Source organism: Jaculus jaculus, chromosome 2, assembly GCF_020740685.1.
Source record: "Jaculus jaculus isolate mJacJac1 chromosome 2, mJacJac1.mat.Y.cur, whole genome shotgun sequence".
Lineage (NCBI taxonomy): Eukaryota > Metazoa > Chordata > Mammalia > Rodentia > Dipodidae > Jaculus > Jaculus jaculus.
In genome coordinates this window covers 145,531,225-145,675,403 of record NC_059103.1, presented here as the reverse complement: position 1 = coordinate 145,675,403, position 144,179 = coordinate 145,531,225, and the positions used below count along the sequence as shown (strand labels likewise).

The following is a 144,179-nucleotide window of genomic DNA, read 5'->3' as shown; positions in this document are numbered from 1 at the left end:
AGACCAAGTGAGAGAGTTCCAGGACTTTGGTAGATTCTGAAAGATCTCACTTTTGCTGTGTACTAGCCTAAATGTTCCTGCTCACACATATTGCCAGAGACATATAGTTGCTTACTCAGTTCACATGCTTGAATACCATTGGAATTGAACTGAAATCTTACTGGCAGAACATATCCAAGGACATGTCTAGCAATAAGAAGTGTAGAGATTGAGTTGATATTTCTTTAATATCTGACTTACCCAATGAGATTTATATAACCTGTTTCCTGGTTCATAATTTTGAAAGTAAAGAAATTTGATTATTTTTTTTTTAATCTCCCAGAGGTGGCTGGACCTGAGAGATTAATTCAATATATCAAGAATTTTAATGCTCTTAATCAAAATGTCAAATATAACTGTTACTTGAGCCACAATAAGACAGATAAGTCTTCTATTTATTGGATAGTAAATCTGTCCCAGACATTGGAATAAGCAAGGTATATGCATCATCTTATTTAATCTCTAATTGATCAAAGTAAAAGAATATCATCATACCCATTTACTGATGAAGATGGCCAGAAGTAAAGTGATAAGGAATTTGGCAATGTTCTTTTGAAGGGCAAACCAGGTATTGAAGCAAAACTCTCAATAATGTTTGATATCTTAAAATGTGTTTCCATACTATTGGTATATTGCCCGTAGTCTTGTAAGTCTATATACAAAGCCAAATAATATATCATCCTGGATTCAGAACAGGGGAATTAGATAGTTCTGATGTGGTAGCATGCATCTGGCCCTATAATCACTGACTTTGCCACTGACGTTAAAAGGCTGACATTGACATCTAGCATCTGTTAGCCAGTCATCTCTGTATTTTACATGTATTGACTCAGTTGATCTTTTTGAGGTAAGCATCCTTAGTGTCCTTTAAAGATAAGAAAACTGAAGCATGGAAAGATTTAAGTGACTTACTTGCTCAAGGTCATATAGATAAGAAATGTTGGTTCTGGATTTAGTAAACAGGCAGTCTAGCTGCACAAGCCTTTCATATCTGCCTATAAAATCCTTTGTCTTCGGTCAATTTTTTGTTTTTGAATGCTGGTAAAAGAATACAAAGACATGCTTATAATGATTTAAAAAGAACTTATTTCAAAAGAAAGGATATAAAAAGGCAAAGCCAACCTTAAGAAAATGTGTTGCTAGCAAACCAAGCCTTGAAGTTGTTCTTGGAGAGAACTGTCAACATTATGGGAAATAAGACAGAATATCCTGCTTCTCAAAAGCTCCTTAATACGTGATTGTTGAAAAAAATATAGCGTCCACTAATATGGTTGTCAAGTTACATATAGGAAGTACTTCAAGTGATGAGAGTTAAAATTCAGAAATGGTAAGAACATAGAAATGAAAGTAACACCCAACCGGGTCAGTCACCAATACCAGCAGACAACATAATACCAAAAGCAGCAACTATGAAAACTGTACAGAAGATACGCTGAAAAAATAATGATGTGTATTCCTTAAATCAACATTGTCCACAAATTTAAAATCATCTACACCAGTTTAAATGTCAAGATCTGCATAATAGAATTTTACAAAATGAATCCAAAACATGCTGTCTAAAAGAAACTCCCATCTGATATAATGACATCAATATAAAAGTAAACGGCAGAAAGGCAAACATTATTTTTCAAAAGGAATGTCTACTGATGCAGATGAAGTTGATTTCATAGCAGAGAAATTCACTAGAGACAAAGAAGCATACCATTAAAGACAAAGATACTGATCTTAAATAGTCCAGATTTGCCAGAGTGGCTCATATTAAATTTATATAACATAATGCCAGTGAAAATGTTATTTTAAATGTTATTTTATATTCTTTTCTTTGTCTGTAAGTATGAGGAGGCTGCATGTGTGTATGTGTTTTCATGTGAGTATGTGGGGGAGACTCATAAACATGTGTACACAGGTGTACATATACTTGTAGAGGCCAGAGGCCACTTCAGGTTGCTAAGATGAACTTCCTGGCCAGGCACAATTTTGGAGGAAGGGATACTTATTGAAGCTTACAGATCCAGGGGAAGTTCCATATTGGCAGAAGTACCTGGGCTGCTTTCACAGGTGCAAGCAGAGAGACAAAAAGTCACAAGCCTGGGCTGGAAAGATGGCTTAGCTGTTAAGTGCTTGCCTGTGAAGCCTAAGGACCCCGGTTTGAGGCTTGATTCCCCAGGACCCATGTTAGCCAGATGCACAAGGGGGCACAAGCGTCTGGAGTTCCTCTGCAGTGGCTGGCAGCACTGGTGCGCCCATTTTCTTTCTTTCTCACTCTCTCTTTCTTCCTCTTTCTCTGCCTGTCGCTCTCAAATAAATAAATAATAAACAAAAATATTTTTAAAAAACTTAAAAAAAAGTCACAAGCCAAAACCCCAAATTCACATCACACAGCACATTTCAGGAACTCCAGGCAGAACTCAGGCACTTTCCGTATCTTTAGATTGGAATTCCAAATCCACCACCACACCTTAGGGTGGGACCCTAAGATCTGCCCAGTGACACCTCCTCCAGCCAGGCTGCTGGAAATCTAAGAAGTTGTAATAAATTCCCGAATTTATTGGGTGATTTCTAGTCAAACTATCATAGGGGTCTTCCTCAATCACTTTCCACCTTCCTCTTTGAGACAGATTCTCTCACTAATCCTAGAACTCACTGATTTTCCTAGGTTAGTAGCCAGTGAGCTCCAGGGATTTCTTGCCTTTTCATCTCAAGCACTGTGAATAATAGCCTGTACTACCATGTTTGTTATTTATTTATTTATCTATTTACTTAATATGTGTGCTGGGAATCTGAATTCAGGTCCTCATACTTACTTGGTAAGCACTTTGACCACTGATTTATCTCCCCAGTCCCCATTCAAATAACTTCCAAGGTGAACATAACAATGTTACATTATATAAATCCAAATAAATTATTTTCCATTCTGATATAAATCTGTTCAACATCTACTAATGTGTAATGATGAATAATTTTACTCAATGGTTTTCAAACTTTAATGCAAAACTAAAGCCTAGAGGAATTGTTAAACTTGGCCCCATAGATTCTCAGTTAATAGGCATATTAGGTATGGTTCTCTAGGGGAATAAAACTGATAAAATAAATATATGTTATAAAAGGAAATTTATTAAGTTGGTTGACATGAGAGGAGCTGGATAGTCCAAAAATGACTATCTGTCCTCTGGAGAAGCAGAGAACATGTTGTCTGTTCAGTCCATACTTCAAGGAGCCCCAGCAGTTACAATCTGGAGAGTCACTGAGTCCATTTTGGAAGGGGAAAGAAACTGGAATCTGATATCAGGAAAAGATGGTGGTGGCAGCAGTGACTAAGTCACATATTCTGGAAGAAGAAAAGGAAGGTTGGAAGCAACATAGCTCTGTCCACAGACCTTTTTATATCTGGGACACCATTTGAAAAGTGCCCATTTTAAGGTGGGTCACTTTCCTCAGTTAATCATCTATGGAAGCACCTGCACAGACACACACTAGGTGATTCTAAATCTAGTCAAGTTAACAATGAAGACCACAATAAAGTTCTTGTTAATTTATATTTCCAACAACTTCCTAGTGGAAAACATTGTCTTCCTACATCATCAGATCACCATTTGGTCAATAGCATTAATTTCAATTCATTTTGCATTAGTTTCAATTTGAATGCATTACCAGATACCATAGCTTCCTCTATTTCAACTACTTGGGCCTTTAAAAACTGATATTGTTGGACAATTCACTCACTTATTATGTCCTCCAATGCTTATGTAGCACTATTGAGCATATTCTAGCACAGTTAACCAGAAAGAGAAATACCAAGCACATAATTTTAAAACTCAATTGTGGTCTGTGTTTCTATACTTGCAATGATTACCAAAGGACTAGGTTAAAAAGAAAACGTAAATATATTGTTTAAAGTGGAAATGATATCAATTTGTCCTTAGAGGTAAAATATTTGGTGTTATATAGTGAAATTTCACATCAAATCAAGGTTTACAATTCCAAAAATGTATATAAACCAACCCATACAATATATTCAGCTTTTGTGTTACTAATTAACTTCACTGGGTCATTAGGCAAGAAGTTACTGTTATTTTCACAAGTTTCACAGCGTGCCTCTAAAATTCAATGGGAATCATTCAAATTTCTTTCTTGTTGATGGGAAGCAATGAATAAAATTTGCATGTGAAAGTCTCATATAAAAAATGTTGAAAATATGCACATGATTCTTATGTTCAAATGTCACTTCAGTCACAGGGATATGCTAATAAGCATTGGTTTCTGAGACAGACTGACCTGCTTGTTAATAAAAGGGGTTGAGAAAATAAATAGAGGTGTAAATAGAAATAAGATGTAAAAATAGCAGGTAAAGTCAAAAGGAAACAAAAACATAGTTTTAAAAATATACACACTTTAAAAGTCATTCTAATTTGGAGAATTTTAGGCAGTCACATACATGTATAAGATAGAGTCAAGAACATAAATGTTGAGTGAAAATAATCATAAGGAACAATAGATGAAAATAATGGCTCTATTTCTACCTTCAGCTTTGTTACTTGGTGTTTCCTTACTTGAACTACTATATTATTTCTAGCACATTTTTGCAACATTCTTCACTTCTACTCTACATTTATTTTTACATGTAATTCTCCTACATATTTTTTTAAATTTCTTATTTATTTTTATTTATTTGAGAGCGACAGACACAGAGAGAAAGACACATAGAGGGAGAGAGAGAGAATGGGCGCGCCAGGGCTTCCAGCCTCTGCAAACGAACTCCAGATGCGTGCGCCCCCTTGTACATCTGGCTAACGTGGGACCTGGGGAACCGAGCCTCGAACTGGGGTCCTTAGGCTTCACAGGCAAGCGCTTAACCGCTAAGCCATCTCTCCAGCCCCATATTTTTGTTTTTATATTGCATGCAACAAATTTAACAAAATTGGTTTAATATAGCAATAATTTTGTTGTCCATCAGCAGAACATGTAAAACTGAAAATTTTAATTTATGATTCTGGGTAATGCCATCTGAACTTACATAATTCAATTTGAGGTAGATTATCAATGTGCTCAAGCAGACTTTGAGTAAATGGCAATTCTGAAGGCACAGATACAGCTTTGAACAATGACATCTATATTAGAGAATACACACACACACACACACACACACATATGTATATGAAATTTACCATTAAGTTTTCTTATATACCAACAGTGTACCTTCTGTGATATTGATGCAAGAGGGGTCACCCAGAATTTATGAACCTCAAGTGTTGGGTTCTGTTCTACTAATAAATATGGATTCACGAAGGGTAAACTATGAATTATTAAATTCATTTAGGGGGAAATCACAAATGGTGGGGTTATTTAATGGAGATTGGGGCCTAGGAAATGAGACTAGAACAGGCTTATGAACACTGTGAAGAAGGAAGCACACTCTCATGTGAAAAACACTATATAGTTTATGAGATTCCTTTTAAGATGGACCTGGTGGCGCATGCCTTTAATTCCAGCACTTTGGAGGCAAAGGTAGGAGGATCACCATGAGCTAGAGGCCACCCTGAGACTACATAGTGAATTCCAGGTCAGCCTGCAGCCTGAGCTAGAGTGAAACCCTACCTCGAAAAACCAAAAAAAAGAAAAGATTCCTTTTAAGAAAATTTGAGGCTTTTAGAGAGAGTGGAATAGAGCCACAGAAATGTAGAGGGAGTTCATAAAGCTTATTTAAGGAAAACTGAGGTTCTTAAAGAGAGATTAAAGCTGAAGCACATGGAAACTAGTTCATAAAGCTCACTGAAAAGTAACTGAAGTGTTTAAAAAGAGATTAGAGCCAAAAATGCATAGAAAGCAGAATCTAGGAGCTTGTGTATGGAAATTTAGGAGGAATTAGGAAGGCATCGGCCATGTTTTCACATGGAAGGAAGGTAAGAGAGCAAATGATGAGGCTTAAGGAAAAATAAGAGAGCAGATATCAACGCAGACACCAAGGATTTAGAAGAGGAATGAGTAATGAAGGGAGCTACAGTCATAGTTACCCTGAATTTAAAGAAATTACACAAGTAGCAAATCTAGAGTTGGTGAGAGCACCCATGGGGTTGATCTAGAGTATGCATGCAGTTGATTTGGAGACCAGAGGAAAATCCTACAAGTAATCAAAGTGGGAAATTACTCCAAAATATAAAACAGAGGCAAGCAGAAAAGTTTTGATCAAGAAATTTTGGTATGCTCTCCCACCACTACCTGAGTGGGGTAGGGCCTAGACTCATATGCATCTGAGCAGCACAGGATAAAAGCCAAGAATAAACACACAGACACACATACACACACACACATATGATGGGTCATGCCAACAGAGAGGGAAGAACAGGAAGACCAATGCCTTTATATAGATTTGGAAGGGTGGGCTAAAGGACCATTTTATTTATTTATTTATTTATTTATTTTAATTTTTATTTATTTATTTGAGAGCGACAGACACAGAGAGAAAGACAGATAGAGGGAGAGAGAGAGAATGGGCATGCCAGGGCTTCCAGCCTCTGCAAACGAACTCCAGACGCGTGCACCCCCTTGTGCATCTGGCTAACGTGGGACCTGGGGAACTGAGCCTCGAACCGGGGTCCTTAGGCTTCACAGGCAAGCACTTAACCGCTAAGCCATCTCTCCAGCCCTCATTTATTTTTTTATGGAGGAAAGGATTTATTGGTACTTACAGATCCAGGGGAAGTTCCATAATGGCAGAAGAAGCTGGCCTGCCTTCACAGGTCCAAGCACAAAGAGAAGCACAAGCCAAAAGCCACAGAGCACAGCACACTTCAGGAACTCCAGCTAGGCACACTTTGCATATTTTTAGATTAAAATCTCAAACCTATCACTACACCTTAACATCTGCCCAGTGAACAGGCCTCCAGCCAGGTGGCTACAGATGCAAACTACAAAGTAACAAAACACTAAGTATATTGAGGGCCATCTATTCAAACTACCAACTACCACAGCCACCCTGAGACTACATAATGATTTCCAGGTCAGCCTGGGCCAGAGTGAGGCCCTACCTAGAAAAACCAAAAGCAAATAAATAAATAAATAAATAAATAAATAAAAATAGGAAGCCATAATGGTGGTACACACCTTTAATCCCAGGCAGAGGTAGTAGGATCATCCTGAGTTCATGGCCACCCTGAGACTACGTAGTGAATTCCAGGTCAGCCTGGGCTAGAGCAAGACTCTGCCTTGAAAAACCAAAACCAAACCAAAACAACAACAACAACAAAAAGGTGGGGCCTCTGTGATCCCACTTATGTGACATCCACTGACAAACCACGTGTGACCTTGGTGATGAAGTCAGAGCTGCCTTGACTGATGGGGGCAGCTAGGAACTATGTCCATTTTGACCTTAGCAGGATCCCAGGGAACAAGAATTGGGGACCATTTTTATTTTGATAGTGTGCTGGACTCTGGGCAACAGGGAAAGCTGTAGATTAGTCTGGATCAGACATGAATTTCATTCCCATCCTTTTGTGAGGACTAGGGGATATCTCTTGGTTCTCTTTGGGTCTCAATCTCTAACTGAAACTGCCTAAAGGAAGCTAGCTTTCTCCTATCTTACTTCAATATCATTCCAAGATTGCAATATAGTCTTTATAGTATCCATGATTTGCTTCTACCATTAATTAATCTCATAATATTGTGAGGTATTTTTCTTTTGATAGGTAGATCTCCAGTGAACTACTATAATCTCCTGTTAGATTGTCGATTCCTCATTAGTGTGGACCATGTTCACATCCTGTTTACAATTTTCACTTAGTCTCTAAAGAAGGATTAACATTTTTGACATATGTGTCAAGCTAAACTAAGCGGAAGAATTAGTACAAACACAGTAACTATGACTGCCATCCTTCCTGTGTCAGCCAGATTGGCCCCTCAATGTAACAGTGCCTTCTGATACTATACTAAATCATTGAGACCAGGAGAAAGAAACTCAATTGAAGTATAGTAGGCCTTTTCTTGTGGCATTTCTTTGTTGCTGTTGTTGTTTCAAGCCCACTTGCCATCTTAAGCAGTGAGAATAATGGAAACGTAGGTTGATGAAGGGTGGCAGGACAGCTCGTTCTCTCAGCACCAGTGACTGGATTCTGCTGTTGCACAAATGACTCAGAGTGAGAACCTCTGTGCTGCTCTTGGCTCTGACTCTAACACCTTGGATGTCCATGGCGATTCCCTGACCTCACCATCAGCTTGCTCTCTCTGTGCTGTGGAAGGGGCATGTGAGCACTCAGCATGAGACTCATAGCATCCTTACCTAGAAGGCAGGACAGAGAGTTCTTATCCATATATTTCTGAAAGTTAAGGGTCTCAAATATCTGCAAAAAGAAAGCTATCCTCCCAAGAGATTATACCTAAGAAGCAATGAAAACTCTAAATCAGGAGGTGATAAATTATAAAATTTACTCAGCTTTTCAGTATTGCTAGTGAATTTAACTGGCCTAACCCAATGTAGATCAGTTCAAAACAAGAAGGCTTTATTTACCAGTCATGTAAGGCAGTCCAAGCTGTGTGGCCACCCTACAAGCTAACAAAATATGTTTTTGTACAGCAGCATGTATCCTACTATTCTGTTTATACAGCCATGTACAGTAAACTTGCTTGAATGATTTCTCCTTAAATGACATGCTGTTGAAATTTATTACTCTTTAATTATGAACTTTTAAATTCACAGGCAATTGAATATAAAATTTATTTTGACAGGATACAGGGAATGGATAGGGTAAAATGAGAGTTTTACATATGAAGCTTTAAGAAATTTTATTGTTATTTTATTTCAAAAATGGTAAAATCTAGTAATGTATGCCACATAATAACTTCTTATACAAGTGTTATAAATTACATACATAAAGCAGTTTAAAGAATTTTTAGACTATCAAAAGTTGAAAGTAATTGTATTCAAAAAGCAAGTTATAATTTCTTTGAAAATATAATGGTTTGATGAAAAGTATTTTCTGTACTCTAATTTGGGTACAAATTTGGAATATTCACTATAGAAATATAAGAATTAAGTAGATGCCTTCTGCTTAAAATTAGTCTTGTAGGGCTGGAGAGATGGCTTAGCGGTTAAGCGCTTGCCTGTGAAGCCTAAGGACCCCGGTTCGAGGCTCGGTTCCCCAGGTCCCACGTTAGCCAGATGCACAAGGGGGCGCACGCATCTGGAGTTCGTTTGCAGAGGCTGGAAGCCCTGGCGCGCCCATTCTCTCTTTCCCTCTTATCTGTCTTTCTCTCTGTGTCTGTCACTCTCAAATAAATAAATAAAATTAAATAAAAAAAAATTAGTCTTGTAGTTATAGGTAGGTAGTCAATTTCTGTTGCCTCAAAAATAAATGTTTAGCAAAAAGAAATGGCACAATTAAAACTAAAATGAAGTTCTTTGAGGGGCAAACACAGAAGTTATTACAATAAATCAAACCTTTTTAGGAACCCATCAATTATTGCATCTCTTCTCAAAAGCCACAAGCCCTATATCTTTTTATACATAGTTGCCATCATTAAGTTTAGAAAATCCTAAATCTCCTCATAGTACTTGATGGCTACTCATTGTTTAATAAGTATAAGCTAGCGCTGGAGATATGGCTTATTGGTTAAGAAGCTATCCTGCAAAGCCTAAGGACCCATGTTTGACTCTGCAGGTACCACATAAGCCAGATACACAAGATGATGCAAGCACACAAGGTTGGACATGCATACAAGGTGGCACATGAGTCTGGAGTTTAATTACAGTGGCTGGCAGCCCTGGCATGCCAATTCTCCCCCCCCCCCCCACCTTTGACTCTCTCTCATTCCATTGCATAAAACAAAGGCCAGTCTGTTGGGCTTGCCTCAAAAATAATGTATGTGTCATAAAATGTGGCCATGCATGCACATACTAAATCTCTGGAAACAATTTAAGTGACCTATGAAAGGTAAAACCTGAAAATTATATAGCATCAAATTAGAATATATATACAATATATAGTATATACTCCTATTTTATCAATAAAGACACTGAAGTTTGACATGCTTAATAAACATTTACTGAGCATGTGTACATGGCAAGACGTTCAATCCATTTTGTTTTAGCATTTATACCAAAAGACAAAAATCCCAGGCTGGAGAGATTGCTTAGTGGTTAGAGTGCTTGCCTGTGAAGCCTAAGGACCATCATTTGATTCCTCAGGACCCACATAAGCCAGATGCACAAGGTGGTGCATGTATCTGGAGTTAATTTTCAATGGCTAGAGGCCTTGGCACACCCATTTTCTCTCTATTTGCCTCTTTCTCCCTCTCTCTCAAATAAACAATTCATTAATTAAGAAATCTCTGTTCTCAAATATCATGGTGGACTTTATAATAAACAACATACGATGTCCACACTAAGCCATGCTCCTTACTAAGTAGCCTCATATACTAGTCTACTGTCATTCAGAACAGTACTGGGGAAGGGAATCTAAGGCACATGGTGGATTTGTAGTTTATCAAAACCAATACAGCCATGAGGAATCAAACTTCTATCTGATTTTAAAGTGGAAAATTCTTTTTAAGTCATTTATTTATAAGTTCTTAAAGATGTATTTATCTATTTTTTGTGTTCAGTATGTGTGATGTGTATGTGTGTTACAGTGTATGAACATGTACGTGCATGCATGCGGAGGCCAGAGAGAATGATCTCTCCAACTCTTTGTGTTACCTTTCCTGAAGACAAAATCTCTTGGCGAACCTGGAAATGTAATTTTTCAGTTAAAATGGCTGACTCGTGGGCTGAAGGGACGGCTTAGCAGTTAAGTGCTTGCCTGTGAAGCCTAAGGACCCCGGTTCGAGGCTCGATTCCTCAAAACCCACGTTAGCCAGAAGCACAAGGGGGCGCATGCATCTGGAGTTTGTAAGCAGTGGCTGGGAAGTCCTGGCACACCCATTCTCTCCCTCCCTTCCCCCCCCTCTCTCTCTCTATCTCTCTCTCTATCTCTCTCTCTCTCTGTCACCCTCAAAGAAATAAATAAATAATGAACAAAAAATTAAAAGTAAATGGCTGACTCATGAGCCCAAGCAATTCTCCAGTCTCCTCCCCTCAAAGGCCTGGGATTACATATGTGTGTTCCCATGCCCAGATTTTTCACTCTGGTGCTGAGGATCAAACACAGGTTGTTTTAGGCTCTCATGTTTGTAAACAAGAGCTCTTACCCACTGAGCCAACTCACTTGGAATGCTAACTGAATCTACACTTACTATAGAACTTACTGATTTTAATTAATGAGTTTTATAGTATGGGGAATCATCTTACATTTTAATTATGCTTTTAAAGATGGAAAATTGACCTTGAAGGCCTCAGTCCAGGGCTGCCTTGGAATAATACAATTGTCTATTAGAGCAGTAGTTCTCCAGCCAATAAGAGCATTTATATAAACTTTTAGAGTGAATTGAATACTCACTGGAGATCTACAGTACTCAGTTTTTGCCTTCTATACACACTAATAACTCAGAGTCCCTCTCTGAGAGCTTGAGCATGTGGCATAAAATAAATAATATGGAATTTGTTTCACTGGATTCATTCCTGATTGTCACAGTTAACAAATTATTGATCTTGAGAATTATTCATCAAAGGCCCAGTTAACAGAAAAAAAATATGCCATCATTCAAAATTTAATGATGTAAACAGCAAGATTTACTCCAGCCTCAGAAGTCTACCTTGCCAGTCAGTGGCTGGAGCCAATCATAATAAGCAATGCTGACCTCATGCCAAGATGTTGGAGTACAAAGCTGAGGCTATTACAAAGTTTCCATTCTATAATTTCATATTAAGCTGTTTTGCTTTTTTCCTCATGTAAACAAATGATTTTTTCACATATGAGGTATATTAAGTTTAGTGATTGAACTGGGTAAGCACTTGGATCAGATCATATGACTGTTTATATTTGAAATGCAGACAAGTTAGGGCTTGAGTGTTCTTTTGAAAGTTTTTGGTTACATTTCTCACCTGAAAATGTTTAATTGACAATATAGCCTAAGATTTGGCATTAGCTTTCTAACAGTTCAGAAGAGAAATCCTCATTCTAGGCTCAGCAATGTAAGTATAGATACACATGAAAAAGTATTCATCAATAATACCAATCCTTATGAGGTTTCAAAATTTTTAGAAATCACCATGTAAGAAATACATTAGAATTCAAAAATAGGTAAGTAGCATCTTCAAATTCCATTTGTACTTATAATATTTCCTTTAAAAAGACTATAGTTTAGCTAAGATCTTATCCTCAGTTTTAGGGATTTTATTTTTTTCTTCAAATATGACAATACATGTTAGGTGATACCATCATTCTTCTGTCTGTCTGTCTATCTATCTCTATCTATCTACCTATCTATGTACCTATCTACCTACCTGCCTAGTAATCTATCAGCCATTCATCGGTATACACATAATTCTAAGAGTAAACTATTGAGATAAAAAATTTTAATTTCTTTGCCCATTATGTTTAACTAATGATTAGAAAATTTAAGATGAAAGTCAGGCCATCCAAATATCAATTAATAGTTTAAGATAAAATCAATAGTCTTAAATTTATCTTTAATATGAAATTCAAACGTATGAGATGGAATGTTTCTGAGAAGTGTTTTTCCAACACTAAGTTAAAAATCAACTCCTACCAAATCAGAGAGCCAGAGCCTCAGAGGCCCCCAACACCTTAGCACTGAAGCAGACCAAAAATGAACCCAACATGGCTCAGGGAAATTTTGTGGAAGAGAGGGTGGAAAGAATGTCAGAGTCACATGTTGGGTCATGATTTGCAGAGACATTTATCATACCAATAACTGGGGGCTAACTCCACAATGCACGACCCATTTTCATTAACAAGGAGGGTCTAGTGGGAGGGAGTAGATCACAGATGAGCCTAAATAATGGTATCAAACTGCCTGTATTTACTGAAAAGAAAACTAATAAATTAAAAAAATATATGTAGAATGATTTTTGATCCACTGTAGTAAACATCACTTTGATTTTAAGAATGTATGTGTTTTTCAGGCAAAGATTCACATTGTATTACTGTGAGCAGTTGTAGACAATTTAAAATTTCAATTTTACTTGAATAAGTCATTGAAAGTTTCAAACTACATAAAATGCTGTTTCCTTTACACTTTCTATATACATATATCACCTTTACAAAAATGAATTGACAAGGAGTTGAAATTCCTTTATCATCTATACCATAAAGAAATAGTTACATGTGGTGAGTGATCTCAGCTACAATTTCAAAATTTGGTTCCAAGATAAATATTTAATTAGTAGTGTTAGAATAGCACCTAAACTGAATCCCCTAAAAGGTTTATGGCTTAATTTTTTTATATGACCCAAAAAATATTTATAAGAGGATTGATTTCAATCCAGTTCAACAAGTATTTTTTGAACAGATACTATGCACCAATCATGTTCTCATTACTAAGGTGTGAAGGAACAAAATGAATCCTTGGCCTCTGACAATGAAGTGACTATGGCAGGAACAGGTTTATGGTTCAAAACAGCTACAGCTTTGCCTTTAACACCTTACTATATTTTTAAAGTATATTTTCTGAAACATTCTGCTATTAAGACATATGAGGGCAAAGAAAGTCAAAGTAGAACCTTCTAAACAAAAATGATTAATCATGTATTTTATAAAAATATTTTTTTCTATGCTGGGCGTGGTCATGCACACCTTTAATCCCAGCACTCAGGAGGCAAAGGTAGGAGCGTTGCCAAGGCTTTGAGGCCACCCTGCGACTACATAGTGAATTCCAGGTCAGCCTGAGCTACAGTAAGACCTTACCTTGAAAAACCAAAAAGTATATACATATATATATTTAATGACCCAATATTGGAAAATAAAAGCAAAATGGAGATTGAAAAATCACACTATTAAGTTATTATTGTTACTCAAAGAAATATAAAAGTTCAAAAATTTGATCTAGCTTTAAAATTGAGAGAACAAATGATATATATGTCATTTTTCTAAATGTTTTGTAAGTAAATCTTGTGCATTAAAATTGAATAGCATAAAATTATCTTCAGTGTGAGCATTTGAGAAACATGGCATTAAAAATATGGTGACTAGGTTATAGCCAGTTTCCCCTTGCCAATGTTTGGCACAAGCTCCTGTTGCTGTTGTCCACCTGATGTTGGTGAGAGGGTGATGTTCACCCTCTGCTCATGCCGTCATTTTCCCCTGTGATGATGGAGCTTCCCCTTGAGTCTGTAAGCCAAAATAAACCAATTTTTTCCCACAAGAAAAAAAATCCGGTGACTATGGTTCAACAAACATTAATTTATTAAAAACTAAAACTATCTGGGCTCATAGCCTCTACCAGGTTCGCCCACTAATGTCTATGGTTTGTGCACTCTACTTCAGGCTTTAACAATATATCATTTACTGCAAATCAAAAGTACATTAAAAGACTACATCTCACTCCAGTGAAAATGACCTTCAAGAAATGAAAAGAAGATACACAGTGGCAATGGATGCAGTCAAAAATACTCTTATATGTACCACTATTATGAATATGGACTTGGGCTGGCGAGATGGCTTAGCAGTTAAGAGCTTGCCTGTGAAGCCTAAGGACTCTTGTTCAAGGCTCGATTCCCCAAGACCCATGTTAGCCAAATGCACACATCTGGAGTTAGTCTGCAGTGGTTGGAGGCCCAGGCATGCTCATTCTCTCCCTGTCTCTCTCACTCTCTCTCTTTCTCTCTCTCTCTCTTTCTCTCTCTCTGTCTCTTTCTCTCTGTGTCTGTCGGTGTCAAATAAATAAATAAAAATAAAAATAACCTAAAAATGAATATGGACTTATGAGGCTACCATGGAAACCAGTATGGAGGTATGATGGTTACTTTTCTCATCATTGTGACAAAATTCCAGACAGAAGCACCTCATATGAGCAAGAATATGTTTTGGCTCACGTCAGGGCCACGTCCATTATGACAGGGAGAGCATGGCAGTGAGCGAGCCAGGCAGCCACTCACAGGGGAGACTGGAAGCAGAGAGCTCAGGGCAGAAGTGGGGCAGGGTTAAAACTCCTAACCCTGGACAACCCTTTTCCTGTCTTCCCCAAGAAATCCACTTCCTCCATATGGATCCTAGAGACTCCACAATCTCCGAAAACCTCATCATCAGCTGAAGACCATGTTTTCAATCACATAAGCCTATTAGGGAGATTTCTCCTTCAGTGTTACATCCCTTCTTGGCCTCATAGGCTTGTGGCCATATCATAATCCAAAATGCTTTCAATAAACTTCAAAATTCTCCATGATTTTATAAGTCCAGAGAATCTGTCTACCAAGCATCAGTTAGCATCAGTGGTGCTCTGGAACCTTGAGGCAAGCCTTCATGACCCTATGATCTCATAATTCTGGCTTTCCTACAATCAGCTCAAGATGGCTACTGTCCACCTTGGATTAACAATGTTGCCTCTGATTGTCTCCGTGTTTGAACTTTGGAAAACATTATTGTAGACAGCCCAACTTAAAATAAGGGCTCTGGAGGCTGTATATCCCAGGGATTTCCAGGGATCTTCTTTCAAATGAATTTGCAGTTTTAGGATCTGGAGCCTTCCGTGGATGAGTTATGGTTCTTAAGACATTATCCTAACATCAAATGGCAGTGTTTCTGTTTCCCTAATCCCTTTAACAATTATGGCTATCCTCAGAGGGTTTATCTGAAACTTTAAAATCACTTTTTCTCCTTTCCTTGACAAACTGTAATTTTTTAAGGTGTTTCTATTGCACTTTCTCCTTTCTCACTATAAATCTGACTGAAAATAAGTTACCAATTACCATGACACAATCTGAAAGATAAACATCCTTGAAGACTTAACAATTAGACTAGTACTTTTGAATCCTTTTAACTAACATTCTGGACATATTCTTAGCCAGAACATAAAATCTGTGTTTCTTGTCTGTCGGGCACTGCCAGGCACAGGCTGGAACCTTCAGGAGACCTGCCTGAGCTGCCAAGTGCAGCGAAGAACCCCAGGCTACAGGAGGCCTCTCCCTCTCCAAGCCCAGCACACCTGAGCTTAGGCTCTGCCCATAGCCCTGTGACCTTTGGCCAGTTACCTAGAAGACTCCTTATCAGCCAGCAGCCTTCACAAGGCCCATCCCCTGTGACCCTCTTCCTGCCACTATGTAGATCACCTGACTCTCCCTCTAAGTGCTGCACTGGATCCCCTATGTGCTGGGATGAACATCCTTAGGCATTGGCTAGCAACCTTTGAAGCCACCAATCCCCTTAGAACCCTCTTCACACTCTCAACTGCTTATAAACCCACTTAACTATTAAATAAAGGAGAACTACTCTCTGAGGTCATCTCCTGGGTGTACACCCCTTCATGTGCAGGGAAGATCAAGACCCTGCTCTCCACATTGCGTGGACAGCTTTGAGGAACCACAGCTCCTAGGATCCAGGGACCCACACTAGTCAAGTTCCCACTAAAACTATTGCTACCATTGAGCATAGTTCTTACTGTAGTTTACAAAAACCTAAGACCTCTCTAGTTTATATACAGCTCCTTCCAAAGGCCTATATACCACATGAACAGGTTTATCACTGAAGCAATCCATCTTAATTGGTACCAGTTTTCTTATTGGTTATTTTTCTTATGACAAAACATCTGCCAGGTACAATTCCAAGGATATTTTCTGGCTCATACTTCAGCAAGTGTAGATCACCATGGTGGAGAAGGCATGGCAAGAAGAATGGCTTGCACATGTGATGGTGGAAGCATCAGATATCTCGTTATATCATGAGCACAGTCAAGCAGCAGAAAGTTGAAATGAGAAGTAGCACTAAGCTTTCACCCCCCAATGACCAACCTCAGTGCCCCACTTCCTTTAGGTAAACTCCATCTCTCAAAAGTTCCAAAACTTTCCAAAATATAGCACCTACTGCTGATCAAGTGTTCAAACATATGAGGCTGAATGGGACATTTTATATTCAAATATAACTAGAGGATCCTCAAATCTAAAATTAGCTATACTCTATAACAAATCTATGCCTGTGCAAAAGAAAATAAGTCATCATACAATAAAGACACCTGTACATGTATGCTTATTGCAGTACTATCCACAATGAGCAAGAAATGGAACAAATCTAAGTGTCCAGCAATAGATGAATGAATAATGAAAATATGACATATAAACAATAGAGATTATTCCCTCTCCTACAAGAAAATAAGCATTTTGAGATTTACAAAGAAATGCCTAAAGCTGAAGATCATAATATTAAACAAAATAAGCTTGGTTTTATTAGACTCAAAATACTCATATGCTTTCTCACATACAATAGCATTCATACACGTGTGTGTGTGTATGTGTATGTGTGTGTTCTGTGTGTGATAAAAGAAGAGGAAGGAGAGCTAGAGAGATGGCTTAGTGGTTAAGGTGTTTGTCTACAAAGCCTAAGGACCCATGTTCTACTCCAGATCCCATGTAAGCCAGATGCACAAAGTTGAGGCAAGTTCAATGTCACACATGCCCACTAGGTGGTGCAAGTGTTTGGAATTCAGTTGCAGTGGCTGAGGCCCTGGGGCATCAATTCTTTCTCCCTCCCTCCCTCTCTCTCTCTCTCTCTCTCTCTCTCTCTCTCGATCGCATGCTTTCTCTAAAATAAAAAGAAAAAGTTAAAAAGGTAGATGGAGGAAGGGGTATAACATGAGGAATGTGGAATGAGATGAGTAATGATAGAAAATTAAAAATAACTACTTCTTTCACATATAGAATCTAGCACTAAAAATATACACATACATGTATATATATGGGGCTGTTTGAAATGATAAAAGGAACCAATGAGAAGGATAAGGGCTGTAATTATGCCACATGCATGATTAAAGACAATGATATATGTGTCAAAATGTCAGAAGGAAACACACTATATTTATGCTAGATGAAAAATTTTAAATATTAGAATTTCCTGTCCTATGACTATGAGAAGTCACATGTGCTAGTCTCATTTCTGTGACTTCTGTTAGCACCTTCACTGACTTCATTGCTGGGGCTTTTTGCTGCCTTCATGTTCCTGCTTACCTTAGGAAAACTTGTCTCACCCCAGTTCTCATTAGTCTTCTACTGTCCAGCCCAAGTCATGTTGGTTTTTCCTAGCATGGTGAATATTTCCATCCTTGCAGCACTCAAGAGAGTATGATTGTACATTAGTACTTGAGATACTGGAATGGTGACAATACGCTTGAATGGGGAACAAGCTGGAAGGGAGCAGACAATTTCCAACTCCATTTGCATTATCAAGTGAAATGATGATAACAAGTTTAAACTCATACTTGGAGTCAGAGTTGTTAACTCTTTCCTGCCATCACAATAATGCTATGGAGTATGAAGTTTGCAAAGGAATGGTCAGTCAAGGTATCCCAGCTCAGAAATGGTCTTTGAACCAAGTCTTTCTAAGTGGTGATTCCCTAAGAACCTTTGTGTTCCACATTACCAGGATAGCTCTCATGTCTTTGGGCAAATATGCTGGAAGAAATAATCCTAGCATTGCTTATTGACATTGTACCTACCTGTAAGATAATAAGAGGAAATTAAAGAAATTTACAAAGAGTTTCATAGGCAAGTAAATGTAATAGATGAGTGGCAAAAATAATTTAAGCATAACTTGAGCCTCTAGATTAAGTGCTTGAATAAGGATAAAATTTCAAGTAAAATTTCTTGGTTTCAATTTAAATTTATCAGAATCCAATAAATAGCTATGTGCCAAGAACTATTATATGTTTGTGTGAGAAAGACTATAATTAAATTGGTTCCAACAGCTTGGTGCCTGTATACTCCCAAAACTGGCCCATTTCCTGTCCAAGCTTGAAGCCAAATCACAAACCTAAGTGGAGGTCTATGAGGCACTCTTGAGGAGACTGCTCAGTCTCTCTCTCCGACACCATCCACTCCTATACTCATTAATTTCTCCAGCCACAGGGCTCAGTAGGATTCTGCATTTGTAGAAGTTCACATACACCAAGGCTATTTGCACTTTCCACTACTCAATCCACAGAAGATGTTGAAACAGAGATCTCCATCATTATATTGAAAGAACATCTTTGTTATAAATGATAGATCCTATTATCTTTCTATCATGTCACACTTTCCTTCTCTATCAAAACCATGTCCATTTAGTAGTACTAGTGGTTTTTACTCCATTCTACTTCTCCATGTGTCCTAAAGCATTGACAAGTAACCAAAATTCAAGCAGGCTCTAAATCATTCAAAGTGGTTTTTTTTTTGGAAAAATATAGATGAATGTGATAGAAAATGCCAATAGGCCAGCATATTTTCTTCCACAAGTCCATAAATCTCATCCTATTGTGTGTGTATGTGTCATATATCATGTAGCCAGGAAGAAATTGGATGATGGCTCACTAGTTTTGTCCCTATGATGAAGGCCATTTTCCCATAGTTTTCTATGGTCCTGAACCTCCATCCAGCTGGACTAATCAGTTGCTTGAACTCTTCCATTTGGGCTCATCCTATGTATCTGATTTTTAATGCTGGATAATAGTAACCTTTCCTAGAGGTAAAATTAAAGGAAAGTGAAATTTTTTGTGATACTATTACTGACCAGTTGCCTATTGACCTAGGAAGACCCTGACCTAGAAAATTAGCTGTGGTAACCAGCCTCCTGTCTTAAAAATGTCTTAAAGTTTATTAGTAATGTTCATGAACCTATGGAAACCTGACTGTACACAAATCATGAAATACTTTCTCCATGGATGCACTGTTCTTCATAGTATCCTCCCACCAGATGTACCCATACAGCCTGCAAGATAGAGGCTGGCTTTTCTTTTCTTCTTTCTCTCTCTCTGTGGTTTTTTTTTTTTTTTTTGAGGTAGGGTCTCACTCTAGTCCAGGCTGACCTGGAATTCACTCAGGGTAGCCTCAAACTCGAGGCACTTCTCCTACCTCTGCCTCCCAAGTGCTGGGATTAAAGGTGTGCCCCACCACACCCAGAAAGGCTGGCTTTTCTTATTGGCTTCATGATTACCTGCTTCTGTCCTGAGCCTGAAGGTGTCCCTGGCCTTGAAACTTTGCCTTCTGATCATCCCGTCCTGGAAAGGACTCCAGGGTTAGATACATAAGCATCCCTTTATATTTTAGCTTCTCTGTTTATAATACCAAACAGGTCAACATCACTGCCACATCCTAGTCAATTTCAAACTACTAGGGCACCCAGTTGCCATCAAAGAAGGGAAATAAGGGCCTGAAGAACCTGAATTCAGCTTTCCAGAGACTATGTAAAAACCTGACCGCAGTAGTGAGAATCTGTAATCCTGTTCTTCCTATAGCAAGATGGGAGGTGGATACATGAGAATTCCACAAGAGACCCTACCTCAACTAAGGTTAAAGGCAAGGACTAACACTCAGAGTTATCCACTTCAGACCTCCATGCATTCATCATGATATGCATGCACATGTACTCACAAACACACACACACACACACACACACACACACACACACACACACAAAGATTTTTAAGGAAATATTTAAATTTAAAATAAAATTTTATTTAACATTTTCTAAAATGTCTTACAAATAACTGAACTAAATGAAGGTTCTGAGAGATTTTGATGCTGATTTATTAGCGTCAATGACTATGGTGGTGTTCATATTTCTTTGTATGAAAAATAAACACATAAAAAACTTCACAGGATTAGAAGTGGATTGAGCAAACAGGCCTGGAAACACCAGTGCTGCCAGATGGTCTCCAGAGATGCATGGCACTGTGGTGTGTTCCTTTCTCATATCCAAAATTCACCCCAAAGTGAGAATGATCTCACACTTAGAAAATATCTGATTTCTCCTAGCCACTTGTAGGATTTAGTCAACTGATATATTTAAAAGCAAAAATATTCCCCAAATCCAATATGTTAAGAATAAGTATTCTTCACAGACCATGTACACATATATCTCAGGACAGTCACTGCATATGGGGTTAGGTAAACAACCACTGTGAAGGAATCAACTCTGAGCTTACTCAAAATCAGTGTGTTTTTAAATACCTAAGTCTTACACATGAACTACATTAGAAATCAGTAGTTTTTGACACACATATAATGAACAATCAATCAATAAATATGAATATGTTACTGGAGAAGGAAGGAGAAGTTTTAATTAGGTGTTCTAGAAAAACTGAGCCACCCACAAGAGTGTTTTCTGGACATGGTGGTATTTTTACTGGCATGGCATAATTCTATGATACAATTTTCCTGAGTTAATATATTTTTTTCTGAACAAAGGGCTGACCAAATCAGTTGGAAAAAAATTACTTTTCTGATGAGAAGGAGATTTAATAGAAACACAGCTCTGGAGAAGTCATGCAAGAGTGGCTGTAGGTTTTTACATAGAATGGCTGTAGATTTTTAAATGGGGTTAAATGGAACCATTAGAGTAGCATTAAAAACACAAGGGTGTGAGCTAGAGTGAGACCCTACCTCAAAAAAAAAAAAAAATCAAGGTAGAAAAATATGAAATCTGCAAAGCTCTCAAGAACACTGACACTATTTCATGTGCCATTTCACTACTGTTGGTGATTAGCTCATTTTCCTAAGGAAAAAAAGAAATAGTTTCAAATGGCAATGATGCAAATAAACATTTCCAACATGAAACATTAGATAGGGAGAGTCATCAAGGAAGTTAGCACTATGTTAACATGGCCAATACTATAAACAACTATGAGAAGTGATCACCACCAAATTTATGATCAAAGTAAAGAGAGAAGGCCAAAATGTAGAAGAGACTATAATGTAGTAGGTTATTGTAATGATATAAGAATGTTATTTCGAACCATTCTTATCTCACTAGTTTGTATTCATCTTTCAGGGGTCATTTGACACATTAGCTCAGTTGGAAAGCATTCTTTAATTGATCATACTTCCCTTGTCCCAACCTACACTACTGCTTATCTGATATTCCATCACATTTTCTGATCACACTCTATAATCACTGTCTTCCTCAACTATCTGATGAGCTTTTAAGACCCATTTAACATTATTGTCTCAGCATTTGGCAGCATCACTACCCAATTAGTAGGAACAAATCAAGGTTGGTATGCTAGTGAAGAATGACAATTTATAGAGGAGAATAACAACGCTAACATGAGGGAAATCTGTTATGGTTGTAGATAATGAAGAAATGGATTATATTAGCTAACTAATCCCACTCTTTCAGGACCAGAACATTCTTTAATGTTGTGTGACTTGGTGTTAACTGCTGTAAACCATTTCTTCAGCCGTGTTCAAAAGTTAGTCAGAGAAGTAGGCACATGATCACATGGACACAAAGGGAGAGACACTCAGTAGTTTCTTCCACTAACAAAATACCTGAGGCTGGATAATTTTTAAAGAATAGAGGTTTATGTGTAGTTTTGGAGGTTCAAGATCATGGTACTCTTGACCTTTTTATCTATGGTGATAGCTGTTTTGTCTGTGTCACATGGCAAATGGCATTACAGTGCCAAGAGTTCATGTGAAAGCTCGAGCCTACTATTAAATCCCAAGCTGTGAGTCTGTCAGCCACAGTCCAGCATCTATGTTGCTAAGCAAATAAGAACACAAGTTTGTACTGAGGGAAAGATGGATAAAAATGGAGGAATAAGATGCTCTAAAAAATAGGAAACTTCCGTCATCAGACCCAGAACCTTTACAGTTAACTAATCAATGTACACCCCTCTTTGTTTCACTTACAAGAAATGCATCTTGCCAAATGAATCCAAAGAACTACATCTCATGCAATATATCTACATTAAAATGCTCAAGAAACTTTATATATTTGAATCCCCATGTTAGTTAGTCCTTGTAGCCGGCAATATTTTTACTCCAGTTTTAAAGATGAAGAAATTCAAGCCAAAAGACAGAAACCTTGCCTAATCTGCATAGAGAATTTGTAATTAAGTCACATGGACATTCTGTTTTAAAGGTGATATGAATTTTTGACATACTTGTTTTCTTCATTACTAGGTTGGAATAAGACACTAGCTCAAATGGACAAAAGCACAAAGCAAAATAGCTGGATTATCCAGGCAGAGCCAACCTAAGAATAATGAGGATGGCTGAACATCTGTCTGTGTTTCTGTGTAGAACACTGGGTGGCTTTTTCTCCTCAGAGAAGAGTACAGCTGTATCAAGTCATGGCTTTGTCCCTGAAAATACTTTTGAGACTTCTCAGTATCAATGTGAAATGTGGGGTTGGCATCTGATAGGTCTGATTGTTGGGTTATCTGAAGGAACAATGACAAAAACGTTACTCAGTAGAGACTCATTTTCCCTCAGTTAGTTTATTTATTTATTTATTTATTTATTTATTTATTTATTTGAGAGTGACAGACACAGAGAGAAGGACAGATAGAGGGAGAGAGAGAGAATGGGCGCTCCAGGGCTTCCAGCCTCTGCAAACGAACTCCAGACGCGTGTGCCCCTTTGTGCATCTGGCTAACGTGGGACCTGGGGAACCAAGCCTCAAACTGGGGTCCTTAGGCTTCACAGGCAAACGTTTAACTGCTAAGCCATCTCTCCAGCCCTCCCTCAGTTTTATTAAGAGAACATGAACGTTAACTTTTCCATCCCAGAATAACACATTTGCATTTTCAAGACTGTTATGAAAAGTTCTAATACTCTTGTATTTACTTAACAATGAATTCATCTGTTGACATTTTATCTTTCTTAAAAAAATTATTTATTCACTTAAAAAACAAATAGGAAGAGGCGGATAGAAACAGAGAGAATAAGCATGCCAGGACCTCCAGCCACAGCAAATGAACTCCAGATGCATCCACCACCTTGTGCATCTGGCTGAATGGGTACTGGGGAATGGAACCTGGCTCCTTTGGCTTTTAAGCAAACACCTTAACTACTCAGCCATCTCTCCATTCCCTGTTGACTTTTTTAATGGAGGAATGCATATGGAAAATAAGGATTCCCTAAAGAAGACATTCTTGCTACTGCTAAATTATTAGAGGCAGGAAACTTTAAGTAACATTCAAAATGCATGGTAAAATAGTAAAATTAACATAATTAACCAGTTTAAATGTCAGTTTCCTGAAAGTAGCATTACTTTCAGGATACATGCCAAGATTAATTGTTCATATGGACAAATATATGATAAATAAATATATATGATAAAATAAATAGTAGAACAGAACTCATAAATGTAAATGTGTAATAAATAAAATAGTATAATGCTAGCTATTTTAATCTAGATTGTTGTATTTCCAACATAACTTTGCAACACTCCTTGTATTGAAAGAGATTTTTTCTAGGTTAAAACACTTTTGTGATTATCTCATTCTTCCAAAAGACAAATTCTGTGTAAAAATATATTTTATCTTATCATGGAAATCTTTTACTAAGAGTCATACACAACATGAACTGAATGAAAGATTGTTTGAAGAAATCTCTTATCACAAATATTCTACTCTTTTCCTTCTTGATACAAGATATTGCTATTTAGTCCTAGCTGGTCTGGAACTCACTATGTAGATCAGACAACCCATGCTCATGTTACAGTCATGAACTACCATGCCAGGCTGTACTTTTGTATTCAGTAAAATAATGTTTGTTTGTTTGTTTGTTTGTTTTGGTTTTTTGAGGTAGGGTCTCACTCTAGCCCAGGCTGACCTAGAATTCACTAAGGATTCTCAGGTAGCCTCAAACTCAAGGCAATCCTCCTACTTCTGCCTCCCAAATGCTGGGATTAAAGGCGTGCTCTACCACGCCTAGTAGCTAACATATTTTTGCATTTTAGGATGAAACCCCATTATATTTGGACATCTACCTCCTATTTTTTTTCAGATTACTACAGCTGAAAAATTTCCACCTTCAAGCCAAGCTCCACTTAGGACATGAACCAAAGTAACCCATCCTACGAAAGATCCTGCATATTCTTGGGCAGGTGAGGTCTGGCACTGAAGTCAACCACCTGGCAAGTTCAGGGTGACTCCCTGGTCGGAATTTTCCATCCAGTTTTATATGCCTCCAAAACCTTATGACCTTCCTATGCTTCTTCCACACTTCACAATGTGTGGCTCACCTGCTGGTATTTTAGGGCAAGTAGGTTTCCCTAAGCCCATGATTTGAGCTGCTTCAGGGGTTGAATTAGATACAGAGTAGTATAAATCATCTTCACATCTAACATTTCATTCTTCCTCTCCTCTTCCCTTCACCCAGATGTATTCTACTAGCCATCTCCCTTCCATGATATTTTTTAAGTCCTTCCATGGTCCAGAGAGATGGTTAGGGTTAGGATAGAAAAATGGGAATTCTTACTCTGCTCTCAGTTATTATAAAGTGAACTTGGCCAAGTTCTTTATCATTTCAGCACCATAGTCTCTTGTTATTCAGGAGAGCTAACTTGGGGATGCTGGGGAGATGGCTTAAGGGTTAAAGGTCTTCGCTCACAAAAGAGCTAACTTGGTACCCTTAGTATGCATCCAAAAAACAAAATATTATAGGTCCAGAGCTTTATATTAAATTTTAAAATGATAATATAAAAGCATTAGCTGAGGCCACAAAATAGATGCTAAGTGTAAATGGGAATTATGAAGTACAGCAGCTCAGTAAAATCTAATAATCTAAAGGGAATAGAATGTTGAATATAATTGTGATTTGTTTTACTTGGAGGCAACAAAAGTCATTTTGGTTTGACATTTATGCAGGTTTTCAAGAAGAGTAGCCAATAATACAAAGAAACAAACTGGAGTAAAATATGAAGTAACTTAAATACTAGGCTGAAAAGTTTTTATTCATTTTATTGCCCACCAAGGAATAATTGGTTTCCTGACAAGGAATACAGATATAATGAGTTATATTAAAAGAAGATAAAATCGGATTTCCTTTTAAGTATTCTTATTAATAGATTAATTATATGTAGCATAGTGTTTCATTGTGATATTTAATACCTCTGTATAATGTAATTTGATACTATTACTAATATTGGGTTTCACTGTGACATGTTTGTACATGCATACAAGGAGTTTTGATCACATTACTAATACTGGGTTTCACTATAACACCTTCATACCTGTGTACAAGGTGCTTTGTTGATATTCAGCCCATCTCCCTCTCCTTTTGCCTCTGTTCCTTTGTAGCAGGAGCACTTTATTATTTTTATTATTGCCCAGGAATCTTTCTATTTGTGCTTGTCTATGTGCTCTCTGTTGGGGCCCTTATTAAAAATTTTATTTCCAAAATTGGTGTCAGGAACCATTTTGATTTATTTACTTATGCTTGCCTTACCACAGGAACTCAGGATCAGTGCTGTAAGTAAGCACAGTGTGACACTGTGTTCAGCTTAAATGTGTTGTAATTGCTGTCTTCCTACTTGTTCTACCTTATATTCTTAGAGTCCTAATTAGAATAGAATTCAACTAACTACTCTGGTAGCCAGAAAATATGTTGTCCATCTGCTTAACCTACATTTCCAGAAAATCATTTATGATGAAATGAATATGTTGTTTTGAAAAATTTGGATTGCTTACCACAATTATAAAAGTAAAGATTTATTCTGTTTGTACAAATTAATGAGGTAATTTTCTTACTGTGTTCTTTTTCTACCCTCAACTAAGACTTTTCTCTTTCCCAAACTGGAAAATATGTTTCCCTTCAATACCTGAACTTGATCTGTTGCTTATGGTGTTTTGATTCCCTCTTCTCAGGGTGTGTGTGTGTGTGTGTATTGTTGTTGATAGCACTTTTTTGTCCCCTCATCCATTCACCTTTCAGCAACTCTGTGGGAATTCAGTCAGATTACCCAGTTACATGCTGCTTCAGCCTGGAGAACACCCGAGTCTGGGGAAGTCCTATTTCAGGGATGACGTGATTTATGTGCCCAGAGTTGGAGGATGGGAAAGTAAAGAGAAGAGAGACTGTATGTACATGCTAATGTAATGAATTGGGCTTCCTTTGGGTTGAAAGTATATAGACACACAATTGTAAGACTGAAGACCTCCTTTAACAGGAAAACCTGAGGTAAGAAAGCCTTTTTGTTTTTAAATATGGAAACAGAAGAAGCCATAACTGAAAATAAAGTGGGGTTCCTGGATAGTCAGCTGCTTGTGTTTTCAGTTGGTGAAGGTCAATGGCATCCTTTCATAGCAAGCAAATCTTGGCCCCAGGGGCAGCTGACGTTGGAAACACAGCACAGAGCTGGTGTTTTGTGCGGCTTACTGACTGCTTCCCAAACAGAAGAAATAAACAGGGGATTGGCTTTTTTTAATTTTAGGATCTATTTGCACCCTATTAAATTAGAGAACCCAAATGACGTCTGCCTGAAGGAACTCCTGGCGGTCCTGGTGCTTTCCTCTGAGCCAACAAAAGAGGATTCAGTTCTGAAGTGGCTCCTGTCACCGCCTCCTCCACATGGACCAGGTCCTGCCATGAACCAAACCATCAAGGCTGTTCCCTTTGTGCTGGGGATAGTATTCCCCTCTGCTCCCCACTCCCAATGCCCACTGGGTTAGGCTCAATTTAGCATTAGGAGATTTATATAAAATTCAAGTGATATGTTAAAATGTCACTAGCCATTAAGTTTTCTGAACTGTAGCTTCAATTTGAGGGATCTTATAACTGCCCTTCAAAACCCAATCAGTTGAATTTTATTTTGCAACTTATTTTTTGATACTTAGAGAAAAACTTATTTTGTCTTTAGAATGAGAGCACAAAGAGAGGAGGGAACTTTGGAGTTTCAGGGACAGATGGTGGCCACAGAGGGCAATGAGACAATGAGCAGGGGAGCATGCAGACACATGCCTGTGCAAGTGAGGGCTGGCCTTTAGACGGTCAGGCAGCAGCTTTGCTCTGAGCTCTTCCCCCTTCTATTCTCCGAGCTATTCTCATAGACCAGTCACTGTCCATCTGGCAGCAAGAGGCTCAAAGTGGCTAATACTCTACCCGAGATTTCAAAGCAGATTCCTGCACTTAAAAGCTTGTGAACCATTTGAACACACCCTTAAATATCTGGAGTACTCTAACCAAAACTAAAATTCACAAGACAGAGGATGATTACTGGACTTGTAATGCAAATGTTTCCATTAATATAATGCTGAAGCAGAACAACATTTACTAGCAGCTCCCAAAGGCTGAGGCAGGAAGCCTGCAGGTTTGAAAACTTTTAGGGCTGTTAGTGAGTTCTAGGCCAATCTGAACTATATAGAAAGAACCTATCAACTAATAAGTAAATGTGTAAGTAAACAAATAAATAAAAGGTAATATTTTAAAGTAAATATTTTATTGAGATCTCAGAAATGTGTCACTTTTACAATTCAATGGTATAATCTAGTTTTCCTTTAAAATGATTCTTTGAAATTCTCCTTAACAAAGTTGAGGCTCTGTGAAGAAACAGAAAAGAAACATTTCAATTTACTAGAGTCTACATCTGCCTCTTAGAATATTGCATGTTTGGAAACTCTAGTAAAGTGGTTTTACTGTACACCTGCTTTGGTGAGGAACAATGTCAGGAGCACAACCCTGTGAAACACCAGCACTCAGAGAACTAGGAACTGAGACCTAGTGACCACAAGACTTGGAATCCAAAAGCACCAAAGGGGCTGGGGAGACTGCTTAGCAGTTAAGTGCTTGCATGTGAAGCCTAAGAACTCATGTTTGAATCTCCATGTCCCATGTAGCCAGACACAGTGACACAAGCACACATGTCACACATGTGCACAAGGGGGTGCATGCATCTGGAGTGTGTTCACAGTGGCTCACAGCCTAGGCATGGTCATTCTCTCTCTCTCTCTCTTCCTCTCTACCAAATAAATAATTAAAAAAACAAAACAAAACACCAAAGCATCACTTTCTACCTCACACATGAAGAAATAGAATAGTGCACTATGAGCACTAGTCCAAGATTTTCAAATTTCATATAGTTTTAAATAGATGACTTCAATTAATATGTTCCTTTTAAGTATTTTATTTTAATGGGAGATGCTTCCTAACACAACAGATGTACACAGGAGAAAAGAAAATAGCATACAGTTTGCTGGTATTTATACATACCTAGGTAGAGTTGAACAGAAATGGTGAGGTAGAACAATAATTTGTCATCAAAATGCATTATATATGTGTGTAAACACTGGTAAAAAATAAATTTAAAGGAGATAAACTTGACCTGGTTTGAGAAAGAACTATGTCTACTTCACTGGGACAGAGCTATATAGATTGTTAAGCAGAGAAATGGTTGGTAAGAGTCGTTATGGCTTAGTAAAGCTACTTGACTTTGTGGACAATGTGGGTGTAAGGGGATCATGAATCAGCTCCTTAACAGAACTAGCCATCCTCTGGTTATCTAACCCTCCAGCAGTAGCAGTTTCATTCAAAATTTTCTTCAAAGGTTTAGCATCCCTGCCAATATAAAGTACCAAGAGCAAGAAACTGCTGCCTAGAAATATGGAAACTCGGACTCAAGTTAAAAAGACAAAACCACAGAAAGATGACTTTAGTATTTTCTTTTTAACTAGTGAAAATATCAGAAATTGCTAATACTCAGTTTTCCAGGAAGCAAGAACTGCTATGCATGGAGCTTTCTGGACAGAGATTTCTCCCCAAACCTCCATTTTTTTTTTTTCATTTTCTAGGTTTTATACAGTGATTTATTTTTGTAAAAAAAAAATAGAGAAATTGTAGGTTAAAATAAAGAAAGTTAGAAAACAAAATGGGAGGATGTGGTTCAATGTGCTCAAAAGAGCATTTGGTCTGTGGTAAACTGAGAACAAGACATCATGTGCACATAAGAGTATTGTGAATACAATGGGACACAGAATCAGCTAAGATTAAATTTTAAATCTTTCTGTGTAAATGGCTTTTGGAAAATGACATTTGGGGGCTTTGGATACAGCTCTGTGTGTGGCAGATGGATGTCAACTCACCAGAGTTCATGTGAGGCTGGAAGGACTTGGCAGCAGAAGCACGCGAGCCCAGTACTGTGACAAAAAGAGAGGGGATGCAGGGCAAGACCTTGACTATTGTAGACTCCTCATCCTGTCACATGCAGCAGTGCCAGGAAGAGACCCTGCCTCAGACAAGGTGAAAGGCAAGGACCAACACCCGAGATTGTCCTCTGACCTCCATACAGGTACCCTGTCATGTGTGCACCCCCCCCCATACAGACAAAAGAAATCATGTTTTAAGAAGAAGAGAGATAAAGGTACATTTGTCACCAGTTAGAAAAAATGCCAGGAACATAAGTTTGTTCAAATAATTATTTTCTTTCAATTTCTCTACCAATATAGCTTAAAAAACGATTACAAAAGAAATGTAGTCTAAGGTAAGCCACCCAAAAAGTGCTGAGATGACCTAGCTATTTTAGATTATTTCCAAAGGTCTGGTCTAGAAAAGTTAGACTGTTTAAAACTGAAAGAATGTCCCAAAGTGGTCAAGGAACTTCTTCCACTCATCAGTGGGGTGTGTGTGTAATTGCATTAGTTGAAAATGGTATTGACTACAAGAAGCAGAACACATGTGTAATTGTGGCTTATGAAACAGTCTTTTTAAAGTATTTTAATATTTTATTTATTTATTTACAAGCTGAGAGAGAGCAAATGAGTAACCAAGAGAGGGGGAGAATGGGGGCAAGTGGGCATGCCAGGACTCTTGCCACTGGAAACAAACTCCAAATGCATGTGTCACTTTGTGCATTTGTTTTTACATGGATGGTGGAGAATAAAACCCTGGTCCATCAGTTTTGCAAGCAAGCACCTGTAACCACTGGTTAATCTCTCCATCACACAAAGTCTTTCAAAAACTTTGGCAATCAGACTTATGCCAACACTCAAAAACTTATTAAAGTTTTAGGTTGTTAAGTTTTTCAACTTTACTATCATGTACATATTAACTATTAAAATAAGTGCTTGACACTTCTGGGTTACAATGAAAATCACAGGTTCAAGATATTGTATATTCACAAAATTTTGTTGCCAATAAAAGGATATTTATTTGGCTACCCACTTTAATCCATGGAGCAAAATCCTTCCCAACCAGTCTTTCTGCCTTTTAAAGAAATTGTTCATAACCAGATCATCTCACTCTCTCATTAAACCTGTAGCTGAGTGAAATTTGGTAACCAGATTTCATTTAAGTATCCGTGCTTCAACACTTGTTGTCTGAGGATGAACTTGAACTTCCTGGATATTTGAGTTCCTGAAAATTAGAATTCTCTAAGTGAATTCAAAAGAACTATTAGGGATATCCGGTAGCATCATTTGACAGGGTTTTTATAAAGGTAGACAACTAGAAAACAAAAAATAATAAGCAATATATATATATATATATATATATATATATATGTGTGTGTGTGTGTGTGTGTGTGTGTGTGTGTGTGTCTGTATATATATATTAGTTCTTCCTTAAGCATTTATCATAGCAAACTCAAATATATTGTGGTTGTTTCAATGTAAAATGACCACCACAGCCTCATGTGATTGTGAGTAACACTCATCTGGTAGAACCTTTGGTAAGCAGTCTTGCAGCGGGAGAAGGTGTATCAGTAGGTACAGTCCTAGGGATTTCATAATTCAATCCTACTCCACTTGCTGCGCTAGCTAGCACACTCACTTTATTTCATCCCTGCTTGTGGAGACATGACACCCAGCTGTCTTCTCTTGCCATACATTCCCAGCCATAGTGAAGCTTTCCTTAGAAAGTACAACCCATAAATAAATCCTTTATTCCCTAAGATGCTTCTGGTCAGATGTCTTGTCCCAGAAACCAGAAGGCAACTGATACACATACGAAAAGCAAAGTAAGAAAATCAAAGACCTCCCACCAGCATCAACATGCAGGATACGTGAACCTGAGATATTTGTGCCACTTTGTTTTGACACTCACACTCACCTTTACATCTTTAAGAATCTTTAAGAAAAGTCAGATATCACATTTCATTTTTAAATATTTTATCCTATAACAGGAATATTCAAAGTCTACCAACATAATCATCACATTTAAAGCCACATATAAAATTCTATGTAAATATAGCCAACCTTGTACAAATTTTCCTAATTGTCACAAAAAATGACAGGAACTTTATGATTTTAAAACTATCATGATCTCTTTTATTAAGTTGCAAAAAAAAAAAAAAAGGACAGAATAGTTCCTGTAACTCTTAGCTCAGCTTTCTCTAATGTTAATGTCTTATATAACCATTATAAAAATGAAGATATCAACACTGGAGTAAAATAGTATGAACCAAACTGCAGGTTCTATTTGGATTTCCCCAATTTTTGCATCAATGTTCAGGGGTCCAACCAAGAAAATAACATTTTATCTAATTATCATTTCTCTATAGTATTCTCCCATCCATGACAATTCTTAAAAACCTAATGTTAATGCCTTTAAAGACACTAAGTAGTAGCTTAGAAACTTAGTATTTTTATTTCTTTTAGAATTATAAAAAGGTTGTTAAAGGACAGTAATATTTAGTAAATTGAACAGCCTCACAGATTATCAATTCATTCCTCTTTTGTTCATTCAACAAATATTTCTGGAACACATAGTAATCTTATGTATAGGAAACCCTATTTTCGTGGAACTTACATTCTAAGCAATAAACATAAATTAGCATTTTGGGGACAATGAAAAATGAAAGATCCAAAAGAGTTTATTCTATCACCACTTATAGGTTATCTAGGAGAATATTTCTCTTAAATGAAAGAGAAATAACAGGAGAAAAGCTAATGGAGTACTTGGTGATGTAGAGGAGAAATGAAAGAATTCCAAGAAGATTATTTTTTCCTCATCAGTGAAATGATCTCTATTTTACTTAGCTGCACTGCACGTAAGATCAAGTTAAAGGATTTCCTTACACACACACACACACACACACACACACACACACACACACACATACTTAAAAAAATGAAAATATATTTTACTAGCTTCTGGTACCCAAACTCCAACTCTTAAATCCTAGAGCAATTTCCCCTTTGAACCAAAAAAGGGGAAATTTTAATTAGTGACTTCGATGGTGAATTTGACTGTGTTACTGTTTAACAGATCTAGTGCCCCTTCCTAAGGAAAGAGTCTATTTCCTTTCCTTACACCCCTGAAAATAAACTTGGCCAGGGGTGTTGGCTAATGCTACCTCCGCAACTGGTTGAGTGAAGTGTGGAAGTCTAGTCTGTCAGGATTCCTCTCCTCTAGCAGGCGGCTTCTATACCCCACCTACACTGTGAGCTGGAGTCCCAGAGAAGGGACAACTGCAATGTGTGGTGCTGGTTGTACCTACCCACTTACTTTGGTCTTTTACCCAGAATAATGTTTTGTTCAATTTTCAGTGTGAAAGTGATGAATAAAGTCTTTATGTGAGCAGTTTTAGAGTCTTTAAGAACTTTTTTTTTTTGTACAAACCATGACTCAAGAATAAATGTCACATTTTATTTACCCCTTCATATATAGGATGTATTTTTCATTTTCTTTCTTTTCCTCTTTTTCTGCTACAATCTACTGTGCAATGATTAAGGGGCAGGGTAAGAACAGAAGTCAATTATATTGCTCCCAACTGTACAGAAATAATTCAGTTCATTACCTTCCATTACCAAATATGATTTTGGATTTGTATATTTTTATTTTTTATATAATAGTTTCAATTTATTTGGGAGAGGAAGAGAAAGCATGGGCACATCAGGGCATTCAGCCACATCTAACAAACTCCAGATGCATGCACCACTTTTATGCACATGGCTTGACATGGGAACTAAGGAATTAAACACAGGCCATCAGGCTTTGAAAGCAAGCACCTTTAATAGCTGATCAACTTTCCAGACCACTTGTATATTCTTCTTCATGATGAGGTTTTGCTTGATTTATTCTGAAGCTTTGTTTTTAAGTGAATTCATATTTATGATTTTGATAATCCCCTCACAAACTGGCCCCTTTATCCATATGAAGTTTCTTCCATGCTATAGTGAACATTGTTATTCCTTGTTCAAAGGTTTACCATTTTTGATATTGACTTTGTTGATCTTTCAGTTAGTACTTAAATGCCATCACTTTATAACTTTCCCTTTCAATTTATTTGTGCACATCTATGGAAAGGAAGTTTCTTGCAAACAGAAACTGCTGTTAGAGCAAATTGAATAACAGGTGGCATAATTAAGGCATTTTGCACTACTAGTTGGACCTACCCCTACTTTTTTTCTTTTCCATAAATGAACTAGTAAAGATTGGAAAATGGGTGTGCTGGTAGCTATCTAGACTCTGCCACACATAGTAATAAAGATTTAATTAAAGTATATGTCCAGTGGTATATGTGCAGTGCTCTGGGATTACATGCTGACTGCTATTGCCTGCTTAGCATTCACATGGATGCTGGGGGTCCAAACTCGGGCCCCATGCTTGTGCAGCAAGCACTCTATTGATTGATCCAATTCCACAGCTCTACAGTGAATCATTTTATTGTATTCATACATTCAGATTTACTTTGCTTGACTGAAAAACACTAGAAATTTAAGTTTATTTTAACATTTAAAAACTGTTACCTCTTTGATAGTTGCAGTGGTTTTGGTGAAATACCTGATATCCATCTGAAACCTTCTCTTGTAGCTTTCTTTTTTCTCTCTAGAAATACTTGAGCTGTCTCATTGTAACGTTCTTACTATTTATTGTAGTAGATGTGAAGATATTGGTCTCTTGTTCCATACTCAGAATATTTTAGACTTGCTTTTCATCTTTTTCCAATCCTGAGAAATTCTATATATTTTTTCAAATATCTCTTCTAGTTTTATTTTTATGTCTCTTAGAATTTCTTTCATGTTTTCTATTTTTTTTTTAATCATCTGGTTCCTGGGAGAAGTCCTCAATTGATCTCACAAATTAATTCATTTTCCAACTCTACCTGTTCTGTCAGTGTGCAAAGATACAGTTATTTCCTAGATACCTAGTTCAAGTCATTACTTTTAACCCTTACATTTTACCTGCAGCAGAAGTTTCTTTAAAGGTGACTGGCAGGGGACTGGAGAGATGTATTAGCGGTTAAGCTCTTGCCTGTGAAGCCTAAGGACCCTGGTTTGAGACTTGATTCCCCAGGACCCATGTTGGCCAGATGCACAGGGGGGCACACATGTCTGTAGTTGATTTAAAGTAACTGAAGTCCCTGGCTTGCCCATTCTCTCTCTCTCAGATAAATAAATATTTTTAAATTAAATATTGTAATATTTTCCTATGGCTATTTTCAATATTCCTAAAATGTATTTTTATTCCAATGATTTATTATTTGTTCCTTATCCTCAGTCCTTTTTCTAAAATGAACATTTTAATTTTTATCTATTTCATCAAATATAGAATAAATTATATGGCTGCATGTATAATGTACCAGATATTCCATAAATTTTGTTCTTAAAATTTTTTGTTTTATTAGTTATGGTTGTGTTAGTCTTAGTAATTCTTTTTTGTTTATTTACATTATTATCCCATAATTAAGTATTCTCAATGCATACCACTTTAAGTCACAATTTTTCAGTCAGTGTATTCTTTCATTTTCTGTATGAAAGTTTTAGAAATGGAAAATAAATATTCTTCAACATCTTTTAACCTAGTGTGTCTTATTAATCTTCCACATTTTATACCAGTTTTTTTCTTTATTAGTTATGAACATACTCAGTGTGTAAACAGCATGTGTTGGTACCATCTTTACCCTCATCCCTGTCCTCCCCCCTCTGCAGGGACCCTCCTCCTTGGGAATGCCAGTTATCCCCATGTGGATTGTGGGTCATACATCGCGGGGATAGCCATCAGTTATGGGGAAGAAACCTCTGTGTATAATGTCCCAACTGTGGCTCTAGTCAGTATAGAACATGAAGAGACCTGGCTGGGATCTGGAAGAGAGCCAGTCTCCAGACAATAAGCTCCTCTAGTGCCAAAAGGTGCTACATGTGCTATTGGGGGAAAATAGACAGCATCTCTAAATGACTCAGCAGCAAACAACCTGATGTGATACTCACACAAGTGCAATAGTGGCAAATAGCTATGGTGGGTAACCAACTGCTCTTGGATTGGCTAATAGATCCACTCAGTGGAAGGGAAATCCATTGTTGGAACAGGGAAACAAGACAGAATCATATCCTAAAAACAAATTCGCTCTCCAATATCAAGCCCCCACCAATCTTGGGCTAAAAGAGGGCCTACAACTATTAAATTGTCTCTAAGCTAATTATGGTATCCCATTTCACTCTCTGTCGAAGAATCTGTTTCTCATTTTCAGATGGATGCAGAAGCTGAGGAGAGAATTAGCCCATTGTACCTCACCAGAGCCCCAGCTGAAACCATAGAGTAATCTTCCACTTTTTAAGAGTAAAATAAGCAACTTGATTCTTATACTAGCAAATGGGAATGATAGCCCATATCCACTTATGTATGACTCAAAGGACAAGAATATACCTGATAGACTCTGGGCTGAAAATAACAGAAAGAAACATAGGTCCTTGTTACTTATGCTGACATTTTCCCCTGGAAGTAAGCCTTTATCTATTCTTATTTTTAAAATTATGTTTCTTTGAAGTGTAAAGAACTTGTTGGAAATCAGTGATGTTTATATTGTAATATATAAATACTCCTTTCTTTATATTTATTTCTTTAAAAACTCAATGAGAAAAAGAGCTGAAAGGATATGAATTATTTATTGACATTCTAAAATTTCCCATTGGTTTTTAATTTTTAAGGAGAAGAATTCTAACACTCTTTCCTCTGATTTTTTCCCTGAACTTTTCCATTTCTCCTTCACCCGAGCTCAGGTTTTCACATCTACATCTATTTCTCCTTTCCAGTCAAGTGCTCCAAGCAGTGAGCAAGCCTGCCAGTAAGCAAAGATTTACTCAATGTGTGAGGACGTGGAGAGGTACTTGGCTGGTGAATGCCCAGGCAGGATTCGCTGGCAGGGCCACACTGAGAGCTACTGTTGAACACAGCATCATATTGACTGAGAGCTGGGGAAGAGCCATTAGAACCAGCAGAAATTATCTGTGGGCTGGTCTTTTTTCTCTCTCACTGTGAAGGCATATTTTTTTTTTCCTTTCAGAGTTGTTACATTTTGTTACTTGGTATGAACAAACTGTTTAATGATTTTGAATAGATGAATTGTGTAAAGAGGAATGAAGACAATGAAGTATAGGCAATAGAGTTTATACGTTGACACGTGTTAATAGATGATTTAATAATTCATGTTGGAAAATTTAAATAAGTATAAATTTCTCATACTCCACTACATACCAAATGTTGTCTTAGCACTTTATAGTTATAATATCACAAGGGAAAAAGAATATATGCAGATAAAAACAAAATAGAGCTGGAGAAACAGCTCAGTCAGTAAAGAACATGCCTCAGAAGCACGAGGACCTGAGTTTCACCCCAGCACACACATAAACCCTGGGCATGTGGCATATACTAGTGGGGTAGAAACAGAAGGCTCTCCAGAGCTCACTGGACAACCAATGTAGCATAAATTGTGAGCTTGAGGCCAATGAGAGACTATCTTTAAAAGAAGTGAACATGGGACTGGAGAGATGGCTCATCAATTAAAGCACTTACTTGCCTGCAAAGACTAAGAACTGAAGTCCAATGTCCCCGTACTTATGAAAAGCCAGATGCAAAAGGTGACCACATGCATTTGGAGTTTATCTGCAGAGGCTAGAGGCCATAGCATACCCTTTATCTCTCTCTTCCTCCCTTCCTTCTTTCTTCTCTTTCTTCCTTTCTTTTCTTTCTTTCTCTTTTTCTCCTTCTCCCTTCCTTTTTTCACTTTTACTATCTCTGAAATAAATAAATAATTTTTTTTTCTAAAATGTAGACAAAATACCTGAGGAAGATGCCAAAAATTGCCCTCTGGCCTTAACATGCACAACATACATGCACCCTCAAGCCTAACCCCTACACATATGAATGTGCATACACCATGCCTAATAAAACAAGAAATAATACATATGTGATGCTTAGTGTTCTATTGTTAATGTTTCCCAAAGACACATGTGTCAAATGCTTGATCCACAATAGGCACTATTGGAAGGTGATAGAGCCTTAAAGATGTGGAGCTAAGTAGGAGGTACTGAGGTAGTTGGAACCAGGATCTCAAAAGGAATTATAGGACCCTGGTTTTCTTTTCTTTCCATTTGCTTCCTGGATATGATGTTGGCAGTTTTGGTATGTTACAGGTTCCAGCCTTTCGGATTTGGCACCCACCAGAAAGAAGCCTAACAGCAAGGAGTGTGCCTGGCCATGGACTAGAACCTACAAAACCATGAGCCAAAATAAGGCTTTGCTCTTTACAGGCATCCCAGGGATCTGTTATAGAAATATTACTAGCCAAGAAAATTTATCCTGAGAAATGGGATGGTTGACCTGAGAGGACATAGAAGCCTCTGGTATTGGCTTACTACAGGAGCTTGGAAAAGTTTGGAGGGGAGAGAGACAGCCCAAAATGCTACAGGTTGAGTTTAATAGAAAATTCTTAGCAAAGACTGCACAGACAAGAATGCTGGTAGGAACGTGAGCAATACATGTATGCTGATGAAGTTTTCACTGAAGGCTGCTGGAAATTGGCATAGAAGCAATTCTTTTTTATACTGTGTGATGGTTAATGTTAAATTTTATCTTAAGTAGACCTAGAGTGACCTAGAGACATGTCTATGAAGAAGTTTCTAGAGAAATTTAAATAAAGGACTACTTTGAATGTAAGTAGCTGAGGTGCCTGGCTGAATAAAAGGTAAAAAGAGAATGCCATAGCCAGACATGGTGGCACATGCGTTAAATCCCAGCACTTGGGAGGCAGAGGTAAATAGATTTCCATGAGTTCAAGGGCACCCTGAGACTACATAGTGAATTATAGGTCAGCCTGAGCTACAGTGAAAACAAAGCAATGACAACAAAAAAAGAGAATGACAGATTAGGGATGACATTTCTGTTTTATTGTATTTTACTTTACTTCAGGTTGTGTAAACATGTGAGGAGCCCTATCCACATGCTCCCATAGCCATGGACTCTGCCTTCCCCACCAGGGAAGCCTGTATATTCAAAATGTGTGCAAAAATAAACCCTTCTTCTCTCAATTGCTTTTTGTTAAATACTTGATTACAACAAATTTCAAGCTCTAGAATCTCAGGACCTTGACCTGGGTAACAGCAGTCTTGTTGAGCCCCACCCTTCTACTTCAGCAGCTGGTAGCAAATTTAGCTTTTCTCTTGAGCCCCTTCCACTCCATAACTGCAACTTTTCTTGTGCTTAAGATCTTCCCAACAGAATGGTCCACTAAGTTCTACTTGCAACGTTCTAGGACTTTATAGGCACAGAAATCCAAATGCTTTTACATTCTCTCATAAACCAATTCTAAAGGCCTACAGACTACATGGTCAGGTTTATTACAACTCCACTGTTGCTATCAGTTTTCTGTATGTTACTTTGCTTATTGCTATAAAAAAAATACTTGACAGGGCTGGAGAGATGGCTTAGCAGTTAAGCGCTTGCCTGTGAAGCCTAAGGACCTCAGTTCAAGGCTCGGTTCCCCAGGTCCCACGTTAGCCAGATGCACAAGGGGGCGCACGCGTCTGGAGTTCGTTTACAGAGGCTGGAAGCCCTGGCGCGCCCATTCTCTCTCTCTCCTTCTATCTGCCTTTCTCTCTGTGTCTGTCGCTCTCAAATAAATAAATAAAAATTTTAAAAAAAATACCTGACAAAAGAAAGGAAGAATTTACTTTGACATATGGTTTGAGGAAAGCAGTCCATTATGGTTGAGTAGACATGAGGGTGAGCCTGTGGGGTGGCTGGACTCATTACATCTAAAGTCTGAAGGCAGAAAATCATGGATTCTGGTATTCAGTTGGTTTTCTCATTGTCTCTTTTTATTTAGTCTGGAACAATGGAAGATGGGATGGTGTCATTCACAATCAGAACTGATCATCCATCCTCGGCTGAACCTTTGTGGGAAGCCCTCCAAGGTGACTGTAAAGCATATCAGTTTTACAATGAAGATTAAGCTTCACACTGGGTATTTGCTGGGTTCTAGTGTTTCAGTATGACATCAGTTCAATGACTATAGGACTAGCCTCCAAACATAGATGAATATTAAAAATAATCTCTATTGTAAGTCTGTTAATTCTAGAGAATTCAAAGTTAGACAAGGCTATTTTCCAAATCTCTTCTCCTAAATTGTGATCTATTCATTTTTGTTATCTATAACACTTCTTTTGACCAAGTATATAAGCATAAAATAAAATTTGACTAGCATTAAATTTAAACTTTTATGCTACAGTTTTTGTACCCTACTCAAGACTACAGTCCCCCAAAGTTCACATCAGCATTTGAAAATTTTTCAGCTTCCATAATTGTAAACAATATCCCATGGTAATTCCCTCCCTCCCCCCACTTTCCTCTTTGAAACTCCATTCTCTGTTATATCCTCTTCCCTCTCAATCATTCTCTCTTTTATTTTGACATCATCATCTGGTATTCCTATTATGATGGTCTTGTATAGGTAGCATTAGGCACTGTGAGGTCATGGATATCCAGGCCATTTTGTGTCTGAAGGAGCACGTTGTAAGGAGCCCTATCCTTCCTTTGGCTCTTGCATTCTTCCTGCCACCTCTTCTGTAATGGACCCTGAGTCATGGAATGTGTGATAGAGATATTTCAGTGCTGAGCACTCCTTTGTCACTTCTTCTCAGCATTATGGTATCTTTTGAGTCATCCCAAGTTCACTGCCATCTGAAACCTTTAATCAAAAGTGAAAGTAGCATTAATATATGGGTATGAACATTAAGAGAATTGCTTACTGGCCAGTTTGGTGAGCATAGTATATACATTTAGCCAAACAGCAGCAGACGTTACACCACTAGGGCTCATGACTACCTCTGTTGTAGGTTTTCACTATCAGGGGTGTATTTCCTCCCATGGAGCTGACCTCCAGTCCAATTAGAGGGTGGTTGGTATCCCCTGTAGCAGATGTGCCATGATTGTACCTGTTGGTTTATTTGGCCTGGCTGGCCAAATACAAGGCTTGCAGTGTCCACCTTCCTGGCCAACAACTCACTGGAAGGCATCCCATCCCTGGAACTGAAAACTTTCTAGTAATAATCTTATGACTTATTTATATCCTCTTAGATTTTATTCACTCTCTCTCCACCTTTTCTTTACTCAATCTATTCCCCTGACCTCACTTAGGCCTTTTCATCCCCATTAATCTGTTCTTCTACTTACATATATACAATACCAGCCTATTAAGTCCCCCCTCCCTCCCTTTCTATTCCCTTTACATTTCCTTTCCAGCTTACTGGCCTCTGCTACTGAGTTTTCTTCCTATTCACACAGAAGTCCAATCATTTGTAGCTAGGATCCACATATGAGAGGGAACATTCAATGTTTGGCTTTCTGGGCCTGAGTTACCTCACTTAGTATAATCCTTTCCAGATCCTTTGAAAGTATGATTCATGAATTTATCCTTATTAAGCTATTTGACATTTCAAATAAAATTTCAAATGATAGTAAGGTTTAATTTTCCCCTCTTGGAATGTACTATTGAAATATTTTGTATGAATTTGTGAGGATTGATGTCTTATTTACCTTATTGTGATGCTGGGATCAGACTAGGGGTGTCACACAGTTCTTGGCAATGTGCTTTAACACAGAGATGTACTCCCAGACTGATTAATAAATTTGGAGGAGGAGATTGTATATATGAAAACAAAATGCTATTATGAATTATACTTATAATTTAATGTATAATGAAGTATGTTATATTGATAATAGATAAAAGAATTGACATTTACTTTTATTATTCTGATTGTGATGGCAAATTTATTTATATATTATAATTTTTCATATTATTCATAAACTTTTAGGCAATAATATTGTAAGACTTTGAATCAAAAATGTATTTATTTTATTCAAATCATATTGTATTTTACTGACTAGAATCTGAATCTAAAATAAGCAATTTAATATTTGTATGCTTTGATTTTCTTAGTTAAAAGTTGGAAATTTGAGTACTTCCAAGAGTTTTGCTCAAATTCAAATTAAATATTGTATATTAAAAAAATCTGAAATAATTGGCACCTCAAAATTAATCTATGCCATTTTAGTGCTAAAATGTAAAAAAAAAAAAACTATTAATATTAAATAAGCTGTTGAGAATTTTTGCCTTCATATATGTCAAAATCATAATTCCAATAATAGGTAAGACATAATGTTTTCAAGCTTAAATATCTCCAAAATTTTGTGAAGATCATGAAAATGTTCTCACATGTAAAATATAAATGATTATTCCTGTTTTGCTTCACTATTGAAGTAATATTTTTATTCTATGTGTATTATAATTTTATGAAAATCTAAAATTTTCCCTGAAAATTGCAAGCAATTTTATGACAGAAACGTAGTACTATATTAAAATATACTTATGAGTTTACTTATATTTTATATTTCTTAAAAGTACATGGTCAATTTTTTACATTTTTAAAAAACCAAATTTGTATGTGACTAGGTGTGTTTGCTGAAAGTATTGATGCTAAATGTTTTATATGGGTTGTATATCAGAAACCATTTTAAAAACTCAGCCTAGTTCTTTTCAATATAAGTAGTAACACTAACACTCAATTAATGTATTACACATGTAAGTAAAACTATAAACATGTGGAAACATTTTTTTTTAATTTTTTTTTTGTTCATTTTTTATTTATTTATTTGAGAGCGACAGACATAGAGAGAAAGGCAGATAGAGGGAGAGAGAGAGTGGGCGCGCCACGGCCTCCAGCCACTGCAAAAGAACTCCAGACGCGTGCGCCCCCTTGTGCATCTGGCTAACGTGGGACCTGGGGAACCGAGCCTCGAACCGGGGTCCTTAGGCTTCACAGGCAAGCGCTTAACTGCTAAGCCATCTCTCCAGCCCATGTGGAAACATTTTTGATTCAGTATTTCCATGGTCTAGGAATCAAAACCTCCAGCTAACTTGGTCTAAAGCCAAAATCTTTAATAGCAATCTCTTACCCTAAGAAAATTGAGTGCCTAATAAGTTCCATGTAGTACTAATTATATTGTGATTACTTTTTCATGAACTGTCAAAAATTCCTAGACAAGAAAGTGTTCCTCTTCACCCTAAGACTTGTAAGAATACCATATTAATTATTGATTTTTGCATGAGTAATCACCCAAAATTATGTGGCTAATACAATAAGTGTTTCTAGTATGTCTCATAAGTTCATAAAAGATGCATTGCTGGTCTGGGATCCAGGCTGTCTGTTTTCTAAGGCTGAAATCTTAAGGTCTGATGGATCCAGAACCATCTAAGGATTAAGTAGAGACATATTTCTAATCATCTACGTCAAGTGGCTGGTGCTGGTGTTAGTCATCAGGCCACTGTCAGTGTTTCCTGATGTGGATCTCTCCATGGGAATGCTTGAGTACCTTGTGTCAAAAAGAGATCCAAGAGCATGGCAAAAGATTTCATTATTTAGCTTGAATAAAATCACTTCTTCATTAACCTGTTGTTCCTTTCATAACCTCTTTCAATATAGAACAGGACTACACAGGAAAATGCATACCACAAGTGAGTTTCACTCAGGCCATGTTGGCATGTTGATTACTATAAATATATAAAAAATTAGGGACCCTGTTGTTTCATATATCCTCCATGCTCATTGCTATGCTATATTGTAGATGCTTACTTGGAAATCAATAACAAAGACTTGTTAAATAATAAATGAAAGAATAAGAAAATAACTAGATCAATATTGGTTCTCAACTCTCAAGATATTCCACATACTAGTTTAAACACTTTGAATGAATGACATTTTTCTCCAAACATAAAAATACTTTGGATTCTAGTTTCTAGAGAGACACGATTAGGGGTATTTAGTATTTGTAGTTATGGTAATTATCAATGAGATAAAGGAAACTAAGAGCCAAATTATATGAGGAGCTAGCTCAACTGGATGATCTAGCATATGTAAGTAGCTTATATCACAATGCAAGTATTTAATATACGATTCATGTATTCCATTTCAAGCAACAATCTTTTTCCTATCTAGATGACACTTGATAAATTTATAGTCAAACTTTTGAGGCAGTTGAATCATTCAAGGTATACAATAAAAGTTGTAATAAAATAATAAATACTAACTACTAAAATAATAAATACTTTTTATAAAAATAACAAATGATAAGCTTTATGAAAATTAAGCATTATGACAAATTTTTTTAAATTATTTATTTATTTAGAGAAAGAAAAAAAAAAGAGGCAAATAAAATAAGTATACCAGGGCCTCAAGCCACTGCCAAGGAACTCTAGGTGCCTGCACCACCTTGTGCATCTGGTTTTTGTGGTCCTGGGGAGTCAAACCTGGGTCCTTAGATTTCACAGGCAAGTGTCTTAACCAATAAATTATCTCTCCATACCTATATCAACTTTTTAAGATAAATTCTGACATGAGATCTATAAGACATTTTAAAATTGGATTCACTCTTAATATCAGGAAAAATGAAATTACAGTTTGAAGAACATATTTTAATAAAGATATCTCACATAGTTTCACATGAAAATGTCTTCAAATGTTTAAATTATAAAAGTACATAAACTGAGAAAGCTAGTTAAAAACATATTTAAATCTATGGTCTATTTCAGATATGTCTGTATAAATTGAATCATAGTCATAATCTTCACTTACAATTTAATAAGGATTAAATAGAACATTTGTTTATTTTTTCCCTGCTATATCCCCAAGTGAATAAATATTCGTTGAATTATGCAAAAAGAAAAGTTGACTAGAATATAGAGAAGCAAGTTCCGGGTGTGTCTCAAGTGCCCGACCTGCCTGGGCTAATGTTTCACACATGTCCACCAGACCTCATGTCTCTGTGTACCTATCGCTTCACTTTCTTTACTGTGGGTTCTCAGGCAGGACCACATACCATCAAGTAAACAGTAGATTGTCCTAGGGGAAAAAAGAAAGGAATCATTTTTGTCCAATGATTTTATTTATATGGCGAAATGAAAATGAAGGAAATTAGAGCTTTTCTCTTGTTTCACTCATGAAACATTTACTTTGGCCAGAAAGTTTAAAATGTTTTATTCCAGGACTAATTAGAGTCATAGCCCACCCTGGCATTTTGTGGTTAGGTTTTTACTCCAGACAAATAATGAGGAGTAAGAGTAGAGGGAGAAGCATTCCTGAGAGTGATATCTAGATTCCCTTATCAGGAATGGGATGAAGGTATACCCCCTAAACAAAAGAGTAGATTCCACTCTAAGACTGTGATATAGAGCCCAATGGTGGTTTTACTTCACTCCATGAGTGCAAAGGTCATGGATTACGAAGTATTGTCTGAAGCTTTGAGTAAGCATTCAGGGACATTTGGTGAAGCAGACATGTATCCATAAAGTTAGTATCTCTAAAAGACAGCACAGTGTTTGTGGTCATGAATGTGGCTAAACTACTACAACATATTCTTGCAATAGCTCTGACCTGCTTTAATGAAGCAGTTAGAAATTATGGCAGCAGAAACTATAATTATATCTGAAAAGAAAACACAGAGAGAAAGCAATATCATGCTAACATTTCTCAAACTGGAGTATTAAACTGACAAAAAATACATTTTTTTACAATGGAAATATGAATATGTAAAACTCTCTTGAAAGTATTTTAAAACTTGAATAAAAAGTCACACTAAACATTAATATATATATAAAATTATATATAAAATATATAATATATATATTATAAAATATATATATATATAAATTATGTATCATGTAAATATTAAAGGATAAATGACCAAATGAATATAGACTCAATTATACCAATTTTTCATTGAAATTTAAGTTTAAAAGGTAGAATTTTTAATGTTATTCATAAAGGTGGTCTATTCAAAAGACAGTTTCAAGAATAGTGGATAGCCACTTAGAAAAATGTAGTTGGGATGCTCTTGCCCTCAGCCTTTCACCAAATTAATTTTAGATTGATTTAGTATTTGAACACAATGAATGAAGATTTCAAAGCACTTGAAGAAAATGTTGAAGATTTATTTAAAGTATATTCTTGGCCCTTCTAAGCAAAATACAAATTCAGAAACTAAGGAAAAGATTTAATAAATAACATGCAAATAAAAGGTATAAAATTTCAAAGACTATAACTGGGGAAATAATGAAGAAATACTAACTTATTATAGAATGGTTGAGTTTGTACATGTGTGTACATATTACTATACAAACCTCATGATATTTAGAATTAGCTGAATTTATAAGAGGCAGGTGGGGTATGGTATTCAGAACACTTACTTTTCATTATATATTATTTGAACTTTTAATAAATGTTGTTCTAATGCTCTCTTTTCTGTGCAAAACTCCACATTTATAAATTCTGTTTCCAGCCATAGAAAAACAGCCTTGTTTGGAAACCTGCAATACAAAACAACTATAAAATCAGGACAATTAAAGAACATGTCAAGGTTTTGGAAATCAGGCATTACTGGCAAATCATAATGAGCTAGAGTCCTTGATAGTGAGAAGTATATAATGATCAGTCCTGTTTTTGCTTTTGTTTTTAATGTACTGATTTTTTTATTAAAAAGTTTGCACACATAAACTCCCTGTCCCAGTTCAGCAAAGAACCTTTGATAGGGTTATTGGTATTTATTGTAGGGATCAAGTGGTCTCAGTCTCTGCAGGGATGGGGAAACTCTGTCTCAGGCTATTCTCACCCACCCTGAAGTTCTTACATGCTTTCTGTTCTGCAGTGCTCCCTCAGTCTTGGTTGGCAAGATAGGAAACTGAGTTAGTGTTGCTTTCTTTGTAGACTCTGGATCTTTGTTTTGGTGGTGTTTTATTGACCATAGTGTCTAAAATAATTTCTCTGAAAACTGGTTCTACGTATTTATTTATTTTTAGAAATGCTGCTTGATTATTCTAATTGTTGGGTAGTATTTGCTATTATAAGTGAATTGAAATGCTGTTAAATCTTGAAATGCAAACAGCAAAAGAATAAAATACTATTACAAGTTGAAGAAATGGTATTACAAAACACAAAGCAAATAGTTACTCAGTTGTGCTGACCAGCCAGGCAAGATGTGCCCATTGGTGCAATAGTGGCATGACAGCAATGGGACAAGCAACTGCTCTCTGATTGGATCTGAGACTTGTTTCATGGAAAGGAATTCATCTCACACATTAAAAATACAGTTCAGGGATGGAGAGATGGCTTAGCAGCTAAGGTGGTTGCCTGCAAAGCCAAAGGACCAAGGTTCAATTCCCCTGAATCCATGTAAAGCCAGCTAGATACACAAGATGGCACATGCATCAGGAGTTGGTTTGCAGCAGCTAAAGTACCTGATTCTTTCTCTATCTGCCTTTCTTTCTCTCTCTCTCTCTTGCTCTCTCAAATAAATAAATATTATTTTTTAAAAATTTTTATTTATTTATTTATTTATTTGAGAGTGACAGACACAGAGAGAAAGACAGATAGAGGGAGAGAGAGAGAATGGGCGCGCCAGGGCTTCCAGCCTCTGCAAACGAACTCCAGACGCGTGCGCCCCCTTGTGCATCTGGCTAACGTGGGACCTGGGGAACCGAGCCTCGAACTGGGGTCCTTAGGCTTCACAGGCAAGTGCTTAACTACTAAGCCATCTCTCCAGCCCAATAAATATTATTTTTTAAAAGCACAGTTCAAAATTTATAGCTGGGAAGGAAAGGTTTTAAGGCTTTAAAGGAGAAGCTGGTACTCTTGTTTGATTAAATGAATGTGTTGTGGCCATCAAATTTTTCTCTGAATATTCATGTTTGTGCCCACAGTTTAGTGCTGTTTGCACTGTTGGTCAGAGAAGTTTCTCTTTATAGAGGATAGTGTTTACTGGGAAAACTCATCAAAGTGCTGAGAGTAAGTGACTATTCAGCGATCATCACTAGATGTGACATCTCCATCAAGCCCTCCAGGGCTCAGATAACACTTCAGAAGAAGGGGCAGAAAGATTATAAGACCCACACGATGGGACAGAATTTTTTGTGCTCTTGAACACAAAAAGTGATGATTGCATTCATCACCTATTGTTGCCTGCACAAGGCCTACAAAAGAAATATAACTAAATAAATAAATAAAGAGTTTCAAGTAGGGAGCTAGCAACGGATTCAATAGACTTAGATAATTCCAATTTTTTACTGAGGGGAGATGTTACCCTTAAATTATAAATAATAAGTTCAACTGATGAGTAGATTTGTTGGACTTGATTTTCAGAAGCTTGACATATACCTATGTGAAGATCAGAGATAGTTATATATACTGATGAGTCTGTTATCAGAGATCTCATGCAGAAACATGAGTTCCAATGTTATCATGAGCTGGGAAGTAGTGTGAAAGAATTTGTGTGCACAGACAAAACTGGATACTCATTCTCCACTAGCAATCTAGCTGAGTTTTAGCCTCATTATCAGTTCTTTATAACAAAAATCAAGATAGATACCAAAGAATATTTTCTCTAAAAAGTGTTAGTAATATGTTTAGATTGTATTTTCCATGCTGCCAAAAGTCTTCATATAGATTGTTTAAGTTGATCAGTTGCCAAAGAGAATTATTATTCTATAATTATAATATTGTAACTAGGGATATAGAAGGTTGAAGGAGGAAGGATCTTTAGGGATATTTGTTAGATTCATCTTCTTAGTCTTGCGAGAATGCAGTTTTGGAAAATGGAGGTTTCTGTAGCAAATAAAGACATCTATTACTTAAAAAATACTTTTTTAGTTCATAAGAGAAAGTTCTTGTTGGCAAAAAATGACTCCCTGAAAGAAAAGAAAACTTATATATTAAATTGTTCTATTATTATGTTAAGTGTTTGGTGATAACTTTCCTCATTCTAATGCTACTTATAAAAAAAGTACCAAATGTTTGAAATTGGGCATATTCATACAAGATCTATAAAATTTTCCATTATCAAAGTTACTTTCACAGGACAATATCATAGCTATAATATTAAAGATTGAGGATAATGTATTATAGGAGAAAGAATATAAATTCTAAAGAAATTAGTCCAATCTCAGATCTTAAGCCATCGAGAATAGCTTTAGCTTGAAAGCTTTTCTTTTATATAATCTGAAACATTGTAGTTCTTAGGTTATGCCTTCACTTCCTTTGTAAGGTAACATTTCTGATTGTTTAGGGATCAAATCATCACATTTCTTATATTCTGTTCCTCAACATTTCTGTAAGCCTCCAACAATCATTCCTGTTTTATAAGCAAATTCCAGGATCTGATAAACTACTGATTTATGTGAGAAGCCACCAACATTTTAGTATAGATAGAAATATATATAATTGAAACAATACTTTTTTGCATATTATGACTGTTTTAAAGATAAGTGGTAGGTTTTTATTTAAATGTTTTAAGCTAGTTGATATGTATAGTAATGGGAGAAAGTTTTCTTTTGGATGGGATCTCTTGAAAATTGAGGATTTCTACTTTACAATGTGATAGAATACCAGAACAAACTTCTCTTCCCACATTTGACATACAAAAACAAGGGAAAAAATGCATGGTAACAACTATTTCAGTCACTGGTCACCAGGAAGCATGAATAATATCTGCGAGAAGGAATATAAGTGAACCAAGCCATTGCCAGGCCCTAGGTCCAAGGGGGACATTCCATGTCTGAGTTGAGCAAACAGAAGGGTATTCAAAAAGGCTTTCTTTTTGAAGGTGTAGACCAGGGTTCTATGAAGGAGACAGCTGTACGAAGAAACAATTCTAGACATTTTATATGCATTGCCTTCAACTTTTGTTTATTAGTAAGGTATCTGTGCATAATGTAAATCTCCAAGACACTGACAAGAGCAGGTAGAGAACAAACCATGGAACAACTTCCAGAGCTCACCCCAGGCCAAGAAAGAATCAAGCCCATAACAGCCAGAGTGGAGATCCCTACATATTATCTAAAACAGTTAGTAATGACTTTTGTTGGACTAGAAGTTAGTATGAGGCAAAACTATCTGTAGATATCAATTAAGAGATAGTCTAACAGCTACCAATAATGTAGAAAAAAAAATGTATGGTGAAAGTAGCCTAAAACCTAGATGGGGATGATGAGAATAGTTTATTGTATAAGTTTTACACTATAAATAGAGTAAAATATTTTATGCAACCATGATAGATTTTTGTTGTAGTTTTTTTCAAGGTAGGGACACACTCTAGCCCTAGCTGACACTGCTTCCGGGGTGCTGGGATTAAAGGCATGTGCCACCACACTCAGCTAACCATGATAATTTAAGGAATCTACTGTAACTTCTAGAAGGCCTCAAAAGGAGAATGCAACCAGCAGAAAAAGAATATTTAAAGTATTTGATTGATCAAGATCAAAAGAGGCAAAATAAGATATATGAATGTAGGAAAAGTAATTGCAAGCTGATAGTTTGATCATATCAATAATTTAGCACAATTTAGTACTATAATAATATTTAAGGTAAATGATCTAAAATCCTAATTCAACCAGCGAAATTTAATTTATTTAATTTAAAATACCAAATTTATTTCCTACCTACAAGATAACCACTTTAAACATAAAGAACTGGAGAGATTATAAACAATTTTAAAACTCCTTAGGAAGTTTTTTGGAATGTCAGACAAAGGACTTTGGGTCAGGATGGCAGATTTGTAACCAAGAAATTCAGAGGAGAAAAGAGGCAAGATTTGGGGGCTCTATTCATTATATCTGACATCTAATTAAGGCTAGAAATCAATAATAAGAGAAAACACAACATGCTATTAAACAATGAATGGGTTGTGGAAGAAACCAAGAAATATATTGTAAAGTTGCTAGAAATGAATGATAATGAAAACAGAACATACCAGAACTTATGGAACACAATAAAGGCAGTACTAAGGGGAAAATTTATAACACTAAACAACAAAGACAGAACAATCTCAAATGAATAACTTAACCATCCAAAGGTGGATTGGAAAAACAAGAACAATCCAATCCCAAGAGTTCCAGATGGAAAGAAATAATTAAGATCAGAGCAGAAAGTAATGAACTGGGAATTAAGAAAAATATCTTTTAAATGATGGAACAAAGAGCTCATTCTTCAAAAACATAAACAAGATTATAAATCCCTGGTCAATGTGATCAAAAGAATTAAAGAGCAGTCTCATAACTAGAAATGAAAATGGAGAGGTCATAAATGATACCAATGAAATTAGAAGACTCATCAGGACATATTTCTAAAAATCTCTATTCCGCTAAATTGGATATCTTAGAAGAAACAGATGAACTGCCAGACACATACAACCTAACAAAACTAAACCAGGGCAGGTAACTTTCCTATACAAACAGGGTAGATAAGTCTGCAAAATGATTTAAAATGTAATTTAAAAACTTCCAACAAAAAAGTGTTCATTCTTGTCTGAATACTACCAAACCTCCATTGAAGAACTAAAACCATTTTTATTTAATTTTGATTTTTTTGTTTTGTTTTTCAAGGTAGGGTGTCACTCTAGCCCAGGCTGACCTGGAATCATGGAATTTACTATAGTCTCAGGGTAGCCTCAAACTGATGGCAATTCCCCTACCTCTGTCTCCTGATGGCTGGGATTAATGGCATGCACTACCATGCCCATATTTTTAAAAAGCACTTTTATCAAGTTAATTCACACAAGTGGAAAAGTGGGAATGTTCCCATACCCTTTCTACAAAACCAACATTACTCTAATATAAAACGCACACAGGGACATAACAAGAAAATTAGAGACAAATATCCCTAATGAGCTTAGATGAAAAAATTCTCAATAAAGTCCTCACGAACTGAATTTAAGAATACATGAAAAGCATTATCAACTTTGATCAACATATAAAAATCAGGTAATGCAATACACCACACAAGTAAACTTAAGAGAAAAGAACCACACAATCATTTCTATAGATGCAGTTCTTTGAGAAAATACAGCAGCACTTCATGTTCAGAACGCTAGAGAGAACAGGGATGGAAGAACCATATCTCAGTATAACATAACAAAGGCTATATATAAAGCACCGAAGGTCCAAATCATACTAAATAGGGAAAGACATAGGAGTTCCCATTAAGATCAGGAACATCAGGCATGCCCACACTCACCACTGTCCTACATCATAGTACTAGAAGTTCTAGCCCAATCACTAAGACAAGAGAAATAAAAGGGTTACAAATTAAAAAAGAAGTCAAACTAGCCCTTATGTTTAATTCTATACATAAGTTACTAAAAAAAAAACTCTGCCAAAAAACACCTATAGGTGATAAAAAATCAAAACACAAATTCAGTAGCTTTTCTATATACCCGTGACAAATATATACAGAAAGATAAATAAGGCTGTCCTATTTTCAATAGCCATAAAAAATAAATATCTCGGAATGTCAGTAATTGTCACAGTTAGTTTCTTGTTGCTGGCAGAAAGCATCCTATCCAAAGAAGCTTATAGAAGAAAAAGGTTTATTTTGGCTTACAGACTCAAGGGGAAGCCCCATGATGGAAGGGAAAATGTTGCATGAGCAGAGGGTGGACATAACCTCTGGGCAACATCCAGTGGATACTAGTAGCAGGAGAATATACCTGTCAAGGGGAACCAGGACGTAATGCCTATAAGCCGCCCACCCCCCAAACAAACCTCCAACAAAGTTCCAAACTGCCATAAGCTGGGGATCACACATTCAGAAAACATGAGTTTATGGGGAACACCTGAACCAAATCACCATGCTAAACAAGGATGTAAAAGATGTATACATTGAATTTATAAATCACTCAAGAAAAAAATTGAGGAGGACATGAGAAGATGGAAAGACCTCCATGCTTATAAATTGGTAGAATTAATATTGTGCAAGTGGTCATTCTACCAAAAGTAAAATAGATAATAAAAACAGTGCCAATATAAAAAATCCAACACTCTTCACAGAAACACACACAAAAAAAAAGTCTCAAAGTTTTTATGTAACTACAGAAAGTCTTGGATATCCAAAACTATCCTCAGCAAAAGAAGGACCTCTGGAGATATCACCATACCTCATTTCAGGTTATACTACAAAAACACAGTAATAAAAACAGCATGGTACTGACATAAAAACAGACACAGGCCTTACTTTATGCAACTACAGCTACCTGATCTTTGACCAAGGAGGCAACAATGCACACTGGAGAAAAGACTGTATCATCAACAAATGGTGCTGGAGAAATTAGATAACCACATGTAGGAAAGTGAATGTAGATCCACTTATCTCACCCTGCACAAAAAATCAACTCCCAATGGATTAAGGACCTCAGTTTAAGACCTGAAACTCTAAAAGAATGGAAAAATAAAAACAATAAAGATAACTCTCCAAGACATAGGAGTGGGGAAAGACTTCCTCAATAAGAAGTCAAAAGCCCAGGAAATTCAACAAACCCTACAAAGTAGAATCTCATGAATCTAAAATGCTATTGTACAGACAGACGTACCATAGAGCCTACAGACCCACAAAATGGGAAAAAAAAATCTCTGCCAGCTATACCACTGAGAGGCTCAATATCTAGAATCGACAAAGAATTAAAACAAACCAACCAATAAAAAAAAAAAAACACTCAAAATATGGGCCAGAGAACTGAACAGAGAATTCTCAAAGGAAGAAATACAAATGGCTATTACACACTTAAAGAAATGTTCAACATCCTTAGTCATGAGGGAAATGAAAATTAAAACAACTTTGATATTCTCTTACTCCAATCAGGATGACAATCATCAAAAAATCAAATAACAACTAATGTTGATGAGGATGTGGGGAAAGAGGAATCGTTACTCACTGTTGGCAGGAGTAAAAACCACTATGGAAATAAGTATGAAGACTCCTGAAAAAAGATAAAATTTGATCTACAATCTGATCCACCTATTCCACTCCTGGGAATTTACCCTGAAGACTCCACTCTTTATATCCGCAATAACTTGCTAAACTACTTTTATTACTGTTTTATTCACAATTGCTAGGAGCTAGAATTAACCCAGATGCCCACTGACTGAAGAATGGATATTAAAATGTGGTACATAGACACAATGGATTTCTATGTAGCAGTAAAGAAACAAATTTGCAGCAAAATAGAATAGCTTTGGAAAACATCATCCTAAGCAAGGTTACCACACTGCTCTCTCATATGTGGCTCCTAAAATGTGACCAGCTGAAGACAAGGAAAAAGGCAGTAAGCATTAGGTCTATGGTTATATAACCAGAACAAGGTATGAAAACAGGGAGGAGAGAAGGAGATGCCAGACAAAACGGTAAGGAAAAAAATATTAGGGGTGGGAGTTTGGAGGGTAAAGGGGAGGAAACTACACAAAACTAAAGAGTAAAGTAGTCAGTACATTAGGAACCTTCCTCCTGGATACCAGCATACAACATTTGTTCATGTTTAAAATACATAGATTACTTCTAATACATGAATAACACTGAAAATATTGTGGTCTATGAAACTTTAAAGGTTAAAATAGTGGATCAAATAATATTAGCTTTTAATTTTTTTTTTTTTTTAATTTGAGAGCAACAGACACAGAGAGAAAGACAGATAGAGGGAGAGAGAGAGAATGGGTGCGCCAGGGCTTCCAGCCTCTGCAAACGAACTCCAGACGCGTGTGCCACCTTGTGCATCTGGCTAACATGGGACCTGGGGAACTGAGCCTCGAACCGGGGTCCTTAGGCTTCACAGGCAAGTGCTTAACCGCTAAGCCATCTCTCCAGCCCTTAATATTATTTATTAATTATTTATTAAATTATCTATTAATAGTGACTTCTGTTTCAAATCCAAATACAGGATTTCTATAGTTTTGTTAGCTATAACACTACCTTACTGCTGACCTTCAACTATCATACTGTGGGAAAATATTCACTTATATAATAAAAAATAAAATAACGATTTTTTTGAATATTTATTCAACAACATACACCTTCCTCTTGTAAAAGGTAATTTTTTATCTGAATAAAAGTCATTCAGATAACTGTGTTCTTGGGTAGAAAGACGAGTAAGTGTATTACCATTATCAAAGTGCTTCTCATTAAATTTTAACTTAACACAAGCATAACACAAGACAAATTTACTAATTATAGTCAAATTAAAAGACTAACATAGTCAAGAGAATTTAAGGCATACCAGAACTGTAGGAAAATTGATGGAATACTTCATGTCTAGTGAAACATCAAAGGTTTTCTAGTTTAATAAGATAGGTGCACAGTTCACTCAAGTTCAATCAACAATGATTATAAAAATTAAAATATACTCATAACAGTGCATGTTTAATTTACACTATAAATAATATTTCAGTTAATTCTTACAGCCATCTCTGTGACATCATAAGTTCCCTTTTATAGATAAGGGAATAGGACAGAAGTATAAATAACTGTCCTAAGGCTATACCTTTTATTTGTTTGGTTTCCATTTCTTATATAATTTTTGGTTTTTCAAGCTATACCTTTTGTAGAAGACAAACAATAGAATCAAGACTTTGGAGGCTATAGTGCTTTAAGATGGGGATTGGTTTTCAAAAATTGGTTTTAAATTTTATTTATTTATTTTCAAGTGAAGAGAGAGGGTGGGAGGAGGAGGGAAGACAGTGAAAGAGGAAGTGAGACAGGGAGAGAGAGAATGGACATGCCAGGGCCATTCCAGATGCATGTGCCACTTTGTGCATCTGACTGTACGTGCATACTGGGGCATCAAACACAGGCTGAGCCTATCTCTCCAGCCCAGTGGTTGGTTTTCTTAAGTAAAGAAAATTCAGGAAAGAAGCAATTCTAGTGGAGGGATAAAAGTGGACAGGAACACAAGGAAGAAGTTCCATGTGGACACATTGCAGCAGTAGAGAAGACTGGCATTGGGTCTGTAAACTTGGGATAAGTTCAAGAAACATTATAGCTGTCAGAGTTGATTAGAATTTCCTAGTGTAGGAAGAGTAATAACCCAGAGAATGTCGCATGTACTACTTTAAACATGGGGCTTGTATACGTGCATAAAGATGCCATATTTAGGACTAATGGCTTAGTGGGTAAGGCATTTGCCTGCAAAGCCATCGGACCCTGGTTTGATTCCCCACGATGCATGTATTATGGATGCACAAGGAGTCACATGCATCTGGAGTTAGTTTGGTTTGCAGAGAGGCTGGAGGCCCTGGCATGCCCACTCTCTCTCTTTCTCCCTCTTTCTCTCTCACTCTCTCTCTGCCTTTCTCTCAAATAAATAAATATATTTTAAAAAGATGCTCTATGTAATCTAGTGCTTGTACTACCTATGCTAATTTGGAAAAGAAGATTGTAATGTATATTAAGGGAAAATATGTACCCATAACATGTTTTAAGATTTGAATGATTAATATGCAAGTCATTAATGTTTGACTATGCATAATTTGAACCATGTATAAGTAATATCTTGATAATGACCATTGGTTTTTTTTTTTTTGTATAACTTTCTTTCATTCAAACTATTTTTTTTTTATTTTCAAAATTTATTTATTCATTTGAAAGACAGTGAAAGAGGGGGAAAGAGAGAATGAATGGATACACCAGGGCCTCTTGCCACTGCAAACACACTCCAGATACTGGGGAATCAAGCTGAAGCTCTGTAGGAAAGCACCTTGACTACTGAGTCATCTCTCAAGCCCATTCTTCAATTATTTATGTCTCTCTCTCACACTCTTTCTCTCTCCTTTCTTTTTCTTTGTTTTCAGGTAGGGTCTCACTCTAGCCCAGGCTGACCTGGAATTCACTAAGTAGTCTCTGGCTGGCCTCAAACTCATAGTGATGAGGTTAAAGGCATGCTGCACCACACCCAATAGAGAGAGACAAATGTTGGGAGAGAGAGAGAGAGAAAGAATGAGTGTGCTAGGGACTCTAATCACTGCAAATAAATGAACTCCAGATACATGCTCCACCTTGTCCATCTGGTTTTATGTGGGTACTAGGGAATCAAACTTGGGTCATTAGGCTTTATGGGTAAGCACTTTTAAGTGTTGAGGCATCTCTCCAGCCTGAGTCTCTTATTTATTTCTTTTGTATTACCCATCAATTTTTTTTCCTTCATACTTGAATGCACTTTCTCTCTTTTATGTGCTCCTAAGTTCCTCATTTACTTTCTAAATTAGAAGTATTATTATTGTCTGTTCTTTCATAAGCATGATCCATTCCTATCTGTGTGAGTCTTTTCTTCTGCATTATCTCTCATCAGATTTTTTGCTTGCTATAATGCTTCTAAGTAAATCAATAATTATTTTCGACCAAAAGGTAGCCATACAACTAGGTTGATTTTGTAGACATGTATTATAGTTATATTAATGTTTATAAGTCAGTTTAGAATATTAATATCAACTGTGCTCATTGATATTCAAATGATTCCATGTCAAAAGATGTATGCAAATGGAACTGAAAATAATCTTGTGAAATACAATTAATTTTAATGTTTATAGGAAATGAATAAATTCACCAGCAGAAAAAAGTACCAAAAGTAACATTTACACATATTAAGTCTCAAAGCATAGTACATTTTCATAGAAACAAATATATCACCACTATAGGTATCACAATATGAGAACATTTATACCCAAAGCCATTTACCATTATGAAAATCAGTGGCAATGGAAATGCAATATCTTAGTTCATCTCTGTTGGACTATTGTTATTATACTTCCTGGCCTGCAGGAGTATTTGCCAGGATACCAAAGAAAATGTGTGAACTCAACTTTAGCAACACATAAAAATCTCTGGTTGTTTCACCCAATAGTTGTTACTACATGAGTCCTAGCAATGTCTTCTACCATTACTTTGACTTTATTCCACTTTACTACTGAGGCCATTCTAAAGAACCAAACATGTAGCAGATTCACTTGGACATTAAGTGATTATTTTATACAAAATAATAAGTGCAATATAAGGACCTAGTATTCTACATACATAAATTTAATGGAAGAGAAAAACTGTACAGATACTAAGTGGAAAAAAAAATCAAAAAATGAGTGGCTAATATCCTAGCATTGAACTGACAAAAATGTGATCAAAGTTTCATTCAATTTTAGGGTTGATTATTTCTAAATGCACCAGATAATTTTCTTAGGGCCATTCACATTCAGTGTTTAGGTTTATTTTTATTAGTGGCATATACAAAGCACCATATAATATAATACATGAAATGTAGAACAATCATGACTATATAAGTAACTGTAGAAATAACTGCTAAGAAAATATAGCAATATTTAACACAGGATTTCTAAAACCATTACATATTCATTACTTTTCCCAAAGCTAATGTCCCATGTTTTATTTTATAAGATTTTGTCTATTATCGAGATTTACATGCATTTGGCACTTTGGGGTAGGCTGAATATAGTTGTTATCTTCTGTACAGTAATGTTACAGTTTTATACAAATTTCTGAATTATGGCATTTGGAATAATCTTTACAATCCCCGTCCAAGTGTTCCATTTCACACCACAGCAAATACTCGGAATGCCTTTCCTCCTGCAGGATTCTGTAAACTGCAAAAACACACAAAAATAGGCTGATGTCATTTGTACTTATAATCCTTCTAATAAATCATAGTCTCTTAGGAAAGTCAGGAAAGCAGCACTGTGAACCAAGATGGCCAACAGCCTAAGGTGACTCTAATTTACAGTTTTGGAAAGCTCTAACTGGGATGACATAATTCTTTATATCTATATACTAGGCTGCAAGTTTACAAAAAAAAAAATCAGACATGCAGCATAGTACATGGAACAGTAGTCTCTGTACTATTACACAGATTCTGGGTCATGTTTTCCCATATTACCCCCTTGAATCCTTTAAAGTATAATTCGGGGAACTGGAGAGGTAGGTATCTCAGTCATTAAGGTGAAGCATAAGAACCTGGTTCTATGCCCCAGTACCCACATACAGCCAGATGTACAAAGAGTTACATTCATCTGGAATTGATTTGCAGTAACTGGAGGTCCTGGCATGCCAATTCTCTCTATCCTCCCATCTTCCCCACCCCTCCCTGAAAATAAGAAAATAAAATAAAAAATATTTTTAAATGTACTTTGACAGCTGCTATTTCAGTTTTTTATGGGGACACCAAGACTGAGGTTTACAACTAACTTACAGTTAGCAGTTAAATAACACTAAAATAGTTGTTGATGAACAATGCTCTGTGGAGTTCTAGCTTACTATCATTTCCTACATCTAACAAAACAAATATTATACTGCAATTATATATGTTTCTTGTTAATATCTACAGTGTCACAAAAAATAATGAAGAAATTTAAAGGTCAAATCTGAAATGACCTAAGAATTTCTTAGTTAAAATGAAAAAATACACACATATAGTACTTAATGTAATTTTGAAACACTTTAAAAACTGAAATCATAAGTAATACAGGGCAATATATTTTATTCTAATCAAAAAAGCTTTTTTAGGTTTTTGCATTTGGGAATGCAAGTGGACTGCTATTAAAAACAAGGAGAGGGGCTGGAGAGATGGCTTAGCGGTTAAGCGCTTGCCTGTGAAGCCTAAGTACCCCGGTTTGAGGCTCGGTTCCCCAGGTCCCACGTTAGCCAGATGCATAAGGGGGTGCACGCATCTGGAGTTCGTTTGCAGAGGCTGGAAGCCCTGGCGCACCCATTCCCTCTCTCTCCCTCTATCTGTCTTTCTCTCTGTGTGTGTCGCTCTCAAATAAATAAATAAATAAATAAATAAATAAATAAATAAATAAATAAATAAATAAATAAATAAAACAAGGAGAGGGCTGGAGAGATGGCTTAGCGGTTAAACGCTTGCCTGTGAAGCCTAAGGACCCCAGTTCGAGGATGAATTCCCCAGGTCCCACGTTAGCCAGATGCACAAGGGGGCGCACGTGTCTGGAGTTCGTTTGCAGAGGCTGGAAGCCCTGGCGCGCCCATTCTCTCTCTCTCCCTCTATCTGTCTTTCTCTCTGTGTCTGTCGCTCTCAAATAAAAATAAAAAAAAATGAACAACAACAAAAAAAAAAAAAACAAGGAGAAAAACCTTTTAATATCTATTCTTGAACAATATGTAGGGAAAGTGTGATAAAAGAACCACACTATCACAGATGAGTGTTCACAAAAGTGTGTACAAAAGTACCAACCTTTTCATACAAGCAGAAGGCCAACTATATAAATCCACTGTTATTTACAGAAAACAGGCTAAAATCCTTCAGAACTGTGCATTTCATCTGGTATATTTTTCCTCTTTACTCAGTGATATTCTGGGAAGAAGCATACCTCTGAGCCCACAGACCCAGGGCTAAATCTAGAGATCTATTGTTTTGTCATCACTTGAGACATCCAATTACTTAGTCAGTTTCAAGAACTTTAGTTAACTTTACAAAAATTAGTGTTAAAGAAATAAACATTAAATAGTTGTTACTGGAGCTACACTTCAAGATCCCATTTCTAAAGTGTATAGAATATTCACAGGGGGGAATTCAAAAGCAATTTTTGTTTGGGTATTAATCACTTTATAGTGATTAATTAAAGTAATTAATCACTTTATAGTGTTAAAAGATGCATCAGAAATATGACGGCTAAAGAAGCCACATCACTTAGACTATAAAGGGGCATGCATACTGGGATCTATAACTCAAGAATCCATTTTGCATGTCACATATGCTTAAAAGGCCATGATGAAGGCTGCAGAGATGTCACCTGTTCAGTAATGGTCTCCTGCTAGAATCCTATTGAAGGTAGATGCTGAATACTGAGCATTCTATTATTTTATTGAGAAAGACAATATAGAGACCCCATACATGAACAAGCTTTTTGTGCTCTTCAGATACCTGATTCCTTCATTATAATTCTGAAGAACACTGAAAATACTTCAAACCCAGGTAATTTTTTTTTTTTTGGCAGCCATACAAATAAAGTGAACTTAATATTATTTTGTAAATGCAAATGAGTTAAAAGTCACTAAAACTTCATTTTAATGCTTATTAATACTTGACAAAATAAGTTCTAAATTTTCCCAAGTCACTAAAATATAGTACACTAATGAGCTGAACACCATAAACCTGAAAGGGTTCATTTACATCCCACTAGGCATCCACTTCCACTCCACAAGAGAATTTGGTTACAGGGAAAATAAGCCTTATTGTATTAGTCAAATACTTTGTCAGATAACTGGATTAGGGAGATACTCAGTGCCTTGCGCACCTAGAAAGAATCAAACATAAAAACTAATCTAGAAAATCCAAAAGAGGATGAAGAAAATTTGTTAATTATAAAATCAATTAACAAAAGAGTGGTTCTACTTGTAATCGGATTTCCATGATGATTTTTGTAAGCCCGCAGGAGACCGGCACCTCTGGCACTGCAGCGACTCTCATCCCAGGACCAGCTGCGTAAGCCAGTGTGCAAAGGAAACATCCTAGCTCAGACACTTCACATAGAAACCATCTTAAAGGAGATGAGATATTAAAGTACATAAAAATGTGTTTTGCTTGGTTTTACCTCTCAGAGGAGATGCCATTCTGAAAAGAGGCAGTGTACATCCTTCTTTTGTCCACAGGCATGACATCAACGTAACCACCATGATTTCGAACCACCCCAGCATGCACTGCTGCTCGGCAGATACTGGACATCTGAGGAGGCAAGAAAATCCCCCACCGTTGTTAGGAAATGCCTGCTGCACTGCCCAGCCTAGTCTGCTGTAAACTGACATCACTCACATCTGTTTATGCCACTATCAAGCAGCTGTTGAATGATATTGCACACATAAAGAATCATCTCAAAAGTCAGAGAGTCAAACCCAGTTCTGAAGGTGTCTGCACAGAGATTTGAAAGTTTCTGCCAAGATAAGACCTCCCTTGTACACCATCTAATCCTGCAAACACTTGTGCTGTCCCAAGAGCCTTTTACAGTCCTAGCAATAAACATAAAAGTTAGTTCCTTGGCCCTAATTATAATTCCTAAATCTTAGCCTTTTTCTAGTGTATACTGGAGTCAATGAGCCCATGTGATCACAGGGTAGATGATATGTACCTCATGGATGTTGAGATTTCATGTATGCACAATTCAACCACAGATCTGTATATCTCTAGAGTCCATTTACCAGAAGACATACATGGAATGGAGATATTTTTGTATTAGATAATTCAATCTGTACAGATATTTTGCCTTAAAATACAACTCCAAGAATATTGTAAAGGATAATTTCTGTCCACATTTATAAAGCCTATCACTCAAATTAGAAAAGTCTGACATAAATACTAGAATGTTTCATGTTCTCACTGTGGCAGTTAAGTTATATAATCCAAACTGAATGAGACTTCTATGTAGGAGAAAATTATGCTCCCAGGTTCAATATTTTAAAACATTTAAAATTTGTATATTCCAAAAGTAAAATCATTTTATTTTCATGCACTAAAGTCTTTTCTATACCCTAACATTGCCTTTAATTCACATTCTCTACAGAAATGTGTCAATAGCTGAATATAGGCAAAGGAAATCCCACACAGGAAATTCTTGAAGTGTTTCAGTACAGAACGATCCAGTTCATCTCCCTACGGGTGTTTCCTCTGCTTACTGCTTATCTACACATGCATGCAGCTGATTCAATGTGCTTTTCTCAGTTCACACAAGTGAGTGTATCTGGCCTGACCTTGCTTTATAATGGTGCTCTGAACTCTGTGGCATCAGTCAGTGTTCATTAGCTCAGAGAGCCTGAAGGCAAGCTGTGTAAGCCTCCTCATACTTTTGCTCTATCACAAAATACCATCTGTCAAGACCATGCATCACTCCTCTGAGGAGTCATTTCATCCAGCATGCTAAAGTCTTAGATTGAATTCATCATCATATCCAATACAGATACAATTAATGATACATGAAATTAAAATAATTCTGTACATATTTCGGTATTGATCCTATTTTTCTAAGAGAATTATCAGAATTTTCTCTCAAGGTAACAAAAATGCTTAGATATAGCATTCACTAAATCCAAGCACTTTCTATGTTTTCAGACAATTGTTTTGCTTACAAGTATGAAGTCAGCAGGCATTCCTACTGAGTTCAAAGGTCAGAAGATACATTTTTTTCATATTCATATTCCATAAAATATATTACTGAAGAGAAGATTTATCTTTGAGTGTAGTGGAAATTTTTAACAAATGAAGAAATTAACTCAGTAAACTATAAGCAAAAGTTCAATTAGCAGAGTATACAAGTTCCAACTCTATAAGTGAGAAGAAAGCAACAACACAAGGAAGAGGAAAACAAAAGGAATAAGAACTGGTTGGTTCATTTCTAGCTTTTCCTATTAACCTGGATTAAAGGGATAATATATTTTGTAGCACCTGGAAGGATCAGCAGTTAATGGTGATTCTCTGACTTTGCAAAGACTCTCTGAGAGTAATAGTTGCCCTTCCAAGTTGCTCTTCAAATAATAATGTACATCGCCTACCCACTTCATAAAATAGATAAAATGACCTTAGAACATAAGTTCAAAGTTCTGACTCTATTAGAAAATGACTTATTATACAGCTTAGCAGACATCAAACAAGAGATGAGGAAAAAAATGAAAATGATGACTGAATTGCAGAGCTGCTACCATCAATTAACTTACAAATTAATTATAATAACAACTATAGGGCTAAGCACTAAAAGAAAAGAACAAGTAATAAGTGTTAAAGGGCAGATTTGTTATTGTCATAGGAGAGTCCACTATATACACCAAAGAGAAAGTATCAATAATCAGGCTATAAAGATAATGAATGTAACAGATAGAAACATTTTTAAAAAATGTGATTCAGACACAGAAATATAAGTACAAACATGAGGTCTGGAAAAATCAACGCATCTGGACTCCTTTGAAGAAAAATGCAAATCTGGGGAGACTTAGAGAATAATGTCAATGGTGAAGTTACATTGGGAGAAACCCTGACCTAATTGAATTTGTTGAAAAAACTGAGAAAATATATGTACCCAAATTTGTAGCACATCCTATTGACTATGCCCATCAAGTGGATGCTGTCTAAATTTTTCTTTTCAAGCTCTGATTTAGACATCTACAAGGGTTTCTAAATACTGGCTGCATAAAAATCTTAAAACAGTGTGCATTATGCATGCCCTGACTTGCAACTCCAAGTTCCAATTGTGGATCCATTGACCCCCATCTCTCCTGATGTTCCTTTTAGCTGTGCTTCTCCTCAGCTTATAGCCCATAAAAATGGTCTGCTTTCCCCTAAAATATACCTAGTCTCACCCCTGTGATGCCATTTATGCTGCCCAGTGTGTGTTCCCTAAATCTCTTTACCAACCAACATGTTGCCTTGAAATGTACCTCCCTTGTGGGCTAACATACAGGTGGACAGTTAAAGGCTCTTGCTTGAAATATACCTCTCCATTCTGCGCCATCACTTCTTGTCCAACAGCATTGAAGACATCCCTTGCCACGTGCCTGCATGTAGTTCTATTTTGCATGTATGTTAAAGCAGGTGGAAATATAATCATATATTTGACAAATTCTTAACTGTCTGGTTCATACTTCAAATAACAAAAACAAAGGGACATTAAAGAAAAGTCAAACTACATTTTCCTTCCAAAGAATACTTCTCGGCTATGTCCTTAAGTATCTGATATGGAGAAGATATAAAGAAAATAGTAGTCAAAATAACCTTATTACAGACTTATATTTTCACATAGTTACTCATCTTGTAGTGATACTGAAGATGAACTCTTCTGAGAATATGTGTACTAGTTCAGAAAGCATTTGCTTGTTCTGCATAAGGTACATATATACATTTAAGCATATATATATATATATATATATATATATATATATATATATACACACACACACACACACACACACACACACACATAAATATTAGGAACTGTGTAAATTAACATACTTACATCGGAATATACTCGAGAACCAATTACACGAGCATAATGAGGATTGGCTTGCATACAGTTGCGAGGACAGTATACTCTGCAAAAGCATACATAAAGTGAGCTGACTAGTTTAGTGGCTCCCATTAATAAGTCCATAAGCAATTATATGTAAAAGTAAATGCAACATTATAAACCTTATTCATATTTTTCTGACCTGAAGCAGATCAATTATACAGGCCAGCTAGTGCCACATTTCTACTTTCATTCATTTTATCCATTTCCAGATGTTTCTTTTTAGCTTAGTCAGGAAGTTGTCTCCCTGGGGTATTCAAAGCAGGCAGAGACACAAGGAAGCTGTGTGGCTGAGAGTCTGGTACTCAGTGCTGGTAGATTTAGTGAATAGATAACTTATGGATCTGAGTTACTATATGTCACTGTCTCAAAACATGTTTTCCTTCTCTAAGTTCATGTCTTTCATATCTTGTCCAATGGCACGATCTCAGCTTTCATTGACAACAAGAGTTGTCCTCTTCCCATTTTGTATCCTGGCTGCTCTCTTAGCACTTGCAATTTGAATGAGCAATGTCCTGCGAGCCTCATGTGTCTGAACACTTGGTTCCCAGTTGGTCACACAATTTGTGAAGGTAGCTGAACCTTTAAGAGGTTGAGCCATTATGGAGGAGATGGGTCACTAGAGGTTGTCCTTGAGGCTTTATATTCTGGTTCCACTTCCTTTTCATCTCTATTTCCTAACTGGATGAATTGTGAACTGCTTTGCTTCATGTGCCTGCTGCCATTCATGCTTTCCCTGATATGAAATTTCCCCTCAAAAACTGTAAGCTGCAAACAAACCCTGCCCTTCCGGAAGTTGTTTCTGGCTAGGCATTTACTCACAGAAATAATAAAGTAACAGATACAAACTTCCCCTTACATTTCAGACTTAGCCAGGATGAAGCAAAATGTCTAATTTATCATCCCCAAGTCTGTTTCTTCTGTAATCTTCTAATCACAATACATGTCAGCTCCATTAGTATAAGAGCCTTAGCCAAAATGTCTATTCTTCCTGGGTCTCTTTTTAAAAATATATTTTATTAATTAATTTATTTATTTGAAAGAGAGAGGAAGAGTCAGAGAGAAAGAGAGAGAGAGAATGGGCAAGCCAGGGCCCCCAGCCACAGCAAACGAACTCCAGATGCATGCACCTCTTGTGCATCTGGCTTATGTGGATCCTGGAGAGTTGAACTGGGATCCTTTTGCTTTGCAGGCAAACGCCTTAACCGCTAAGCCAGCTCTCCAGCCCCATGGGTCTCTTTTTATCTCACCTTACATTCAAACTTTCAGTCATGCCTACTAGCTATATATAAAATATAACCAAAGACAGCTCTAAGAACTTTAACCATAGTAACTATACACCCTGTCACCTACTGTGTAACGTAGTAGCTGGCACTCTATAGTCTCCTTGCTTAACGTGGCCAGTCACTAAATGCCTCCCAGTACATCATTTCTCTAATTCACATATCTAATGACTTAATTGTTTCAAAATCAATGACAAGATCCTCAGAGTATGCCCTAGACATCTGGTACCCCTGTTACCTTTCTACTTCTGTACCTGCCCATCTTCTACTTCCCCTCTGTGTCTCAGCTACATCTCAGTCATCCACATTTCTCTTTGTGGTCCTCTTCAGATATACACACATACACACACTCACACATGAAAATAAAATATTTACACACATGAAAATAAAAATATTAAAACAGGTTAGAAAAACATTAAAAAATCTAAACATTCAATCCATAAAAATTAAATAAATTCCCAGAGTACAAGAAACTGTAATTATAATTGACACTTTTTAAAAACTAACCAATTATTTCTTAATTTATCCCCCCCCTCACTTCCTTTCTCTCTCTCTCTCTCTTTCTTTCTCTTTCTCTCTCTCTCTTGCATACACATACACACACACTAAAAGGATATACAAATTAAAACTGGAAAAACACCATTTCTTTTCATAGAAAAATGTAAATCCACTGGCAGATGATGGTATCAACAACTTTTCTAAAAGTATGAAGAAAAGAACTCTCAACTGAATCTACTCTTGCCAGTTGAGATGGGTGTTCCTTGGGATACCTTTCAGGAGATAGCTATCATTCATATTCCTAAATGTTAATGTTGTATGTTCTACATGGTATATATGCCACATTGTATATGCTGTCATATCTAAACAAGAGCCATTCAAGCCCACATACTAAATGGTAAGTGCTTATAACTTTGCTTGAGGGGTTGATTATTAAAAGACACTGTCTGGAGACTCTTCACAGTGCACGTGTACCAGCTGAATAGAAAACGACTTTGAATGTGAGAACTGTTGACTATTCACCACTCTTCTGATACTTGTCAAACCACTTGCTATGCCCCAAGACCATAGTGTGTAAGCTTTCTTTTGCTCATAACTGGAACTTTGCTCATTTGGCTTACAGAAGGTCAATGTCAACAGCTCTAAGTTAACCTGCATTCTACTTCGTTATGTTAAAGTAATAGAAAGCCTGGAAAGGTAGGTATAGAGAGTGATCTTATAAATACACCTTGACCTACATTTTTCCCACATGCTTTGAATAATACTGAAACATTTTAATTATATCTACTTTTATGTCCTGAATATTTAATAGATGTTTTAAGGGCTGTTCATTGGTAAATGTATAGCAAAGTTAAATTTCCGTTAAAACACACACACACACAATTTTGATAAGGTTATGATACTAAATCATAGTTATTTATTAGCTATTAAATGGTCATTATTTATTATATACTTTATTTTGGGTTGTCATGCCAGATATGGACATGACTATGCAGGAAGTTCTTGCCTCTTCACATTTGTCTTAAGGTAATTTCTTTTAATTTATTTGCTTCTGACATTGTTCTCCAGGATAAATTATAACTCTGGACTGTTTATGGTAGATGAAAATCTAAGAATCTAAGATAGAGGCTATAACCAAATATCTCCTTAAAAGTTATCAACTATCATATAAATAAAATAATTTCATTTTGCTTGACTTTAAACTTCCAGAATACTATATATATATACACACACACACACACACACACATACACACACACACACATACACACATATGCATATACATGTCCATTATACATATAATATAAATATACATATATATATTTTTTTAACTTTCCTGGAACATTTTTTTTTTTTGAGACAGGGTATTAATTACCCTAGGCTGTCCTCAAATTCAGTATTTAGCTGAGGATAATTTTGAACTTCTTATCCTTCTGCCTCCAGAGCATGAATGCTGAGATTACAGGCGTTACTGGTATATGTTCTGTTAGAGACTGAACATAGGACTTTGTGCATGCTAGGCAAACACTCTACCAACTGAGCTATTATACTGGTGATAATAAAAACTAAAACTAAATCCTACAAACTTTTACTAGTCTTACTTTTTGGATATTCCCCCTTTCTGAACAGGCCTAGAAATGAGAAATTTGTTTATGAACATTGTACTTAAATGATTTTTCCTTTTGGGACAATGTTGACAAAGACAATTCTGGAGACATTTATTGTGAGTTTACTAGAAAGAAGCTTTAAATAGGAAGAATGCTCTACAGAGATTACGTTATTATTCTGTCCTCATAAAACCAGTAATATGGCCTACAGAGGGCCTAGTATAATTTTGGTATACAGGAGGTATTTAAAATATATTTATAAATGTACAAATATAAAATTACTTTTCGGGGACTTAGCAGCTAATGTGTTTGCTTGCAAAGCCTAAGTACCCAGGTTCAATTCCCCAGAACCCACATAAGCCAGATAGATACACATGGTGGCACATGTGTCTGGAGTTCGTTTGTAGCAGCTGGAGGCCCTGGCACACCCATCCTTTCTCTCTCTCTCTCTCTCACTCCCTATACTTCTTTCTCTCTCTCAAATAAAATTACTTCTCATAGTACCATGCTTAAGTTTACCTAGCAATACATCTTCTTTTTGTTATAAAAATATAATATGTGAATATTAGGATAGGAGAAATCTGAAAAATATTCTATACATATTCAAAGACTTGCAAACAAAAGAGGTTTTAATCACTTTATAGTAACAAAACTACAAAAGCCTAGTAACAGGGTATCACATTTTTACAACAAAAAAAATTGAAAGATAGTTTATTTATAGTCACTAATTAAAATGTATCTGATGTGTAAAGTATCCTCAATTATTACACATATTTTATCATCTGGTTTTAGTCAATAGCTGACCAATTTAGAAATTCTTATCTTTTTTATATTTTTTTTGGTTTTTCGAGGTAGGGTCTCACATTAGTCCAGGCTGACCTGGAATTCACTCTGTTGTCTCAGGGTGGCCTTGAACTCACAGCGACCCTCCTACCTCTGCCTCCTGAGTGCTGGGATTAAAGGCGTGCGCCACCACACCCGGCAAATTCTTATCATTTAATATGTTAGCTGACAAAAAAATGTAACCACAATATTTCTGAATTAGAGTAGAGAAAACGATATGGTTTTCTAAAGGAAACAAATTTGCTGCTTCTGTTTGTAGGGTTATACTGCCTGTATCACACCTGTCACTGAGACAGTATCACAAAGTGAAATACCCACTTTTTAATTTCATTGTAGCTTCTCTTACCTTGTAAACAAACAATGCTTTAACCAAAACACTTTTCATTTTAAAAGGACAACTCATGAACTTTTTCTAAAGGGCTGCCATAAAAACCAAGATGCCTAAATGGTTTAACACATGTAGTTTGTCAAATTATCTCTTGAAATCTTACTAGTAATATTTTGAAAGTAGTGATGATAATTTCGTGCATGGAAACAGAAGGAAGACCGGTGTACCAGAATACACTTTCTTCTCCTGAGTACTGATTATTGTGTGGAGCCACCACATCCATATTAACTGTTTCATGTTAATGGGGCCAATACAAAAGAATGTTTCCTCTCCCATTGTTTTATAGTATACAAACTTCACTGTAATTCTTTAATGAGTTATTTAATGGGAGCTTTGACTTAATATTTGCAATTAGATTAATTTAGTAACTAGATTCAATTTAAAAAAATGAATTAAGCCATCTCAATTTCTACTGGAAGAATTTCTTATGTGATTAATGTTTTTGACAGCCCCAAATTCATATGTTGAATTATAACCCCCAACATAACTATCTTTGGAGGCACAGCCTTTATGGAGGTAATTAGGAATAAAACCAATCACAAAGGTTGAGCCCTAATCTAGTATGATTAATGTTCTTATAATTTGAGCTCTTTCTCCTATCACCATGTGGGGACACAAAGAGCAGGTGGCAATCTGTAAGCTAGAGTCATCATGTTGGCTGGCACCTTGATCTTGGACTCTTAACCTTCAGAACTGTGAGAAATAAACTTCTGCTGTTTGTGCTATCCACTCTGACATTTTGTCATACCAGCTCAAGCAAACTAACACAGAATTCCTTGCAGCACATATGAACAATCAGATCATATGCACAAGCCCTGCCATAATGGAATAGCAGATAGTTTAGTTCTTTTATATTTAAGGAAGGTTCACTAGGAATATCTGATTGTGTGTAGCATGTAATGTCTTCTTTCTGTTTTCTCTGTAAATCAGCTCAAATCCTACACAAGTTCAAATTTGGAAGACACCAGAAGTTCAGGTAAACATATCTCACAAGTCTAAAGTCTTATATATTTATATGAATATGTGTTATGATATGTTTAATATTATACATTATGCATATAACATATGTGTGTGTGTGTGTGTGTGTGTGTGTGTGTGTGTGTGTGTGTGTACATACATACATATACATACAGTCTTTGGTTAAAATCAAGAAAATATTGAAGCGCTACCTTGGGCAATGCGAAGCAGGTTTATGAAATGGACAGAGCTGTTCCACAGTAGTTTCACAAGTCACAGCCTGAACTGAAGAATGGAAGCATAGAATAAGTAAATGTATTAGAAGCAAAATTATTCCATACAGAGGCAAGAAAATAAGTAAAAAAAAAAAAAAAAAAAAAAAAAAAAAGTGCTCACCTGTTACTTTGGAGACTGTGAAGGAATTAGCAGAATGATATTTGCTAAAAAGAAAAAAGAGAGAGAGCGAGACAGAAATGTCAGTTGTTTGCTTATAAACATAACAATATAATTCCTAATTTCTAAACACTTTCCTTAAATTAGTTTGGTAACTAGTAGTATAAGAGCACATGATCTATTTCATGACCAAGCCATATTGTCTACTCATATTGAATTTGAGCCAATCAATGTCATTTTTGACATTATACAGTAACTTTTTTCATTATCAACATCAAATATTTTCAGATAATAACAAAAGTAATGCAAATGCATATCAATCACACATACATATTTGGTTCCTATCAAACTAAATACTCTCAAAGACCAACTTTCAATCTCCACAGAATAAAATAATTTAAGTCATCATAAGAACCAATGTAGGTCCATTGCCATAAAAAGACTTCAAAATAATAAACATCTAATGAGAGTATTCATTATTAATGTCTCTTTACATCAGGGATCTATAGTAAATGAATGAACCTCTCCTTACTATGCATGTCATTAAGAACCAAGAATACAAGGTTAGGCACACTATTATACACCAAAGATTTTTTGGCTTATGTATACCCAAACTTGGAGAAAATCATCTATTACTGACATACAGTTTATTTATGATATTTTAATATCACTCATTCTTTGAATAAATTTTCTCAGTATTAAAGATAGAAAACCACATTAGCCTTCTTTTCTGTCAGTTTCAAATTCAGTGTTCCATATTACTCATCTCTAACATGACCAGCCCAGAAAGCATCAAGTTATATAATATAGCACTCTTTATATTTCAAGAGATTTTTTATAACAGTCAATAATTAAGTTTAAAAGAAGAAAGTAAACAGTAGAACAAATTGCATTTAATAAAAACTGTGTTTTATGTAGCAACCAATACATATCATTTATTGATGGTGATTTATAAATGTTTTCTGAGTGAATAAGTTATTAAACGTTGTACTGGCAAGATTTAACATCAGTGGCTTAAAACTACATATCAAGGATTTAATATGCATACATAGAAGGTGACTCCACAAATTTTCAGGGGTTTTAATACATTATTTTTTTAAAGTTATGGATCTACATTTAATCCTACATTGAAATTTCATGTAATTTTCCACTTACAAGGAAAGAGAATGTCCTAAAGAAAGTTTCTATATAAGGTTCAATGTGCTGACTTTTTCTTACTCAGAAAGAAAAAATACTATACAAAGATATTGCAAAATCCTACATTATTTTACTTTCTCTAGAATATATAAAAACATTCAATGTTTTAGAATGAGGCACTACGTACACTTAATAGTGAAATACATTGTAAAAGTTAATTAATGCTTTGCATGTGTATTAAATTATCTTTAAATGGACATAAGAAAGACAACATAGTTCATTACTTTTCCATATCCTCTTTTACCAAGTAATATAGTTTGTCTTATTATCAAAATGAAATGAGCCATCTTTCCTAAACAGACTGCAGAATATATGCAAATATGTAGACTAGACTTCTGTGGTGTATTTTCTGATTTAGCTTAAAAATGTATTGATTGACATTAATAATAACCTGTATATTTTATATATTCTTACTGAAACTCTTTCAAGTTGAGAATTTCAATATGTTGCTTTTAAGTAAAATGATTTAGCTTACCTATGGAAAGTACATTAAAGCAAACTCTACCTACTTGTCCCATCATATATCTTTTGTGCTTTGCTGCAAAATATGCATTGCCTCATTGTTACTACTCAGGATCACCTTACAGAAAAGATCAGTCAAGTACTTACCCAATTGTCTGAACACCGTTTCTATTGGATTTGATGAAATAATGTTTTCTTCCTTGCCTAGTGACGTCCACCCATCCTCCTTCATTGTCTATTATCCCATAATGAATCGCAGCCCTGCAGATGCTGGATTGCTTGAAGCAAAGAGACACAGGGGTGTTATAATACTGGAGCTCTGAACAAGGTAACAACATACTCCTTACATGACTTTAACATCTGAGAAAAATATCTATACTTAAAGATGAGTTTTAGGTTCCACATTAAAAAATTAAATATTACATAGAGGGACTATACTTTCAAATGACTTTTTTTTTTCTTACCATTTCATAATGTACGCTGCCAATTACTTTAGCTTTACTATCCAAACAGCCAGCAGGGCACTCATACCTAAGTGAAAGTCATGAGGAAGAAACATCAGTTTCTCTTCATGGTGGTACAGAACAAAAGGGCTTTTGTTTTTGTTTTGAGACTCACAGCAACTCTTACCTGTTGCAGGTGGTCCCTTTGCACTGGTCTCGCAATCTTACTTCACAGGAAACTATTTGGGCTGAAAACAAAAAACAAAAATAAAAATTAATTTTAATTTTAATAATATAAAAGCTTCTGTAATTGAATCTATGTGATGTGATAAAATGCATTTTTACATTCTGAAAATGTGCAAAGAAAATATAGATGGCTATGGCATCTATGCTGTTAGCGTCTGATGTATCTATCATGCAAGGCCTTACACATTTGCTGTGTGCTGATGACTTCATTTCTGTCACTATCATCCGATCTTGTCCGAACGTGTGTGTCATGGACCTGAGTCTGCTGCCGTTCGATTTCATTTGTTTCTTCTTCTCGAGGAGTGTACCTGTCTGACCCTTCTGTTAGAGGGAAAGGATTTACATATGAGGATTCCATTTTATTCCAAATTATTAAATAAGAAAATGTCTTTCTATACCCATTTAACTTTTAAAATTGAAAAAAAAACAGTACTTTTGGCACAGGTTTTGACATAAGGTTTCAAAATCTTAAGCACTGTAATGAAGCAAATGAAATACACAATCCCTAGAACTCTTGGTTCATTCATATTGGTATCAAGGTAATGTTTAGTGAGTCATTTCTAAACTTTGCCTTCATTTCATCACATTATCAGTATTTGGTTTTCATAAAAGCACCATGAAATTGACACAATAATCTAATAACATCTAACCTTAGGATATATACTGCTTTTCCAAATGGAATCATATTAATATTTTACGAGAATTACATTTAAATGCCCCAAGTAGAAATATAGCCAAAACAAGAATTAGCAGGCCCTTGTTTTTTGCTGCAAAATCCATTTCATGTTGCAAAAGTGTTTAGGAATTCAAGCAGCGATATACAATAGGGGGACATCAGTGGGTAGTTCCTGTCAATTAATTGTACCTAATGAGCATTCCCTCATTAAGGGAAACAAACACACTTATTGTAATCACTCAACAAGAGCTACATTTTTTCAAATATTTATAACACACTTATCTATATCAACCTCCATTTACCCATTAATAACTGAAAGTAAAAGCAAGTTAAGAGCATACACTTAAGTGCCCCAATGCATGATTTTTCACGAAGCTTTGTCATACACATTTTACCTTCTGTTACTATAATAGGAAAATATATTTTATTTATTGTTTTAAGATTTCAAACATATTTGAGACTACTGCTTTCATAAGTTTTGCTGAAATCATCTACTTTTAAAAGTATTTTATCATTAAAAAAAAACTTGTAGTCTGCAGTGAGAAGTAGAAAATCCATGTGACCTATTGTGCATGAGTCAGTAAGGACATGGAGAGTTATGTTTGTCAAACTCTCAACACACTAAAAATGAATTAAGTGAAATTGCCAATTCCTTAGATAGTATGAGAGTTATGGAAATAACGACAGTCAGCAGCATATTAAGATGACTTTTAAGAATATATGTTACTCTGGAGTAATTTCAAAGTAGAGATAGAAGTTGTTATTTTAAATAATCATTCAATTTTCCTTCAAGTAAACATTGACAAAATCAACATTACAATAACCACCTTAAAATAATTTTAATAATTATATACATATAAAATGCCTTGCTCAGAAGACTTGAGCTAGAGTTCTAGAGATTGTTTTATGCAGTAATTAAATGTGATTTTAGGCATTGCTTTTCTTCTCTTGATGATTGGGGTTGCACCCAGGGCACACACATGCTGAGCAAACATTCTAGCCTTCAGAGGTACACCATAGTCCTATATTTCTTTTTATCTCCTAGCAGACTTAATGCACAGCAGTATCAAGATGTGACAGAAGGTGGATATCACAACAGAACAGAACTTACCCTTGTAGCACAAATTTTCTCTACAGCCACCTCCAAAACTAGGCGGGCAAGCAGAACAAGGCCGTCCATGTTTGTAAGGAGCATGTCCCCACCAGTTTCCCCTGAAAAGATGGTCCAACCCTTTAAGAGATCATCTAACAGCACAATTTATTGTAAGACAGTAAAAAACATGAATTTTCTGGGTAATGATCTAGGTGTTTTAATTTTCAGACCTTTATGTATTTCAGCATATAATCATTTGGATTACTAAATTTATATATAGATTACTGCCTTATTCTTCCTAAAACTTTCAAGGTAACTTGTCAATACTATTAAAAATTTGAAAATCAAACATTTACAGAAAAGTAAATTCACTAGAGATATTCATCTGCATTCCACATGTCTTAGTAAAATCAGATTTTGAATCAAATTTGACCCCAAGTATGATTGTATAAAAATTTTAATACGACCATTCAAATAGTCTTTATATGGATGAAAATATATTTCTCAACAAACCTACAGTTGATAACCTCTAATCAAAATTAATAAATATGTAACCTAACACCATATTGAGTGAAGCTAAGGACATAAACTGGGCAAGAGAGGTGACTTAGTGGTTAAGGCGCTTGCCTGTGAAGCCTAAGGACTCATGTTTGACTTTCCAGGTCCCACATAAGCCAGAAGCACAAGGTGATACAAGTGCACAAGGTTGCACATGCGCACAAGGTGGACACGTCTGTGGAGTTCAATTTCAGTGGCTGGAGGACCTGACACACCAATTCTCTCTCCCTCTTTCTATCTTCCTATCTTCACAAAGACATTTTCAATTTTCTTATTCCCCTTAAACACTGATTTAACACATGAAGCAACCATAAGCAAGTCTATATTAGATAAGCTGATTAAAAATATACTTTATTCAATATGCATTACAGAAAACTCAGAAATATTAAATAACTTTCATGTTCTTAAAAAACAAAAACTTAAACGTGAAACCAGTGTTTGTTCTACTCACTTTGGGGAATAATTGCACACCAAGTAGACAGCTTTGGGCCATATCTGCCCCCAGATGTTCATGTTGTGGCACAGATTAATGGCACAGCCTATCCTGCTACTCGTTGCCCACACCACCTACATTGGAGGAAGAAAAGGCTCAGAACAAGCAGGTTGACTGTGATTAAATAAGACAACAACATATCAAGAAGAAGTGAAGGAAAATTAAACTGGAGAAACCAACATTTATCACTCAAAATGAAATGAAGCAGTAAAAACAAGGGATTCTTTCCTAAGCTGGTTACACTTAAGTCAATTTTTTTTGGTTTTTTTTTTTTTTTTTTTTTTTTTTTTGGTTTTTCGAGGTAGGGTCTCACTCTGGTCCAGGCTGACCTGGAATTAACTCTGTAGTCTCAGGGTGGCCTCGAACTCATGGTGATCCTCCTACCTCTGCCTCCCAAGTGCTGGGATTAAAGGCGTGCGCCACCGCGCCCGGCTTAAGTCAATTTTTAAAAGAAGTCTGCTGAAAAATATCTCTATCTGCTATGAAGTTTTCAAAGTACTTGCTTCATAATTCAAAAGCTACAGGTCCATGTCCTATGGACATTTTTATGAAGAAACTTATCAACAAAAGAAACAAAATTTTACATATCAAGCATGAAGGATAAACACAAAAATGTAAGAGTACAAATTTCTTCTACAGTATGATCTCTCATTGTGTCCCTTGTTATTAAGTACCATTAAGCTCATCTTAACACTGTCATGTGCAGAGGCCTATAAAATGATTAGTATTTGCAGCCTAATAACAGCTCATAGGAAATCTAGAAGGTCAGAATAGCTCATCAATGTGAACCTGAGTTCCTTTGTTTGACTTAAACTTCAGAATACAAGCAATATCAAATGGGAACACTAAATATAAAATACACAGATATACATACAGATATAAATGTTACACATACGTAAGTATTGGATGAAACAGGTAATTTGCATTTTTAATTCTTTGAAATAAAATTGATTTTGCAAATGATAAAATAATTCCCATACATATTTATTGAGGCCATATGAATGTATTTTGTGATAATTACTTTTATTATTTATAGAAATCTGTTACCCTATTCCATGTAATCATAAAGAAGGTAACCTTTCTTAAGTAATATAACAAATAACATGACAAAGACATATAGTCATATGTCCTCATCTAGTTACTAAATGAATGTGGGAGAATGGAGGATAATACACCCACCCAAAGCATACCTGTGTATAGTGGGTACATACAGGACCAGAGCATCTGAATGGACAATACGGGTTGCACTCATGCTCATATGGGTAGCTAAAGTCTCTCACTTCATCATACCATGCTTGTACATGGAATGTTGGGGGCCTGTATCTAGTACAAGAAAGTAATCACAAAGAACAAGAAACGTTGGAAAAAAATATAACCAAACATTGCAAAATAGATTGAAAAATTTTGGTAGAACTTCCTTCTGTGTAAGTCATAAGTTTTAAATATATATTTCCATATCTATATCCATTATTTTACTAATATACCAATGATTTAAAACAAAATTGAGCCCTAAAATCTGATGATTATTCTGTTGGAATATTTGGGTTTTCTTTATTTTATGATTAGCTGTTTTGCTTGTAGGCACATACCATTTAAATATACAGTGATGAGTTAAAAGGCATTGCATTTCAACCATTTTTGTTTTCAGAATCAAGAGTGCATGTAAAGCTACCTTCCCCAATGTGCTCCCAAATTCTGTCCAATGGACGGTAGCAGACTTGAAGGTCCATGCTCCCACAAACATGTTTCAGCCCAGGATTCTGCAGACCTTTCCAGTTCCACATCCCATGTCTACAGAGTAAAATGGGAAACAAAACACAGACATACAATGTATCACAGAGAGTTTGGACATTTCTTCAGAATATCATGTCACTGAGTTCTTATGTTTTCTCCCTGATTTACAAAATTAACATGTTTGTCTGGGCTCTCATCTGTCACCTAGAACATGTTCACTAGCCTCCTAATTAGCCTCCTTGATTATATGCGTTCCCTTCTAATCTGCCTATGGGAGGTTAGAGTCACCAAAGTGAGTAGAAAGAGAAAGAAAAAAAATGAGTGACTTTCTCAATATTTTAGAAAACAGGAGTGATAAGGCATAACCTAAGAAAGGTAAGAGTTGGTGTGGGGAAATTTTGTTTTCTTTCTCTGAATTTTAGACAATGGAAGAAACCTAAAAACCAAAAAAAGGTGTTGTGTAAACAGAGCCGGGAGGAAGAGGGTGGAAGTTTCTACATTCATATGACTTTTGTTATCTAGCAAAAATAAAAAAAATCAACTAAAATTTAAATAGTAAGAGTAGTTAATATTCATAAAAATTCTGCTTTTATATTTTGGCAAATGTTCCAGATTACCAGCTTCATGATACTATATCAGAAACAGCTACAAATAAATATTTATCATTCACACATTTTATATGCCAATACAGATGTGTTAACAATTAATTTCATGATTTCTTTGACTAAAAATTGTATTTGCATATTTTAATTTGTTATACCAAGATAAATTCATGTTACTGTTATCTGTCCAACAAAATTTAGGCAAAAAAATAATGAATTTGGATGAAGTCCCAGATAATGAGGCAAATACAGCTTTTCTTTTGTACCCAAAATGTGGAGGAAACAATCACCTCTCAAAGGCAACCCAGTATCCAAGCAGATTTGCCTGGGAACTAGGTTGTCTGTAAAAGACAAACTAAATTAGTGTCTTGGAAATCAGGATTTTTACACAATGCTTTAAATCCTACTATAAAACCACACCAATCCTTAGGCTGCCAGTCTAGCATTCTCATGCTCAGAAGAGAACATATGAATGAATAAACCACAAACCAGAGGAAAATCATAAATAGAACTGAGTTGGCTAAAAACCAAAATACCAAGAGTTCACTGTGATGATTTGATTTCAAAACGTTTCCTACAAAGAGCTTAGCTGAGTTCTGTCTCTCCTCTTTATCCCCAGCTGCAAAGTGACTCACTTCTAACAAGCAAGGCGGCCTGGAGATTTCTAGAGCTAGGTTACAAAATAGAGCTTCTAGCTGGTTCTCTTTTCAGATACATTTTAACATCTTGACCTCAGTCAACAAATTAAGAGGCCAGTCACAGTGAAGAGGTGGCAGGGTAGACAATGTGGAGAGACCACACAGAGAGGATCAGGATTTGCAGCTGTGTGAGATTTCCTGGCTTGAAACCAGCTTATGGAGACCCTCAGGTAATGGTAGAGGATGCTTGGAAACCCCACCCCCAGAACCCACCCATGAGGACCACCCAGGTGAGCTCCTGGAAGAGACTGGGAGACTTTACTGAAGGACAATTTACTCTTGCTTTGCCCATGATTATATAGTCTGTGATACAAATATTTCCATAAAAATTGAAACTAGATTTTAAAGAGGATATAAGTAGTTTCAAACTCACAAATCTGTATACATCAAAAGCATATTTATATATGTTACGTAGAAATTGAAATAAATCTGAAATATCACATTCCGATGCTTTAGGCTAGCATTCTAATGCAAGATAAAATGCAAGATAAGTCAGAAAGAACACTTTCTGAAATCTAAAATTCACTCATTCAGTTTATACTATGCCTAAGCTTATAACTATCAAAATTTTGTTTATAACCCTGAAAATAGGAAAGTACATAGAATAAATTATAATACTTATATCTTATAAATATTATAAAAAGTAAGCATATTTTATTTTAAGAGCTGTGATAGTGGGCATGTTGTTGAAACCTACTTACATCAATATTTAATAAGTATTAATCAGTGACAATTTAAAGAGAATTAGAAAATATAATAAGCATATTTGTTTAGCTAAATATCAATAATAAAAATGAAAATGCTGAACATGGCTCAGTGGGTAAAACACTTGCTATACAAGCACAAGTACCTGAGTTGAGATCTCATGAACCCACATAAAAACTGGATGGAGTATATGCAACACCTGTAAGTCTACAGCCAGGTGGAAGGTAGAGACAGGGAATCCCCCAGAAGCTCACAGTTACCCTGATGAACACAGCAGTGCGCTTAGAGAGATGCTGCCTCAAAGCAGTGAGGTCCAACATGTAAAGTTGTTTGCTAACCTCCACACACACATGCTGTTACACATACTCACATACATTAACATGCATATACACATATACATTACATACAAACACCAAAAATAATAATACAAATAAAATATAAATGAAAAACAACTCTTAAAAAATAAAGTACCAATAAAGTGCCCTGAAAGAAATATCAAAATCTACAGCAGCACGGCACATGTATATTTTTACTCTATAGGATATTTCAAGTTTAAGTTCACCAATAATTCATACCCATCACATTTAAATATAGGTCAGACTAGACACATGCCTATTTAAATTCGGGTTTGTAAATTAAATCAAGATGTCCTAGGATGTTTCCCTTTTTCCCTCTGAACTATTCACCCAGCCCCTAATTTAAAGTCAACCTACACTAAAATTACTATTTCTTCATAAAATGAGTACATGAGGTATGTAGAAAATTAAAATATAGCTATTTTCCAACTACGTCTATACATTGTTCATTCTTTGAGCTTAGTAATATTTTCAATGAAATTTTACTACTAGAATCACTTTATGGTGCTGATACTTTGTTTCCAATGATATTTTTAAGCTAGTTCAATATTTATGATTCCTAATTTCAAGTGTGTGTGTATGTATGTATATGTACAAATTTAAATCCTGATAAAACCTTTCCAAAGGATGCAGAGAAACATATGGTTTTCGTACGTTAAAATACTGTTTGTAGATATTGGAAATTGCATAGTTATGAAGATACACATAAAAATATAATTGACTTTACCTTTGTAAACTATGAATGAGCTAGTACATGATTCATATCCTTATCAGTTTTCCTGCTATAGTGAAATAAATAGTGACTGACTATTTTAAATTATTAGAAATGCAGTCTTAAGAAAGATGTTATTGCTAGCTTACCACTAACTGGTAGCACTGAACATCAGGGGGGAAAAAAAGCTGTTAGTAAGACTAGTTTTCCTTGAAAAAAGATTAAGCATTTCCAAATATTTCTTGACCATAGTAAATTGCTAGCCCTCAGCTGACATAACTTGAAAAATTCACGTTTTGGGAGTCGCTTACTCTTTATGAATTCAAGATGATTATTGTAGCATATTAAACAAGAGCTGAAGGCCAATGTTTAAGGCCCTAAAACTCTGTCTGCAAATGAGCACTCTGTGATAATGGAGGATTCAAGGATGGCAGTTTCTGTGGTTTCAATGTGGGTGAATAGTGTCCCCCAAAGTTCTGTGGTAAAGGCTTGTTACCAAGGGTAGAACTGTTAGGGATGCTAAGGAGCCTTCTGGGAGGTCCTTGGGTTATTGGACACATTCCTTTGAATGAACCATAGGACCCTGTTTATCACCCCTCTGGATTTTCTGGCTCAAGATGTGACTACTGCTGGAGGTGGAAACAAACACATGTAATCCCAGAGCATGGGAAGGAATGAGGCAAGAGGATTGCAAATTTAAAGCCAAAGAGACCATGGCCGCCCCCAAAATAATAGAAAAAAGAAAAAAGGAATAACATGACATGGTTTAAATTATTCAAAAAAAATAGGTTACTATGTTCACATTTTCTTAGAATGCGGTATTTCTTGTAGTGCCTCACAAGGACTTATTAACAGTAATATAATATTTCAGGTGAGAATTGGAGCATCTCTTAACTAGAAGCAAAAGCAGCTTTGTGAAATGCATGATCTTAAGACAAACAGGCTTCAGATGGTATGAATATGAATAAATTATTAGAGCAAAACTCAGCTGCTTCCAAGTCTTTAGTTTTATTGCTCTTCAAAACATAACTGCAATAGGAAGCAGTAAGTGCATAAAATCATACTAAAAAGTTAAATAAGGCAGATTTCTACATGTAACTGTTCTGCATATGTACAGGGACATCAAGATTTTTCAGCAGCTCATGTGTGCAGGAGTGGTTAAAGAAACCACAGACACAGTTATGTTTTTCTAAGTAATACCTTGATAACATTATTCTCGCTAGGCCACTACTTCTAAAAAGACCATTAAAAAAAAAATCCCTTCTTATTTAAAAATAAATCCCTCCATGAATCTACTGTTTTTTTTTTTTCCAGTTCAGACAATGAACTTGTCCATGTGATCCTTTCTAGCAATAAAAACTTGACCACCAGATGTTCCAATAATTTAATTTATTACCTTATGAAAGAGCACTTTGGACAGTTCAGAAGATTTCAGGCTCAGATTCCAAATATAATTCCTCATTTTCAACTCCTTGAAGTCTACTTTCTTTCCTCCCACACTAACATCAATAAAATAATGAGATGAAAAGGTTTCTGCTTTTTTTTGACTAGGTCACCAGCTCACAAAATGCACTATAGAAAAAAAACTCAGACATAGTACATTCCTTCCAATTTGGAGATGACTTCAGATATTTGACTACTCTGTTTCAGGTGCTTAAAAAGACTGGAGGTAGAGGAAAAGACACAAGGCTCAGATTTCAAAGAAAACACTGGGGTTAGCAAGCACAGGGGCCCTGCCAGCTACTGAGAAAGCAGCATTACCTCAGGCGATGCGCATACAAGGGCCTCCTGGAAATTGCTGAGATATGAGGCATGTGAGGTAATCCCTCTCTCAAAATCTACTTTCAGACAAAGCCTTTAGGACCTTACAAGAAATAACAACCTAATCATTTATAAATTGCACAATCTAATTTCTCAGTCCTTTACATTTTGGTCTATAGATACTGGATCACTTTATGACAATATATTTCTTCATTTATAGTCCAATAATTTGATATATACAGAGAATTGTTCTAATAAAATCAAACATAGAAAAACGCCTGTTAGTGAAAAGAAATTCTCACAGTAAATTACTCTTATCTAGAGCAATTGTTTATGTATTAAGTTTTTGTCTAATTATGGCTCTTGGCTTTGGGGCACTGTAGACCATTAAGAGAGGGACAGGCATGCTAGAGTAGCCGGGTCTGTGGCAGGGGGATCACAAAGGTACTGGCTTTTTACATGATGCTGATCTGAAGGTAGAGACCTAAATGGGAGCCAGACCAAGTATAACCTTCAAGGCCTATGTCCCACTGAGGTACCTTTGCCAGCTAGATCCCATGTCTTAAACATTTCATAAGTCCCCAGAACAACTCCCTCAGCTGGGGAGCAAGTGTACAAACAAGCCTGTGTGAGACAGTTCATGTTCAATCCATAGAAATATGAACAATTACTTAGGTTTTGAAGGTAAACGACATAATTATTCTTATTTTTCATATTTGGGACTGTCTAATATTTTTTAATGATAAAAATGCAAACAAACTCAAATCAGTAAAGGTTTATAAAAACACAGAACCTATGCCTACAATGTATTTTCACAACTTGGTTAAACAGACTGACATAAGAATGCTTTCAATGAAACTTTCATAATATGCTTCAGCAAAATATATTATGCTTTATATTTTTTGTATTGCTATAATCAAAATTATATGTTGTGCTCACTAATAATTCCTGCCTTGAAGACACACACACACACACACACACACACACGGCTCTGCAACAATGTTATTTGAAATTTTGAGAGAAATATTATAGAACCCTTCTAAATTGATCCCTGCACAGTCACCCCAGGCTCTGCTACCATACTTTATGCCTCAAACAGCTTAGTTCCTCAGTGAGTTACCTCTGTTCTCTTGCTCTTTGGCTTCCAGTTGGGTTTAGCCAGTGAAGACAGAGGCATTCAGAAGGTAATTTGTGTGTTCGTACTCACAGCCTCTCTCCTCCGCCTCTCACAGTGGTGTGTCCTCTCCCACAGCTCAATGTCCTCAGCTCAGCCCTCACCACGCATGCTGTGGCACCACTGAAGCCATGGGACGACCATTCCACTGACACCTGTGAGCCATTGTCCCTAACTCTGAATGCAGAGACTGCAGTATGTTCTTTTTTTTTTCCCTATTGATCACCTGCTATTGAACATTTGTTTCCTGTGAGTAGTAAATGCCTTAGAATAAAAATATTGTAAAATGCATTTTAGCAAACTACCTGATATTATTTGACACCTACTAGGGTTTTGTAAATGCCTCTTCTCTCTCTATTAGTCTAATAGCCTAGTTAGTCTTCCTGTAATTACTATAACCTCTTAATTTGTATTTGGAACATTACTGGTATTCATATAACTAAGAAAAAAAGTCAAATCCAAATTTCTCAATGACTAGAAAATAAGGTAATTAACTGCCACCTAAAAGTCCAAAGACAGTAATCTAAGAATACGAATTTCAGATATCCCTAGTAAAAGACAGTCTACAGGAAGCCCTTCCTAACAATGTTTAAAATGTCTTCTATAAATTAAAGGCACTGGTTAGTCCAAGATGGCATTTCCAATGGCTCCTGTAACAAACCCTCAAGTTTAGGTAGCACCAATATTTATACACAAACAGGAATATTTTTCAAAGTATTTATAAAGTCACAGTATGAAAACAATTTGTTGTATATAAAGTACTTATAATTTCACCATTTGAAAAATGGTTTGTTGTATATAAAATATTTATAAAGTTTCAGTTTGAAAATATATTTTACAATAATTTGTTTAATCTTAACACCTTGAGCTAATACTCCCATTACCTCAAATGAAATGCCTTTTTACAGCTATCAGGAAGGGTAAAATCAACTGTGCTACATTGCTAATGCCTGTGGATTAACACTTGATAGAACCAGATGTTTTCACCACTTGGGAAATATATGCCCTTAGATAGAGGTATGTATCAATTCATACAGGTCATGTGCCCTCCACTTCAATCAATGTGCCTACAAACTTCCCTCTCCCAAGCTTTGCCATGAGGTGCTAGCCACAAAAATACTCCCTCCCATAGCCCTTGCTGCACCACGCCCACACCCTCTTCCAAATGCTATCTCAAAATATACCTGTTTTAAGAACACACTCCTGTTTACTGCCTTATACAGAAATTGTTTATGACTTATATTCAGTTTAACATTAATGTGCAATCCTATTATATTTTTCCAATATGCTATATGTAAGTGGTTAGTTATACCATAATAATTATGTCCACTTTTAGTCAGGAGAGGAAAAAAACTAATGATTACCAGATCACAGTATTAGATTCTTATGTTTGGCAAAGTGAGCTATCCACCAAGTCCTGAGACGTCATAAAACTGAATACTTTAAAACTTGAGCCCCACCCCCACTAATATATCCTCATCTTTCCCCTAACGCTTAGTCAACTGACCCAGTGACCAAGCAGGCGGCAGTTCGTGCAGCAGCGAGGTGAATAGTTTGCAATGGCATAGAGAAGGTGTTCTTACTTTCAAACTTTGATTCTTTTGGGAATTTCTTGACATAAAGCCGTAAACCCTTGAATCTGTTTCTGAACTTAAAGTGGTATGAAAAAGTTAGGTGTTGTGCCTTAAAAAACACTTAAAAAACGTCTGACTGCATGATGGTCCTTACACAGATTCTTCAAAATCATGATTTCATAATGGGCTATCCTCAGACCTTCTTTCTCTCCTATCTGCTCAAGCTCAGCTGACAGATTTTGTTCCAACAGTCCACTGAGGAAAACACACATTAACATGAAAATCCCTTTCTCTTTTCTTTATCAAATATTCTATTTCCACCCATGTTGCCCCAGATTTGTTGCTGGAATAAATGAGCTGACTTTGTAATTGTACTGCCCACTCTTATGCCCAGAGCTTTCTCAACATTTTCATTCCTGTGAACCCATGAACACAGCTATCATCCACTCTAAATGTTCTCCTGTCTCTGATCTCCTTCACTGCTATATTTTCCCCCAGCTCACATGGTTTTCTACTCACACCTTCCATTGGACTTGCAGGCATATCTCACCAATGGAATTCCAATGAAAGTTACCGAGGGCTACCACATTGACAAAACCATCATTCACTTGTCTTCATCGTCTTATGAATTTTCCAGGATCAATGAAAAAAAATACAATAACTCCTTCACTGTTCCCTCTTCTGGCTTCTAGAAGCGCAGCATATGCTGCTGACTACTTATTTGCAAATGCTGTTGTGACCACTTCTCGCTGTTCTACCCCTCTGTGTACTGTCATCCCAGAGCACGCCCCAAGGCAGTCAACTCTGTCCCAGCCAAGCTCCTCCTGGACTGAAGCTGTTCAGGCAGCTGTTTGGATAACTCCCAACAACACCCACAGGCTTTCCATATTCTCATCTCAAGCCTCACATCTTCACTGAAAACAAATTGGAACTGAACATGGTATGGCATCTCAAACTATGTCTGCTCTGAAAGGAATTCTCAATTTCATCTTCATTTTCTCCTGTTTCTCTTCTAGTCTCACCAAGGGCTTTAATAAACAACTGAAAGACCTGAAAAACTGAACATCCCAAGTCCTTTCTTATCTTTGGTTGTACGTTTTAAAGTTTATCAGGAGTATCATCAAAGCATGCAGTGAAACTCCCTGGGTCTCCATCTGTATCAGTCACGTGCTGGTCCAAACCATTGTTGTATCTTGCTCAGAGTATAGTTAGGGCTTCCTAACTTACCTCTCCACTTTCACTTCTTTTTCATTTGGTAACCAAACAATTATACCCCCTGGATTTCTTCCTAATTCTGCTCTGTGCAGTCCCTCCCCAGCTTCCAAGCCACTACACGTCAAAGGGTGTGAAGGCCTTGCTTGAAGTTCTATATCTTTTAATAACACCCATGAAGATATCATCTCTCCACACGACATTACCATTTAAGTGCTGATGAATTCTAACTTTGTATTGCCGACTGGACAACATAAATCTAATGGAAATATGTTCAAGTACACTCTGACAAACTTACTTGACTATCTAAACAGTGTCCAAAATGGAGCTTCTGCCTCCTCCACCCATAGATATTCTATACACATTCTTCCTCATTTTGGAAAATGGGTACCTCAATACTTCCAGTTTCTCAAGCAAAAACTGTATAGTAATACCCACATCTACAATCTGTACTATCTCAAAAATGAAATAATACACCCCATGATAGTGCAATGGCGATCTTGACAGAAATTGAAACACTGTTTTCTCCTGCTTCTCATGCTAACGACTGCATCTTCTACTACATAAAGAATGAGGGAAAAATTTGGGTATGGAGAGAGGAAAGCAGTCCATGTAGGAAAACAGTAGACAACACTGTCCTGGGAAGAGAAAAGACAGATCTGTGGTTCTATCTCTTTTAATACCTTGGGGTTGAAGACCAATTAACTGGTGATTTCTAGAATCTTGGCCACATTCTGAAAGTCCCTGAATGTTGTCAAATCAGTAACTTTTTTCCTGTGATTCTTAAACCAGACTAATAACTGCCACCAATTTCCAAACACTGGCAGCCGTCCTTGGATAGATGTGAATTTTAAGCCAGTAGAGAGAAGTCCAACCAACCTAACTCTATGTGTCTTATCCCAAGGCTTCCATGAAATTTTCAAGACTAATATTATGAATTTAAGAAGGTTAGTATTAACATCACAGCCATTGTCCACCACTTTCACGCTGCCACCCTGTCAACTGAATTATTACAATCATTCCATCTCTCTGCTCACATAATTGCCCCTACTTTCACCACTTAAAGCCCATTTACTTTCTTTTTTTTTTTAAGTACTTCTTTGCAAGGAGAGAGGTTGAGAGAAAGAAAAGAAAAGCAAGAGAAAGGAGGCAGACAGAGAGAATGGACTTGCCACAGCCTCTAGCCACTGAAAATAAACTCTAAATACATGTGTCACTTTTTGCATCTGCCTTTACATGGGTACTGTGGAATTGAACCTGGGTCATTAGGTTTTTCAGGCAAGTATCTTAACCACTAAACCATCTCTCCAGCCCCTTGAACCCAATTTTCAAAAAAGCCAGGGCCATCCTAAGATCAGTTCTCCTCTACTGAAATGCTTAAATGGCTTTTATCACTGACTAAAAGCGAATCTCTACAATGGCCTATTTCTTCCCTCCAGTTACATATCTGAGCTCATTTTCTACACCACTTCCCAAGCTCCATCTCTTGTCAGCTACATGAGCAACTTGCTGAGTCTGAAAGTTCACGGCCTTAGTAGCTTTTCCATGTAGGGGACAATGCTTGTGGAATTCATTACTGAGCCCCAGACAGAACCTGGCATTTGGTAAATTTCCAAAGTATGCTAAATGAAGCAATGATTAATATTAGCCTCAAATCTCTACACTTATTCTATTATCTCTCAAAAGCCCCAGTAAATTGCTTTTGCTTAAAGGAAAATCATTAAACTCCTGGAAATTCAGAGAGTCATCCATGGTTATTATAATATTTAATACAACTAGGTTGCCACATTACTTTCTTCCTACAGTACTGCCATCAGAGTGCAATTTCCAAAGGGAAAATTTCATTAAAATGTCAGTGTCTTGACCAAACGTAAGGCCTCATAGATTTTTAAACACTATAGCTTACTTTGTTTTTATTCTGAAAATGGCAAATAGTGAATTAAGACATTTTTGGAAAAAAATTAATAAGCTACTTTAAATTCAGAATAAAGAAATTTAAGTATTTTTAAATAATGATAATATGCTATGAACCAAAAGAAATTTATTATATTTTAAAGTGCTGCTACACACTTCATATCAAATTTCAAAACATTAATTATTTTTAAGCTTTCTGAAAACCACTACTAAACAGAGAAAATTACTGCTTTGGGAATAGAGAATGGCAGTCAATCTTAATTGAAATAAATTCCTGACACTCCTAGATGAAACAATGTGCTGCCATGACCTTTGGCTAGCTAGCCCAGGAAGTTATCATCTGTGAGTTTGGGTGGACAGACTCAGGAAAGCTGTCATTGGACCACTTCTGTTTATTATAGATGTATGTTGCTCATGGCAAAAAGTGTCAGGAGACTATTAATATATGAGAGAAAACAGCAACTCCAAAAGGTAAAGATCACTGTCTTATATCCTTGACTAAAAAGCACCCTGCTCCATGAAGTAGGTTGCCTCATGTTCAGTTTCTAAAATCATGTGTTATTCTGAAGCACAAAAGAAAAAGACCAAAGACTTGATTTATAATCTTAAAATGGCCATAAAAAGAATATATGTTACAAACAGGAACCAAGCTATTGTTTGCCTCTAATTATACCACATACTGCCAATCCCATTTAGCTCTGAATCTCTGGTTGCCTAGCAAAGACAGAGGTATTCACAGGTATTTTGCTTTGCATTTGGAGAAGCCTCCTACCAAGGTTCTGCTTCATGAGGTGAGAGAGAACACACAGGCCCCAGCCCTAACAGCAGAAACAGTGGGAGGAGATTTATGAAGCTTAGATGTCCCTCTGGTAATACGGCCTGCATGCTAAAGCACTTTTTAGGCATTACTAAATTTTGCATAATATTAAACTATGTTGAATTTTAGTCTACCTACTATATTTTAAGATGTTCTATGTTAAGAAAGCTTGCAATAAGTGATAAATACCCATTAATGTATCTTATCTTTTAAATGTCAGACACTGAATGCCATATTAAGTCTATAGTATAGGATAGTTTTAGCATCTCATGAATAATCAAAAATTAGAAAATATTTCTTCATATATATATATATATATATATATATATATATATATATACACACACACATATACATGCATGTGTATGTATGTGTGTGTATATGTGTGTGTATACACACACACAATATATATATATATATATGTATATATATATATGTGTGTATATGTGTGTGTATACACACACACAATATATATATATATATGTATATATATATATATATATATATATATATATATATATATATATATATGTATATATATACACACACACACACACACACACACACACATACATACATATTGGTGTGTGCGTGTGCACATGGGCTTGTGTCTACAAATAAACACTTATGCCACTTTTTGCATCCTGCTTTACTTGTATGGCTGGGGAATTGAACCTGGACGAGCAGGCTCTAAGAGCCTTTAACCACTGAACCACATTCCCAACCCTAGAAAATATCAAATAATACCAAACTAAAGCCTGTATGCCAGGCTAGAGACATGACTTAGTGGTTAAGACATTTGCCTGTAAAGCCAAAGGACCCCAGTTCAATTCTCTAGGACCCACATAAGCCAGATACACAAGGGGGGCATGCATGTGGCATTCATCTGCAGTGGCTGGAGGCCCTGACACACCTATTCTCTCTCTATTTCTCTTTCTTCCTCTGCCTCTTTCTCTTAAGTAAATAAATAATAACAAAATATTTCTTAAAACCTTGTGTGTCTTCTCAAACATATTCAATTCCCACATCTGTTACCTGGTTTGGCTATGCTATCTTCTAAAACTCTTACAGATTTAATTTCTCTTTTCCATGTGTATTCCATTGTCTCTGATACTACCTTGCCTATTCTATCCATGCCTTCATTTAACACATGTTTGAGCATATAATAATTTTTAATCAATATGTATTTACTGAATCCATCTTGTATGCAACAAATTATAAGATAAATACAGTAAAATTATTACTCTTCTAGGAACTCATGTCTTAGAAAGGAAAATAGGAGATAAATATTCACCATGGCAAATTTTAATACAATAAATTGAGTGTAATCTAACATTTTGGGATTGGAGCAGGGAATGGGTCCACCAGAAAACTCTTTAGGTTTTAGAGCTTTTTATGAAGGGGGAGGTGCTAGGTAGGATTCTGACAGGCAGAGACAGAATGGCAGACAGACACAGAAGAGACCAAATCAGCAGAGGTAAAGAGACATGAGGGAGCATGTCCTTCCGAAAGAACTGCAAGTACTCCAGCATGAGCACAGGCACAACAAAGTTGAGTGCAATGGGGAAGACTGAACCACAAGTGCCTCTTTGTATGAGCTAATTATGGAGGGCTTTAACTTGTGAGCCATGTAGAACTCAAGAGAACTTTTGTACAACTGAGGGACCAACATAGATCTGTTGGAGGTAAAAGTCAGCTTTACCAACAGTGCAGAGGGTGGAATAAATTATAAATACAGTAGAAACAGACTGGTTTCTCAGTGGGAAGTTGATACCAACTTGAGTTTTAGTCAGGGACCAAAAAAAGAGATTAAAATAGAAGCAACAGACTCAAAGACATCCCTGAGAAGAATTCTACACACAACTCAACAAGCTCATGTCCATTTATATCTATGGGTGTGGAGATGAGATGTAAATATTTATCCAGTTATTTGCCTGTTTCTGAGAGGACTGAGCAGATGTCAATAATATTCATTGAGAAAGAAAGGAGGGAAGCAGGTGAGGATGGAGGAAAAGGATAAGGAATTTAGCTTTCTTCTGAAGTGGCTTCACAATGTTACATGGAGATGACCTGATGCATGTTTCCTGGAAAACACATCAAAGAAGTGCAGGTGACCACCATGAAAGATGGAACCATGAAAAGATGACAGCATTTCAGCTGAATGGATATAGCAACACCTAAGTAACATATTTTTATGGATGAAAAGGAAAGAAGGGCATGTAGATGAACAAATCAACCGATGGGTCTTGGAACTGATGGGAGGGAAAGTGTGAAGAAAGCAGCTGCTCAGTAGGATCCAACGCCTCATCATAATACAGTACCTGTGGTTTGAATTTTTCCACCAATTTTGTCAAACAAGCATAAAATGACAGCCTACTCTCAAAACACACATTCTTGTAAGCAGCAGTGACAAGATGAGAGCATATTGCTTCCCATATCCATGATCAGTTTTTTTTTTCCTGTAAAATCCACACACCCATCACAAAGAGCATCATTTGATGCCTGAAGGTTCTAGTTTCTCAAGGCACCCTAAATTAGATGGAGCTATGCTCTGTCCCTAGGATTTCTGGTTCCTGTCATCATAATACATTTATCCCCTTCGGGATTCTGCCAGAGTGTTGTGATTTCATCTGACTAGTCTGATTTTATTTCACCACAATCAGTGTCAATCAGTGTGACAATTCCTGCCACCTGCAGTTGCCTGTTCCTCTACTTCTGGCATTCTCTTTCCTTCAATACATGGTGCTGGCCCCCTTCAAGAAAAGGCCCCATTGATGAACTCTCACAGTTCCAACTCTGATTGTCTTTGTTCCCTTGGCATCACTCATAGACATGGCCAGATAATTTTGTGGTCCTATGTATGTAGTGAAATATCCCAAACCTATCTATTCTTCCCAGCCTAGAAGCTCTTTAAGGAAAGACATGACATTGGACAGTCAGTTTTTAACCCTACAAGTTAAAGGAGGATAAAGATAGTGGAGGGACATGACATTAGTGTGGATATAGCAAGGGTGAAGGTGATGACATGACATTAATAAAGTGGACATGGCCATGCCATTATAGAATGACAATAAGCACCAATTGCAAATAAAACAACAGGCTATTTAAACAGTTAACGTAAAATGAAACATGGAGTATAAGTGGCCAAAATGGTGGGTTTGCCATAGGACATTGAAAGTTTCACAGTAAATAGCTCTCAGGGTAAATTTATTTTAAATAACTATCTGAATGAGTTGTATTTTAAAAGATCCAACAACAACAGCATTTACATTGCTATGAAATGCATACAACCAACAATATTTCCAAGAAGTAATATGTTTTAAAATAATTTTTAAATGTCCCTTTAAGTGTGTATTCTCGAAACATCTTCCAGTATTACAGTGGGGCACTGAGCCTACAGCCTGGTGAGCAGCCAACACGCTGTGCCAGTGCTAATAGTGTCTAAGGGCAACACAACATAAACCTAGGCTGATTTCAACAATTCAAAGCTAGAAAGAAACTAGTGAAACTAAAAAGAAACTCATATAACCTGCCCCCCACAGACATCCTACATATACTAGCAGTTTTGTTGTTTTGTTGTAAGTCAAATGAAAGAGTCATAGAACTATTCTTTCATGATTTTCAGTTACTTAAATCACAAACACTCTCCAATTTCATTTTATGCTATTGAATTTCTAAGCTCTCACTTATTTTAAGTAATAAGAAACATGGAAGACTTGCCACACTGAGTAAGTGCACAGTAGCTTAAAGAGGACCTTAAATGACTTTGATTGAAGGCTCACAGATAAAGAAGTTGTTACAAAATTTTCCACATTGGACAAACACTCCAAAAGATGTATGATACAGAAGTATGAGACATGGGTATGAGACACTGAAGATGCCATAACCTGCAGAGAATTTTGAGAAGAGTTAACAATTTCCTTAGATAATTCAACAATATGAGGAGACATAAAATCATTTTATGTATATAATATATATCATCATATGATATATGTATTATCATTACACACACACACACATATGTATGTATGTGTGTATGTACATCATGTTTGTCCTTGTCACATTAGTTTAGGAGTTAAACTTTACCCAGGCTATCTCACTTAATCTTCATAGCCCTCTCTGGGGCAGAGTGTATGCCACAGACATAAGGAAGATGAAGCAGAGGAGCACATAAGTACCCAACTGGGAAGTAGAATCACACAGTTAATGAGTGTCAGGACCAGAACTTCAACCAGAAAGCAGGACTCCTGAGCCCCAATCCCTAGTCTCTGATGAGTTCTCTGTAGTGCTGCCTACTTCCTGTGGAGTAAAATATGTTTATAGTAAAGGTATAAGAAGATAATGATCTACTTTGTAATGGGTAACATTACCTAAAGGAATGGTCAGGAAAACTATGGCAAATGCTGGGAAAAAAAGAAAAAGAAAAAAAAAAAAAAAAAGAAAGAAATGCTAGTGTGTTAAAGCCAGTTGCATCCTGCAATGTATCTCAAAGAGAAACAGAATTTTAAAAATATATATTTCTTTTATTTATCTTACAGAGAAAGAGAAATTAAGAAAGAGAAAGGGGCAGACACAGACAGAATGAGTTTGGCCATACAAGAGCTTCTTGTAACTACAAAAGAACTCCAGATGAATGTGCCACTTGGTGCATCTGATTAACATGGGTACTAGAGAATCTATCTGAGCCCTTCAGGCTTTTCAAGAAAGCACCTTTAATGGCTGAACCAGCTCTCTAGCCTGAGCAATGTAATTTTTACTGTGCATTAAATAAGCCTGGCTATCACCAAATTATTTACTATTAGGTTTTGTTAGCACTGTACATTCCTACTTCATTAATGCACATTTTGAAAACTTTTATAAATATATATGGTATGCTAATTGTCTTAAAAACAGTTGACCAACTTGGTTAACTTAAGCTGGGTAAACATAAGGGTATTAAGAATATACCAACTTTTAAAAATTTAATCCTTTGCCTGAGATTAGTTTTACACTTCAAAGTTCACAAACAGTAAATACATGGAGTAAAGCTATTACTAAAGCAGTCTAAGGTAAAATACCCACAATCACAATGACATTTTCATATTTGTAAAAAACAAAGGGCCATTGGTAATGTATATATGCAATCCAAAATATTTCACATTCTCTGTCTCTAAGTTTCCAAGATCTACTGTTCATAGGAAGGGTCTATGAGTTAGGCAGAGATAGAAATGCTTTAGTGAATGATTTAAAAGCCAACCTAGAGCTGTTTAGCAGGAGCAAAATGAATACTTACATTGGAAGGTATTTAACCCCAAGAGCTGGGCAATAGCAGGAGCACTAATAAAAGAATGTGCAGATAGGGCTGAAGATATGGCTTAGTGGTTAAGCACTTGCCTGTAAAGCCTAAGGACCCCAGTTCAAGGCTCGATTCCCCAGGACCCACATTAGCTAGATGCACAAAGGGGCGCATGCATCTGCAGTTCATTTGCAGTGGCTGGAGGCCCTGGTGCACCCATTCTCTCTCTCTGTCTATCTGCCTCTTTCTCTATCACTTTCAAATAAATAAATAAATTTTAAAATGTGCAGATAAAGATATCCTCAAAGAAATCTTTTATTTTATACAGAAAAGGTGGTTAAAAAAATTAAAGCAAAAAATGAAGGAATTTAAGCACGGGGGTTAATGCATCAATAAATCTTTCTTTTGAACATACCATTTGAAAAATGTCCTTACCATATACTCCATATTAGAAGCTGTAGGGTACACCTGACTTCGCAACTTATTGTGAAGGTCCAAGATGCTCTGCATGTCATTGTCTGTGATGGCTCTTTTCCCTCGTTGCTTGGCGACCCACCAATCCCCGTCCTCATCCATGTACTTTTCCAAAAGTTTCTCGAACAAAGTGGCATTAGGAACCACCATGGCTGGAACTGATCTGGCCATGAAGAGCACTGTGGTCACCCTGAGCCACTCCCGAGCCGTGCACCTCATCATGAATGACCTCAGGCTTTCTCCGGGAAGATCTCCAAGACAGGCTCTTCCACTCCTTTTGGCTATAATGACAGGTAATGTAGTTACGAAGAAAAGTACAGGAGATATTACTTTTCTAATAGCAAAATGAAAACACCAATACCACGCGACGCCAGGAAGTAGGCACCCACACTTGCAAATATGCTGTTCACAGCCCTCCCCAGCCCCTCAGAAGACTTTACAATGCATTTTCTCCAAAAACCATATGACTATGTTTCCAAGACACCCATGGGATCAAAAATAACACGCAATAGTGCCGAAAGGTCGAAAGTCAAAATAATTTCTGAATCACAGGTTTCATGAAGCTCTCAAGGGTTGTTATTAATCTGAGATGTTTCTGTGTGGAACTTTACGGTGTATTTTTTTTTTAAGTTAAGGCCTTATATTCCAGTGTACCATTTCTCGTTCACAATCATTTGCACAGTCCACAGATTCCGCAGCCGAGGATGAATGTTTTAACGATGCTACCCAAGCCTGTATCCCTGGGCACATGAAGAGGGACCAGTGAGCCGGTGAGAATGAATGGTTCGTCCTCAGACCAAGTTCCCCTCATCCAGTAGCTGATCAAGAAATCAGTCCATTTCCTGAGCAGTTTGCGCCTAACCTGTGGGTGGTTCCCTGCAAAGTCAGCGGCTCCGGATCCACTTGGGAGCTTTCCCCAGACCCGAGAGCGCAGAGCGTCCCCCGAGCCTGCGAGGGAGGTGAACCCCGCGGAGTCACTGCAGGAGGTAAGGTGACCTCCGGCTCTCCTCCGCAGCAGGCTCTGCTGTGCGCGCAGCCCGCCCGCCCCCCGCGCCCCACGGTTCCTTCCAGGTGGATTTCCCTCCTCGGTCTTGTTCCTAAAGGAAAGAGGAGCTAGGACAACGTGGCGGCTGGACCACTCGGCGATGCGTCCTTTAAAACACCCTTACCTCTCCAGGGTGATGTTCCCCGCGGGAGCCGACCCGAGCAGGACGATGGGCCTCCACACAGGACCGCCGAGCCTGTGACCGGGAAGGAGCAGGCTGAGCGCGACCCTGGTAGACCTCGGCGGGACGCGAGCCCTCGCCCGGTGACTCCTTCGAAACTTGGAAGAGGCGGGTAAAGGCTCCAAAGTTAGATCCTGGGGAGGCCGCGGGAAGGAGCGGGCTTGCTAGCTGGACGGTATAGGGCCAAGGGGCGAGGAACAGGAGCGGGGCTCCGCGGCGACCTCGAGCTCCCTCCGGGTGGGTGCAGCCTTGGCGCTCCGAGCCCGGGCCAAGCGCTTCCGCTGCTGCCCGGCGCTCTCGGGCATTTATGGAGGTCCCTGCGCGTGCACGTGACGCCAAAGCCCTCCTCGCCCACCGCCACTCCCCACCTCCACCCAGCCCTGGCCTGAGGCCCGCCGAAGCCCTGAAGCCTTCGTAGGCGTGCTCTGGGCTCCAGCGAGGGGGCGGGGAGGTCCAGGCACTGTGGGAGGAGGCCCCCACCCCAAAGCCTCCAGCCCCTCTCGGCTCCCCAGTGATCAAAGATCCTCCCCTTCGTTTCCTCCTGATGAGGTGCTAAATGCCCTGGCTGAGAAGGAGCGGACCCCGAGAACTCCAGGTGGGCGTCAGGGTGCGCAGAGCACTTCCAGTCTTGCAAACACAAAAGGGGCTGAATGGGGAAAATGGCTTTTCTTTCATTTTCTCCAGGGGTCTCCAACAGTTTCCTGGACCTCCTATCAAGAATGCAGAAGTTGTTCTTTTTGGCTATTAAACCTTGATGAGGACCAGATGGAGAAGGGAGTTGCATTGGAGGATTGGTGGTGATCTGTGATTCAAGGTTGCCTGACAGTCCAGGGCCCCACTTCGCCCATAAAGCCTTTAGCATTGTCTTCTGAAAGTGATCCAAGCCCTGTACATTCACAGAATTAATATAAATGGCACGGTCGTGAATTTACTACATTGACAGGAATTCAGACCTCAGTCATAGGACAGACAGTAAGAGAGCTTGTAGCCTTGATGTCATGTTGTAATTTGAAGTAGGAAAGTTACTAATTATAAATTTATAAAAAGCTCCCCTCACTGTGTGTACTGCTGCTGCTACAAGCAGGCTTTTATTTTGAAAGGATTTAATTCGTTTACTTTTGCTACTCTTACCAAGTCCTCATCTCAGTCTTCAAGTCTCAATCCTGGAGCATCTGGCATATGACCAAATAAAAGATGGCATGCTGGTAAGAGCTCACATCAGTCCAAACACAACTTGACTCTTTTCATTCTTTTCTTAGCAAACTTTTAAGCCTCAGGTGAAGCCTCTGGTAAACATGAGCCCTTGCTTCCCACCACATGGAAGAAAGCAGAGAGCACCCTATCAGAAGGAGTAAATTGTGATGCACACACACCTGTCTTGCATGTAGTTTCACAATGCCTATTCATCTTCAGCCCAGACACGGTGTTAAACTGGACTTTTAAAATAGTGATTCTTAACTTTAATGGCTCGCCTTCAGAATATTGGCTTTAGCTCCTGAAAACCAATGGACCAGTTCCCAGTAGAAGTTCATGGGGAAGGAGTGATACTGCATTCCGGCACATGAAGAATGTGTTTCTACATTACATGTGTAATGCACTCTTGAAAAGCATGCTGAGTATTGAGTGGAACCTGTTACAAGTAATGGCATTATCACAAACATTTGCAAAAAGAACTTAATTTGAGAAGAAAGGAATTAGGAGATTATTATATTTTCATAAAAGAATGACAAATATTCACTATGTTAAACATTAGCACTTCAACAACACATCTTTTTGTTCCCAACTCACTATAGATGCCTTTTTGAAGAGGAAACCTATAATCTTTTTAAAAATTATTTTATGTACTTATTTGAGGGGGGGGGAGGGAGAAAATGGCATGCCAGAGCCTCCAACCAGTGCAAGTGAATTCCAGACGCGTGAACCAATTTGTGCATCTAGCTCATGCAGTCCTGGGAAATCAAACCTGGATCCTTTGGCTTTGCAAGCAAGTGCCTTAACCACTAAGCCATCTGTCCAGCCAGAAACCTATATTCTTGAATGCTCAAAGATCGTAATGTCCATACTTACCTGTCAGGAGTGACACTATGATCATGAAGGTGATTATCACAGGGCAAGGATTATCCAGTGCACTCCAGATGTGCTGACCCCTGCAGTTTCCCCAAATGCGGGAAACTGGACTGCATAATTTGTGGTAGTGGGGAACTATGTTCTTGCTCTCTTTAAAAAAAGAAAAAGAAGAAAAAGAGGTCATACTGTTCATGTGTATTTATCATCTGGAAATCTATGTGTAAACAGAAGAAAATGCATTTCTCACACATTTCATGTGAAAGTGGCACCCTGGTTGGTGGCCAAGGCTAGAATGCAAAGCCTTGTCTGTGGGTAGTCTGTCTCCTTTCTTAGGAGCACAGACTGTCAATTATCTGACCAACACCCAATCTTTGACCCCTTCATTCCTTCTGGGTCTCTAGCCTCCAAATTTACTGGGGTGACCACCTTCCCATGTCCCCTTGGCATGCTCAGCAGGTGACTATTGCTTAGTCTAATACAGTCCTCACCATTTATCCCTGTCATTAGCTTAGTGTGGACAGGTCATGTAACACTTGCTACTGACAAGAACAAATACATGTTCTTTGGGGCTGAGAACAGAGGTTCACAAAGGTTTTCTTTTGTGATATAAAGGTGCATAAAGAGAAAATGGCTCTTTAAGTGCTAATATGTAAGATTGTAAAATTTAAAGATGATGCTAATGTGTAAAAAAAAAGGTCTTTGCTTGTTGAGTAAAAAGACAGATGGTTCCTGATTGCCTCTGCCACTGACCAATCCCTGGAACACTTACCATCAGCACTATAGAGGTGATACCAGCATGTTTAAGTCACACTTCCTTGAATATTTCACTACTTTCAGCCCAAAATAATCTAAGCCATACATTCCTACAAAGATGAGCATTCCTGTCAGTGCTATATTTCTCCACAGTTTTATCTACAGAAGTATGGGTGCACAGTTCAGAGTAATCTTAAAATGTGTTTTTTGGCCCTGGGGAGATGAATTAGCCATTAAAGTGCTTGCTTACAAAGCCTAATGACCTGAGTTTGATTCCACATAAAGCCAGATGCATGAAGAGGCACATGCATCAGAAGTTCATTTGCAGTGGCTAGAGGCCCTGGCATGCCCATTATCTCTCTATGACTCTCTTCTATCTTCTTTCTCTCTCCCCATGAAAACAAATAATAAGTAAAATGCTTTTGAAAAAATGGGGGGGGGGGGGCACCGTGCTAGTCTACCCCTGCACTGAAAACCTCTGTACATTTGCATGCACCTTCTAGTTTCCTGGCCCCACGGCTTTCTGTCATCACATGGTTGCTGTATCCATCCTCCACTGGGGATGTGTAAGGGTAGATTTCTTGTGACTGTAGTTTGGGAAGGTAAAATTGGCATTGTGTAATGTTTTATGGCACAGAATTGACATTAAGCTGTTTAAGAAAGATTCATGAAACCACGTCATTAGACCTTGTGTATAACATCTGACCTCTATAAACCCTAAACCCTGGATCCTCCCCCCCGCCCATTGGTGTTCTGTTTTTCGAGGTAGGGTCTTAGTAGCCCAGGCTGACCTGGAACTCACTATGTAGCTCCAGGTTAGCCTCAAACTCACAGTGACCCTCCTACCTCAGCCTCTTGCATACTGAAATTAAAGGTGTGCACCACCACCCCTGACCTACTTCCTTCTTAAAGAGAAATAATACAGCAATTCGAGTGGGTACTTTGTGCACTGGGATAACATAAGAAAGCAGTTAAAATTGTTACATAATCCTAGGAAGTACTCAACAGTTAGATATTATCACTAGAAAAACTATAGGCTTTAATAAAGTTGAAAGAATTTCATAAAATCATTGCACAAATTAAACTTTAAAATAAAAGTAATTGTCCACAGACATGATGAAAACAATCTACAGTATTTTGGATTTATGCAAAGTGCAGTGATACTGTTCAGTTTTGTTAACTATAAGGTATATTTTCATTCTTAAGCAAATCTGTCATTTTAAGGCATGTGAATATGTATAAAATATAAGACTTCAAGATACTGCCTCCAATAACATTTATATTTGTGTTACATAACTTTAATAACATACCATAGTCTTTCTACTATTAATTGCAAGTATGTATTTGATTACTATAATTTTACTACTAATTTGATTACTATAATTTTACTACTAAATGGCTGGAGAGATGGCTCAGTGGTTAAGCGCTTGCCTGTGAAGCCTAAAGACCCCTGTTCGAGGCTCAGTTCCCCAGGACCCTGGCGTGCCCATTCTCTCTCTCTCTCCCTCTTTCTCTCTCTGTTGCTCTCAAATAAATAAACAATTTTTTTTTTAAAAAATTGTGAAGAATGTCTTTTATGCACATATATATTGGGACAGGACTATATTGCTAGGAGTGTGCTTATAGTACTTGAATGGATACCACTAATATTTATTTGTAGAATTATTTGTGGATATGAGGCATATATAAATTCTGGATATGAAGCATATTTGTATTTTCTTATGTTACTATATCAACCATGTCTAATGATGAACAGATGCATTAATTTTAACCAGTGAAGTACAGTTTATCACCTGTTTCTCTACAGTTATAAATGCTGGTTATAGTACTGAGACTTGTTGAAGATATACTTGCTTATCCCAAAGTCATAAAGTCTGCTATGTGATCACCTAACTTTACTATTTTGAATTTTCCAAATAGGTATTTGATCCATCTAGAATGGATTTTATGTTTTGAAAATGAAAAATTTATGATGACAGTGATGACATAAAAAGCCTACTTTTGTAATCTTTATTGTTAAATTACTTGTGAATTTATTCTCTTACAATTTTCAGAACTAAGAGGCAAAAAACACCATTGATTGCTACTTGAGCCTAGAGTTAGTTATGATGATGTATCATGTAGTTTTCTAGCAAATATACTTGTTTAGACATGTGTTGTTGTTACAAGTTGGAGACTCCATGTAGCATTTCTTGATGTCTAAGGAAAATGTTATCTTCTTTTACCAGCCACATTCTTCAGTGTGCATTTGAAACACAGAAACAAGCCAGGTGTGGTGGTGCACATCTTTAACACCAGCACTCAGGACACAGAGGTAGGAGGATCACAGTGAACTTGAGGCCACCCTGAGAAGACTTAGTGAATTCCAGGTCAGCCTGAACTAGCATGAGACTTTACCTCAAAAAAAAAAAAAAAAAAAAAACCCTCAATTATTTTCTATATGTGCTTCTTTCCCTTTCTTGGAACTGTTACTGTTGCTTAAAATCTGTTATATAAATTCCTTCTTTTCTGAACTATCTTCAAAAAAGATGTTCATTGTTATAGTCAACATTTCTGTTAGTTCACTTTCATCTAAATCTTATCACTTCTTGTTTTATAAATTATATATGTTCATAAGTTGTCCTATTTATCTAACAATTCTAAACTGTCCTTGACAGGGGTCATGTATTTTTTACATTAAATATGTATGATCACAAATGAAATGGGATTTTTGAAAATACCCAACATAATTTTAGAAAAAATACATGCATTTATTACTTTTCTTATTGCTATGACAAAATCCCTGATAAAAATGGCTTAAAGAAGGAGGATTTTCTTTTGGCTCGCATGTCAAGGATAGGAGACAGCCTAACATAGTGGGAAAGGCATGGTGGCAGGAATAACTCAAGCGTGGTGACAGTGTGGAAACTGGCTAGGATGAAGAGAGCTCTGGCTGGTGAGAAGCAGGACTTAGGTGATGGTTCTCAAACACTAGTCCCAGCACGTGTGCCAGCTAAGCCTCATGTCCCAAAGGCCCCATCACCGCACAACATGGTACCAGCAGCTGAGAAGGCAGTGTTCAAACTCACGAGCCTGTGAGGGACACTTCACTGTTAAACTATGGCAGTACATGTTTGTCAGTGGTTGTGCATGGCAGAAGTGGAATCCACAAAATAAAACATGTAATGTTTGAGATGATATTTTCCCTACAGATTATACAGTTGCTGCATGTATCTCTTGTCTCTTCTTTTTTCCTCCCTTCATTTGCTTTCCCTTCCCTTTTTTTTCTTTTCCTTTCATCTCATATCCAATTCTTCCAAAAACAAAGTCTTAGTCGTTCAACTGTAGAAGTATGTAGATACAGGCTAAAACACTCAATGATTATTTTGTTTCTACTTCTTCAAGTCTTAAGAAAATGCTGGCATGATTTAATTAAGCTGGGGCTCTAGATATTAGGATGTTTAAAAGGCAATGTACTTGATTTAAAATAAATATTTATCAACCTAGACTCATAATAAGCACAATTAAAATTAATATTTACTTGCTATAATTTAGGTATAAAAATGTAACTTTTGTTTAAGGAAGTTTTCATTCCTCTCACTCATCATCATCCTCTAGTGTAAACCAAATATCTCACATGTGGTGGTTCACTGAATTTAGACCAAATCTTTCTTTTACACTAATTTCAACTTTAGCCATGTGACTTGCTTTGCCCAATAGAAAGTGAGTAGAAGTTAGAGAGCATTTATGTGGCATGGACATTTCTACCCATCTTCTTAGGACTCCTTTCTTTTGTGCTGAGCATAGAATGTCTAGGAGCTTTTCACGTTTTGTCTATGTCTTAATTGGACTCTAATTCCTGGAGTTCAGTCTATTGTAGTTGAGGGTGGCCAAGATCATGACCTACCCACCAGACCCATGAATGCCTAGTGAGTATTTCATCTAAGATTGTGTTAATACCTATCACACAATACTATCACAGCCAGTGCCTTGCTGATCAGTGAATACTGTATTTAATGTCTAAATCCTGTGGAATGTTCTTGAGGTTTAAAGAGATTAACTGTTCAGAATTTATGATCAGTCTTTTCCTCAAAGCAAATGTCTTTCCCAGAACCTAACCCAATCCATTACCAAACCTGCCTCACTCCATTGCTTCTTCTTTTAAGGTTCAAATGAATAATCTCTGGCAATGAAAAAAATGACATTGGAAAGCATTGTATAAGAAGTAGTAAATAACAGAAGACATGTGTGCCAACTATTTTATTTTGGTGTAGGTAATTCTTTGTCATGACTAAGTACCCTATTTTTGGCTTATCATTTCAGAGCTATTTTTCTTTGCTTTGTGAGTCTTGACACTATGCATATCAGTGCCTGTTAACAAACTAAGAAATAAATACAAGTAATGGTGACTGTATGATTCCACTTTAAAGAGCAGCATGAAGACAGTGGCTACAATGTTGCATCATACAATGGTACATAACTGTCTTACTCTTTGGATGAACTGTATTACTGTTCTGAAGGATTTGTTGATTTAAGTATATTTTAGATTGAAATTTGAAATTTTATGTCTGATAGTGGATTAGAAAGTATGATAATCATATTCCAATGGTATATTTAGTTTTGATTAGCTCAGTATTATTCTGGTCCAAGGAATGGGCTATGCTTAAACAACCTTAATGTAGTCTCTAATTATGAAGACCATATTAATAGAATTCAGAATGGATAAATTTTAGTCTAGTTTCCACTCACAAAGAACTATTTTCTTCAAAGTTGGGCTTAGAGTATTTAAATGGTTTTTGTTGTTGTTGTTGATTCTAAGGTTTTGTTATTTAGGGTTTAAAAGAATAAGGCACATGAGGAAAAAAGTGAACTTGAAAGAATCATTCAAGTAGCTGGATGCTAGAGTTGAGAAAGGTCCAGCTGTGTGAAATGAATATTAATTTGACTGAAGAACTGAACAACAGGAAGTATGTAGGGTCAAAAGCAAGGTGAGACATATTTCTTGATATGGAAAATGAAAAATGAAGTATGAAGTCTTTCTGCTCTAAAACAATATTATGTAAAGGAAGTAATGTTCTGAAGAGTAGGGTCAAGATTATGCCAGGAAGGAAGCAGTAGGTGTGTGTTTTGAGACGTGAAGAGTGGCTGATATCCAGATGGCACACAGAATGACTAAAGGAGGAATCAGAAAAATTCAAGACACGTTTCTCAGCTTGCCAAAGCAGTAGTCTACCCAAGTTTATTCCATATTTAATATTGCAAATTGTGGCAAAACTAATTTTAATTATATATTTCAAATACATGAAAATTAAGATTGCTTGCAGTTATAAAAAGAATATCTGGAAAGACACATGTAAGACAATCCATTACTTCTGCAAGTCCCATAAAATGGATTCAATTTCTATTTTAAATTAATAGCTTATCTGTTGGTAACAAGTCAGCTCACAGACCATCTGTTAACAAGATGAGGCATGCACTGCTCCCACATGTTGAACATCACTTTTGCTTTATCTAACCAGGTTTCCTATTCCACTTTGGCCTCTCATGGTTTGTTTAAAGTCTACTGGGTTTGTTAATCCTAAAGATGAGGGTAGAATTAAAAGAATACAAACATGGAAACAACTTGCTTAAACATACACAGTACACTCTTTTCTTTTTCTGTTTCCTTTTTACCATTCTATCAATGATTCCCCTTTTGGGGCTGTCTTTTGAAAACTAACTTTTTGTTTCTGACAATCTATGCTTCTTTTAATATTTGCTAGCACACATCTAAAACATTCTCTTAACTAGGAATTATTTTCTGTACTTCTAAAGCTATATAATTTGGTAAAAATATGCCTTGCAATTGATCTTGCGTTTGTGGCATTAACCTGGCATCACTGAGCCCCTACAGCCCTCTAAAGGAGAATGAAATGTCCTCAGACAGAAGTGGCTCTGTCTTGGCATTTCATGAATAGTCAGTGATTATGACTTCCTGATTCATAAGTCCTGGGACTTTGGCTGCTTTCCACTGGTAATCAATGCCACAAAAATACTTACCTGAGGTTTAAACAAACCTCTCAACATGTATTTTTCATCATTTAGTTTTTACTTACTCATTCATTTTATAATGAGCTACTTGAGATTATTATTGGCATAATCTTAGACTAAAAGGGCACATGAAAAGGGAAATTTTTACTAATATTTACAGAAGAGAAAATTCAGGTAAAAGAAATGTCATTCACTATGAATTTGATACATACATATGTACTGTAAGCTAAATTATCATTTTCAAATTAAAAAAATTAAAACAATATTACTGTTAAGAAATGCCAGGAAAGGACAAACTTTGGTTTGACTTAGTCTGCTCTCAAATGTAAGAGCCATGCCTTTCCATGACTGTAAGAGAATAATGAAAGCCAAAGGTCAGTCTAGTTTTGATGTTCTACCAGCAAAGATAATATCTCAAAAAAAAAAAAAAACAACAAAAGTTCAAGGTATCAATTTCACTATTATATTGACTTAATTAAATATGGTACAAAGGCCATCATGCCTCCTCAGGATAGCTAACAACTTCGGTTCCTTATTCTGAGGAAATATTTCCATCTACTTTGCCAACCTCACAAGCACCATTTTCTCTTCAGGTCTTTGCTATTTCTAGATTTCCAATGCAAGAAATAACCTTTGCTTCTAGATTTAAGTCTGGCAGAATCACAGTTAACCAGTTCAACCTGAATTCAGAAGAATGGACAACTCAGCTGACATGAACATTTTATGACTTAATTATGCTTTGTAGACATTTTTTTTTTACTTTTTTAAACATAGAATAAGTTTATAAATAAGCTACAACTGATTACTTTTGTATGTACATTCTCTTCTTAAATAGAATAAGTTTATAAATAAAATCAAATCTATCAACTTTGAATGTGTTGTGTATAAAAGTTGAATGTTTAGAAGTCTTCCACTTGATTGGGCTTCCAGTGAAATTGGGTAAACTTTGAGGTGAGTCCTTCAGGCTATGTCACACGACACTCTCAAGCATGGCTGGGCAAGGTGATGGCACTTTGACTGCTATCAAAACCAGATGCTTCACCTACCACAGGTGCTCACAGCATAAAGAGAGAGAGAGAGGAGTGACAAATCACTGGGAAATTGCATTTTTTCATGAGATGAAGGGGTGATTTTTCTTATTAAAAAAGTGGAACTAGGGCTGGAGAGATGGCTTAGCGGTTAAGTGCTTGCCTGTGAAGCCTAAGGACCCCGGTTCGAGGCTCGGTTCCCCAGGTCCCACGTTAGCCAGATGCACAAGGGGGCGCACGTGTCTGGAGTTTGTTTGCAGAGGCTGGAAGCCCTGGCGCGCCCATTCTCTCTCTCTCCCTCTGTCTTTCTCTCTGTGTCTGTCGCTCTCAAATAAATAAATAAATAAATTTTGTAAAAAAAAAAGTGAACTAATGAGTCCCACTCTATTATTCTACCTAAGTGGAAGATCTTCAGTTAGATCACAATTTTTTTTTTTTGTATTTAGCCTATTTCTGGATGTATAATGTGTAAGAGAATTTTTTTAATTTTTTTTAGATTTTTATTTATTTATTTGATTATTTGAGAGTGACAGAGAGAGAAAGAGGCAGATAGAGAGTGAGAGAGAGAATGGGCGTGCCAGGGCTTCCAGCCACTGCAAACGAACTCCAGACGCGAGTGCCCCCTTGTGCATCTGGCTAACGTGGGACCTGGGGAACCGAGCCTCGAACCAGGATCCATAGGCTTCACAGGCAAGCGCTTAACCGCTATGCCATCTCTCCAGCACTGTATAAGAGAATTTTAAATTGTCTCATATGAAAGTCATATTTTTACACTGTGAAACAAAAAAAAGGACAATTTTTAGATATGCAGACAAAATACAGGTAACACAAAACATTTTCTAGAATTCAAGTGAACACACCTCAAAGAAATTCACTCTAGCTGAATGTTCAGAAGATGCTATAATTTTGATTTTGGAAAGTGTAGAAAATGTACAGAGGTATTGTGAAGCAGTGTTCATTACAGCTGTTGGAACACTGGGTGAGAAACATTGGCAGACTGAGTTTTAGTAAGAATCATATCCAGTAGATTTTTAATGATTCTGACTCCTTATAATAATCACTGTGATTAGTGATAGAGTAGTTCCTCCAAATGTTCACCTTGTTTCTTTTGGGGTGATTTAATTATCCACTAACGTGTTCATCAAGTCAAGATGCACCTCCAAGTTAGTACAGAGCCCCTGTTGGTAGAGTATACTTTGGTAACTTTTAAATTTTTTTATTACTGACAAGTTTCATAATTACGGAAAATAAAACTTGGTAAATCTCTCCCTATCCCCGTTTTCCCCTTTGAAATTCCACTCTCTACATATCCTCTCCCCCTCTCAATCAGTCTTTCTCTTATTTTGATATCATCATCTTTCCTCCTATTATGATGGTCTTGTGTAGGTAGTGTCAGGCACTATGAGGTCATAGATGTCCAGGCCATTTTATGTCTGGAAGATTGCATTGTAGTGGGTTCTACTGTTTCTTTGTCTCTTACATTCTTTCCACCACCTTTTCTGTAATGGACCCTGAGCCTTGGAAGGTATGATGCTTCAGTGCTGAGCACTCCTCTGTCACTTCTTCTCAACATTATGGTGCCTTCTAAGTTATCTCATAGGTCACTGCCATCTCAAAAGAGAAGCTTCTCTAACCAAAAATCATTTTTGTCTAAACTGAAGTAACCAAAATTCTTAAGAGTGAGCCAAGAGATAAGTAGACAATGCTATGCAGGTGTTTAGCCAAAAGGCCTCGGATTAATTACACTGTGTTAACAAAGTCCTCTAGTGGTCATTGAAATGATTACTGATTCAGGGATTGACTTTTTAACCAATAGGTTAGGAAATATATATGAAAGTTTGGTGTATATAACAAATACGACATTTTGTATAAAGAGGCAGCCTAGATCATTCAATAAATGATCTTGTGAGCAATTACCTTCAATATGTAAAAATGAACTTTCTGACACAAATAAATATAGTACTGAGGTCACTGAATATGATCTTAGATATAAGAAGAATAACTTTTTGTTCCTTGTTTTTTTGAGACAGGCTTACTCTATAACCCAGGCTGGCCTTGAGATTAAAATCCTTATATCTTGGGCTGGAGAGATGGCTTAGTGGTTAAGGCACTTGCCTGCAAAGCCAAAGGACCTCAGTTTGACTCCCTCAGATAAATAAATTAAAATGCAATATTAAAAAATCCTTATGTGTGTGTGTGTGTGTGTGCGCGCACGCGCACATGCACATGTGTGCACATTCCACATCATATGCATGGAGGTAAGAGGACAACCTTAAGGTGCCCATTCTCTCCTTCCATCTTCTTTGAAACAGGCTCTGTCTTTGTTTTGTTTTGACAATACTAGACTGGTTGACCCATAAGCTTTGGGAATATCCTGGTTCTGCCTCCTATTGTCCTATATATGTTGGTATCACAGATGAATTCACAACTTTGCTTCCAGCTTTATATAAGTGCTGGAAAGGATCCAACAGGCTGCCAAGCTTGCAAACAATGCCTTTAACTTCTGAGTCATGTCAGTCCTAGGAGTATCTTTTTTTATTTTATTTTAGCATGTGTGAGTAAAGTTTCTGTGTTGTGGTATGTGATGTCAACTGTGTATAATTTATGCATGTGTGTTCAGATGCAGATGCATGCAGAAGTCAAAGGAGAAGGTGTTCTCCTCTTTTCACTTATCAGTCAGGAGTATCTTTTATATTTCTTGGACGAGATAAAATAAACAAAATACCCCAAAGAAAATTATATATATATTGAGCTGTGACAGGAATTCATAGATTAACTATAATAAAAATATTATCAACTGAATGGCAAAGAAGAAATTTGTAATTTTAAATCACTGATTTGGCTTTACAATTACAGTAAGTAAGGAATTTCAGTAAGAAAAACACAACACAATTAGAGAAATGGTCAAAACAGAAGTACAAAGTTAGTAATATAATAAATTTATGAAGTACACTAACTCATTAATGACTTAAATGCTGATTAACAATGAATATTATCAAAAGGGTTATGTCAAGTTTAACTAGCATATAGAAAAACATATATTCTTATATTAAGAGCTTTTCCAAAAGCACTCTATTAGTGGTATATTTATATATGGATAAATAAATTACAAAAATTCATGAAACAGAAGTTACCTTTAAGAAGTATGATAGAGTATAATGAAATGTAATCAAGTAAGGAAGCTACAAATATGTTTTATCTATAACTGCTACCTTTTAAATACACACAGAGAGAAAGAGAGAATCTTACCCAAAAGGAAAACCCTTATTTCACAAACTCCTTACTTTTATTCTGCCAAAACTGAGTTGTCCTGGAGTTTTTAATATTTCTATAGATTATTCTCACAGTAAGTTGAGGGAGTGATTATCATTTTACCAAACATACAATAAAACAGAAACTGTGACGCCTACACTGCCTTTCTTGTATAAGTTTCAGCGAGCCAGACCTGGTGTGCTCAGGACAATTTTCTAGCACAGCATCCTGCTTGCTACATCAGAAGGAAGACAGTGGGGTGGGGTCTAGTCCAAACTCTACCATTCATGAGCATCATGAACTCAGAGAAGTCAAAAACCCTTTGAGCGCCCTGTATCTTAGTTTATTCATGCTTACAAGAGGCACATTAGCAATTTCAGCAAAAAAAAAAAAAATTGTAACGGGTCAAATGTAAATGTGACACAAAGTATAATTTCCTTTACCAGTTTCTTCTAATTAGGAAGACCAACACCCTCATTTCTTTGCAGTTAATAAATATATAATAAATAGTTGCTGATAGTGACGTTGATGTTGTCCACAGATGAAGCCAGAAGTCAACCAAACTTAGCAACTCTTCAACAAAGTCCCTTCCTCAGATATAGTCTAACTGTGTCCCCCTCAAAGGTGCTAAATGCATGGTCCTCCAACTTTACCAATGTCTCTCTCTAATGCATTTGCCCAATGAGATGGGTTCAGATCCAGTCTAATTGTGTCCATCTCAAAAGCTCATGTGTTAAATGCATGTTCTAGCTAGTGCAATGGGAGATGGTGGTGGGTAAAGTAAGTTCTTAAGACAACAAGGGTGAGATCACAGAAGATAGTTCTCATGAAACCTCTTGAGTTCTCATGATATAGTGGATCAAAATAGAGTCTTACCTATCCCATTATCTCTGCTTCCTGGCTAAAGACAGGACTGCTTGCCCTGATCTGAACTCTTACCACTGATTCCACATTACAATCCACCATCACACGGTAAATCAGATCCAGACAACATGCTCTTGAATATTCCAAACTGTGAGCTATGCCATACTCTTTTTTCATAAGAAGCATGTGTCAGATATTTCTTTGTGGGATGAGAGACTAATACATTTTGTGAAGGATTATAGGATCAAAGCTGATTTTAAAAATTAATGAAATACATGTGTTTATCCATTACTATATGAAACACTTCCATATTGTTTGATTTTTTATTCTTTGGATGAATAGTGTGTTTGCATTCTTTCCTTTTCTGACTTGTTCCTATGAAGCCCTCAAAACTTCATCATATTTCCAAAAGACACAATGGAAAGATACTTTGCTTTTACTCTAGTATGGATGATCAAAGAAACCACTCCTCCTATAAATATCTAGAATAGCAATATCTGGAAGGAATATAAATGACCTAAGCACACCTCTCTAATTCTAAATGATGGATAACAGCCTAAAATTCGTTGTCATTAATCTCTGGAGTGCTTCCACATCATTGGTCAGGAGAAGTCATAGAAGAGGAGACAGGATGGAAAGCAGTAGTTGTTAACAGATTCAAATAAAATACAAAATTTTGAAAACTTTACAAAAACTTAAGCAGTGTGAGTATGTTTCTAGCACCTATGCTGGGATCCTGTGAAAAGCTCAGGCAAATCATGGGCTTCTTCGTTTTCAAGATTAATCTATTTCCATGAGTCCCCTAGGTAGAGTCCTCCATTTAGCATGGCTCCCAGATATGTTAAGGGAGAGGCAAATCTAAGCCATCTTAGCAGGTTAGGATGGGGAGGAGATGCCTTTCTGGTTGGCTGGTTGCTATTAGTCTTGTAATAAACTTGGTTGTCAAGCCAGCCTGGAAGCTGGAAGAATACTGGAGAATTTCAAGTCATTCTCCGCTGGAAAGCATGGAAGAGAATATCACCTTCTTGCCAAAGCTCATACTCTCACACTGTTAAAGAAATTAAGATCCAGTGTCATTTCATATATGTTTATAATTATAACCCCTGATTAAAATGATTTCTGTTACCTTTGGAGAGACCTTTCTTATTCTTTGTCAGTGTGTTAGGTGTACAGGTTGATTCTTCAGCACTCTAAGACTAGAAATATCTGCCTGGCACTATTAAATTTCAACATTATGAAAGTGCACTGAAGGGGACAGGTGAATGAATCACACAGAATAACATGGCACATCAGGTCACCATTAACAGACTGTTCTGTGTGCTGCATGGACGCTTGAAGAATCAATAATCCATGCTTCCTGGGTCACCATTGTAGAGTAACAGCACATGTTACTAAAGCCAGGCGTCCCATTTGGCACCAATGAAAATAGGGCTCAATGTGAAACACAGCTCTCCTTTGCTTTTTCAACTAGGCCACAAGGAAGAGGGAATTGAAGGTTCAAATAGGGACAGCTTCACAGAGAAGGCAACTTAAAAAAATACAAAAAAATAAAAAACCTTAAAACCACACCACAACCATCTTCACACTGACCTGGCCCTGTGGAGCCCTGATTCCCGTAACTCCCTTGGCTTGCATCCACTCTGCCCAGGGCTCTCTCCCAAGACTGAGTGAGCTGAAGAGTGCCTTCTGGTTTCAACAGGACACTGCAAAGGGGCATTCAGCAACATGGAAGAACTTTCACACATCTGAGTCTTGAAGGGATATGACCATATGAATGGATACAAAGAGCAAAATAGTTCTTCCTGATGCATAGGTGCTGAGTGACTGATTCCATGCCACAGAGTTACCAAAGTCCACCTTCCCTCTGAATAGCCCTGGCAAAATGAACAATGTATTTAAATATAACAGGTGCACCTCATGTTGCACCTGCATATTCATGGTTCTGCATTTCATATATTTTCCATTGTCCCATTGACATGTGCAATTCATCAGTTAAGAGATTTGAAGCCAAATGTAATAATCTCAGTCAGTATATTCTACTTCTCTAGTTCTCTTTCTCTCTATTTGTCTTTTGGCAACAGTCTAGGCATGAGGCAAACAAGGATAACATACATATTGTCCTCATTGTTTAATATGCAAAATAATTATTAACATGTGTAAGAGAAGATCATCTAAGGTAATATATTTTATGTTATAATTGGTAATAAAAATGAAACATAAAAGTATGGCTCAAACTGAGGAAATGGTTTAGAAGATAAATGCTTGAAAAGGCCCAAGGCAGCCTAAGTAGATGGACATGGTCAGGCATGCCTGTAATCTCTGTCCTTGGGGAGTAGAGACAGGAGAATCATTGGGACTCGATGATGAGCCAGTGGAAAACAGTAGCTCTACGTTCAATGAAAGATTCTGTCTTAAGGAAACAAGCCTCTGGCCTCCACACCTATAATACATGGGAGCACATGTATCTACATACACACATGTGCATGTACCATACACACACCCTACCCTACCACAACACTATACACATGTGCATAAAAGTATATGCTACATTATCCCTTTTGCATTATCTTCAAACAACCATATCAAATTATTTTATTTTGGATATTAGTCAAATTACACACTATTAAGTTATTGTAAACACATGAGATAATACATTGAAAGAAAATCCCCCATCACCACTTGATCTTTTATTAGGTCATTGGTTCAAATGTTTTCTATGCAATGGAAAAGCAGCTGATATCACAGGGGCTGGAGGGATTGCTTAGTGTTTAAGGCCTTTGCCTTCAAAGACAAAGGACCCAGGTTCAACTCCCCAGGACCCATGTTAGTCAGATGCACAAGGGGGCACATGCGTCTAGAGTTCGTTTGCAGTGGCTGGAAGCCCTGACATGCCTGTTCTCTCTCTCTCTCCCTCCCTCCCTCTTTCTCCGTCAAATAAATAAAAATAAAATATCTTTTTAAAAAGGATAACACACTTAGAGTCTAGGTAGATTGTTCCTTTATCTGGTAAATAGATATATTTTAAAAGAAAAAAAATGCTGTGTTAATAAATGCTAGTTTACAGTTTGATTTATTCTGTCAGAAATATAACTTATTATAAACTATTTAAGTATAATTAATCGACTTCCCAAACCAAAACTTTTGAAGATAACTTTAAAATAAAATCTTTGAGATACCACTTTTGGTAGGTGGTGAAAGGATTCTAGCCTAAGAATACTGGCAGCATTTCCCTGAGCATCGCTCTTGAAGGTAAGTATGATCCTGACTGTGGGTTAAGATGGCTGAGAATCACTCTGTGTGTGGAAAGGAATATACTGAAGCGAAAGGATGTCTTCTCTAGTCATTTATAAGGAAGTCCAATGAGCAGTATTACCAGACTCACTTTTCCCCTGAAATTTTGTTTACTTTATTTTGTCTCTTGATCAGAAGCACGTATTAGGAGGAGAAGCATTCTGACATATGTCACTATGAAAGAAAAGAAAACCAGGATTTTGGGGGACACAATGAAAGTAAACTTTTTTTTTTTGCTAATTTTCCTTGCTCTGTGTTGTTTGAGTCTTGTCTAGTACCAAAGGCCATTTATTTATAAATGGAATATGGCTAAAATAAATTTGTAAATCATGGCTTGGGATTTACATTTATTTAGAGAATAAAGTCTGGAAAGTGTGGTTGGTTTGCTATATATAAGTCTGACAATCACCTAATGAAGCATAATAGAGAATTGATCACTTTTCTGCTTGCTGGTGTAGGCATTCTAGAAATTATTTTGTCAGGCTGGTTTGAAGGAGAAATTGCTGTAGATCTGAAGATTTAGTCTGCAAGGACACTGCTCAACTCATCAATTAAAAGTGTGCTGTGTGCTGATAACAGGTGAGAACTGGGAGAATGATGAGAAAACTCCTGCAGGATCCGGCAGAAAAAGGATGGTCAGGAGAAGGAGGAACTTCTGACAGCTATGAGGACTTTTTTATTCTGTAAACCTGCGTCATCCCAACCTTGATCTAAAATAGCGAGAACCCTGGCGCCCTCTAGAGGACATTCTTTGAATTTGCTGGAGTTAGAGGTTTGGGATATTTAATTTCGTGGTTTACTTGGAGGGTGGGGAAGAAACCCTTGTCCTGGCAGGGTTACTTGACAATAATGAATATCCTCATTCTAGTGAGCACACAAAGTATTATTCAAAACAAGTTCTTCCTCACATGTGTGAAATATTCTTTTCAGCCAATTACTATATCTATACTACTTGATCTCTGAAGTCATTGTTAGAACTCTTATCATTATTTGTGGTCTTGTGCCTCAAGAACAAAGCAAAAAGAAATTTGAAAAAAATTAAACAAAAAAGTAAGTTCAAATTGATACTTTAATCATTATTTTCCAGTGTCAGATATAAAAATGTGATTAATAAAAAACACCCACCTGAATGTAGAACAGAGATTTCACAACCGTGCTGACCTAGAAGCAGCTCACAGAGTGCCTCTTCTGCCAGGAGATATGCATTTCTGATGAAGCAAAGAGCCCTGTCAAGATAAGTAAGCCTTCTACAAAAAAACCCATAATTTTATACCTAGTAAATTATAACTATATACAATTTTCTGTTCAATATTTTCAGTTATCACAGATTTTTGATTCAATAAATATTAAACACCAACTTTAAACTGTAAAATTATGACAAGGGATTTATGTTTGAAGAGTTCAATGTCTTCTACATTTATAATGGTATACATTTGAATTCTGTTAATTGATGAAATTATTGTTGGTTTAACAACATCCTTAAATTTTTCCTTACTAAACTAAAATGTTCAGTTATTTTTAGGCATATATGATGAGTTTGTAAATATTACTTATTAATTTGTTATCATTTAGGGACTTTAAAAGTATGATATTTATACATTGAAATCCATAAACACTTAAAGAAAGAGTTTGATAAATATTTATTTACTTATCTGTCTGTGTATATGTGTATTTGGATGTGGATGAATGTGCACATTGCCATGGCACACATATGGAGGACAGAGGACAGTCTCACGGTGTCTGTGTTCTTCAACCTTCTTTGACACAGGGTCTCTTGCTGCTAGAAATGAACTACAGTCTAGCTGGCTTGTGAACTTCAGAGTCTATTGGCTCTGTCTCCCACTGTCATGGGTGAGCGGGGTCACAGATGTATGCCACTTTGCATCCAGCTTTACACTAGTGCTGGGGAATCAAACTAGGGTCATCAGGTTTAGCAAATACATGCTTTTAACTGCTGAGCCATCTCCTCGGTGCTGCTATATTAATTTAGAGTAAAGATTACCACTATTAGATGATTGTACAGAAATTGTTAATTGAGATTAAAGACCTTGAGAGTAAAGTTAAATTACAAAGTGCTCACCTATCAAAGGCTTTTGTGGATAAAGGTTAAGTAGGAAAGCAATTAATTATGATAGCATTTAAAAAATTTGTTTTATTTGAAAAGTCTTTCAAAGAAGTAGTGAGTTAATTAAACAATGACTTAAGAGTTCCATTTATGCTAATGAAAAGTATCAGAGAGGAAATGCAAGGATAAGTTCACAAATGAAGTTAAAAATTAAACAATTCACATCATTGCCAATTAAATACCCAATATGCATTGTCATATAATCAAAACTAGTCTATTTTGTTGAAATACAATACTTAAAACATCTGTTATCTGTATTTTAAAATCTGTTTCTTACATGGTTCCCAGAGGAGTTTTCAATGTAACTTTGGATAGATTCATTTAAAAAAGACATTGGACACAGGGTCTCATGTAGCCTGGTTGGCTTTGAACTCACAATGTAGCTGAAGCTGACCATTAACTTCTAATCCTCTGCCTCTACCTCCTGAGTTCTCAGATTGCAAGCATACACCACCGTGTTTTGTCTGAATTAACATTTTATCTTTGTTCCAAGTTACAATGGCTCAGAGAGAAGTCTTCTATAGTCCTATGTGTTTATGGCTTAGTCCCAACTCATTCTATTATTGGGAGGTGACACAAACTTTATTGGGGATAGTAAGGTGTTCTCAGTCATTGGAGACCTAACTATGAATGGGATAATTGACACCCAAGGGCCTTCTTTTCTACTTGCTCCTTGGCCATGAGGTAGTAGTCTTGCCAGATAACAGACTAGAATCTCCAAATTATGAGCCAGAATAAACCTGTTCCCTTATTAAGTTAAAAATCTCAGTTACTGTAGTAGAAAGCTAACACATTTCCTATCAGTTCTGAAGATAAGTGTCTAGCTTGTTTTTTTTTTAATTTTTTATTTATTTATTTGAGAGCGACAGACACAGAGAGAAAGACAGATAGAGGGAGAGAGAGAGAATGGGCGCGCCAGGGCTTCCAGCCTCTCCAAACGAACTCCAGACGCGTGCGCCCACTTGTGCAATCTGGCTAATGTGGGACCTGGGAACCGAGCCTCGAACCGGGGTCCTTAGGCTTCACAGGCAAGCGCTTAACCGCTAAGCCATCTCTCCAGCCCTCTAGCTTGTTTTTAAGAACCAGACATGGAGTGTGGTAATATAACATATATGTATAGGGTAATTTCAGACAGATAAAGTATTTTCTATTATACACATAAAAAGTCTGTCTTAGCCAGGTGTGGTGGTGCATGCCTTTAATCCCAGCACTTGGGAGGCAGAGGTAAAAGGATCACATGAGTTCAAAGCCACCCTGAGACTACATAGAGAATTCCAGGTCGGCCTGGCTAGAATATTAATTCTTAATTATAAATGTGCAAGTTAGTAGTATGTACTGTGGGATAACAGTCAGAGAAAAAGGAATCAATTAATTCAAAATAATCAGGCAAAATTAAACACCTTTAACAATTTCTGCCAATGACCTTATGTAGTAACACATCCCTGAGAAATTCAGTAAATGTTAAAACTACACAAATAATTCTCGTTTTTCATTTTATTTTAGAGAAAGAGAATTGGCATGCTAGAACCTCAGCCATTGCAAAGGTTCTGAATCATTTAATTATAAATTTTTCCAGCAAACCATTTGAAAGATATCTGTTACCTGAAAAAAAAATCTTTACCATTTGAAAGAGATCTATTATCTGAAAATAACAAATTCAAAAACAATAGGATAGAGAACTGCTACATAATAACAAATTCATTTTTTTCACTTTATATTATGTTTATTTCCATTATATTTAAAGTCCCTACTCTGGTATAGATAACCATGACATGGTTATTTGTACTTTTTATTTTCATTTGTTCTCCAAAGCTAAATTAACTTGAGAAATAAAATGAAGTAGAATTGTATATAACTCAATGAATAAAATAAATATGCATGAAGAAGCCGGGTGTGGTGGCACATGCCTTTAATCCCAGAATTTGGGAGGTAGAGGTAGGAGGATTGCCATGAGTTCGAGGCCACCCTGAGACTCCATAGTGAATTCCAGGTCAGCCTGGGCTAGAGTGAGACCCTACCTCAAAAAGCCAAGAAAAATAAATAAATAAATATGCATGAAGACTTCCAAACAGCTTCTGTAGATACTCTATCTTCAAGGAGCTAGGTTAAAACATCACAGTCCAGAATTGTGGGTTTTGCATGGAACTGCCTCCCAAAAGCTACAGTAAAAAGAAGAAAAAGAATAACTTCATAATATAGAAACCTGAAAATGTGACACAAGTCAATACTAACAGTGATAAACCATGCTTATCATTGGAACACTCAACATAACATGATGAAAATGGCACCCTACTCCTGTGGTCTTTGTTCCAAAATCATATAACCCTAGTTCAATCAATAAAAGTGAGACATATATCTGGGCTGGAGAGATGGCTTAGTGGTTAAGTGCTTGCCTGTGAAGCCTAAGGACCCCAGTTCAAGGCTCAATTCCCCAGGACCCACATTAGCCAGATGCACAAGGGGGCACATGCGTCTGGAGTTCTTTTGCAGTGGCTGGAGACCCTGGCTTGCCCATTCTCTCTCTCTCTCTCTCTGCCTCTTTCTCTCTCTGTATGTTGCTTTCAAAGAAATAAATAAAAAATAAAAACAAAACAAAACAAAGAAATTGAGACAAATCTCAAATGAGAACATGCCATAAACTCCTCACCATTACTCAAAGCTGACAGAGTCCAGCCTGAGAAACCATCACAGGCTACAATGTCTAGAACCTAAAAAAAATATGCTATTAAATGTGATGTATCCACCCAGATGGAGGCTGAAATATAACAGCACATTGGGAAAACCCTTAAGAATCTGAACAAAGAGTACACATTAGTTAGGAATTCATATTAGCTTTTGGTCATTAATTGAAATAAGTATACAAACTGATGCAAGATGTTAATGACACAGGAAAGTAGGTGTGTTTCATATGTGAAATTTTGTAATATGTGTTCATAAATGTTGCAAATCCCAAATCCTTCTTAAATAAAATGCTTATTTAAAAGTGTCTTAAATTATATATATATATTTTCTAAAAGCATAATCCAGTAAAAAGAACCAGGACTTCTTGAAGAAATGGTATAGCAAAGATAGAGTCAGGATAAATGTATTGTTCTGCCAATACAACCACAATAACATGAAATATAGACAGGAGAATGTCAGGGCAAAAGCTGACTAAAACAGCTCCTGGTGGCCCCAGCTAAATAATGACTGTATTGGGGCTAAAAAAACAAATCCAACACAAAGAATAAAACAAATACAATTTCACAATGTTATAAGCAAATTGCTTAGAAAAAAAATTTAAAAAGGACAAAGCGGGGAAGATTTTTTGAAAGAAAAATTCCAAATAATGGCTCTAGGTAATTTGCACTTCTAGGAGGGGGAGCTTAAGAAAGCTTCTTTCATGTGACCTGCAACTAGTAATTTACTTACAAAGGCTAGTAAGGGAAAGGAAAGTTACTAAGTTAACAGCAGGTAAGTCCCCCAGCAGCCATCATGTCAGTAGTGAACAAGGCTAGGATCACAATGGTAAGCCATATTTACCCATGTATTCTTGAAATGATAGTGTGAGAGGGGACTTTTCTGCTATGAATACACTTAAAACAATAACACTTAGCCATGAGAAAATATAGAGTCAGTCAACAAAGACAGAGACAAAATACCTTGTTTAGGACTTTTCTAAATCATGACATTTGTAAAAAGACTAAGTAAGGAGGTATGAGAAGTAGAAACAGATGGCACCCTGGGCAAAGAACAAAAGGCACTGGAGAAAGTAAGAAATCCAAACGATGTATACAGCTTTGTGAATGGCATTGTGCCAGTAATTATTTGTTTTATCTTGAAATACTATACTATGCTTATGTAATTATCAAAATAGGAGATCTGGGTGAAGGATGTATCAGAATTTTGTGTAATATCTTTGCAATTTTTCAATAAATCTAATAGTACTCCAAAATAATTGTCTACTTCAAATAATACAAACTAATAAAATTAGACATTTTGAGTTGAACCGTGAATGAATCAATGCAGAGAGATGTGGTGGTTGGCTTTGTGTTTCAAAGCTATCAGTTAACAGAATAAGAAATGTCCCAAATGAGAGATGCTTTTCAAGTGTCACTAGTCTTAAAAGTAAAGAAATATTAGGTAAAATAATTTTTTCCAAATGCATAGAGTATTGTTTAAACTTCATGTACTTAACAACAGTCAAGTATTTTCTTAAGACAGCATTTGAGATACTGATAAAGATCCCTAATTTATTTTAAACAGCTAATGCTTAACATATTTTTAAATCATGACTTTCTCTGAGAAGAAACACTCAAAAGTTTCTACAGGAATCAATTCTGGTTTTTTTTTGTTTTTTTTTTTGTTGTTGTTGTTGTTGTTGTTTAGAAAAAAAAAGAAAAGAAAAGAAACACAAGTAAATGATTTTCTTAAACCTCTTTCGTATCTTTACCCTCAGTAAAATTGACACAGAAAATTTATTTTAAGTTTCACTTGAATGAATAGATGTTACACATAGATGGATCCTCATAAGGAAGTCTGGAGGGCTGACTTTCACTCATGATCAGTTTAAGAAAGATTGCAATATGTCTTATGAACTACACAACCTCCCACCAATTTATAGCCACCTCACTGTTGCTTTATTTTGTCCTTTTCTAAATTACTGATCACTTTTACGTAATTATTTTCACAGGAGAAACAGAATTAGTTCAAAAATTTCCACGTGGCCATTGTACTAAGGATTAAATTTTTGACAGAGAAACAAGAATTAGTTTTTAAATCAAGAAGTGCCTTAAATGTATATTTTCAGAAAGACAGGGACCAGATAATTTAAGATGCTGTTGAATTGTCTACTAAAATTATATTCCAGCTTGCATATGGCAAAGTTACTCTCTACTTCCTCACTTTCTGTCTTTCCCTTCCTCCCTCATCACCCCAATGGAAGCATCAAGTGGACACTGATTAGAATTTCTCCTCCATAATGACAGTGAGGAAAACTAGCTTCAATGAATGCAAGAACAGTTAGTCTTGGTATTTTTTTTTTCTACCAGTACAAGGCACACCTTGACACTCGTAGCTGAGGAATGAAAATGAAGCATTTGGAAGGGTGCCACATGGTGAATCATCCACTATCTTTCACCACCATGATCCCAGTCAGAATCACCACAGTCATTTGATGTATTTCAAAGGCATGTGCTTACAAGACAAAATGAGGCAAGTTTCTTTGTGCTAAAAATATTATGCTTTCTTACACAAAATTATTAACATCCACTTATCTCACAGGTGTTAAAGGATAGAATGGTGCAAATGAACAGACAATATTTTAAAAGCTTTGAAGACTTGTACTTCAACCTTCAAGTAGTTATCACTAATCATTTAGTTTTACAATGTCTCCATGAATAAGGTCTGTTGTTCATGAAGAAGTAACTAGCTTCAAATTTATGAGATTTTTTTTCCTTGAGCCAGCAGACAATTGCAAACTTTTTATAATCATTTATTTTTATTAAAATAGAGATATCTTCAAAAGCTTCATGTAAGAATAGCATATTATGAATGAACATATGACTATGTTTAACTTTTAGAAAAAATGAAGAAAATAGATTCTTGCTTATCAAAATGCAAATTTCAAACAGTAATAGTGAACCCATCTTCCACTATAGAGCTTGCATACTTTATTAAGAATAATTCCTTACTTTTTAATATAATTTAAAATTAATCAAACTGAAACAACTTTTTCTCTAATTTTAAAAACATGCCACAGAAATAAACGTAAGAGAGTGTACAAAATAGTAATTCTAACTGTATTTATTTACTTCTCCAACAGATACTGATTAAGCATCTTCTCAGCTGATGTTTAATGTGTTGACATCAGCCCCTCATCTTCATGTCACATGGCATCCGGGTTGTTTTCTGCTCCAAAGGTGGTCAGGAATCAGTTCAATTTCTGTATATTATTGATGCATCTTGAGCAATGAGGAAAAGAGATTAGAAGAAAGTTTGTTAGGAGAAATGTCCAAATGAATAATTTTTATGTCTAATTTAGGAAAAAGAAGTCTAGACATTGTTTAGAATTGTTTTAAATAATTTTGTATATGCCATTGAGATCTAGCAGTTAGATAGTTTTGATTACTGGCATAAATTCATAAATTAAAGGAAAAATAAGAAAAAAATATTTTAATATGCTCATTATAAAATATATCACTTTCAGAAAAGTCACAAAGCTTAAAGTTGACTGAAGAAAATCAGAGTAGTAAATTGACCTTGGACAACATGGAGATCATTGCTAAGAATCCCATTCTAGTCTTATAAGAAACACAAATTGATCTGACTTTAACAAAAATTTCTTTTGAACTTTCAAGGAATAAATGTTTGAAATAATGCATAGAAAATTTGAAAATTAAAAGGATTTTTTTTTCTGAAGAAGTAGATAAAGCAAATATAACTCTGAGGAAATATAAAGATACCTTAGGCTAGGCACTGCAGAGATGGCTTAGCAGTTAAGGCACTTGCTTGAAAAGCCTAAGGACCCATGTTCAATTCTCCAGATCCCATGTAAGGCAGACACGCAAAGGCAAGGCAAGCTCAAGGTTGCACATACACACTAGGTGGCGCAGGAGTCTGGAGTTTGATTGCAGTGGCTGAGATACTTGTGAGCCAGTTCTCTCCCTCTCTGTCTGCCTCTCTCTCCCTCTCCCTCTCCCTCTCTCTCTCTCTCTCTCTCTCTCTCTCTCTCTCTCTCTCTCTCTCACTAGCTCTCTCTAAAAAAGAAAAAATAAAATAAAATAATGCTACATTAAAATATACATGAAGGTAAAAATGGAAGATTTAGAATAGAATTTAGTAATACATTAAAATAATTATTACAGGCAGGGAAGTTTTATTATAGACACCCATTATAACTTAACATTGGGTAATATCTGTGTATAATTCATTACAAAATAAGGAAGTTGTAAAAAAAAAGATATGATAATCCAGATGCATTTCAAAATGGTATTTCATGAATCTTCAAGTTATTTCATATTAATTAAATTGCTAATGCAATGCCAATTAGAAATGGTTTTAAAAATCCTATTTCAAGCAAACAGCCAATGTTACATTTGAGCATTTGGATTAGTATAATTTCTACTCAACTGAGCATAATAATCACATATATAGCTTCTTTCCCCAAAGAAAATTGTACTTTTCAGAAAATGCTTTTAAGATTTCAATACTGGGGATTTTCTTTAAAAACCTTGGGTTTTCAGGATTTTATACTTTTAGGGATTTTAATATCACACCGCTATGGTGTTTGTCATTGTGTCTTCAGAATTATATTCAGCAACAGCTACTTAGTTATACTGTAATTTTGTGTTTGATCTTTTAATTTTCTTTTTTAATTTTAGAGACAGCAAGAGAGAGAGAGAGAGAATTGGCATGTGAGAGCCTCAGCCACTGCAATCGAACTGCACATGCTTGCACTTCCTAGTGGGCATGTGTGGTTCCTTGGGCTTCATAGGCAAGTACCTTAACCACTAAGCCATCTCTCCAGCCCTGATCTTTTTTTTTTTTAGTTTTGAAATAGGATCTTGCTATGCAAACTAGTTTAACCTATAATACCCATGCTGACCTCCAACTCAAGATCTTCTTATCTCAGCAACCTGTGCTAGAATTACAGGCATTTGCCCCCACACCTTGCTTATGCTCAACTTTTAACATTATTGAAATTTTTGTACTTACTTTTGTGTGTATGTGTACATGATATGCATGTGTGTAGGATGCACATTTTGTGTGTGAGCACATGTGTGTAGGTGAGTGTGCGTGTGCATACACATGGATGTGGAAGCCAAAGGTTACCACTGGGTATCTTCCTCCATACTTCTTCACATCATTTACTGAACAAGGTCTCTCACTTGATCATAAATAGAGCCCTTCTGTGTTGGATGCTTAATACCAAAGTCCTATATTAATAGTGTTGGAGGGTGAAGGTTTGAAAGACATGAGGTTTAAACAAGGTGATAGGGTGGGCCTCTGTAAGACTGATAGCATTAGTGGATTTTAAAAGAAGAGGTACTTGAGTTCACATCCTTGCTTTTCTTGTTATGTGATGCCTTCTTCCCTGTCAATATGCAGATTTTCCCCAACAGCAAGGAGGTCCTCACTAGATATGTCACCTGACCTGGGGCCTCTACTACCAGGAGCTGAGTGAACTTTTATCCTTTATAAACTATGCAGCCAACAGTATTCATTAAAAATCGATTATTTGTATTCCTTTTTAGAGATACATTTATTCCATTACATTGTCTCTTTTTAAGTTCTTATTTTTCCCCTTCTTAGTAGATTCTTTGCATACTGTAAACATTATACCCTATAAGCTGTATGACCTGTAAATACCAATTTCTTCCTGTGTGAGTTTAGTTTTCAGTCTTTTCATTTCCTTGTTTACCTTTCAGTCCATAGATATTTGTAAATTAAATAAGGTGATTTTAATGTCATATTTAAGAAATAATATACTTAAGCCAGCTGTGGTGGCACATGCCTTTAATACCACTACTCAGGAGGCAGAGGAAGGAGGATCACCATGAGTTTGAGGCCACTGTGAGACTATGGAGTGAATTCCAGGTCAGCCTGAGTCAGAGTGAGACCCTACCTCAAAAAACCAAAAAAATAAAATGAAAATAAAAATAATTTACTAAGCCAAAGTCATGAAAATTTGCACATATTTCATTACTAAAGAGGATATTGGGACTTCTGATTAAGATGGCAGCTTAGGAACCACACCAAAGCAGCCTAAGGGAGAAAAAGCAAAAGAATACCCAGCAAAATACATACTTTTACTAAAAAGTGTGGTGTATAAGAAATTAAAATAGCAGCAGAGAAGTAGGAGAGATCCAGGGCATCCAGAGACCACACAGGCAGGCCTAAGAGGCTCTGGCAGCAGTGGCTTTGGCTCTGGCAGTGGCTGCTCTAGCAGCAGCAGTGGCAGCGGCAGCAGCAGCAGCAGAAGTGGCAGCTCCAGCTCCAGCTCCTGCACTGCCAGCACTGGCTCCGGCAGCATTAGCAGCACCTTCAGCAGAGGCAGATACAGCAGCGGCAATAGCAGCTCCAGCTCCAGCAGCAGCAGTGGCAGTCACAGCAATGGCAGCTCCAGCATCAGTGGCTCCAGCAGCAGCAGCTTCAGCAGTGCCAGCAGCAGCTGGGGCTCCAGCAGTGGCAGCTCCAGCAGTGGCAGTGCCAGGTCTTTGGGGCCACAGCTGCCAGGCTCAGCTTGCCCCATAGGAAAAGCCAGTGCCCAGCTCCAGAAAACAAACAGCAATCCAGCGATCCAGCCAGACAACTTGAACCCACAGGGGACCAAAGAGGGACACATAACTGAGACCAAATTCATCCAAAAAGGTAACTGGGATTGCACCAGGGAAAGGTCTCACTTGGTCACAAGCTGACTTGAACCCTCAGCAGACCAGAAATCTTAATCTCTTTGTTGATAGAGGATCTGGTTGTTATAATACCTACTCTTGCATAAATACTCGGTGCTGTCTTTCATTGAATCTGTACATTGTTTAGTTATATTTTGGAATCTATCAATACTTTGTTCCAGTCACCCTACTTGAATACTCCCATAGCAGGCAAACCCAACCCCTAGGAACACCTTTGTAGATACTCTGAGAGTCTTAAGAGCCATACCTAACACATTAAACTCCTACCCTGAAGATATATAACATCAGATCAATTGATAGAGCTAAGAATACCCAGCTAGCTAGAAAATCCAAGCATTAACTTAATCCAAGATGCAAAAATATATACATTGTAACACAAGAAACACTAAAAAGCAAGACAATATAAATCTACGAAAAAGTATTAATGCATCAGAAATGGCCTCCAGTGAGAACAAATTAGAGGAAATGCCTGAGAAAGATTTCAAAAGAATGATTGTAAATATGTTCAAAGAAGTCAGAGAACAAATCAAAGGATTCAAAGAAGAACTCAAAGAGGAAATCAAAGGAATCAAAGAAGACACAGAACACCAATTTCATGAAATAAAGAAGGCAATACAAAACATAAGTAAGGAAATAGAAATAATAAAGAAAAACCAGTCAGAATTATTAGCAATGAAGAACACAGTTAATGAAATAAAAACTCTGTAGAAAATCTCACCAGTAGAATGGATAAAGGAGAAGACAGAATATCTAAGCTAGAAGACCAGGTGGCAGACCTAATACAGTCCAACAGAGAGAAAGACAAAGACAAACTAATAGAAAAGTATGAATAGGAATTTTAAGATATTCAGGACACTATGAAAAGATCAAACATAAGAATTCAGGGCACAGTAGAAAGGCATAGTAGGCATCTCAACAAAATCATAGAAGAAAACATCCCCCAAATTGGGAAAGAGGTACCAATGCAGATACAGGAATCCTTTAGAACCCCAGCCAGACAAAACCAGGAAAGAACCTCTCGTTGCCATATTATAATCAAACTACCAAAAAAAAAAAAAAAAAAAAAATCCAAAGAAAAAATATTGAAAGCAGTTAGAGAGAAAAATCAAGTTACCTACAAAGGCAGGCAAGCCCATCACGATTACAGCAGATTACTCAATACAAACATTAAAAGCCAGAAGGGCTTGGAGTGATATATTCCAAGTTCTGAAACATAACAACTGTCAACCAAGGTTACATTATCCTGCAAAGCTATCCATTCAAATAGACAGAGAAATAAGGACATTCCATGACAAAAGCAGGCTAAAGGAGTATTTGAAGACAAAACCAGTTCTACAGAAAATACTTGATATAATCCTCCATGCTGAAGAGAAGGAAAAGTACACATATAAGGAACCTGGAAAAAACAAACAATACTCAAATACTAGTTAACACAAGAGAGCAAAGGTAGAAGTCGAACTACAAAAAAAAAAAAAAAAAAAAGGCAAACATAAATATACCTTTCAATAATATCTCTTAATATCAACGGCCTCAATGCCCCAACCAAAAGACATAGGTTTGCAGATTGGGTTAAAAAGCAGTATCCTACAATTTGTTGTCTCCAAGAAACTCACCTTTTTACAAAGGATGGACACTATCATAGGGTGAAAGGTTGGAAAATGGTGTTTCAAGAAAATGGGCCTAGAAAACAAGCAGGGGTTGCTATCTTAATATCTGACAAGGTAGACTTCAGTCCAAAGTTAGTCAAGAAAGATAAGGAAGGTCACTTTATATTGATTAAGAGCACATTTCAACAGGAGGACATTACAATCCTAAACATATATACACTTAACATGGGGGCTCCCAAATTCATCAACCAAATATTATTAGAACTAAGATCACAGATAATGCCAAACACAGTGGTAGTGGAGGATTTCAGCACCCTACATTCATCAATTGACAGGTAATCCCATGAAAAAATAAACAGAGAGGCATCTGGACTAAATGAGACCATAGAAGGAATGGACCTAACAAATATACACAGGACATTTCATCCAAATGTTACAGAAGATACATTCTTTTCAGCAGGACATGGGACATTCTCTGAAATAGACCATATATTAGGACACAAAGCAAATCTTAACAAATTCAGGAAAATTGAAATAATTCCTTGCATTTTCTCTGACCACAATGGAATTAAACTACAAATCAATAGCAAGAAATGCTATAGAGCATACACAAAATCATGGAAACTAAACAATACACTACTAAATGATGAATGGGTCAATGAAGAAATCAAGAAGGAAATCAAAAAGTTCATAGAATCAAATGATAATGAGAACACAACATACCAAAATCTCTGGGACACAAGAAGGCAATCCTAGGAGGTAAATTTATAGCTTTAAGTGCCTATATTAAGAAATTAGAAAGGTCACAAGTAAATGACCTAATGCTTCACCTTAAAGCCTTGAAAAAGAAGAACAAAGCAAACCAAAAATCAGTAGACGGGAAGAAATAATGAAGATTAGGGCAGAAATTAATGAAATAGAAACAAAAAGAAAACAATCCAAAGAATCAATGAAGCAAAATATTGGTTCTTTGAAAGGATAAACAAGCTTGATAAATTCTTAGCAATTCTGACCAAAAGAAAGAGAGAAGAGACTCAATAAAATTAGAGATGAAAAAGGCAACATCACAACAGAAACCAGAGAAATTAGAAAATCATAGGGACATACTATAAAAATATATACTCCACAAAGTATGAAAATCTGAAATGGATGATTTCCTTGATTTATATGACCTACCTAAATTAAATCAAGATGAGATTAATAACTTAAATATAACAAGTATGGAAAACCAAAGAGTTATCAAAAATCTTCCAAACAAAAAAAGTCCAGGCCCAGATGGATTCACTGCTAAACTTTACCAGACCTTCAGGGAAGAACTAACACCATTGCTTCTTAAGCTTTTCCATAAAACAGAAAAAAAAAAGGAAGCCTACTAAACTCCTTCTATAAAGCCAGCACCACCCTGATACCAAAATCAGGAAAAATAGAACAAAAAAAATTACAGACAATCTCCCTCATAAACATTGATGCAAAAATTCTCAACAAAATATTGGCAAAGAAAATACAAGAACATATCAGAAAGATCACTTGCCGGGACCAAGTAGGCTTTATACCAGAGATACAGGGATGGTTCAAAATACGCAAATCAATAAATGAAATACGTTATATAAATTGACTGGAGTACGAAAATCATATGATCATCTCATTAGATGCAGAAAGAGCATTTGACAAAGTACAACATCTCTTCATGATAAAAGTCCTACAGAGATTAGGAATAGAAGGATCGTATCTCAATATAATAAAAGCTATTTATCACAAGCCTACAGCCAACATATAACTAAATGGGGAAAACCTGGAAGCTTCTCCACTAAAATTAGGAACAAGACAAGGGTGTCCAGTGTCCCTGCTTTTATTTAATATAGTACTAGAAGTCTTAGCCAAAGCAATAAGGCAAGAGATGCACATAAAAGGGGTACAAATTGGAAAGGAAGAGGTCAAGTTATCATTATTTGCAGATGACATGATTCTATATATAAAGGACCCTATATACTCTACCAGCAAACTGTAAGAGCTGATAAACACCTACAGCCATGTAGCAGGATACAAAATAAATACACAGAAATCAGTAGCATTCCTATATGCTAACAACAAACACACAGAGGATGAAATCAGAGAATCACTCCCATTCACGATTGCATCAAAGAAAATAAAGTACCTTGGAATAAGCCTAACCAAGGAAGTAAAGGATCTCTACAATGAAAACTATAAAACACTCAAGCGAGAAATTGCAGAGGACACTGGGATATGGGAAAATATCCCCTGTTCCTGGACTGGAAGAATCAATATTGTGAAAATGGCAATCTTACCAAAAACAATCTACACATTTAATGCAATTCCCATCAAAATTCCAATGGCATTCTTCAAGGAAATAGAAAAAACAGTCCAAAAATTCATTTGGAATCACAAAAAAACTCGAATATCTAAAAAAAATACTCAGCAACAAAAATGAGGCTGGTGGTTTCACTATACCTGATTTTAACCTATACTACAAAGCCATAGTAACAAAAACAGCATGGTATTGGCACAAAAGCAGACATGCAGATCAATAGAATAGAGAACCCAGATGCAAGTCCAGGTAGCTATAGCCACCTCATATTTGATAAAAATGCCAAAACTACTCATTGGAGAAAAGACCACCTCTTCAGCAAATGGTGTTGGGAAAACTGGATATGTATCTGTAGAAGGATGAAAATAGATTCTTATCTCTCTCCATGCACAAGAATTAAGTCCAAATGGATTAAAGACCTTAACATCAGACCTGAAACTCTGAAACTGCTAGAGGAAAAAGTAGGGGAAACCCTTCAACATATTGGTCTTGGCAAAGACTTTCTGAATACAACCCCAATTGCTCAGGCAATAAAACCACAGATTAACCACTGGGACCTCATGAAATTACAAAGATTTTGTACTGCAAAGGACACTGTGACTAAAGCAAAGAGGCAACCTACAGAATGGGAAAAAAATCTTTGTCAGCTATGCATCTGATAGAGGATTAATATCTAGGATATACAAAGAACTCAAAAAATTAAATAATAAGAAATCAAACAAGCCAATTAAAAAATGGGCAATGGAACTAAATAGAAAGTTCTCAAAAGAAGAAATACAAATGGCGTATAAGCATCTAAAAATATGTTCTACATCCCTAGTCATCAGGGAAATGAATATTAAAACTATGTTGAGATTCTATCTCACTCCTATCAGATTGGCTACTGTAGCAGACAGCTTCAGATTCACTGAGATGAACTTTCAGACCAGGTACAGTTATGGAGGAAGGGATTTATTGAAGCTTAACACAGCCAGGGGAAGTTCCATAATGGCAGAAGAAGCTGGCCTGCCTTCACAGGCCCAAGCACACAGAGAGAGAAGTACAAGCCTAAAGGTCAAAAGCCAGAGCACACTTCAGGAACTCCAGCTAGGCACACTTTGCATATCTTTAGATTGAAATTGGAAACCCACCACCACACCTTAAGATCACCCAGTGACAATATCTCCAGCCAGGTAGCCAGAAGATGCAAACTACAAACAACTGAATGTATTGGGGCCATCTATTCTATTCAAACCACCACAGCTACCATCATGAAAACAAATGACCATAAATGCTGGAGGATGTGGTAAAAGAGGAACCCTTCTACACTGTTGGTGGGAATGCCATCTGGTCTAGCCATTGTGGTAATCAGTGTGGAGGTTCCTAAGACAAATAAAAATTGATCTATCATATGACCCAGCTATAGAACTCCTAGGCATATATCCTAAGGACTCATCTCATTTCCTTAGAAATACATGCTCTACCATGTTTATTTCTGCTCAATTCACAATAGCTGGGAAATGGAACCAGCCTAGATGTCCCTCAACTGATGAATGGATAATGAAGATATGGTACATTTATACAATGGTGTTCTACTCAGCGGTAAAGAAAAAATGGAGTTATGAAATTTGCAGAAAAATGGATGGATCTGGAAAGGATTATTAAGTGAGGTAACCCAGGCCCAGAAAGCCAAGCGCCACATGTTCTCCCTCATATGTGGATCCTAGCTACAGATGATTGGGCTTCTGTGAGAAGGAGAAACCTCAGTAGCAGAGGCCAGTAAGTTAAAAAGGAGATATAAAGGGAAAAGAAAGGAAGGGAGGAAGGTACTTAATAGGTTGGTATTGTATGTATGTAAGTAGAAAAATAGATTAATAGGGGTGAAAAAGCCCAAAGTGAAGTCAGGGGAAGAGATTGACTAAAGGAATGGTAGAGGGAGGGCTAATCAAAATGTAAGAGGATGCAAATAAATCATATGAAATCCTCCAGTTTTAGACAATGGAACACTCAGGAGCCATAGATCATTGTTCGAAAATTTTCAGTGCCATGGATGGGATACCTCCAGTGAGTTGTTGGCCAAGGAGGTCCTTGATTCCCCCAAAACATTATAGGCCTTTGCCGAGGCCCTTGGTTTCCTACCAGGAATAGATGGTAAGACCCTATTAGTGAAGACTCCACATTCTTGGGATGCAAGGCCACTGAAAAATCCTGCTATAATTGAGCTGATAACCTTCTCATGTAGACAAGCTGACAGAAAGCTGGAAGAAGCCATTCTACATTTAGTTCAATGGGAGAAAGAGATACCACCAGTGAAGATACTCAACAGTGGACACTGTAAGCCTTATAATTGGCCATCCAGGCCAAATGAGCCAACGGGTACAATAGTGGCACCTCTGTCATGGTGGAAATCAACTGCCCTTCAATTGGACAGGAGGCCCACTCCATGGGGGGTGGAACACATCCCTGATACTGAAAACTTAAAACAGGGGTAGTCATGAGCCCTAGGGGTGTAACATCTGCTGATGTCTGGAAAAATGTATATACTATGCTTATCAAACTGCCCAGTAAGCACTTCTGTTAATATTTATGCCCTTATTTTAACACTACTCTCATTTTAGGTAATCTTTTTTCAGATGGCAGTGACCTTGGGATGACTCAGAAAGTATCATAGTGCTGGAAAGAAGTGACTGGAGTACTGAGTAACATCTCAATCACACCTCCCAAGGCTCAGGGTCTAATGAGGAAGAGGTGTTGGAATGAATGTAAGAGCCAAAGGAAGTGTAGGACTCCTTATAACGTGCTGCCTCCAGACATAAAATGGCCTGTATATCCATGACCTCATAGTGCCTGACACTACCTACACAAGACCGTCATAAGAGGAGGAAAAGATCATGACATCAAAAGTAAAAGAGAAGGCTGGAGAGATGGCCTAGAGGTTAAGTGCTTGCCTGTGAAGCATAAGGACCCCACTTCGAGGCTTGATTCCCCAGGACCCATGTTAGCCAGATGCACAAGGGGGTGCACGCATCTGGAGTTTGTTTGCAGTGGCTGGAGTCCCTGGCATACCCATTCTCTCTCTCTCTCTCTCTCTCTCTCTCTGTCTTTCTGCCTCTTTCTCTCTCTGTTGCTCTCAAATAAAAGAATAAAAATAAACAAAACAATTTTAAAAAAGAGGATATTGAAGAGAACCCAGACCTATTTGATTTTATACAATGATGCCATGGCATTCAATGAGGAAGTAAAGTCTGTTAAAACAAAAATGGTTCCATCAGGTATTTCTTTAAAAGTGAATGTACCTCTCAACCTCCTGAACAAAATTCAGCTAAAGTTGAATCACTTTCCTAAATATAAAGGCTAAAATTATAAAGCTTACAAACAAACATGAAATATTGTCTTCATTACTTTTGGATAAATAATATACATTGCAGTGGTCCTACAAATAATAGAATTAAGAAAAATGGAAATTGCATTTCAAATTTGTACTCAACAAAAACATTAAGGAGGGTTGATGTGGTTAATGGGCTTGCCTGCAAAGTCTACATACCTGAGTTCAATTCCCTAGTATCCATGTAAAGCAGATACACAAAGTGGCACATGCATCTGGAGCTCATTTGCAGGGTGAGAAGCCCCAATGTACCCATTTCTCTCTCTCTCTCTTTTACTTGTCTTTCTCTCATAAATAAATAAAATATTTTTAAAACAACATTAAGAAAATTAATATTTAAACCACATTTTTAGAGAAAATATTGCTAAAGTATATATATGACCAAGAACTATCATTTATAAAATATTAAATTATACTATTTTATATTATTATATACCAAATTTTTAAATATATATTTTAAAATGTATGGTTATAATAGGATACAATTCCAACTAAATTGAGTAAGGAATTAGACTATTGTCTAAGTCTGTTTTTTGTTTGTTTTTGTTTTTTTGAGGTAGGGTCTTTCTCTAGCCCCTGGAATTCACTATATAGTCTCAGGATGGCCGCAAACTCATGACAATCCACCTACCTTTGCCTCCCTAGTGCTGGGATTAAAAGGGTGTCCCCCACACTAGGATAAGTCTGCTTTTTGTTGTTGTTGTTGTTCATAAAACAATATCATAATCAAAGTAAGCTATAAAGAAAAAAGTTTATTTTAGCTCACATTTCAAGTCCAAGATCAGTGGCCTACCTTCAGTGATGCTCTACTTCTGGACAGAGTTCTGAAGAGTGGAGGATATCTATGACAAGAGACAGGGGCCATTCATGTCTGAGTTCTTGAGTTGCACCCTTTCTCTTCTTATAAAGTTATAAAGTCACTTGTTCTATTGAATTACCACATCCTACCTTCTCTAATACCATAAGGAAATTCCAATCTCTTGATATCTTACAAAAGGATGATACTCTAGCATGTGCTTAAGAGAAGAAAAACTACTCATGTAAAAAACAAGACAGTTTCCCACCTATCAGTTCCCCGGGTACCCTGTTGTACCAGAGAGACCTAAAAAGATAGATAAAATAGTTGGAGGTGAATCAACACATAGAGGATCTCAATAACCATCTGATTAAGCTAAATGAGGGCATGATAACATTCCATAATAAATTCCAGGAAACATCAAGAAAATCAAACCTTGACCTAAAATGGGACCTCAAAAAAGAGATGGATATAATGCAAAAAAAAAAAAAAAAAGAAAACAAAAATCAAATAGAGGTTTTAAAAACCTGTCTAGAAGTTCTCACTAACAAAGTCAATCATGTGGAGTACAGAACATCAGAACTGTAAGACAAGACAGAAGAAACTGATCAAGAGTCCAAAATCTTTGCTAAGTTCAAAAATCATGTGGGAATACCCTGAAATGACCAAATATCCAGATAATGGGTAAACCATAAGGTGAAGAAATCCAGCTCAAAGGCATGGATAACATTCAACAAAATTATTGAAGTTTCTCAGTCTCACAAAAGAGAGGACCATCTAGACACAAGAAGATCACAGAACATCAAACAGACAGGACAAAGGAGGAAGACCTCCAAGGAACATCATGGTTAAAGCCCTAAACTATGAAAACAAAGAGAGAGGGCTAATAACAGCAAGAGAGAAACAAAACATTGCATACAAAGCAATCCCATGGGAATTACCTCAGATTTTTCTATTGGAAATCATGAAAGCCAGAAGGGCTTGGAATGGAACACTTCAAAGCCTAATAAACTGTGACTTCAAACCCTAACTTCTGTATCCAGTGAAAGTATCCCTCACAATAGATGGAGAAAGGAAAACTTTCCACTACCAAAGTCAGCTTTATGATGATATGAACACAAAGCCAAACCTACAGAGAATTTTTCAGGAAATATTCCACATAAAAGAGTCAAACAACCAATTTCATGAACCTACAAGAGGAAGAACACAGTAACCAAAATTGGAGCTGGCATGAAAATGTTCAAAGTACCAAATCCCACAAACCCTCCAACATGGCAGTGATTAAAACAAAATTCACATATAACTTCAAATATTAATGTACTTAACTCACCTATAAAAAGACACAAGTTAACAGAGTGAGTCAGAAAAATTGACCCTTCAATCTGTTACCTTTGAGAAATCCACTTCATCATTAAAGCCATACACATCCTCAGAATGAAAGGATGGAAAATGATTTTCCAAGAAAATGGAAAGAAGAAACAAGTGGATGTGGCTAAACTAATATCTGACAAAATAGAACTTAAACCAAAGTAATAAATAGGACAAAGAAGGCCACTTTTCACTCATAAGAGAATGATCAAACAAGAGGACATCACACTCATAAACCTATATGTACCAAACACAGGTGTACCTCACTTTATAAAGCAAAAACATTTTAAAAAATAGAATAGTAAATAAATCCCAGTACTATCAGAGTATGAGACCATAATACATCATTATCATCATCAGACAGATCATCCAAGCAGAAAATCAACTAGAAAATAATAGAGCTTAACACCACTATAGACAATTAGACCTAACAGACACCTATAGAACATTCTTCCCTAATTCTACAGAATACATATTCTTCTCAGCAACCCAAAAACCTTCATATATACATATATATGTGGCATAAAGCATGCTTCCATAAATTCTGGAAAATTGACCTAACTTCTCACCTCATATCAGACCACAATGCTTTAAAGCTAGAAATTAACAATAAGAGAAAAGAACAGAAATTGTACCAGCTCCTGGAGAATGAACAACATTCTACTAAACAATGAATGAGTCATGGAATAAGTCAAAAAGGAAATTGTAAAATTTATTGAACTAAGCCAGGCATGGTGGCACACGCCTTTAATCCCAGCACTCAAGGGGCAGAGGTAGGAGGATCATCATGTGTTGAAAATCACCCTGAGACTATATAGTGAATTCCAGGTCAGCCTGGGATAAAGTGAAGCCCTACCTTGAAACACCAATAAGTAAGTAAATAAATAAATTTCTTAAATGGAATGACAATGAAGTTATAGCATGCCAAAACTTATGGGACACAATGAAGGAATGATAGAAGGCATCAGACATCCAAAAATGTACTCAACTGAAGAAATACCTCTGAAGGTGCTACCATACCTGATCTATAGCTATAGCACACAGCCATAGTAAAAGAACTAGCATTGAAATGGCACCAAAACAGACATATAGACCAATGGAACAGAATACAAGGCCCACCCCTTAATTCAAGTAACCACAGCTACTTGATCTTTTCTGATTTTTATTTTTATTTATTTGAGAGAGAGAATGGGCATGTCTGGGCCTCTAGCCACTGCAAACACACTCCAGATGCATGTGCTATCTTGTTCATCTGGCTTGCATTTGTCCTAGGGAATTTAAACTGGATCCTTAGGCTTCACGGGAAAATGCCTTAACCACTAAGCAATCTCTCCAGCCCACCTGCTCAAACTTTGGCACAGGAGCCAAAATCATTTATTAGAGGAAGGCCAGCACTTCAATAAAGTGTTCAGGTTAAATTGTATAATCACATGTAGAAAAATGAAACTGGACCCAATACCTCTCACCATGCACACAAATCAACTCCAAATGGATTAAAGACCTCAAAAAAAAAAAAAGACTTGAGACTCTTTTTTTAACTTAAAAAAAAACTATTTTGTATTTTAAGAGAGGCAGAAATAAAGAGAATGGGTGTGCCAGGGCCTCAGCTACTGCAAATAAACTCCAGACACATGTGCCCTCTTGTGGAGCATGTGTGGCATTGTGCTCTTGCATCACTGTGTGTCTGGCTACATAGACTTATAGATTCAAACATGAATTATTAGGCAAACACCTTAACCACTAGTCCATCTCTCCAAGAAATTTTTAATTGAAATTCTTAATTGCCTGGAAGAAAAAATAGAGGGAACTCTCCATGATATAGGAGTGGGAAAGACTTCCTGAATAATACCCCAGTATCCCAGGAAATTAAGCAATTAGTCACCAAAAAGAATCTCATGGAGCTTAAAAGCTTTTGCACAGGGCTGGAGAGATGGCTTAGTGGTTAAACGCTTGCCTGTGAAGCCTAAGGACCCCGGTTCGAGGCTTGATACCCCAGGTCCCACGTTAGCCAGATGCATGTGGGGGCGCACGCCTCTGGAGTTCGTTTGCAGAGGCTGGAAGCCCTGGCGCGCCCATTCTCTCTCTCTCCCTCTATCTGTATTTCTCTCTGTGTCTGTCGTTCTCAAATAAATAAATAAATAAATAAATAAATAAATAAATAAATAAGCTTTTGTACAGACAAACATACCATAAACATAGAAAACAGACTACACACAGAATGAGACAAAATCTTTACCAGCTATACCACTGACTGAGGCCAAATATCTAACATCTATAAAGAACTCAAAAAACTAAACAATAAAAAAATCTAACAACGCACTCAAAAACTGGGACCGAGAACTTAATAAGGAATTCTCAATCGAAGAAATACAAAATGGCTAATACTCACTTAAAATGCTCAATAGGGATGAAGATATGTCTTAGCAGTTAAGGCGCTTGCCTGTGAAGCCTAAGGACCCATGTTTCACTCTCCAGATCCACATAAGCCAAATGCATACAGGTGAGGCAAGCACAAGATCACACATTCCCACTAGGTGGCTCAAACTTCTGGAGTTCAATTGCAGTGGCTGAGGTCCTGGCTTGCCAATTCCCTCCCACTCTCTCTCTCTATCTTTCTCCCTAAAGAAATAAAATAAATAAAAAAGGAAAATGTTCAACAACCATCAGGGAAATGTAAATTAAAACCACTATGAGAGTCCACCTTACTCCCGTCACAAGGCTATCATTAAAAAAGCATTGGGAGGCATAGGTAGAAGGATTGACATGAGTTTAGCCCATTCTGAGAGTACATAGTGAACTCCAGGTCATCCCCTGAGCTTCACCAAGACCCTAATGTGAGAAACAAAAACAAAAACAAAATAATCAAATGACAATAAATATTGGTGACGATTTGGGGAAAGAGGAACCCTCATTCACTCTTGGTACAAATACAAACTTGTGCAACCAGTATGGAAATCAATTTGGAGACTCATGAAAATGATGAGAATAGGACTACCAACTGACTCAGCTTTTCCACTATTGGGCATCTAGCCTAAAGGCTCCACTCTTCACTGCAGAGATATTTGCTCACCCATGTTTATAGCTGTTCACAATCCGCAATGGCTAAGAACTAGGATCAACCCAGATGCCCATTGTTTGATGATTAGATAATGAATATGTGGAACATATATACACAATGGAATTCTACTCAGCAATAAGGAAACATGATACAATAAAATTTATATGAAAATTGATGGACTTGGAACAGATAAGTGAATTCACACAAGCATAGAAAGACAAACACTACATGTTCTCCCTTATCTGTGGTTCCTAAGCCAGAACACCTTAAGTTGCAGGCATACTTGACAGGTAACTCAAGGGGCAGATAATACTACAGGTAATGTTATGAATGCTGAGTCATTTAGGAAGAAGTACACTGATTTTGACATTAATCAAGTGAGGAAAAAATAAGATACTAATGATGGATAGGGAGAAGAATGTGTAACAAGCCAGCTACAAACCTGGCAATAACAATAACTGAAAGTAAGTTATATAATATTGTAGTTTGATTACCAAATATCCCCCAGAGGTGAAATGTGTTTGAACACTTGTTCCAAGCTGGTGGATCTGGTTGAGAAGGTTGGATAACCTTTAGGAGATGCAGCCTTGCTGGAGGAAGTTAGTCATTGGGAAGTGGGCCCTGTGGTTTTATAGCCCAGCCCCACTTCCTGCTCATTTTCTCTTTTTTAACTGTGAATAAAATGTGACCAGCTCTGTCTCAGGATTCTGCTGCCGTGCCATCCCAATCATGATTGAAAGTATCCCCTTGAAACTGTAAGCCACATTAAACTTTTTGCTTCCTTAAGTTGTTTCCGGTCAGGTATTTGTGGGAAAGCAACTAATACATAAGGAAATGTTCATTGCAAATGTCTTTCCAATCATGTTTGAATTTTTGATGAAATGCTTAGAAAAGTTGGCACTGAATATTAGCTCCATCTTCAACTAAGAGTAAATTCTCCATTATTGTTAGGCTGCATCATTATTTAAAAAATAATGCAGCAAGCATATAAAAATGATTTGTGTTCTTTCTTCTGATGGAAACTCCAGGTTACTGCTACATGCTGCCCCTCACATTGTTTGAATTGACTATTCCTAACAGGTATAAAAATATATTTTATGCTTCTTAAAATGTTGTCTCAAGATTTTTAGATTTATTTAAATTTCTAGCCCTCATTCATATCTCTACAAAAAATAAAATAAAATCTATGTACCACGTTGGTCAGTAATGGTCAGCATTACTGATAACTAAAATGCATAATACAAATGCAAATGCAAAATACAGCTCAATCTCAATTTAAAATGTCTTTGTCAAGTTGGGTGTAGTGTCACATTCCTGTAATCTCAACACTTGGGAAGTAAGACAGAAGGATCATACACAGTTACATAGTAGGTTTGTGACTAGCTTGGCCCACATGAAATTCAGTTTCAAAACAACATATATAGGTGTTTAATCCCAGAACTTTGGAGGCAGAAGTAGGATGATCATTGTGAGTTGAAGACCAGCCTAGGACTACAGAGTGAGTTCCAAGTCATTATGGGCTAAAATGAGACCTTGCCTTAAGTGGCTCAAAAATCCCAACATATACACATAGATATATAGACAAATTTTAAAGTGTTTATAGTTTTTTGGTACTAGTTTTTCTTAGTAAAGGGATTTTAACCATGATAGTCAGAATTAATGCCCATATATGTTCATTCATTTATTTATGTTTTAAAAATGTTTTTATTTATTTGCAAGAAGAGAGAGAGAGGAGAGAGAGAGAGAAAGAATGTGTATGGGTACACCAGGACCTCTTGCCACTGAAAATGAACTCTAGGTACATGTGACACTTTGTGTATCTGGATTTATGTGAGTACTGAGAAATATTATCTAAGCCAATAGGTTTTTTTTTTAGCAAGTATCTTTAACTTCTAAGCCTTCTCCAAACCCCTATTTGTATGTTTTAATGGAAGCTTTAATTGTACAAATTTTCTTGTTCTTAGATTTTAATAGAGGGAGATCTCATTTTACTCAAAAGGACTAGCATTATTTTATGTAAATTGTTCTGCGACAAATGTGAAAACATTTTGAATTCAGCTAAAATCCAATAGATGGCAGTGAAATACAAAGCATTTGTTAAGTCTTGGATTCTCATGATCACTTTCTATGTTATACTGTGAGTTCACTGACTATTAGAAGTTCCCATCACATAGTAGAATCTCTATGAAATCATATCACTTTTTAAAAGTATAGTGAGGCCCAAGATAAGAAATAATATCCAAACTTAGTATACCCCTGGATGCTGTATATTTGAGGGGTTAAAAGATTTGCTTGAAGTTATATATGTAATTTTCCATCAGGTACAAGTATGGAATCACCATGATCTAAATTGATCTCACAGCTAGATACTTTTTTTAAAAAAAGATTGAGCCTGCTTTAAAATTATATGAATAAATAATAAAGGAATAGAAAATTAATGCAGAATAGCTATGGAGAGGTCAGAGGCTAAGCCATGGCCATCACCAGGGTCATATTATTATCAATTTCACTAAGTTCTGAGAAAAATGCAATTCAGTTAAACTCTGGCCTTTTAGCATTAAAGTCATTAGAGGAGCTTAATAAACTAACAGCTTATTTCCTGCAGACTCCAGACATGCTGACTGAATTTTTCTGAAAAGGGTTCTGGTATTGTCATTCTTAACATACTTGCCTGGATGATTCTACTATGTGGCTAGTATGCCCGAATCTGTGACACAGTACTACTAAAGATTAAGAATTTTGGTATCAGCGAGATGGATATGATCTCTGTTTTGCCCACTTCCTACTTCAGAGAACTCGAGTACTCTGCTATTTAAAAAAATCATGAATTTCATCAGTGATAATTATATATTTATTGGATATTCATAGTTACATAGTGAAAGTTAGAATCATCAAATTTTAAATAAAATGTTGTGGAATTAAGATGGCTTTTTATGAATCAAGTCACCATAGAATTATCTTTAAATGATAGATTCACTTTAGATTATCTTTAAATGACATATTTAAAGAATTGTCAAGCAAAAGGGGAATTTATCTTCGTAACAGCTTGCTACCTCTAAAATTAAATGTGTTACAAAACAATACTTTATATAGTTTTCAATTTCATGATTCAGTTTTTGTTGGACTCAAATGGGCTGTTATGGCTTCACGTAGCTGCTGAATGCAATTCCCCATGCTGACAATCATACCTGCTTATCTACTGTAGGTCAGGAGCCGAGGAAGGGCAGAGTGAGACGACTCATCTCTCTTCCATGGTCTGTAATCTTCTCATGACATGGCAAGGGTCTTTAAAGAGATGCTAAAGATGCACAAGGTTCAGAATTGTTATACTACCACCCGTATTGCCTTGTTTGTGAAAATCAGTCATGAATCTAGAAAAGACATGTCCATGAACTTTCAGTTATTTTGACAAAATGCCTAAGAAAAATCAACCAAAGGAGAGAAGACTTATTCTTGTCACATATCCCAGTTGCTGTGGGCCTGTTTTGAGGCAGTATCATGCAAGGTAAGGTGAGGCAGAGCAGAGATGCTCCCCTCACCACAGATGAGAAACAAAGACTGTAAAAGACAGGGGCAGGAATGCAAGACAAGAAATATCTCCCAAGAGGAACAGGCCAGTGACCCATTCCATTAAAAACCACACTGTGAGTGTGTTTTCCATCACCTCATAGTAGTCCATAAGTGGATTTCATGGTCAAGGCTTCATGAAAAAATGACTTCATCAAAGCCCCACCTCTGAACCTTGTTTTTCAGGGACCAAGTTTTGGGAGACATTTAAGATCCAAATAATAACTTATCAGAGAAGTAAATATGAACCTCTCATTCCAGTCAAGATGGCATCTTCTTAGTACACTTCAGCTACTAGGGTAATATCAGGAAAGATCTGTGGGACTCCAGTGTGACTATATGTTAGCAGACCTCCAGTGTGGAGGCACTCAGACCCTCAACACCCTATGCTGCCTATAGCCACCCTTGTGTGCACCCCTTGGCCATTTCCCCGATCTCCCTCACATCAGCCTACTCTCTGAACCTGCCTGGGCTGTACAATCCAGCAACCCCCACCATCTCTCCAATTCCTTGCCCCACTCCAAGTGATTATTCGGGGCATCACATCAGGCCCAGCAGGAGAACACAGGAAAATCAGGCAATCACTTACCAGGGGGAACCAATGAGTCCTCCATTCCCTGCCAATTTGAGTTCTGTAGGAGAGCAAGGGCAAATGGATCCCAAACATAAATTCCCACCTTTGGTAGTAAGACCCAGCCCAAAGCAGCTGGTGCACTATGCCCTTCACAACCTGCAAACCCCAATATAAAAAGGCATTATTAGCCTATTCTATTCACACATACAACTGAACACTCACTGAAGACATTGCAAGGGTAAACTCTTGTTTCTTCCTTAATTAAATAAGATTCTCACTCTGTGATGGGCAAACCACAACACAAAAGAAACAACACAAAACAACAAACTAAGGGAGCTCCAACAAGGTTGCCTACTCCCACAATGAATGTCTCCAATGAAAACAGAGAGGAGACAAAAGGAATAGAACCCCAAAATGAGGACACAAGATATGTGACCCTGACCAAGCAAATGACACAACTGGCAGCAAATCAACAACAACAACAAAAAAACCCAATTGCATAAATGAAATAAAAACAACTATCTTCACTAGGCCTGACTTTATAGACACAAACCAGAGAAAACTGACTGCTGCTCCTACAACATATAAACCACAACCCCATGGGGAATATCAGCAACCCCACAGTCCCACAGTGGACTGGGAGTAGGAACGAGGGAAAAGGTGGTGCCAACATATGATGTATCTGTACTAAATATGTGTGTAATAAGGAAAATAGTTGTAGAAGGTAGTATTTCTGAAACAAAACAAAACTCTTCCGATCTATCCATCTATTCATTAACAATCTAGCATCTTTCATGTAATATAGTCCTGCTTCTCTAAATAGGTCTAGGTCTTAAAGGATATAGGGCATAAATGTAAATGACTTCCAATAAAGTGTTAGCTTTCTTTTTAAAAATATGAACCTCTCCCAGGTAAAAAGTGATAAAAGGAATACACTCTGAACAAATTGTGAATATTAGAGGTATTTCTGCAATCAACCATGGTCTTCTTTGGGGTTTCTCCTGAAAGAAATGCTTGTCATGCTCTCAGAATTATGAAGATAGATGTCAGTTAATCTCCTTGAACATCCCTGTAACAGCTGAAGTAATGTGCTTCCTGTCACTATAATCAAGCCTAGACCAGATGCTACTGTGTGCCATGCAGTAAATATAGCCAGTACTGGTACACTGCATAGAAGGTGTGATAAGGAACTATTTGTTGGAGTCAGTTTCATGTTGCTGGGATGAAGGAACAGCAGAAGCAGTTTAATTGGAGGAAAGGATTTATTTCAGACTTACAGATCCAGGGGAAACACCATCAGTGTGCAAGCTGGTTCACTTTCATAGACACATACAGAGAGACAGCAACCAGTCCGCACCACAAAACCACCAATAAGCACAAAAAGCTGGCACACTCTAACTCTCTCCACACTTTGGGAATAGACTCAAGATCTGTCTCCAAACACAACTTAGGGCTGTACTCCAAGATCTGCCCCTAGTGATATACCTCTTACCCAGTAGGGCTCCCACCTCTGGAGACTCAAGATTCAAGCCTTTGTCTATGTGCCCACACATTTAAACCATTACAATATTGCCTGAGAGGTTTTTTAAAAAGTACTTTATTTATTTGCAAGGAGAAAGATAGAGACAGAGAGACAGAGAAAGAGAGAGAGAAGGAGGGAGGGAGAGTGAGAGAATGGGTGCTCCTGGGCCTCTAGCTGCTGCAAACAAACTCCATATGTTTGTACCACTTTGTGCATCTGGCTTTATCTGTGTACTATGGAACTGAAACCAGGTCATTAGGCTTGGCAGAAAAGCACCTTAATGGCTGAGCCTTTTCTCCATCCCAAGAGTTTTAATTATGAAATGCACCAACAATGTACAACAATGTTTCTTTCTGTGGTGTTTACCTCTGGAAAGGACTCTTTATTAAAAACATGAAACTAATCAAGTCTCTTTGAAGCTCCTGGAATAGAGAAAAATGTTTAACAGAAGAATCTTTAAAAAAATGGGTAAGAGAAATTGAGAGTGAGAGTGACAAAGAGAGAAGACAGACAGAGACAGAGAGATTAAGGATGTTAAAATACAAGTAAGAGAAAATAACTGAAATAATAAGGCATATACTATGGAAGATGGAAGCATTTATTTGTTACTTAAGCTAACATAAACCTTAATTCACAAGCATAAAGGACATGGTGAGCCTTGAGCTAGCCACCATGGGCGTGGGAGGCAAGCTTTAATTCCAATTATTTTCCTATTCTTTGTGTTTCTTTCTGTTCCATTAAGTAAAATATAGGAGAAAGGATGAAAAAGAGAGAAGGTGAGAGGGAATAAAGCTAAAGAAACATCTTTGTATCTTTCTGCTGCTTAGAACTCTGAGAGGACTTCCCTGGAATATTAGAAGTCAAACTCCTTATCTTGTTTCATGGCCCTGTATGTACACACACACACCCACACACACACACACAC

General features: G+C 36.7%; 1 protein-coding gene, 1 long non-coding RNA gene and 1 other non-coding gene across 4 annotated transcripts; 2 read left to right on the top strand and 1 right to left on the bottom strand.

Annotated features, from left to right (window-relative positions):
• Positions 1 to 57,415: 57,415 nt before the first annotated feature.
• On the bottom strand, positions 57,416 to 96,583 carry Crispld1 (cysteine rich secretory protein LCCL domain containing 1). Of its 2 annotated transcripts, XM_045143020.1 has the most exons (15): positions 96,235 to 96,583; positions 95,027 to 95,346; positions 77,730 to 77,848; positions 77,248 to 77,380; positions 76,016 to 76,131; positions 75,025 to 75,125; positions 73,421 to 73,558; positions 73,179 to 73,239; positions 73,013 to 73,079; positions 72,696 to 72,826; positions 70,893 to 70,936; positions 70,709 to 70,781; positions 64,870 to 64,945; positions 61,468 to 61,598; positions 57,419 to 58,503 (listed from the first exon to the last, which is right to left on the bottom strand). In XM_045143020.1, the coding sequence occupies exons 2-15, from the start codon at positions 95,285 to 95,287 to the stop codon at positions 58,452 to 58,454; spliced, it is 1,503 nt and encodes a 500-aa protein (XP_044998955.1). In that variant the 5' UTR covers positions 95,288 to 95,346; positions 96,235 to 96,583; the 3' UTR covers positions 57,419 to 58,451. The 2 variants fall into 2 exon arrangements, with proteins under 2 accessions (XP_012804678.1, XP_044998955.1); XM_012949224.2 differs by lacking the exons at positions 76,016 to 76,131; positions 77,730 to 77,848; positions 95,027 to 95,346; positions 96,235 to 96,583 and having other exon boundaries at positions 57,416 to 58,503; positions 77,248 to 77,315.
• LOC123458606 lies at positions 95,728 to 99,091 on the top strand. Its single transcript, XR_006635740.1, has 3 exons — positions 95,728 to 96,051; positions 96,243 to 96,403; positions 96,976 to 99,091. It is a non-coding gene; the product is annotated as an uncharacterized LOC123458606 (long non-coding RNA).
• On the top strand, positions 98,351 to 98,511 carry LOC123459201. Its single transcript, XR_006636099.1, has one exon. It is a non-coding gene; the product is annotated as a U1 spliceosomal RNA (small nuclear RNA).
• Positions 99,092 to 144,179: the final 45,088 nt, after the last annotated feature.

Coding starts and splice junctions, on each gene's coding strand:
- Crispld1 (XM_045143020.1), bottom strand. CDS start 95,287: ATGATGAGGTGCACGGCTCGGGAGTGGCTCAGGGTGACCACAGTGCTC. Junction 77,381..77,729: donor TTGGGAGCACATTGGGGAAG/GTAGCTTTACAT, acceptor TTCTTGTACTAG/ATACAGGCCCCCAACATTCC. Junction 75,126..76,015: donor GTGTGCAATTATTCCCCAAA/GTGAGTAGAACA, acceptor CCATCTTTTCAG/GGGAAACTGGTGGGGACATG.